Source organism: Lissotriton helveticus, chromosome 4_1 (assembly GCF_964261635.1).
Source record: "Lissotriton helveticus chromosome 4_1, aLisHel1.1, whole genome shotgun sequence".
NCBI lineage: Eukaryota > Metazoa > Chordata > Amphibia > Caudata > Salamandridae > Lissotriton > Lissotriton helveticus.
This window is the reverse complement of record NC_136063.1, coordinates 404,874,669-405,018,847: the sequence shown is the minus strand read 5'-3', so window position 1 is coordinate 405,018,847 and position 144,179 is coordinate 404,874,669.

Genomic DNA, 144,179 nt, shown 5'->3' with positions numbered 1-144,179 from the left:
AATTCTCTTTGCAAGTCTTCAAATGTTTTCATTCCTCCCATCTGCAGGATGTCTTTCAGGGTTTCTATGCCCACCAGTTCCCACTTCTTGTATCCTGCTAGTTTGCTGACCTCCCTCAGAGCCGGCCCCTTCCAGAACAGAGTGATAACGTGAGCTTCTCATGTCACCCAATCGCACTGTGGGCGACATGCCACACTTTCAGCTTGGCAGGTGTTTTCTTTCCAGTTTATTATATAAGTAATGAATGTAAGTGGTTGTCACTACCTGTGCCCTCTCAATTCGGGTCACCAGCTCGCTGTGGAACTTAACTCGCAGTCATTAATGACCTGCAATTGTGTCGCCCAGTAGTACATTCCGATGTGAGTGAGGGTAATACCCCAATTATAACAGGATCTATATAGTCTCCTCAGGGTTACCCCCCTCCCCCCCCGGGACCTCCCAGTTCCCCACCTGGAACAGGGTTGCTTTTCCCAATTAATACATAAAGTGCTGGCACAAAATAAAGAACTCATCAGAAAACACACTGAACCATCAGCTTTGGCAAGATCTGAGTAGCTCCTCCAAAATGCCGGCGAAAAAATACTTAGAGGAGCCCCTGACTGTCACAGGACTAAAAGAACTATGGGAAACTCCACTATCGCAAGCGCAATTTAAGCGTGGGTAAATAAGAGCTTAAAGAGACATTCGCATGTGGAAGACAAAGCCGCCTTTTCTCACAGGCGTCATGCCTGGATGACACTGTGCACATACAAGACGCCGGGCCTTCAAGCTTATTTTGGTCTGGGGTATGGCAGGAAAACCAAAGAAGCCTTTTTAAAACACAGGCTAGGAATTTTACCAGCTATTCCACATCTACAACCATGGCTGAGAAGGAACTGTGGGACAAGATGCAGGCTGTGCGGTGCAGGGAATGAAGATTTCGAACATCTGCTATGCACCTGCCCGACGCTGAACGATGAAAGAGTTGCCCAACTAAAAACTGCCTTTAATGAACATAATATCCACACACGCAGACAAGCAGTCCTCGCTTGCTTCGATCCTGGTCTTCCGCCACTAAATGGGAAGTTGGTAAAATTCCTGAAATTAGTGGAGCGGAAACAAATAAGCCATGAATTCGGCCCAGATTAAACATAACGAACTATGGCCATGACAAGCCGCAATGAACAATGCTCACCTCATATATTTCACTTTTTTTTAGTAGTTTTACTTTTTAACTAAAGTTTGCTTGTTTTTAAACCTCTTCTTTTAACCTTTATCTGTGGATACTTGCCTTCAATGTACTCTTTTGTAATGGTTTTAATTAACCTAAACAATAAAGTTTTACTTACAAAGACAATTAATACAGTATCCTGAGTACTCCTTGGATACCCGAAGATCAAGAGGACAGCTGGAATAGCTAACTCTGGATCAGTAAGGTAGAGCAGCATGCCGTCTGCATACAGAGAGTTTTTCGGGCTCCCCAGGAACCCAGTAACATTGGCTCTGTACCACACCCAGCTCACCAGTGGCTCCAGGCACAGCTCAAATAGTAATGGGGAGAGGGGACACCCCTGTCTTGTCCCCCTCCCCAGTTTGAACACAGTGGATGTTACCCCATTCACCTGTACCGGTGCTGTGAGCTTTTTGTAAAGCAAGACCCAAGCCTAAACCTCCCCAGGGTCCAATGGAGATAGTTCCCATCTATTGAGTCAACTGCCTTTTTGGCATCCAGGTAGAGAATTGCTCTTGGCTCTGTACTCCCCCTCAACCCATCTACTCCCCCTCAACCTATCTAGCCACACCTGGAGCCTTCAGAGGCTGAGTTAGGCAAAACGTTTGGGTATAAATCCCATCTGGTCTTCATGCACCAGTGAGGCGATTACCCTGGCCAACCTGTTGGCCAGTACTTTAGCTAGAATCTTGCTTTTTGTGTTCAAGAGGTAGATCTGTAAGAGGCTTGGGTATCAGCACTATAATTGCATGGTTCAGATCTGGTGGGAGTTGCCCTGCTTCTTTGGACACGTAGAATAATTTTAGCGGCTTAAGAAGCGGTGCCTGTCATTTAAATAGTTCCACATTAAGGTCATTGGCTCACTGCACCTTCCCCAAGTTCATGGCCCCCAGTGCAGCCCCAATCTCCCTTTCTGAGAAATCAGCCTTCAAGTTATCACTTTTTTCCTTCCCCAGCACTGTCAGTGGTACCTTTTGTAGGAACGCCTTTATTTCGGTGTTGGTTCTTATGTGTGTTGCAGTGTATAACTGCGTTTAGTAATGTGCAAATGCCTCTGCTTTAGTTTTATCTGGCTGGGCCAGTCCCCTCTCTTCTGTTCTCACCTCCACCAGCCAAATTGTTTCACACTCTCCTGCCCAGCATGCCAGCAGTCGGCCTGCCTTGTCCTCTGTTTTGTACATTTTCCTCTGTGTGGAGAGATAATAATTCTGGGCTGCACTGTGTACTAGGTTTGTTGCAGTACTGCTCCCTCACCGCCCACTATCTGTAGGTGTCTTGCGGGATCCCCTGTATGCATCCAATCTTCTTCCGGTCCTAGGAGCTTCTCATCTAAGCCTTGCATCTCTCTATTTTTACTCCGACATTTATGCGCCACTACATTCTGAACCTTATCCTGCAGTACAGTTTTGTAAGCTTCCCAGAGCGTAGTTGGGAAGTACAAAATATATCGGGGCTGCTCCCCATAGGGAGTGGTTGGCGTCTCTATCTCTCAGGGCCATACTGCTAATGTCCACCCATGAGCCTCCCCCTGGCATTGTGCGCCCAGTGTATCCTGTAATGGGAAGTGGTCTAATATGCCTCTCACCAGGCAAACCGATTGTTAGACTTGACATCTTTGGCGTGGTTTCCCTTGACTTTTTGCCTCTACCTCCTGTATTTTTGATGCTGTGCTGGATTTTGTTTTTGCTGGCTTAGATGTTTTGGGCACTTTGCCACTGCTGAATGAATGTCAAAGTGCAAGTGCTCCGTGTGTAAATTGTTATCAAGAATAATTATCCATGATTGGCAAATCTGATTTACTGGTAAGTCCCTAGTAAAGTGCACTGAGTGTGCAAGGGCCTGTAAAATCAAATGCCACCCACACAGGTAGCCTTTTCAAATGTGACTCCGACCTGCTACTGCAGTGCCTGCACATGCAGTTTTTAACTGCCATCGCAACCTGGCGAGTGAACTCACTTCCAGGCCCAAATCTTCCCTTCCCTTACATGTAAGGCACCCTTTAAGGTAGGCCAAAGTTTCTCCCATGGGCAGGAGCAGTGTAGGTAAAAGGTAGGACATGCGCTGGTGTGTTTTACATGTCCTGATAGTGAAATAATGCCAATTTTGTTTTTCACTATTGAAAAGCTATCTGTCCCATAGGCTAATATGGTAGTTACTTGGTAACATCTTACAAGTATAGTAACTTTCCATTGGGACAAGATAGAGAATTGAGTTTAGGCACATCTTTTAGGGAGATGGTTTTTAAATTGTGTGTGTGAAAAAGCCACTTTTAGAAAGCAGGCATTTTAATATTTAACCATTATGTGCGCCTCTGCTGGTTTGTATATTGACTGTCTGGTTTTGGAGTGACGGGTACTGGGGATGTGCATTCACTGTAGACAGCCACAAAGGGGTGAGGTGTGTCCTGACTTTCCTGTGTGACTCAGAGCTGAGCTGAATAGACCTTGGCTGCATTTAGCGTGGTGGGAGGAGTTTCACCTACACCTGAATAGGTACTGTCTCCTCTGTACAATACTGTCTCCACCTCCTATAGTGATGCTGCACTAGAGAGGACTGAACTGGTTTGGAGACCCTTGCCACAAAGACAAAATGGGATATAAGTAGTGGACCTTAATCCCCAAAGAATTAGATCACTTCTGGACTCAAAAGGAACATTTTACCAAGGAGAAGAGCTGGAGAGCTGTGAGTAGGATACTGCCCCCTTTGCTGTGTGCTTTGCTGATTTGGCCTGTAGTTGCTGCTTCTGCTGAGGAAGAGGACAAAGACTGGAACTTTGCTGCAAACCTCCTTGAAGAAGAATCTCCAAGGGCTTGTGTGTGCTGGCCACCTGTTCTGAAGTCTCAGGGACACAAACACGTCACTGCCAGCTCCCCTGAACTCCACTGCTGTGAGTTCTGACCTGACAGGAGGTGCCTATTCCAGGTTTAGGCCTCTGGTGGTTGTTCCTGCTGTTGGGAATTATAAAGCACTTAAAGGAAGCAAGAAAAACAACTCTGACGCCATCAGTGACGCCGCCAGTGATGCCATGACCTGCACAGAGGCCAGGGGTACCACTTGTGAAGTGCACAATGCATTGCCCCGCCTACACTGCCGCTCTGATGCCCTTCGATGCCTGCTGATGCCTGCAGTTATCAGCCTTCCTGACACCAGCGTTCACACTGATGCCTTCACCTCCAGCACCAGCATCCTGTTATCGCGGAGCCGATAACCGACGAGGGTGACTTCACGGACTTTTCGACTTCGCATTGCCTCACCAGAACTGATGCCTCACCGCCGATGCCGCCAACTTCCCCTCTCCTGGATTTGACACATTGCCTCCTCACAGACACAATGCCTCACCTCCCCCTTGGCAACATTTGAACCGGGCTGGGTGTTGGCACCAACGCCATGCATCATCCATAGAGTTCGTTTTCCAAGGTACTGTTGTTTGGAGGTCCATGTGACTCTGTGCCCGATGCGATGCACCTCGCGAACGGTGCCGTACTTTGGATTTACGTCTGTCACGATGTCGTATTAGCCCTAGTTGTAGCAATTTGTTTCTAAAGTAACTGTTTTTAAGTGCTATTTTAATATATGAATGTTTGATTTTTGTTATTTTGGTCTTGTTTGGTTTAGATAAAGATACCTTATTTTTCTAAACTGGTGTTGTGTCCACTTGTGGTGTTTTCACTGTGTTACTATGTATTTTGAGTACAAATACTTTACACATTCCCTTTGGGATAAGCCTGTCTGCTCGTGCCAAGCTACCAAGGCGTTAGCTAAAGTGTATATCCCCCTTACCCTGACTAGAAGCAAGGATCCCTACTTGGACAAAGGTACCTACCTCTGCCAATTAGAGACCCCCATTTCTAACATTGGTGGTCAGCGGTGTGGATGGAACTTGTATTTGTACTTGTACTTGACCCACAGATGTTGATGTGCATCACTAGTTTAGTGCAGACCACTATGCAACCAGATACTGTTTTTGGTTCTATTTTTAGAACATAGGTATTTTCTTGCTTAGCTCTGGTTCTATTTTTGATCAACCCATGCAGTATCCACGCATCATGTCTCTAAATGGTAAACACGCAGAAGATGTTGCAGAATTGGAGTTTGATATTGAGATATTACATACATACAAAGTGGATCAACCCAGACAATTTTTGCAAAAGCTTTCGATGCACCATGAGGAGTGCTTCTAGGAAAGAGAAGCTGCATAAAGCATTGAGTGCTTGGTGGGAGGCAAGAGAAGCTGGGGAGACAGGAGATGCAGTTGTGGAGCTGGATTTGCCTGAAGAGGGCGGTAGGTCCCAGGATTTGTCTGTAGGGAAAGCATCCTCAGTTGCTTGCAGCACTGTGTCTTCTGGAAATCTGCCTCCAGAGGAGATATAGGAGAGGCAGAGGATCTGAAATCATGAATTGGAGGGTATGAGGCTCCAGGTGAAGAAAATGGAGATGAAGAACCAAAATGTTGCCATGGAGAATCAGAAAATGGCAGTGGAGAATGAGAAAGCTCGTCCCTTGGAAGAAAAGAAGTTGCTTTTGGCACATGAGTTGAGCATGAGCATGAGCGAGCTGGAACTCAAGGCCTAATAGGCAGAGTCCAGTGCAAATGGTGGCAGAGTACAGTCTGTGCAGTCTGGGTGTAAGGTCTACATTCCCAAAAATCTAGTACAGAATTTACAGAAGGTGGAGGATATTTATGGATTGCAACTTATGAATCAGCATTGCTTGTGAATGAGGTCCCAGAGAAACATTGGTGGGTGGGTCTATGAAAACACTTTGAGGCCAATGGGAGGAGCACCCTGACATCTTTGGAGGAGGCAGGTACTCTCACCTATCCCAATAAGAAGGTGGCTTTATGCCTCAGGTATGGGCTCACACCTGAGCAGTATAGGGAAACGTTTAGATCTTTCAATTACACAGGTGGAATGTGTGAATTTATTTTGCAGAGTTCTGGATGGTTGGATAAAGGGCAGCAAGGTGATGAGGGTAGCTAGCTGTGATGACCCTTATCTCATTAGGTATTAGAGCGATGGTCCAGGAAACCTGCCTGCCTGATAACACTAAGAAGTACCTGCAGTGAGTGACCATTAATGGGAGGAGAGTGCTGGCTCTGAGAGATACAGGAGCCAGTGTGACATCTATGAGGTATCAGTGGGTGCCTGAGGATCAGGTAATCCCCAATGTACTTCACACTTAAGCTGCTGCAGACAAATCTAAGAGCCTGTGTAAGATGGCGCTGGTTCCTTTTGAGTGGGGGGGTCTCAGGTTCTCTAAAGGTCATTGTGAGTCTATCCATGCCTTTTGACTGTCTACTTGGCAATGACCTGGAGAGTTCCCCTTGGAAGGAGGTGGAACGCCAGGCTCATTTGGAGATGCTGGGTCTGCCAGATTGGGAGTGTATGGCCACTCGGTCTATGGTAGCCAGTAAGGGTAATCAAGAGGACCTGAAGCCTGCAACAGTGGCCCGGGTGCCTGCCAGAAAGAGAAGGGGCAGTTGTAGGGTAGGCAAACTGCTCCAGAAGTTCCCATGTCCAGGAGGAGATAGACCTTGAGGGATATTAGATTTGGGGGTCTCTAGTTGGCAAGGGTTTGCACCTTTGTCCAAGTAGGAACCATTCCTTCTAGTCAGGATAAGGGAGTTACACGCGTAAAATAACCCCTGCTCACCCCCTTGGTAGCTTGGCATGAGCAATCATCCTTATCTTAGGCAGTGTGTAAAGCATTTGCACATAACCAACAGTAACACAGTGAAAGCACTACAAAAGGTCACCACACCAGTTTAGAAAAATATCATTTTTTTTTATATATCCAAAGCAAGACCAAAAACGATACAAATCCACTATACAGCTCAGAAATCTTCAGTAATCAAAATATACTTGAAATACAGTTCCTTTAAGTCGATAGCTCCGCCTGGGGCTACCACAGCATCTTGAACAGCAAATCCAAACAGTTCTGCTGACCGCAGCATCGCGGGCCAGCTACGATGTCAGGAAGACCCACAAAACACTACCTTTAGAAATGTAGGGTGTCGGCGACCTCACGATAAGCCCCGAAGGGCCGGCATCAGCAGGCATCAGTTCCAGAGGTCGGTGCAGAGGTCGTAGAGCCCTTGAAGTCACACGTGTTGCAGATCGAACTCCTCGTTGTTGAAGTCGGGAGCACCGGCATCAGCAAGCGTCGGGCTGAGGTTCAGAGTGCAGTGGTGGGGCGTGCGGTGCACTCAGGTCGTGGTGCAGGCAGCAGCTCAGTGGCAGTCATCCAGAGGTGTCAGTAAGCCCAGGGCTGTGGTGCGAAGTAATGCGGTGCTCATCGTGGTGCTGGCAGATCACGGGACAAGCAGCATCTTCGTCGTTGCTGAAGCGCTGTCATCGGCTGACGAGCTGGAGTCTATGGTGCCGGCATCGGTAGGCCAAGGCTGAGGTGTGGGATGAGGACGGTGCGTTGTGTTACTTACAAAAGGTGCCCTCGAACCACGGTGCACTCGGCGGCGTCGATCTCAGCTTAGAACGGCATTGTGGGGATACCAAGGCAACGGCGTGAAGCAAGGCGGTGTGAAGTGCGGTGCCCACAGGTTGCGGTACAAGCAGCAACTCGTTGGCAACGTCGGGTGGCATCGTCGTTGAGACCAGGGTTGCAGAGCCCTCTGCGGTGCCTTCATGACACAGAATTGGCAGCGGTGTCGTAGACAGCGTCAGGTTGCTTTTTTTTCTGTTGCAGCACAAAACACACAGTCCCCAGAGCTAGTGGGAGAAGAGCTTGAAGTCTTTGCTGTTCCTGAGACTTCTTGAAGAAGGGCAAGCGTCTACCTCAAGGTTGTGGAGAAACTCAATAAAGAGGTTGCAGAAAGTTCAGTCCAGTCCTTTCACTGCCTAAGACAGAAGCAGCCACTGCAGGCCAACACAGCAAAGCACTCAGTAAAGAGGTAGATCCTCCTCACAGCTTCTCCAGCTATTCTTTTTGGCAGTCTTCTTGGTCCACAAGAGTTCTCTGAAGTCTTTTATATCCCTGAGACTTCCAGTAGGAGGCAAGCTCTACTTCAAACCCATGCAGAAAACTCTAACTGCAGCATGATGAAAGTACAATCCAGTCCTTTCCCTGCCCAAGACAGAAGCAGCAAGCAGCAGGCCAGCACAGCAGAGCACGCTGCAAAGTGGCAGTTCCTCCTGACAGCTTTTCCAGCCCTTCTTCCTGACAGGTTCCTTAGTTTACCAGTGATCTAAAATACTGAGGTCTGGGCCCCAATATTTCTACACCAAAATTCTTTCTTCTCTGGAGGCCAGTTCTGTTCTCTCTGGCCCAGCTTCCCGGCAGGAGGTGGAGACAGCATTGTCCAGGGCAAACAGGGCCTATGCAGGTGCAAGGGAAATCTCCTCCCATCACTCTAAATGCAGACCGTGTCTATTCAGGTCCTAGTGAAAACGCCTCCCCCTACTCTGAATGCAGCCCAGGTCTATTCAGCCCAGCCCTGACTTATTCAGGAAAGGCAGGACACACATCAAACCCCCCAGTGGCCATCTGAGAGAATGCACCCCCCCAGCCCCTGTCACTCTAAAGCCAGACAGTCAATACACAAACCAGCAGAGGCATATAGAATGGCTAAGCAAGAAAATACCTATGTTCTAAAAGTGGTATTTTCAAACACAGAATATAAAAATCATTTTTTCAAAAAAATGCATCTTTATGTTCTGAATTCAGGCATCTTAAACTTGACTTTCCTATCTTGTCCAACCGGCAAGTTATATTTATAAAATGTTACAAATAAACTCCCATTCTACCCTATGGGACAGATAGCCTTTCCATAGTGAAAAACAAAATACACTGTAATTCACTACCAGGACATGTCACACCCACCAGTACATGTCCTACCTTTAACATACATAGCACCCTGCCCACAAGGGTACATTGGGCCTACCTCATGGGTGACCAATATGTAAGAAAAGGGAAGATTAGGGACTGGCAAGTGGGTGCACTTGCCTGGTTGACATGGCAGCTACAAACTGTGCACAGACTGCAGTGGCAGGTGGGAGTTACCTTTTCAGGGCTACTCATGTGGGTGGTATAATCAGTGCTGCAGGCCCACTAGTAGCATTTGATTTACAGGCCCTGGCACACTCAGTACACTTTACTAGGGGCTTACCAGTAAATCAGATATGCCAATCATGGAAACACCAATCCATAATACAAATTACACAGTGAGCATATGCACTTTAGCAATGAAAAGCAGTGGTAAGCCCAGAATCCTAAAACCAACAAAAAGCAGGTCAGGTAAAAATAGGAGGAAGAAGTAAAACATTTGGGGATAAACCTGCAAAAAGGGCTTTTTCCAACTGGGGGATGCCCTGGAACCTATAGGGGAACAAGTGGCCAAACTGGGAGACCTCCCTGAGCAGACCCATTGGCAATAGGAAGGGGGTCCCACCAGGGAAGACTTCTGAAAGGCGCAGATGGAGTGCCCTATTCTTGTTGGTGTATGGCAGCAGTCTGCAGATCAGGCAGCAGGTGATCAGACTGGATCACGTTGGATTTATTGGGAGAATGGTCTCCTATATAGTGAACTTACGGTTGCTGAGCCGGGGTCTAATGTGTGATGGTGGTACCCAAGCACTTCAGAACCTTCCTACGGTGAACAACCATTACTTCGCATCTTTTACTTCGCACTTCTTTTACTTAGCATCTTTTACTTAGCATTGTCTTTTACTTCGCATGATTTTACTTAGCATGCCTTTACTTTGCATATGCCTTTACTTAGCATATGCCGTTACTTCGCAGGAGAAGAGTGAACCACGGGCAGAGAGAGGTAAGAGGGGCAGTGTAGTTAGGGTAGTGTAGTAGTGTAGGTGTAGTGTAGGGTAGTGTTTTAGGGTTTAGGGTAGTGTTGTAGTGTATGTGTAGTGTAAGGTGTAGTATTTTAGGGTGGTGTTGTAGTGTATGTGTAGTGTTGGGGGTAGTGTTTTAGGGTTTAGGGTAGTGTTGTAGTGTATGTGTAGTGTAGGGTAGTGTTTTAAGGTTTAGGGTAGTGTTGTAGTGTATGTGTAGTGTAGGGGGTAGTGTTTTAGGGTTTAGGGTAGTGTTGTAGTGTATGTGTAGTATAGGGTAGTGTATTATGGTTTAGGGAAGAGTAGTAGTGTATGTGTAGTGTAGGGTAGTGTTTTAGGGTTTAGGGTAGTGTTGCAGTGTATGTGTAGTGTAGGGGGTAGTGTTTTAGAGTTTAGGGTAGTGTTGTAGTGTATGTGTAGTATAGGAGATAGTGTTTTAAGCTTTAGGGTAGTGTTGTAGTGTATGTGTAGGGGGTAGTGTTTTAGGGTTTAGGGTAGTGTTGTAGTGTATGTGTAGTGTAGGGTAGTGTTTTAGGGTTTAGGGTAGTGTTGTAGTGTATGTGTAGGGTAGGGGAAGTGTTTTAGGGTTTAGGGTAAGGTGGTAGTGTATGTGTAGTGTAGGGGAAGTGTTTTAGGGTTTAGGGTAGTGATGTAGTGTATGTGTAGTGTAGGGTAGGGATTTAGGGTTTTGGGAAGTGTAGGGGGCATGGAGGGTAGTGTTGGTGTGTAGGGAAATTAATTTAAAAAAAATCTTTATGCGTAGTAAAATCCTGCGAAGTAATGTACTGCTAAGTAATGCCAATTTAATGCTTTAAATAGATTTTGCGAAGTAAAGGTATGCGTAGTAAAATACAGCTAAGTATAGGCATTTGCAAAGTAAAAACTGCGTAGAAAAGGCATGCTAAGTAATAGCATGCTAAGTAACGTCATACATTCCCTTCCTACTGGTTCTAGCTTATGATATGGCTTTGGCAGGACATTTGGCGTGCGACAAGACCTTTACAGGCTTGCATCCCACTTCTTTTGGCCCCAAATGTGAAGGCACACATACTCAATGTAGGTATTGCAGGCTGAAAAAGTGGAGGGAAGTGTAAGGCTCCCCTCTAGACTTTTCCTGTGTTGAGCACCCCTTTCGAGCGAGTAGGCATTGATATTGTGGGAACACTGGCACCAAAAACAGCCTTAGGCAACTAGTATGTCTTGGTGGCCCATGCCACCCAGTGCCCTGAAGCTGTCTCTCTCAGGACAATCACAGCCATTTGAGATGGTTGAGCGCAAGAGTGAAATCATCTACTTGGTGAACTTGCAGACTCCTAGGAGCCTTTTGAGGGTCCTACATGTGAACCGCCTCAAACCTCACTTCGAGAGGTCTGAAGTGACTATGCTCCTGGCTACAGATGATGGAATGGAAGAGGAGAGTGAACCTCTTCCTGACCTCCTTAACAAGGAACATGATGGGTCAGTGGATGCTATGAACCTCTCGCCCACCTTGACCCCAGAGCAGCAGAGGGATTGTCGCCAGTTGCTGGGGCAGTTCACCTCCCTGTTCTCCCTGACCCCAGGAATCACCAATTGGTATGTCCATGATGTGGATATTGGAGACAGTTTACCTGTATAACACAAGACTTACAGGCTGGCTGACAAGGTCAGAGGTAGATTCAAGGAAGAAATTTCGAAGATGTTGGCATTAGGGGTGATGGAGCCCTCCAGCAGCCCCTGGGCTAGCCCAGTGGTCTTGGTTCCCAAAGCTGCTGCACCCGGTGCCACTTCTGAAATGGGGTTCTGTGTGGACTACATTGGGCTCAATGCCATCACCAGGACTGACGTGCACCCCATCCCCAGAGCTGATGAGCTCATTGATCGGTTGGGAGCAGCCCGCACCTCAGCTTGTTTGATCTAATGTCTGGGTACTGGCAGATTACCTTAACTGATGGGGCAAAAGAGAGGTCTGCATTCTCAATGCCAGAGGGGCACTACCAGTTCCGTGTCACACCCAGAGATTTACCAATGCAGCCACTGGCACACCCAAGCATACAGCAATGCAGACACTGAGACACCCAGCCAAACAATAATGCATCCAATAACACACCCAGGCACATACTGATGCACACATGACACACCCAGGGACTTACCAATGCAGACAATGACACACCCAGGAATACTTAACAACAAAGGGAGAGGTAGGGAGAAGGAGACACTCTCTTAGTCCCCAGTCAGTTATGCAAAAACAAGAAAAGAGAGGTCAGATCAAACACTTGGTCAATCTAAGTGAAATCTCTATAGACCACAATTCAAGGAGTCAAAACAGGAATTACCACATCCGATTAGGAGTCAAAACAGGATTACCACATCCGATTTGGGTGGTAAAGAAAGCCCTCACACACTGACCTGGTCAGTGTCATGCTTCATCATCGGGCCCCACCGAAAGAGGCCGAATGCCTCTTCGGTGTGCTACGACGCCAGAAAGACTGCGGAGCTGGTTTGTGTGTGGGGGGCGTGCTCTTGTTTACAGTGAAATATTAAAAGTGCCTAAAAAAAGGGTATCAAAAACAAATTTTAATGAATGATCCCTGAGGCACAAAGCAAAGAGTATTATGTGTCTGTATTTACTTACCAAGGTTCAGGATTGGTAAAATACAGGATATACACAAATTCTTTTAGTCAACATGTTTCAGCCATAAGGGTAGTTTATTACCGAGGCATTCTTCAGGACTAAACCCCGGCGGTATGGGCTCTCTAATCACCCACCCTAACCTGGGGACGTGAAAGTGAAAATTATAAAAGTGAAAAAAGTGCGTAAAAATGTTGGAAGAGTAAAATACTCAATTCCAAAAAATACTCCGTAAATTTGGAGTGTCACTGCACTTTCAAAAGGGGCGCTACTAGCACCATGGGTCTCGGGAGGGGATCGGAGCGACCTGGCACATCGCCCTCAGCGCTCTCGACCCGCTGCAAACCTGGTTGTGGCCTCAATGTCGGACCCCGAGGGTTTGCAGCGGGTCGAGAGCGCTGAGGGCGATATGCCAGGTCGCTCCGATCCCCTCCCGAGACCCATGGTGCTAGTAGCGCCCCTTTTGAAAGTGCAGTGACACTCCAAATTTACGGAGTATTTTTTGGAATTGAGTATTTTACTCTTCCAACATTTTTACGCACTTTTTTCACTTTTATAATTTTCACTTTCACGTCCCCAGGTTAGGGTGGGTGATTAGAGAGCCCATACCGCCGGGGTTTAGTCCTGAAGAATGCCTCGGTAATATACCACCCTTATGGCTGAAACATGTTGACTAAAAGAATTTGAGTATATCCTGTATTTTACCAATCCTGAACCTTGGCAAGTAAATACAGACACATAATACTCTTTGCTTTGTGCCTCAGGGATCATTCATTAAAATTTGTTTTTGATACCCTTTTTTAGGCACTTTTAATATTTCACTGTAAACAAGAGCACGCCCCCCACACACAAACCAGCTCCGCAGTCTTTCTGGCGTCGTAGCACACCGAAGAGGCATTCGGCCTCTTTCGGTGGGGCCCGATGATGAAGCATGACACTGACCAGGTCAGTGTGTGAGGGCTTTCTTTACCACCCAAATCGGATGTGGTAATCCTGTTTTGACTCCTAATCGGATGTGGTAATTCCTGTTTTGACTCCTTGAATTGTGGTCTATAGAGATTTCACTTAGATTGACCAAGTGTTTGACCACACCCAGGAATACAGCAATCCAGACACTGACACACTCAGGCATACGTCAATGCATCCAATAAGACACCTATGCACACACTGACACAATCAGAGACATACCAATGCAGACACTGACACACCCAGCCATACAGCAATGCAGACAATGACACAGCCAGCCAAAGACTAATGTATCCAAAAACACACTGAGGCACACACTGGTGTACACACTCATATACCCAGAGACTTACCAATGTAGACACTGACACACCTAGGCATAAAGCAATGCAGACAGTGACACACCCAGCCAAGCATTAATGCATCCAATGGCACACCCAGGCACACACTGGTGAACACAGTCTCACACCCATGGACTTATCAATGAAGACACTGGCACACCCAGGCATACAGCAATGCAGACACTGACATACCAAACCAAATACTAATGCATCCAATAACACACCCAGACACACACTAATGCACACACTGAGACACACAGAAACTTACCAATGCAGACACCAACACAACCAGGCATACAGCAATGCAGACACCGACACACCCATCCAAACACTAATGCATCCAGTAAGACACCCAGGCATACACTGATGCATACACTGACAAACCAAGGGACTTAACAGTGCAGACACTGACACAAACAAGCATACAGCAATGCAGACAGTGACACACCCAGCCAAGCATTAATGCATCCAATGGCACACCCAGACACACACTGATGCACACACTCTCACACCCACGGACTTACCAGTGCAGACACTGGCACATCCAGGCAAACAGCAATGCAGACACAGACATATTCAACCAAATACGAAGGCATCCAATAACACACAGACATACACTGATACACACATGCCGGGACACCCAGAAACTTACCAATGTAGCCACTGACACACCCAGGAATATAGGAATGCAGACACTGAGACACCCAGACAAACACTAATACAAGCAATAACACACCCAGGCACAAACAGATGCTCACACTGACACACATTGGGATTTACCAGTGCAGACACTGGCACACCAAGGCATACAGCAGTGCAGACACCGACACACCCATCCAAACAGTAATGCATCCAATAACACACCCAGGCACACACGGCTGCATGCACTAACAACCCCAGGGACTTACCATTGCAGACACTGACATACCAGGCATTGAGTAATGCAGACACTGGCACATCCTACAAAATATGAATGCACCCAATACCACACCCAGACACACACTGATGCACACGCTGAGACACCCAGAAACTTACCAATGCAGACACTGAAACTCCCAAGCATACAGCAACACAGACACCGACATACCCATCCAAATACTAAAGCATACAATAAGACACCAAGGCATACACTAACGCATACACTGACAAACCTAGGGACATACCAATACAGAAACTGACACATCCAGACATACATTATAGACACACAGACATACCCAGCCACCAAACAGTAATGCATCTAGGGGCCGATTCACAGAACTAATCTGAGACAAAATCCAAAACTTACTACTTTTGGTATTCACAGAAGGCATTTAGTAGTAGTAAAGTTAGGATTCCTAACTTTACCACTACTAAAGTTTGACAAAATTCTAACTTTAGAACTTTCGGTTTTCACAAAAGGGATTTAGTAGAAGTAAAGTTAGGATTCCTAACTTTACTACTACTAAATGCCTTTTGTGAATACCGAAAGTCGGAAAGTTAGGATTTTATCTCAGTTTAGCAGTAGTAAAGTTAGGAATCCTAACTTTACCACTACTAAATGTCTTCTGTGAATACCAAAAGTAGTAAGTTTAGGATTTTGTCTCAGATTACTTTGTGAATCGGGCCCCTAGTATCCAACTCAGGTCCACACTAACACACCCACGAACTCACCAATGCAGCAACTCACACACCCAGGCATACAGTAATGCAGACACTGACACAGCCAGCCACACACTAATGCACCCAATAACACATCCAGGCACACACTGATACACACACTGACACACCCAGGGGGATACCAAGGCAGACACTGAAACCCCCAAGTATACATTAATGCAGATACTGACACACCCAGCCAAACACTAATGCATCCACTAGCACACCCAGGCACACACTGATGCACACACTAACATGCCCAGACATACAGCAGTGCAGACACTGACACACCTATTCAAACAGTAATATATTCAATAACACATTCAGTCACACACTGAATGATACACTGACACACACAGGGACTTACCATTGCAAACACTTTCACACCAGGTATACAGCCATTGTGTAAAAGCACTGTACTGCTGTTTCTCAATCCTCCTTCTAGAGACTTGACTGGAGAATTACATGCTTTTGGGTTTGGTTTTCCATGTGGGAGGGTGTGGTCTTAATGTGTCCAATCAGAAGGCAAGATTTGGGTGTGTTTTTGAGTGAATTCCCAAACCCGCACTGTAAATGTGCAGATTCGTAAAACTGGTAAAATGAAAACCTTAAAAAAAAAAGATATAAGGTGGTTTTATTAAACCTGTAAATATGTTCACACTGATGTTATTAATGACAATGGAAGGGTGTACGCTTTCTCTTTGTCTCTTTTTTTTCCTTCTTTTTTCCCTTTTTTTTTTTTTTTTTTAGGCTTCAACTATGTGGGGTAAATCCTACAGACTATATTTTATTTCTTTATTCATCACTTTGTTTTTCCTTCCATGCTCAACACTGGCTATCCCTACTCCTTTAAGGTGAAACCACTTCAGGCGACTATCTATGTTTTATGAAGGACTGTGTAATACAGTAATATAGTAAACCTAATGGGTTCACAAGTTAATGATGTAAAGAGTGTATTAGACTTCATGCTAATTGAGAGGCTTCTCTTGTTGTATGGATGGTACCTCTAATATAGCTTGTCGGGGATGTTCTTTTCCAGGATGTTTGATTTGTATACTTTTTTTTTTTTTTTTTGCTTTCGGGGGTAGCTCAGCGGGCTCACTGGTGTTCTCGGTGGATGTCATGTCCCTGGCTCTTCCGGGGCCAGGTAACCTCCATTGGTGGTGGTGGGTGGGGGGGTGGGAAACGGGGGTGGGAGGGGTTTCAGGAGGAAGTCAGACAGGTTCTTTAAAAGCTACAGGAAAAAAGGAAGCTATAAAGTTTTAACTAACACTTTGCCGATGGGGGGATATTCTTGTAGGATGCTTTGTACAAATGAATGGGGGCACTGAAGATTATGTCACTTAACATCTGCGGCTTTAACGCCAACATAGTGTGTATGCAGGAAACGCATTTCGAGGGTTCGCAGGCACATCTCTTAAAATCACTGGGGTACAAATTAGTTTGTGCTACCTCTCAGGGAGAACACCTTAGGGGGGTGGCAATATTAGCTAGAGGCAGAGGATTCAGCTTCAACCGATGCAAAACAGATAAATTCGGCAGATGGGTAATCGCAGAATGCCGGGTTGAACAATCACAACTAGTTACCATCTGCTCAATCTGTGGGAGCAACTGTGATGATCCCACTGTGATTAATGAGGTCTCTAGTGAACTCGCACATTGGCCACTACCACTACTTATCTGTGGGGATCTTAATATTAACCTACCCTCCGATTGGTCAATAAGTGGTAACTGGGTGTACCATGGGCGGAAACCTAAATTCTTCAAAGCCTTAAGACATCTATGTCATATGCACGGACTCCTGGATGGGTGGCAAATCTCTAACTCTGAGGATCCTGGTTACACTTTCTTTTCAAACCCACACCGTGTTCATGCAAGACTCGATTACTTCCTTTTATCACAGATATTAGGATCTATTACACAAATAGAAAAACTGCCACGTGTACTCTCTGATCACAACCCCCTTGGATGCACTTTAGGGCTAACACAAATGGGCCAAAACCAAGAAATTGGACCTTTGAGAAAGCCCTGCTCCCTGAAGATGTTTACTGTTATCATATGCGAGCATGGATTCCCAACTTATAAGAAGATAATGTAAGTAGCACCACAATAGAAATAGTATGGGATGCTCTAAAAGCGGGGATCCGCGGGGAAACCATGCAATATTCAATGAGGGTTAATAAACTGGCCAGAGATTCCCATAGATTGTTATTGGAGAAATTAAAGGGGTCTGAAGAAGAACTCATTAGAGCAACCCGTGGCTCTTTAATGGTAGAAGAACTGACCAAAATTCAGGTGGCAATTAATAAAGCGGCTATCATGAACACATTTACCACCAAAGCGGTTAAAAAAGCCACCGCTAATAGTGAGAAAGTCTATGAAGTAAGCGAACTGGTTGGCCATCAATTGGCTATACGTATGAGGCAACAAACATCTCAGAACCTCATATGTGAAATAGTGGACCCTGTGGAAGGTTTGGTCTCAGAGAGCGATAAGATTAGAGAAGCATTTTGGCGCTTCTACAACACATTATATTCGGAGGAAGGAGGGGCTGATATAGACAGCATGAGCGAATACCTGGACCTAGTAGACTTATTGAAGAAGATCGAGATGCACTAGAGGAGATTCCAGTCCTTGAAGAAATTCTAGAGACAGTTAAAGATCTACCTCGAGGAAAGGGAACAGGCCTGGACTCTATCCCTTTAGAATTCTATATTACATTTCTAGACCAAATGAAAGTGATTCTGCTAGATCTATTTGTGTACATATTTTGTGGGGGACAACCACCAAGATCATGGTCAAAAGCCAAAATAGTTGTCTTCCTCAAAAAAAATAAACCTCCAGATCAGATGGGTTCCTACCGTCCCATCACCTTAATAAACGTGGACTCTAAAATCTATTCCAAATTAATAGCGAACCGTATTGCACCATTAATCCACAAACTCGTATCAAAATGCCAGCACAGGTTCGTACCCAGAAGAGGAACCACAGATCACATTCATAGAGTGATCAGCCTATTTGACAGTACAGAGGTGACAGGAGACCCGATGGCGCTAATTCTTCTAGACACAGAAAAGGCTTTCGACAGGGTCTCCTGGTCATTTCTGTGGCTGGCAATGGGTCGACTGGGATTTAAACAGGGATTTATCCAGGCGGTACAAAAACTATACATCGATCCTAAAGCTGTAGTAATGGTAAATGGCAATCTTTCTAAAGAACTTATAATATCAAGGGGAACTCAACAGGGATGCCCATGCTCCCCATTTCTGTTCGCAATCTATATCGATCCTCTCATTCGCAGCTTGGAAGCCAATGCTAGCATTATTCCCATACAGACCCAAGGATACATGACCGAGACCCTCGCCTACGCCGACAACATTGCCATAGTCACACCTGATCCGGCGTCAGCCTCATCTGTTATTGAAAATGAGGCAAAAAACTTTGGCAATGTGGCCGGCTACGCCCTCAACCAGAGTAAAACCCATGTGGTCCTAAATGATAAATGCACTATGATAGATCCTCGTGTGACAGCAAAAGCGACCTACCTGGGGGTATGTATTACATCCAAGCTCGATAAACTGGTTGAGTTAAATATGAGCCCCTTGATAGATAAAATGCAGAAAGATCTCCGCCGCATGGATAACCTATATCTATCCTTGATCGGTCGGGAAAATGCATTAAAAATGGTTTATTTCCCTAAACTACTCTATATGTTCAGGGCAATTAATCTGGAAATATCGGAACATTGGTTTAAATTGATGGAACGCACCTTTACTAGTTTCATTTGGGTGTATTCACAACCCCGAAGAGCCTACAAGTTCTTGACCCTTCCCAAAGAAAAAGGAGGTTTAGCCCTCCCTAACCTCAAGGTATATTATTGGGCATCTATGTTATTATACAATCACAAACTTTTTTTATTAGATAGCACTGAGATAACCTCAGGGGAAGACCAACCCTTAATTCATCAGCTAGTATTGGGTAATAAGAGTAAGGGCTATTTATGGCGATTTCTCTATGATAGCTACCACAAAAAGGTCTGCCTAAAGACCTTGCTAGGGGGGTTTAAAGCATGGAAAGCAGTGAGAAAACTGTTGGTTATAGGACGACTTTCATTCTACTCTCCTCTAGGCAATAACCCGGCCCTTCCTGAAATTTTTAGAGGTGCCTGTATTGATAAATGGATCACAGCTGCAATCACGCATATTGGATGCCTTTTTTCAAATGAAGGGTTACATTCTTTTGAAACCTTAAGAGAGATATATCAATTGGAGTGGAGAGATTTTTTTTAAATATCTGCAAATTAGAGATTTTTTATTACAACGGATCAGGGGAAATACCGCATTTGATAAAATAATAGCAGCTGAAGTATTAAAAAATCCAAGAAATTCACCATCGGGGGGATGTATTCTCTCTTATTATCCCTTTTTCCGGACAACCTCGATAAAACGGCGCAGAAGTGGCAGGGAAAAATAGCGATCACTACGGAAGAGTTTAATTATGCGTATGGTTTGTCCCGAACTATCATTATGTCAACAAAACTGCAAACTCAGTTCTATAAAACCTGCTTTTTTATGTATTACACTACAGACAGAATAACTAAATGGGGGAGTGGGAGGGGTACTTGCTGTTTTAGATGTATGACTCCTAATGCTGATTGCATACACATATTTTCTTCCTGCACAAACCTATCCTCCTTAAAACTTAGCATTGAAAGGTTTTTAAGGAGCGTCTTAAAATCTGAACTAGCCCTCTCTAATGAAGTAATTATGCTTGGGGCAACTAGTCTTGTCGACCCCCGCCCGGGACATGAACTAGTATTTATTGCTATGGCGGTCTCAAGACTTTGTATTGCCTCTGCCTGGCTGGATCCTAATCCTCCATCTTTTCAACAATGGTTTTCGAGACTGTTAGCCATATTTAACCTAGAAATGGCTATATATAAAAGAAAAGGTAGGAGGCGAAGGGCCAGGGGGCTCAAAATCTGGAATCCTTTAATCGAATGGTCCCAATCCCAAGGTAATTCCCTGTAACATGATGTATCAATCAGTTTGATTTAAACACTGTAAATATCAACTTGCAACGTTTGTAAATTATTTGTAGTTTATAACTCATCAGATTATGTTTGTATATTCTAAATAGAAAGGAAATGTTTTGACTGATTAATGCATCAAGCTATTATTGTATGAACTATTAATCCAATATCCCTAATCCCTATATGTTTGTATCCGAATTATTCTCTGTTTATTTTCACTTCTCTTTTGTCTTGTCTGACCGGGGGGGAGGGGGGGGGAGTTGCTTTGTAAATATAAAATCTAATAAAGATATTAAAAAAAAAAAAGGAAGGGTGTCCATATGCGCAGTAATTTATAACATTGTTGGCGCAGACTAACGGATTCCCTCCGATCACGCGATCAGGAGTAAAAGCCTTAGAGTAATAGTCTCTCTATGCTTGAGGAAACGTGAAGATACCGCAGTATCCAAAAAATAATGTAACAAGAAAAAAGGTTGTTTAGTTATGTTAAAGAACTGCATTTGCTTTACATTAACTACATATGTGATTTTTATGTTTTAAAATTTATAAAAAGCATATCTATAAAAAAGGATGTCTACAGTACAAAACAAACTATGTTAAAAATAAATATGCATTCTAATACACTTAATATTACAAATAAACCCCACAAATTAACTAAAAAATGAAACGTTAAAGGGACATAATATCTTAGAAATGGAATATGATTTTTTTTTATTCATGGAAAAACGAAAGGTTAGAGACGTTAGTTAGGAAATAGAATTTAAAAATACTTCGAAATTTACTATAAAAAACAGGTTACAGGGATGTTAGGCTTAGATTTTACTCATACAAAACTATAGACATTCAGTAGTTATAGTTACCTGAGCAAAATATGACATGCCCCCACAATGTACTTCTTACGACCTTTTTGAGAGAGGGGAACTCGCACAACTAAGAAACTCACAGGTAAACCCAAGGTGTGAAGTGTAGTGTGCTGCTGGAGTTGAACACTGCCTGGCCTCGCAGTGTAAAATCCAAGGAACTAATGCAAAGTCCTCTCAACCAGGAGAGGGCGACTCCGAGCACAACATAAAAGACCAGTCAGGTCTTATTATTTAAATCCAAAAGTTCATCATCAAGTATACGATGGAAAAGTCATCCAAATATTCAAGTCAAGTTTATTAGCCACGTAGGTTAATTCACCAAACGTTGGTTTAGACTAGCAGAGTCATATCCATATTATCTTTTCATCATACTGTTAACACCTCCCGATGCATTTCGGGCACCGCCCTTCCTCAGGGGATTACTCTACAAAAAACAATCCAAATATGCCATGTTCAAAAAACGATTCAAAAAGATGTAAATCATATTATCAATCTGCATGCACATATATATGTACACCCATGTAAAGAGTGAATTAAAGTCGTTAAAGTGATCACAAAAAGCAAGTGTATTCGAGCAGTCAAGAGTGTAATCACCAAGCCATCATACCCAGTGAAAAAAACTTAAAGAAACGTGCTTAGTCAGAGTGTCCCAAACGTGACTGAAAAGTATAGCCAGGAACGTGAATCAAACATATAAGGCGAAAGTGCACGTGAATGAATATTCGAGTGTCAGTGCATGAATATTCCAATGTTGCAAAACATCCCTATTAAAAAAACACAAATCAACCCGACAGTGTCATCATATTAAGGTGAGGAAAGGAGAACGCGTGTAGCTTCAAGTCGCGGAGCGACCGCAACGAGAGTCCCAGAGGGATAACTTACTTAGTAATGTGTCAGACAGATTCCCAGTTAGACGCGGAAACCGCGAGGAACCAGTGTAACGAACCGTTACTCCCGAAGGTGAAAAGCGAGTAAGCATAGAAATGAATAAAAGACTAAATACCATAAAAATAGAAAACGGACTACCCGTCCAAGCATACAGAAACATCAACCAACCAACCGTAGGCCGGTAAAAGCAAAAATGTACAAACAGGTGAACTACAATAAGCGGGTTCCTGGGGATAATAAATTAAGAACATATATATAGAAAATGCTATGACAAACGGTCAAAGAAATGTCAGTATGAGTGAGTGCAAACAGTGTAACATATATAAATTTACAGATAACATAAAAATTCCATACGGTCATTTAGACCATCGGGCACCATCGTGGACATGGAGCGGATCCAAAAGTTCTCACGTTTGAGCAGTGTGTTCTTATTATTATGTGTCACCTTGACTTGTTGTAGGATCAAAAATTTCAATTGTGCCACGCTGTGTCTATGTTCATGAAAATGGTTCGCCACACTTGATTTTTGATTGTGTGTGCGTATGTTGCTTTTGTGTTCCAAAATGCGAACACGTATTTTGCGTTCTGTGTGTCCAATGTAACATTTGCCACACGGGCATTTCAACATATAAATAACGTTGGCACTGTTGCAGGTAGCATTAACACGTAATTTAATCGTGTGTCCTTTCATGGGATGTCGAGTGGTGTTCCCTGTGATACAGTTATTACAATTACTACAATTGTAGCAAGGTTTGAGTCCTGAGTAAGTGGTCGTGCTGCTGGTAGACTGAGGTTGATTAAGAATTTCCTTTACATTTCTGCCCCGAGTAAATGCAAACATGGGTGGTTGACTGAAGAGACCATTAAAATCAGGTTCGATTGCCAAGATGGGCCAATGTTTGCGAATAATGTGCTGGAATTTATTGGAAATCTTAGAATATTTAGAAACCACGACCATCCGGTCGGAATGTTCCTTAGGTTTCAGTTGCAGAAGATCGTTCCTGCTAATTCTGGTCGTTCTTTCTACAGCTAGATCCAGTATGGGGGTGGGATATCCCCGTGCTTTCAATCTCTCCAAGGTGATTTTCATCTGTTTTATGCTTTCACTTTTGTTGGACACAATCCTTTTCCATCGTATACTTGATGATGAACTTTTGGATTTAAATAATAAGACCTGACTGGTCTTTTATGTTGTGCTCGGAGTCGCCCTCTCCTGGTTGAGAGGACTTTGCATTAGTTCCTTGGATTTTACACTGCGAGGCCAGGCAGTGTTCAACTCCAGCAGCACACTACACTTCACACCTTGGGTTTACCTGTGAGTTTCTTAGTTGTGCGAGTTCCCCTCTCTCAAATAGTTCTAACTTTTTCCTGACCTTGGAACTCTGCACGCTGTTATGATGAATTTTGATTCAGTTTCCGGCATGACCGATTTAAAGGCGAGCACCTTCGCCTTTACCAAAGATGATGCTGATAAAATTTATGGCCTTATTCAGGAAGACATCACCTCCACCAGCAATCCCCGCAGTGTGGAGAGTAATATCAGACAATTACTCTACCTTTTGAAAAAGCAATCCAATCAAAAATTACACGCCAGCACCCTCATCCGGTACCACCGTGTCCAAAGGATCCCAAGAGGCCTAAGGGTCCCACTAAAACCTCTACTATGTAAAAACAATGTACAATTCGTTGAGCGATGGTATGCTATACTTAATAATTGTTCTCTTGACCTTATCCTCCTGATCGTGGAGGAGCTGTCTAAAACACTTGAAGATCTGAAATTGGAGATCGATAATGTTCAAAAGGAGCTGGACGAAGCCATGTCCGCTGAAGAACTGACCACTATGTTGGAGGATGTAAAAATACAAATCGAGAAACATACTAGGGAGATACAGGAAAGGAAATTACGGAAGTTCAAAAGGGATACCATAGACTATAAACTCGGCGAGGTGTACACTTGGGCAGAAGTGTACGCCCGCCGAAGGTCTAACAAACCATACAATCCGTTCTCCGGTAACGAAACATCGTCTTCTGAAGACGACAATCGATCTAGACCAACCAAGACACCAGTCAATGTTGACACCCCAACTCCAAGTACCTCGACAGATACTGCGGTTCATTTTTTAGAAACAGGTCTGGAACAACAAAAAGACCCCGGGGGAGAAAAATCCGCCGAGGGACCAGAAAGAACTCCTCAAGCAGGCAAAACCAAGAGAACAAACAGAAAATGCTGACCCCTGAAGAGAATCTGGTAATCAACATCTCCTCCATGGCATTATCTACTGAGCAGAACATTACCTTACAGAAAGGACAATCGTTCGTACCCACGACTAACTCCAACACTTTGGAGCTTGAAGTGAGTACGTTTAAACTCATTCGTAATATTCGTCTTCGACATTATTTCAAAAACATTTGTCCTACCGATACCCTTGAAGAGGATATGCTCCGAGGTTTAAGACCACACAGTACTTTCATGGCTCCACAAAGCCATAAGATTATAGACTCCTTCGAGAATCTAGTTAAACAAGAGATTGGTAAACTACCTTTTCAACAACCCATCAAACGTGGAAACCTCTCTAAGAAAGAAAAGAGCATTCTTAAAGAATTGGCTGATAATTCGTCCATCACTTGCCAGAATGCAGATAAGGGTGGTGCATTAGTCATCATGGACACTAGTTTTTACGAACAACAGATTGAAGCACATATCAGTGATCCCAACACATATGATTTGCTAGAAGATGATCCAACCACGGAGTTTACCAAAAAATTGACACAGTTGATCACCGTAACCTTTGAGAATGGTACTATCAATGATAGAACCCGAAGATTTTTGACACCCATCAATCCTAAACCTCCAGTCTTGTATATGTTGCCCAAAATGCACAAACACCCTACCAAACCGCCATTTCGGCCCATTGTATCCACCAGAGGCAGTATCCATCAGAACACAGGGAGATTCCTTGACAGATATTTACAACCTTTTGTATTGGAGACTGGGTCACATGTTCGTGATACCACTGACTTTCTCCTGAAAATTGAACCTGTCATGAATGAATTGAGAAACACTGAACTTATCATGTGTACGGTGGACGTATGTTCACTATACACCTCCATCCCCCATGATGGAGGTATAGAAGCCATAGAACACATACTAACATCTTCAGATTTGGACTCTGACTTGAAAGTCTTTCTGATGCAACTAATTATGTTTACCCTCTATCACAGTTATTTCACTGTCCTGGGCAAATGGATTCTCCAACTTAATGGTACCGCCATGGGAAATTCGGCGGCTCCTTGCTATGCTAATCTTTACATGAGATCATTTGAAGAAAATCACATTTTGTGTCACAATACCTGGCTTCAACATGGCAAATTGTTTCTCCGGTATATAGATGATATATTCCTACTATGGAGTGGCACAGCTGATGACCTTGTGTCTTTCCTTGAGACATGGAACACATTCAACGAAAGAATTCGTTTCACATGGGAATACAGTAAAACATGCATCCATTATTTGGATGTGGAAATTTCCAGAGAACGAGACGAGTGGCACACTACTATTTTTCGAAAACCAACCGACAGGAATTCCACCCTGCATTACACCAGTTTTCACCGGTCAGGTTTAAAGAACAATCTACCCTATGCTCAACTTCTCCGTATCAAACGGATTGTGTCCAACAAAAGTGAAAGCATAAAACAGATGAAAATCACCTTGGAGAGATTGAAAGCACGGGGATATCCCACCCCCATACTGGATCTAGCTGTAGAAAGAACGACCAGAATTAGCAGGAACGATCTTCTGCAACTGAAACCTAAGGAACATTCCGACCGGATGGTCGTGGTTTCTAAATATTCTAAGATTTCCAATAAATTCCAGCACATTATTCGCAAACATTGGCCCATCTTGGCAATCGAACCTGATTTTAATGGTCTCTTCAGTCAACCACCCATGTTTGCATTTACTCAGGGCAGAAATGTAAAGGAAATTCTTAATCAACCTCAGTCTACCAGCAGCACGACCACTTACTCAGGACTCAAACCTTGCTGCAATTGTAGTAATTGTAATAACTGTATCACAGGGAACACCACTCGACATCCCATGAAAGGACACACGATTAAATTACGTGTTAATGCTACCTGCAACAGTGCCAACGTTATTTATATGTTGAAATGCCCGTGTGGCAAATGTTACATTGGACACACAGAACGCAAAATACGTGTTCGCATTTTGGAACACAAAAGCAACATACGCACACACAATCAAAAATCAAGTGTGGCGAACCATTTTCATGAACATAGACACAGCGTGGCACAATTGAAATTTTTGATCCTAGAACAAGTCAAGGTGACACATAATAATAAGAACACACTGCTCAAACGTGAGAACTTTTGGATCCGCTCCATGTCCACGATGGTGCCCGATGGTCTAAATGACCGTATGGAATTTTTATGTTATCTGTAAATTTATATATGTTACACTGTTTGCACTCACTCATACTGACATTTCTTTGACCGTTTGTCATTGCATTTTCTATATATATGTTCTTAATTTATTATCCCCAGGAACCCGCTTATTGTAGTTCACCTGTTTGTACATTTTTGCTTTTACCGGCCTACGGTTGGTTGGTTGATGTTTCTGTATGCTTGGACGGGTAGTCCGTTTTCTATTTTTATGGTATTTAGTCTTTTATTCATTTCTATGCTTACTCGCTTTTCACCTTCGGGAGTAACGGTTCGTTACACTGGTTCCTCGCGGTTTCCGCGTCTAACTGGGAATCTGTCTGACACATTACTAAGTAAGTTATCCCTCTGGGACTCTCGTTGCGGTCGCTCCGCGACTTGAGGCTACACGCGTTCTCCTTTCCTCACCTTAATATGATGACACTGTCGGGTTGATTTGTGTTTTTTTAATAGGGATGTTTTGCAACATTGGAATATTCATGCACTGACACTCGAATATTCATTCACGTGCACTTTCGCCTTATATGTTTGATTCACGTTCCTGGCTATACTTTTCAGTCACGTTTGGGACACTCTGACTAAGCACGTTTCTTTAAGTTTTTTTCACTGGGTATGATGGCTTGGTGATTACACTCTTGACTGCTCGAATACACTTGCTTTTTGTGATCACTTTAACGACTTTAATTCACTCTTTACATGGGTGTACATATATATGTGCATGCAGATTGATAATATGATTTACATCTTTTTGAATCGTTTTTTGAACATGGCATATTTGGATTGTTTTTTGTAGAGTAATCCCCTGAGGAAGGGCGGTGCCCGAAATGCATCGGGATGTGTTAACAGTATGATGAAAAGATAATATGGATATGACTCTGCTAGTCTAAACCAACGTTTGGTGAATTAACCTACGTGGCTAATAAACTTGACTTGAATATTTGGATGACTTTTCCATCGTATACTTGATGATGAACTTTTGGATTTAAATAATAAGACCTGACTGGTCTTTTATGTTGTGCTCGGAGTCGCCCTCTCCTGGTTGAGAGGACTTTGCATTACTTCTTACGACCTTACCTATTACATCTCTCATGACATGGTCAGTGACATTACTGATGACATCTCAAATTACATCACTGATGATATCATCCGCAGAATCACTCACACACCCACTCATATCTCCATACAGCCTCTGATACACCCAATCCACACAGCCATATAACCATTCACATACTCATTCATGGACCCATGGAACTACTCACATACTCACTCATCCATACAGCAACTGCTCACTAACCCATACAGTCATTCAGATAGACAATCTCTCTCAAATACAGCCACTCACATAGCACCAAACTTCACCAAACACCCACTCACACCCCCATAACACCACTCACATACCTCTACAACCACGGACACAGCCATAGAACCACCCACACACTCACATACCCATGCAACCACTCACATAGCCACTCACACACCCAGAAAATCACTCAAAACACCATTCATAGACCCATACAGCCAGTCACACTCCCACTGGCAGACCAATACAGCCACTGACACACCCACTGACAGATCCATACAGCCATTCACACAGCCATAAAGCCACTCAGACACCCACTCACACACTGATACAGTCACACAGACACTCGTGAAATATTTTGAAAATAGTGTCACTCATCAGGAGTACAAAAAGAATAGTAATTTAACTTATGCAGTAGCTTAGTATATCTCTTTAAGTCTCAGAAACATTTACGAAACACACTTACTGGATGATGTCATCAGTGATGTAATATGTGCGGTCATAAGCAGTACATTACTTGGGCAAAAGTTATAGTTAGCTCAGGTAACTATAACTACTGAATTTCTATGGTTTGGTACGAGTGAAATCTGAGCCTAACTATAACTTCCCTATAACCTTTGTTTCTTTCCGTGAATTTCTAAGTTTGTTTTATTCTATTTCCTAACTATAACGTCCCTGTAACCTGTGATTGTTTCAGTGAATATCTATCTATCTATCTATCCATCTATATATCTAAATCTCTCTCTCTTTCTGTCTCTCTCTCTCTATATATATATATATATATATATATATATATATAAATATATATATATATATATACACATATATATAAATACAAACACACACACTCACTCGCACACACATACTTTTGTCAAACATTAAAGCCTTTACGACAGGAGGTTACCATGTCAGTTAAGTAGGGTTGGATCCTTGCCAGAATTCAGGATAGCTTATGACTATGTTTTTTTTATTAGGCTCATATTATTCATAGTTATGGTGAAAAACTGGAATGGATCAGGCTCTCCTGGACGTACATTGGAGATTCTTGCTATTTTGTATATGAGCATATTATTGAGCTCTCCCCCAAGTCAGACTTCATAGTAGGTACAGACATAACACTTCTGAAGACTCAACTTGCAGGAGATAATTCATGATAGATCAAAATTCTCAGGCTCTTTGTAAGGCCAGTAATGCCACACTGATAAACAGGCACCTACTTTTCAAAGTAGGCCTTGTAATCCTTTGATTGCTGAGATAAACAGAATTACAATAGAGTCAAATTTGTATTATACTTACATTTTACATTAATAAAAAGATACCGACATGTAACTCTCAACATAGTGCTACATTTACAAACGCAATTGTTGATTTTAAAACTACTTGAACCCATTCTAAAATCTTTGAAATATTACACATTTTGTGTTCACTTTGAAATGAGTGTGGTACCCAATCCTTAAGCAGAAGCGTCTAATGCAGGGGTCATCAGTGGGTAGCTTGGGAGCTACTGATAGCTTGCCAGTTCACTGAACATGGCTCCCTGAAGTGCCTCTCAGCAGAGGGTCAACTATAGGTATATTAAACTTCACTTTGCAAGGGTAAGATTTCCTTAGAGTTTGTTAACCCAAATGGAAAATACATTTTTGATATAAAACTATATATTTTGAGAAACTAACATGCTGAGTTTGAAAAATCAAAATGATTGAAAATCCAAAACATATTTAAGCTGCTATTTGAGTGATAGGTCCATACAGAGTTGTGAAGGTTTACAGCCTGTAGTATTTCATTTGTTCCAGTGGAGTCTTACTGCTGTGGCAGTTATTTCATTAGTCATATGGAGATGATTTATTTTAATAACATTTTTCCTGACATTGCTGTCAGAAACCCATTCTTATTCTACTACAATATTGCATTTGAAATATCATCCAGCCAACATATGGTACCCAGGAAATAGACTACCACAATATCATGAAGGTAAGCATAGTTTTAACTCCACACTTTACTCCACTCCATTTATGTTCTTAACTCCACACCAATTTATCGTGAAGAGATGAATATTTTCAAGTTATGTAGATGTGGAGTTTAGAATAGTAAATCTATCCTTCATGATATTGCATTAGTCAATATTCTGTAACTGAGATTTTGGTATCTCTCATACATTTGCTAAACCACTATCAGTAACCTTGCAAGGTGTGGTCACTGCTGTGATTGCTTCTGATATGGTCACTACTGCAACAATTCTAAAAGTCAGTAGCCCAAGATTATTTTCAATGATCTGAAGTAACTCTTGTTACAGAAAGGGCTGGAGACCTCTGGTTTGATGTTGACATACTACTCTCAGAATGTGGCAAGTGAGAGGGCACGGCCATGTGGGGGAAAAGGTACAATTCCACTTACACTTCATGACCACCACTAGACCCAGATCTGCGTGTTCAAATTAACTAAGTCCTGACCTGAGTGATATTGCTCAAACTGCCTGCAAGACAAATAACCTGCACAACAATATTCACACATTCTGCCTATCATTTTGAATGTTGGTCTTACACACTTTGGCCACAGATTCCTACTCTTGCTTAGTCATCAGCAAACAGAAAATATAATTTTATTTTTATTTGTTTTACGTTTTTTTAAAAGTTCCACAAACCACCTTGTGGTAGCCACCAAGCAGGTAGGGATACTTAGAAAGGTTGAAAGGATTGAAGTCTTGGGTGGATTATCAGACATAAATTTAGTTATAAACCAATTAAAATGGCCACATTAAATGACTGTGTGACACAATAGTGTCTGGCACCTCAAACGTTTGTTAAGAAAACCCTCACACACCAACCTGGTTGGTGTCATGCTTCATCATCAGGACCCAGCTGAGTAGCGAAATGCTACTCAGCTGTGTTGCAACGCCTGTTTACAGTGGAGCAGGTTTGATGTGATGAAGTGAGTGTGAATTTAAAAATTCCTCCGGGATTCTACCTATTAATTTATTCCTGGAGATCCGGGGTATATTAAACATAAGAGAGTGGATAATGTGTTAAGGATACTAAGTGTAGCCTATTATTATCCTTTGATGGCCGACATGTTCAGCCCACTTGACAAAATTGGGGCTTTCTTCAGGACCTCTCAAATAAAGTGAGTGAAGTGAAAAAGTAAGTGGTAAAAAATCAACCACGTGTTAAAGCATTTTTAGTACTTGTGCTAAGGAGTACTGTATATGCTGGGAGGACTAACGGTGCTTTGGGTCCTCACATGAGCTAATACCTGAAAGAGAAAGGGACATAACACAATATAATACAACGATTAAAAACAGAACTCTCTTGTTTTTTAATATACCCGGATCACCAGGAATAAATTAATAGGTAGAATCCCGGAGGTATTTTTAAATTCCGTTTCTGAACAAAGCGGGTTCTGCGAGTCCAACCAAATGATTACGATGCTTCTAGACTTTGTTCGGTCGGACACACATTGACTTCAATGGGAGCTTGTGTTCCAAAAGAGAACACAGGCTTCCATGGCCAAAAGGAGTTGTTGGGGAAAAGCTTGCAACCTGTGGAAGGCATCCTGTGGTGCTGCCACACTGTGCATGTATGGGAAGGGGGGACCCAGGGTTACCCCCACAGGCTCGTTTCAGAGGGCCCAAGGTAAAGGGGGGCCTGCTACGGGCCCTCAAAGTCAGATTCTGACAGCTGATCCATGTCGGCACAACCGAATCGGAAAGGCTGTCCAAATCTGACATATTAATCCTTAGGCTGGAAACCGCTACGATTTGACTCCAAACAACTCCATTACTCCCAATGCCTTTCAGAGCCGAGTCGGACAGGTCAAACACTTTCCAGCCATCTTAATCGGTCGCTGGGAAACGTGTCTGTGTCAAATATATGTTGAAATCCCGCATTCATTTTCTCCGCGGGGAATCACAACAATGTGATTCCGCATACCATTACTCCGCAAGTCGGAACAACGACTTGCGGAGGGGGGGCGCTGGAAGTTGGAATAGTATAATTTACTATTACAACTCCAGTCTGTTCGGACACTAGGGAAGGTGTTGGATTTTAAATCCAACACCCCCCCCCCCCTCCGCAAGTCGTTGTTCCGACTTGCGGAGTAATGGTATGCGGAATCACACCGCTTTGTGATTCCCCGCAGAGAAAAAGAATCGTTCTAAATGCTGTTTATCGTCCGAGTCGGTTGGAAAGGTGGGTTCCGAATCTGATTCGGACAAATCAAATGCCATTCAGAGCCTTTCCGAACAACATCGTAATCGACCCCTAAGTATACTTTGCTTTATGAATGACCCCCTTAATGGCTTCAGTTGTTTCTGTTATTCAAGCTTGCAAGGGGTTATTGGGTTGTCCTTCCTATGAATCAGTTATTTATAAGCAATCACAGACATGGCTGACCTCTGCGGGCCACCATCTCTGTGATGTATGTATGTATGTATGTATCGCATACTTCTATAGTGCAGACTGTCACCCAGAGGTGACTCTCCTTGACCATTACGCAATCACAAATTTTACACTGCCCTGGGAAAGAGATGGGTCTTCAAACCTTTTTTAAAGAAAGAAAGTTCATTCAGACTCCTCAAAGACAGAGGAAGAGAATTCCATAGTCTGGCGGCAGTATAGCCAAAGGAACGGCCACCAATCCGTAACCTCTGGATTCTAGGGACTACCACCAGGCATGCCGAAGAGGAGCACAAAGGTCTGGCAGTGGAGTACCATGAAAAAAGCTCTTGTAGCAAGACCGGACCCTGACCATGAAGGGCTTTGAAGACTAAACAAGATGCTTTAAAACAAATGCGCTGCTGGACAGGTAACCAATGAAGATCATTAAGCGCCAAAGAGGAGGAAGCTAAGCACAACCGAGAAAGGGCAAGCTTAGCTGCCATATTCTGTATGCGCTGTAGCTTACTGATCAAAGTGCCAGGTGCGCCCAGAAGCAGTGCGTTGCAGTAATCTAGCCTGCTAAGAATAATACCACGCACTACCTCCGGTCTAGCCTGTGCCGGAAGCATAGGAAGGATCTTGCGCAAAGTACGGAGTAACATCATACATGTGGTAATTGTCTTATTAACAAAAACATCCAGTTGTAGATTAGGGCCGAACATGACACCCAAGTTGCGAGCGGAGTCCGCCGCCGCCACCGTACCCAAGGAAGATGTTGGCCAGAAATCCACCGGCAGAGGGCGCGGTCCAATGAGCAGTACAGCACCTCCGTCTTAGACCCATTAAACTGAAGCAAATTATCTCGCAACCAGTCCGCAGTAGCTGTCATATAATGATGGAAGGTCTCCTTAGACACGGCATCTTTGCCTTCAAAGGAGAAGATGATCTGTGTATCATCGGCGTAATTAATTGCCGAGATACCGAAGGATTTGACCAATTTGATCAAGGGACGGAGCTATAGATTAAATAGAATGGGGCTGATTGCCGACCCCTGGGGCACACCTTGCCCTACTCTTCTAATGCCAGATCTAAAAGGCGGCAACGCCACCACTTGGTGTCTGTTGTGAAGGTAGGAAACCAGCCATTCCCGCGCCAACCCAGCTACCCCAATCTCTTCCAGTCTGCTGATAAGTGTGGCATGGCTGACCGTGTCGAACGCGGCCGACATGTCGAGCAGTACTAAAAAGGCTGCCCGACCAGTGTCAACCCATGAACGAAGATCATCCAGGACGACTACCAGCGCAGATTCCGTGCCATGCGCTGGCCGGAAGCCGAACGGAGCCACATCTAGACAGGTATTAGTTTCCAAAAAACTGGACAGAGATTTAGTAACAGTGATGACTGTGATTGCAAGTGGACTGCAATTTGGGACATAACTCAATAGAATTGTGACCCTGTAGGTATTGGCAATTTGTGAACCGATCTATTAGTACATAGGTTGGCTAGCAAATTATCCCACTAGTCACAAAGAACTGGTCGCAAATTGTAACCAGTGCAACATACATCTAGCTCTTGAAGGCTGCTCCATGAGCTTTGCTGCCCTAATGTAAAATAACCTACTTAATTGCCATAAAATGATCTTTTATCCTCGCTGCTTTAGTGAAGCTCTAAAAAAAAATTTTTGTTAGATATCTGCCCTTTTTCTACTTAAGATGAGGGTTCCTTTAGTGCCATGATACTTTTAATGGTGAATGAGCTCTTTACAAATCCGACATTCAATTAATCAATCCATCGAATAATGAATCCCTGTGCAGAAATAATTCTTGAAAATATAGTGGGCATTTCGCTCTAATATTTCTGCAGCCCAATAACAGAGGGACTGTCAGACAAAGTCAATTGTAGTTTTGAGGGGCAGTGCATCTCCCACTCGTAAACTCGAAATGGCATATTTACCAATAGATTTCTGGCTAGTCAGCTATTTTTCGGTTTGCAGCCATTATCCCGCATTTTTTATCTCGTGGACTTTCAGTCCGCATACCATTTTCCCGCAAGGTCATTGACCTCGCATACCATCATCCCGCTTTTTTCAAAACGCATGTGCATTTATCACGCATGCCTTTACAACGAATTACGTTGTAAAGGCATGTATGGTAAATGCATTTGCGTTGTGAAAACCACGATGACGAGAGAGGTAAGTGGGTTTGGGTTAATTTTTTCGTCGTGCGGGGTTAGTGATTGTGTAGTGTAATGTTGTGTTAGTGTAGTGTAGAGTTGTGGTGGTTGTTTAGTGTAGGGTCGTGCTGGGGGAAGTGTTATAGGGTTTAGGGTAGTGTTGTAGTGTTTGCGTAGGGTAGGGTCATGCTGGGGGTAGTGTTTTTGGGTTTAGGGTAGTGTTGTAGTGGTTGCGTAGGGTAGGGTCATGCTGGGGGTAGTGTTTTAGGGTTTAGGGTAGTGTTGTAGTGTTTGCGTAGTGTAGGGTCATGCTGGGGGTAGTGTGTTAGGGTTTAGGGTAGTGTTGTAGTGTTTGCGTAGTGTAGGGTCATGCTGGGGGTAGTGTTTTAGGGTTTAGGGTAGTGTTGTAGTGTTTGCGTAGTGTAGGGTCATGCTGAGGGTAGTGTGTTAGGGTTTAGGGTAGTGTTGTAGTGTTTGCGTAGTGTAGGGTCATGCTGGGGGTAGTGGTTTAGGGTAGTGTTGTAGTGTTTGCGTAGTGTAGGGTCATGCTGGGGGTAGTGTTTTAGGGTTTAGGGTAGTGTTGTAGTGTTTGCGTAGTGTAGGGTCATGCTGGGGGTAGTGTCTTAGGGTTTAGAGTAGTGTTGTAGTGTTTGCGTAGTGTAGAGTCATGCTGGGGGTAGTGGTTTAGGGTAGTGTTGTAGTGTTTGCGTAGTGTAGGGTCATGCTGGGGGTAGTGTGTTAGGGTTTAGGGTAGTGTTGTAGTGTTTGTGTAGTGTAGGGTCATGCTGGGGGTAGTGTTTTAGGGTAGTATTGTAGTGTTTGCGTAGTGTAGGGTCATGCTGGGGGTAGTGTTTTAGGGTTTAGGGTAGTGTTGTAGTGTTTGCGTAGTGTAGGGTCATGCTGGGGGTAGTGTTTTAGGGTTTAGGGTAGTGTTGTAGTGTTTGCGTAGTGTAGGGTCATGCTGGGGTGTAGTGTTTTAGCGTTTAGGGTTGTGTTGTAGTGTTTGTGTAGTGTAGGGTCATGCTGGGGTGTAGTGGTTTAGGGTAGTATTGTAGTGTTTGTGTAGGGTCATGCTGGGGGTAGTGTATTAAGGTAGTGTTGTAGTGTTTGTTTAGGGAAGTAAAGTGCTTTATTGTAGTGTTGGGGGGTCATGCTGGGTAGTGTAAATGTTGGAAAAGGACTGTGTGTTAAGGGTGGGTGGGGCAGGGGTACTACATTAGAGTGTAATGTAGGGTAGGGTAGGGTAGGGTACTCTTACTTACCTTTAGAACTTTTACAACCAGTATATCTTTAACATGCATGCATTTTCGTTGTAATGGCATGTGTGCTAAAGGCATATTCGTTTTAAAAGTTTTCGTTCTCTTATTTTGCGGACTAATAGTACTTGCGGTATTATATTTGCGGGATGATGATATGCGGGATGTTAGTCTGCGGTCTGACATCATATATTCCTATTTTTCATGTACATGCTATTTATGTGAGCGCTAATCTTTCTAGGTTTCTCCAGGTACTTCCAGGCTCGATAGACTGCACTATTTTGTCAGTTTTCAGGGTGATCTATATGAACATGAGGGGAAAAGTGTTCATAGGGTTTGGATGCTAGTGGCATATTAAAAATAACACTGTAGTGAGCATTTAGTTACCAGGTTCCACCACTTCGAAAAACAATTCTTTGGATATACACTTCAGCTTTACATGCCTTTTCTTCCTCTGAGAACAGCATATTCTTTGTATAAAAAAATAAGCAACAATTTCAAATTCAAAATATAGGGCATGTATCTTCAGTATTCTTTTTTAATCTTGTCAAAAGTTCCTTCTTATAATCAATTTGTTGTTCTCTCTTTGTAGACTATCAAAGTTAAAACCATTATAACTATTATCTCAGTTAAATGCATGTATACTTCAATGGGAGTTACAATTCAATGATAAGCTCTTGGTAAGCCCAGATGTATCTTTTTACCAGAGATACACATATTCTTACAAAATAATCTCTATTGATCTGGTTTGATATAAGTATTCATTGGTAATTGCTAATATATTGCACCTCTATAAATCCTATATTTATTGATCCAGCTATATTGCAAATTCGAATATGATTATAATGACATGCATATATTAATAAGCTATGGTCTGTGATAACTGTCAAAGAAACACTTGTAGTTGGTGTTCAAATATGAAGGTTGTTATTAATAGAATGATCAATGAAAGTGTGTTGTTGTAATATAAGAGTTGTCTGGGTTTTCATCATCTTCTTTTTATCCTTTTTTCATGTATTTATATGTTTGTCATGTATTTTAGACAGAAATGAGAAATGGTGGTAATAATGATTTCTCATTTGTAATATAAGACTTTTAGGTGAAGTATCTAAAAAAATATAGATGTTAATAGTTTTAAATATCATATACATTTATTCTAGCAGAAACACACACATTATTTTTATTTGGCAGTCTGGATAAAGCAGTCTGTACTGCTAAACATGTGTTTGCTGTTGTTGTGAGACTTTACATCCTTGTAAATAAAAACGAGAACTGGGCTGGTGGGAAATTATGAAATATTGTCAATGAGAAAGTGAATTGGCTACTTTCAATAAAAAGTGATTATTAGTGCGAAAAATTAATTTTATTTGACATTCTAGAATAAAAAAACATTTGCTCTAACTTTAAACAGGATATACTGCAGTGTTGCAATTATACTGTATTAAATGTAATGTTTTGGCGGGTGCGCCCAACTGTTTTTTTTTTTAGAGTTTTTCAATTAATTAGCAGAAAGGTTTGTGATATTATTGAATTAGGACGACACAATATCCAGCAGATAAACATCCCGGTATTTCTGAATATTTATGCGTAAACAGCGAAGTGGATAAAACTTCACTGAAACCACTTCAAAGAAAATGTAGGATTTTGGTACATAGCTTATAAAAGATGAGACGGCATCAGAACGTATTACTCCTACCCACTGACACGATCATACTAGAGTGATGTATTTTCGTTAATATCAGATGATAAACACATGGTGTTAAAATGGAAAGATCGAATATTTGATTTTGGGATGATGAATATGTTAAACGTGAATTTTAAAGCAGCATTGATATTTAGAAGTGACAACGTTTTGTTTGCATACATAATATGGAAGTGTAAACATTCCAGAGACTCAGAGGTATGGCATGAGAAACTCTTTAATACAATAAGTTCCATTACAATGTCTTTCAAATCTCACTAATACTAATACAAGTAATACACTTGTGGAAATAGAATGGATAAAGCTAGATAATAGCACTGCATTATTTGGTTTGTAGACAGTTTTGACTGTTTGACCCAATGTTGGATAAGAGTTCCCACACTAATAACTGTTCTTATATTCTGGTTTTTCACGTTTTGCTTGCTGTGAGAATGTGTGCTAGAAATAGACTTGCCTATCATTTTACACTATTTCAGGACAAAAAATTCTGTTCATTGTTTCAGACCTCAGGAAGGCTGTACAAGTTGTCGAAACAAAACATTGTTTTAGGATGTTTTGTAATTTAACCCCTCTCTGTAATAATTAACGTTGTCTGATTGTTTTAACATTTGATTGCAATGATGGAAAGGCATTGATCGTCTCCAATAATCAATTGATAGTGGGAGCTGATACACGTGCTTCATTTAGTGGAGTGAATTGCCTTTCATTATTTCTATAAAGTTTAGTGATGTATAATGTAAAAACATGGTTGGCAGAATAAAATGGATATGGTTGAGTTTATACAAAATCTACTGGGCTTCTCAAAATGTAATCAATATTATTTATTGATGTCTTTGGCTGCTACCATGGATGGTAGTATGTGGCTCCTGTACAGTGTGGAGGAGCTTCTGCAGGGATTTTGTATTACTCTGGACGGGGAAATACATATTTCTTCTGAATTTCTAGATGTGCAAGTGAGAATGTGACAAATAAAGAATGACAAGCTTAAACCCTCCACCACACTTTCTCACTCTAGGCCATATCTAGTCCATTAATCCTCAATCAGTCGGCCATACATTTGGGTTGTGTATTAGTAATACCAAAATAATAATATAGCATAGGTCATAAATGGACTGAAATGTGTTTCCGAATTTTGTAGGAATCCCATCATATCAAAGTACATGTCAGACTTAGTTGCAGAGCCTTGGGCATTAAATTAATACCATCAAGTGTCATCAACTGGTATTATCCATGTTAGATGTCCAGCCATTGATAAATAGAGCTGCCATGCATTAAAATATACAAATAAATGTTGAAGCATTAGAGCAGGGCCCTCCAAACATGCGGGCCCTAGGGAATAATGATCTCCTTTTCCTTTTTTGAAAAGCTGCAGTGTATGAAACAGCATGGCGCAAGCAAAAATCCTACTAATTTCATTGAGTGTTAACAGGATCTAATGCTTGCAATCACTTCACTTGCTCTGCTACCTGAGGAATGGCACTAGACTAAAGGGTAAGGAGATAACCAATACCAGCAGGCTTCACTGAGTTGATAGCACAATAAGAGAAGGGAAGGTTAAAGGGGCAGGAATAGTAACTCATGGCTGCTACTCCTTCCTATTTGTGTTGATATTTCTAGATAATGCTATTAACATCCTACCTTTGCTACCACAGGTGAAGTTCTGCAGCTCAAGGATGTTTGTTATCTTGAATTCTGGATTGTGCTCTGCAAGATCTTTTTAATCTTCATACCAGACTGAACACTCAAGTCTTTGTGGTTGCAATCACAGTTCTACTCCTTCAGTTTTAACTGCACTGAGATTTGCATACTGATGGTCCTGCTTTGAGGACAAATCATTCTAACTCTTACTTTCCAGCAGTGAATGTAGTTCACTTAAGGTCTGATTTAGTTCTTGGCGGATCTGGTACCACTGTCACTTTTCAATTGGTTAATCTGTCTGCCAACTAGGCGATCCGACAGCGCAATTTAGATGTTGGTGGGTCTAAGGATACTAGTCTGTCTGTCTGAGTTCCGCCATCTCCACCAGAATTTTCCTCCTGCATCGACAGCCTCATCAGCAAAAGCGTCTGTTGGAGGGAGTTCAGCCAATATTTCCATTGGGCCGATTACGATGTGTCTTTCTGTAGATGTAACTGTGGCGGGTAAACCTTCACACCTGAGTTGGCGGTTTCAAAGGGATATAAGGTGGAAACGTACCTTTTATTTCGTTTTTCCACTTCCCTTTCCGTCATGAACCCAATCATCCGAGTCCTTCCTTTGATGCTGCTACTTCACCATGAAGCAAATCAACCCTGTAGTCACCGGAATCAAAGGAAAGCGTCTTTTATAGTTGTTTTCTTTTGAATTGTCTGTTTACCTTTGCTCTGGACTCGTGCATTTTAAAATCTGTCATACAAGCATTTTTTTCAAAAGTGTAATGCATATGTGTGTAATGTGTCATCTAAGAAATTTAAGGAAACACACCTGTATCAACTTTTTTTTGTAATTTGGTGCACGATTCCATCATGTTAATGGACACCTACACAAAATTTGACATTAATCAAAATTCATAATGTGTTCATACAGGTGTGTTTAATTATTTTTCATAAACTATCACATTATAGGCATATGCGTTGCACATTTTTTTAATAATTTAAATTTAATATAATTCAGTATTTGCACTAGACAAGGTACAACTTTTTTTTTAAATGAATGTAAAATCAATGTGAGTTCTGAACTTAAATCATATTGTTTATTTATTTATGTAACATTTCCCCTTGTCTGGTGCATTTTCGGTACTTTATTCCATTTGAATTCTTTTTTCAAAAATGTAATGCATATGTGTTTATCTTTTCACTTACTAAGTTAAAATAAACACACCTGTGTTAACACTTAAAAATTAAATATTCTATTTATTTTTTGGGGTGTAACTGTCCATTATTAAGCTTTCACGAAAATTCCATTACATTTTTTCTACTGCTTGGACTTAACAAATATGTCATTAAAAATCTGTTCTGTATTTTCTGTTATAAAAGTAAGTAAAAAAACATTTCACCATTAACAGTTTTAATAATCAACGAATTGTAAATGAATAATAATGTGAGGATTAACTTTGTATGATTAATTTTTTTTATTTATAATTGAGATAATTTTCTCTCAAACTTTTTTCAATAAAAAAGGGGTTTCCACAACAACACCTTGTAGCATTGTTGTCCATAACTTTCCTCCTAAACATAGTCCAAAGGATAACCTCCTCAGGAAGGGGCATCTATTGGGCACAGAGCAGACAACTCAAATGTTTTTCTTAGAAGGGTGTGTTTAGGTTTGGTACGGGTTAAGGACAGAAAAGAGGTGAATTCGGAAGTAGGAGTAAGGGTAGGAGGGGTAGTAGGGGATTGGCCTTTGGAAGTAGAGGGAGCTGGAGTGCTTGATGTGCTTGTATCTGTACATTTGGCAGTTACATGTGGGTTGGGTATTTGTTGTGTATGTTTGGATCTGTGTTTTTTGGGTGGTGTTTGATATTCTTGTGTGCATTTGGTTAGTTTTGTTTTGTATATGGGTGTGCTTTTGTGTGAGTGTGTTGTGATGGTTTGTGTGGTGGTGGTGGTTGTGGGTGTGGTGGTGGTTTTGGTGGTGGTTGTGGTGGTTATGGGTGTGGTGTTGGTTGTGGATGTGGTGGTTGTTGTGTGTGTAGCTGTGGTGGTTGTTGGTGTGGTAGTGGTTGTGGTTGTGGGTGGGGTGGTGCTTTAGATGTGGTAGCGGTTGTGGTGGTTGTGGGTGTGGTAGTGGTACTTGTGGGTGTTGTGCTTGTGCTTATGGTGCTTTTGGGTATAGTTTCAATAGTGAGTGTATGTTGTTTGTGTGTTTCTTTGTGTGTTTGTGTGTATGTGTCTGTGTGATTGTGCTGCTTGTGTCTGTTAGAGTGGGTGCCTGCAAAGAAGTGAGTGTGCTTGGGGTAGGTGTGTGGATTTGGTTTGAGGAAGGGAGCTGAGTTGGGGCAGACGGCTGGGTTAGTTGGGAGGCTGGGGTGAGTGTGGAGGCAGCTATTTTGGCACGCAATTTCTGTATGACAGACATTGAATTAAGACTGCCATCCAGAAATGCAATCATGTGTTGCATTTGGAAGGCTAGCCCCTGGATGCCATTCACTATCGCAGTCTTGCCTACAGAGATGCTGCATAATAGGTCAATAGCCTCCTCACTCAGCACAGCTGGAGAGCCAGGGGCAGGGGGTGAGGTGCCTGTGGCAAAGGAGACCCCTTTTATGGGTTGGGTTTGGCCAACTGGGGCGGAGCAAGGGGGAGGGTGGAGATGTGTCTCTGGGTGGTAGACAAGGATGCAATTGGTCAGGTAGGGTCCACCACCACTAGGTACTGGTCACTTACGGATGCCTCAGATGAAGATGACGATGTGGTGGCCTTCGTTCCAGTCCCCTCACCCTCCATGCCACTGTGTCCATCGGTGTCTGATGTTTCACCACTCAAAACACAGTGGCCAGCTGGTTCCCCTCTTTTGGGCCAACATCTCCTTTACATGCTCTTGAAGATGCTGTACAGACACATATACAATAGTTTTATTGTATCTCTGTAAATATAACTGTTCATGAAGTTTTTTTCTCAAAACATGTCCTTCATTTTGCTATTTCACCTACTTCCAGGTTTTTAAACTTTGGTTTACTTTTATCTTTATCGTAATTTATTGTAATTTTCTATTGTTGCTCCTAATTTGTGTTTGATCATATCATATTTCTTAACTATTTTCAGTTCTCTCCAGGTTCTGTTTTATACTTGGTTCTGATTTGTTGTTTTGAATAATGTACTTACGTTACACACATTTTATATCAATCAAAAATCACTTTGTACATTGTGTGTACAAGGCAAAGAAAACTGTTTTTAATTTTGAAAAATAAAAATATGAATTAATATGTGTTCATATTTACTGAAATGTTGTACCAATATTTGTATAAACTGAAGGCCTGGTTTTTGGGACATTTCACAATGATAAAACTTACTTTAATTAACTTAAGTGTTTTTAAATGTTATTTTTTTTTATGTAGTACTTAAGTTTATTAATAATGTATCATGCCCTACTTATATACTTATGCTGTTGAAGAATTCCCAAAATATTTTTCTTTAGTTTTAAATAACATCCACAGCATAAGTAAATACAGAGGGTTTGATAACTTTTTTTAATCCACTTTAGTACATTTATTTTTTTAATTTTCTATAAAACATCTTAATTTATTTTTAGTGTGTTTCACCATTGTAAAAATAAAAAAATACAAATATTCTGGCTTTCAGTTTAGTCAAAAATTTGTACCATATTTTTAAAATGAAAAATCAAAATAAAGTTTACAAGAAAAAGAAAATGTACTTTGATGTATTTCAAATATTTCTAATTGAGTCACTTATTGTTCCTGGTTTTGAGTTTTGCAGATTCAATACTCCAACATATACAAAACAGATATTCCATCCGTCAAATTCCAAGTGCATTATAAAATACAGCCCTTGGAATAGAATGGACAGATCATCTTTTGTTTGTGATGGAATATTCCATCTGCAAAAGTCCATTGAAGTATTCTATATTTGTTCATTATTGATTTTTCATCTGGACATAACAAAGGACATAAAATGTTTTTGGGTATGTGTTACTCTGTCACTAATGTTTTCACATTCCTGTCTGCATTTTAAAAAACATGTTGGGGTATAGTATTCATTATTCAATAAACAGACTGGCTTACATGCACATTTGTGAATGAGAAAGACACCATGCAAAATTGTTATTTTTAACATAAAGTAAATAGTTTTTTTTATTAAACACATAATTTTAAAATGTTTATATGTTTTTAATCAAAATGTTATCAATTTAATCTTAGGTTTATAGTCATTTTCGCTCACATATTTCATATAGTTTGTTAATTTAATTAATTTAAACATGCTTAAAAATACACCATCATTTTTCTATCTACATAAAAATAAACAGAAACTTCACTTCAATGACTACACTTCATTCAGGAACTAAAATGGACATTTTAGCATGTGTTTACATTTTGAAAAAGTTAGTCATGTTTACATTTTCATATTTTTATTTGAAACATGTATCTATTCCTCTGGTAAGCATACAGCTTCCTGTAGAGGGACAGGACCTCATTTGCTAGCATCTCCAGCTTATCTGATGAGAAGTTTGGGGCCCTGTCTCCTGCTTTACGAGGCATTGTAGCTCCCAGAGGTAGGAAACAGCAGCAACAGTTGAAGAGGGGTTGTTTCTGGCACTATTACGAGGCAAGTGAGCTTTTTTTCAAATGCTGAGTACATCTACATGATGTGCAAGACCATTTACAGAACCGGACCCTTCCATTGGCTTTCGTACGTTGCTTTCACACACGTTAACCTATGGCTGTGTCCATCAGGGAGTTTCACACCCACTACCCCATCAACTTTCTCCTACTTCAATCTAATGGCAAATGTCCTGACAGTGAGGTCATGCTTCCGCCATTTTAGAATGTTCAATAGTGTGTTTGTAAAAGTTAAGTGTGTCACCACCACTCAAAATGGAGGCTAGCTTGTTTAAATATACAAAATATTAATGTAATTTATTTGTTTTGCCAAAAATGTATTATGTAGTGTGCTGCTGTTGTTAAATTAAATGCAATATTTGCACGGTTTTGTTTATACTTCCATTATCAGAATTTTAGATATAAAAGTTTTAGTAAAAAAAAGAATGTGTAAACAATACATTTAAGATGTATTATTTAAACATTTCTTTTTTTTTTAAAAAAGACATGTCAAAAATACACTAGATAAAAATAGCAACACAAAGATATGATGGCCAGAATTCTGAACATTGTCAAATATTCACGCCTAGTCATTGATCTGGGTTGAAGCCATAACTTATTTACTCACCATGCCTCTCAAGTTTGGACCCAGCCATTTGCAACTCAGTCTTGACCCTGCTCCCCATGGGAACATCAAGCCAGAACTGCCAAGCCAGGTCCTTACTGGACAGGAAAACAGGCATCCTTGGACCAGTTTCAGGGTATCGCCCCTCATCTGCCAGGCTAGCTTGAATCCAGTGGCATAAAGAGCATAAGATGAATCCAGTGGCATAAACAGCATAAGACCAAAGTCTGTACATATACTTCCCACTAAGGGAGACTGATCCAGCCATATGCAAATCAGTCTTGGCCTGAACTGCCAGGCCAGGTCCTCCCTGAACCGGAAAACAAGCATCCTGGGACCAGTTTCGGGGTATCACCACTCCTCAGCGAGGCTAGCTTGAATCCAAAGGCATAGCGAGCCGAGCATGGGACCCAAGTTTGGGAATATCCTTCCCACTCCAGTTGACTTATAGCAACACAAAAAGATGATGGACGGAATGCTGAACAGGATCAAATATTCATCCCCAATCACAGATCTGGCCATCATATCTTGGGACTGATTGAAGGCTCCCAAGAGTTGGTTGATTGCCTGGGTGACAATTGTAAGGATGTGGCGTGACCACTCACCTGAAATCTCAGGATGTTTGCTGGAGCGATGTATGAAACAAATGCTCCCATTAACTCTTGGAATAGCTCTCAGTGCTGTGACTAGAATGCTGTAACACTGGCAGATATTCCAAAAGGGAAGGGGAAGTGGATGAGAAAGAAGAGAAGAGAAAAACACTGCTTCTTCACTCAGCCTGGTCCAGCCGGGCACCAAGTCTTGGGTCTCTGAGGAATCTACAGCGTTTCTTTGTGTAATACTCTTGACGATAAAAACAGTAAGGATGAGTACAGTTACACATACGCACTCACAAGTTTAGCTATATCAATTTCATATAATAAACCTGTATTCACCTAATGTAAGGACCAATTGCAGCCTCTTAATATCTCAATTCAAAGGGGTGGTAGATGTGAATATAATATGATTTCTCTTTATCATATACTTCGTGCTTTGGTTTGAAAGTATAATCTCTTGTTTGAACAGGAGTAAGAATATCAAAATAAAAGATTCAAAGGAAAAACAAAAGAAGGCGTAACTGAACAATAAAAGGACTAAAGCATATGTCACTATTCAGAACATGCACTCATGCTTCAAGAACAAATATCACAATTCATAACGTACACTAGAGTTTCCAATTTCTGAACTTGTCACAGGAAAGTACAGCACATTATGCCACAATACTAACAATAAGAAATTGTAGTGTGGGCTAGGCCTGGTTTGCACACATGTTATGTTAGCATGGCTTACTAGAAGTGTAAACGCCATTTTACCTTTTGCTGCTTTTGCACACAACACTGCATATAGCTGTTTTTGTAAGTTAGGCTGTGCGAATGTCTGCACATGGGAAAGGCTTGTTTTCGACATCCCTAGACTTACATCGTGACCCTAGTCTGCACAGTGAGTGGTGAAGCAGTCAAGGTTTTCATAACAAGGTAGCTGTTGTTCGTACTGATCCGCTAACGTTTTTTAGACATAACAAATGGCAGCTGCGAGCCAACTGAAATCCTGGCGTCTTTATTATTACACTGCAGCCATGATTTCACACACTTGGAAGATTTTCTGTTTCCAGGGATGCAGAGAGCTTTGGCTGATCCTGATGGGATTCACTCTTGCTGAGCTCAGTAGTAATGGGGTCCCCCAAACAAGCCTGAGCCCTTCTTTAGTTTATAAACATAATTCCTAGATAGGGAGGGTGTTATAACTAGGCGCTACCTGTTTTCACCATCATTGTAAGATGCTTTCTCCCTTTGTATTTTATGGAATAGTAACAATGCTGATCATATTATTTCTAATCAATTGTCTGCTTATGTTGGCAAAGATACTGCACCTGAGAGCAAATTGTTAAAAAAAATATTTTAACCTTACCCGTGTCTCTTATTTACTCCCGTTGTGGACTGGTATGAGAGTATAACAAAAGAGTGTTCTCCCTTCCCACCATTCCTGGTTGGTCCTAAGTCGCATGTTCTAGGTTGTCTAATCATTGGTTACTTTGCTATAGGATAAAGAGCTAATGTGACACTGATGCTAGCTGGTTGGGCTTTTCTAGGTACTGAGGTGAGTTTCTGGTACGCCACAATTCACTGATGTCCTGGGTCTCTGTGCACAGTTCTGTGTAGGAGCAGGATCCTTGCAACATGGCGCACCCAACTTAGTGGTCTTATAGTGAGACTCTCGAGTAGTACTTGTATCAGTCCACGACCCCCTCACTATTGTTTCCGGTTGACAGTGGTGACGGATAAACCTACCTATAGTTAAATAGGTATTTTCAAGCTTGATATTTTAAAATGGCTTCTATTGACTTTCGACCCAGTCGTGCTTCATTTCATTGCATTGTACTTAGTTCTTTCTGTGTCGTTATGGCTGCCGTTGATATCCCGGTGCACAGTCCTTTGACTCTTATCACTCATTTGAAGGATTTCAACGTCTCCTTGGAAGGCATGACAGTGTTTTTTGTTGTATCTGCTGACGCAGCGCACCCGTTTGAGCTGTGTTACTCATGGGTCACGTTTCCTGCGGTTGATGCTAATCCTAATGTGTTTCATTCTTTAACATTTCCAGCAACCTCCCAGGTGGGGCCCCTGGTGGTGCGGCGCATCCAGTTGGACCGAATGAGCTGAAGCTTAGTCCCGTTATGGTTAATGCGGTTATGGGCAAGCGTCCCCAAGATAAGGATGAGATGCCTTTCTGGCTTGCCGAGAAATTTGACCAACTGGAGGCAGTTTTTCCTAATACCACTCCTGTGGAAAAGCACAGGATCCTTACCATAAGTTTGCAGAAAGACTTAGTACAGGACGTAAATGACTGTACTACATGGGGTGTGATTTTTCGGCAGTCTATACTAGGTGCTTCGGAGCTCCATCAATGGCTGTCCTACCCTCCGTCATTAAACGCGTTCAAGATGAACATGGGCCGGAGGCGGCTGTCGAGTTGGGAATGCACCTTGTGGGAGCATTTGACATGGTTCGCGATCTCGTCCTTGCTAATGTTAAGGGAGATGCAGTAAGCTTCCAGGTGTCTAATGCTTTGCGCGATGTTCCAGAGGCAGAGAAACCCTGTCAGTTACCAAAAATTATTACGGAGGCTTATAAGACCATTGGCCATAATAGTTTGGGTGTTAAGACTTTTGCTAAAAAACAAGCATAGCAAAAACTCAGTCAGCGAGTTCTGATAAAGATGATCGCCAGAAAGGTCCGAAACAAAATTGGAGTAAGAATAACAAACAGGGGAAACAGCAACAGAAACAGGGATCCTGTCCTGCTTCGCCAATTCCTGCCCCTACTGAGTGTACATATGAGTTGCGCGACCGCGCTACGATTAAGTCACCTGATAGATTTCATGTTCCTGATCAACGTTCTCCTCGCTCTTTGCAGGAAACATCGGTCTCACCCTCTGGTGGAGGAGGCGGCGGTGGCAGAGGACAAGGTGCCCAACAGAGCCGTGAGCAGCCTCGTAAAGCTGACGGAAAAGGCAAGCAGGACGACTCGCCGCGTCAAAGGCCTCAGTTTCAGAAGAAGAAAGTTGCAGCTTTAACAGTGAGATATGCCACAGTTAGTGAGAACACAGCTTCAGAATCTGACATGGGCAATGACGCTGTTGGACAGTGCAGCGGAGATTAACAATAGTGCGCGAGGCGCTGCGTCCACTACTGAAGGTGACAGCGACTGACACCTTTGTTGTAGTCAAGACAGCTGAGACTAGAGTGGCTCCCCCTGATAGGCTTTTTGAAATTGACCTTGTAATTGAAGGTGACATACAACGTACAAAAAAAGTTTTTGGGGGGGAAAATCTAACTACTACTTATGACATTTTGTTGGTGAAGGTCGACTGGCCCCCACCCTTTGTCTTGGCTGCTCCACAAGGGGAGGAGGTAATCCTCCCTGCTTTCACAAATACTGTGCTGAAGGAGCAGGCCATGCAGTTTGCGGAAGTTTGGGCTAAGGCGCTTGCACCGGCATTGTACCGTACTCATTGTGGGTGGGAAAAATTATTCCCCAGACATGAGATACCATTGCGGTGTACACAACAGCCTCAACCCCAATACCCCATGCGACGTGAAGCGAAAGCTCCCGTAGCAGAATTCCTTGAGCAATTGGAATATCAAGGTGTGATTGAAACGTGTGTCTCCGATGAATAACCCTCTTTTTACTGTGACTAAGCCTGACAGCTCTTACCGTTTGATATTGGATTACCGCCACTTAAATTCACATTGTCGTACGTGTGAGGTCCAAAATACTCACGGTTCTGCCCTTGTGGATGGTCTTGTGCACAAAATGTTTAAAACCTTGACATATCAAATGTTCGCCCATAATCTGTCCTCTATTAGTAGTCAATGGACAGCTTTTACCAGTGGTGACAAATAACGCCAATTTTGTCGTTTGACAATGGGCCATAAGAACAGTCAGGCATCTTTGCCGCCCGCATTGTCTCTCTTTTGGAGAGGTTTGACCCAGATGCATGCTCGTATGTGGATGATATTTATCTTACAGATGACGAATTATGTCCGCATCTGTGTCGCGTTGATCGCATAATTTGTCGATTTGCGGACTGCGGTTACAAATTTAACTTTGCGAAGTCACACATCGCAGAGTTTACAGTGTTCTTCCTGGGCTATGAGCTCAATAAAGAAGAAACTACAGTCTTTAATGGGATTTATGAATTTCGGGCGTTTTTAAATACCCGAATATGCCCAGCGCAGCCCGCGACCGGGTCAAAGTACGCATTTTTTATGGCCTGCACAATTGTGGTGGGTACTATGGTGAACGGTGAGTTCAAGTCCGATGTCGTGCATATACAGACCTTAGGGGACTGTACCGCCCAGTTGGCAGAGCTTTGCTCTCTGATGCTTGCATTGGAGTACGCAGATCCTAGTGTGACTACTCTTATCGTAAGCGACTCTTACTACTCTGTTCAATCATACAATGACAATCTGTTCTTTTGAACTCAAAACGACTATCGTGATTCCAAAGGCCGCACAATAAAACATAAAATGGTCTGGGTACGAGTGGCTGAACTTAAAGAAAGGTTCCCACTCGTGTTTGTAATTCATACTCTTGGTCACCAGCGTTTTGGAGTTCACGCGGTGGGCAACAGTCTTGCCGACGAGGCCGCCAAAAGAGCAGTTGCAACATATTCAGTAGCAGCAGTTACATGTTCCAAAAGTAAGATTGATGATGACATCTTGGCAGCTATTGCCGCAACAGAGAAGGGAGGTAATTACCCAAAAGGTTTCCCTTGTAAATACTCTTACCATTTAAGTCCTGATAAAGTTCCTTATGTGAGAATTAACGACGTTGGTGACGGGTTAATTCCTAAAGCGGACCGCAGGCAGACATTGATTACAGCAGCCCACGAGGGGATAGCCTCCACACATACCGGCGTGTCAGCTACTGTATCTCTCCTACAACAGCGTAACTGGCGGTGCTGATTGTACAAACAAACGTGTGAAAATGTCCTTCAATGTTACATTTGCCAGCAGATTAAACCTTCTACTGCTGCATGCCCGCCCCAGACTCAGTTGTACATATCTAATAGACCACTTGGTTGTGTCTACTTAGAATGCTGCGGTCCTTTCTCATCTGAAATTGCGTATAAGTACATCTTAGTTGCAGTTGATTCTTGCACGCGCTTTGTGTGGGTGTGGCCACAACGCAGTGCTGATTCCAGAACTGTCATAAGGGATTTGCGTGTCTTTGTGGGAATTTTTGCATGTGGCACCTTCCATGCGGATAAGAACCAGCATTTGCTTCTAAGTCATACAAGGATGCCATGAGTTCTTTGGGGGTGCGGGTCAAATTCTCATCTCCATTTCGGCCTGAGGGCAATAGTATTGTGGAGCGGATGAACCGTGACTTAAAGCAATCCTTGACAGCAAAGTTATTAGGTACAGGCCGGAACTGGCTAGCCCACCTCCAAGGCTTACAGCGCGCACTTAATGATCTCCTTAGAAGGTCTCTGGGAGGGCGGACCCCATACGAAATGCTCTTTGGCATCAAAATATTTGTTCCGGACCTTGAGGGTCTAGACATTGTGGCGTTTTACAGAAACTACAAAAGACCAGAGACAGTCTTGCAAAGGAATATTTGCCCTCAACATCTGATGCTGCGTTGCAGATCACGGTAGTCGGCTGGCTACCCCGAGTTGGAGAACTGGTCCAAGAGAAGGTCGAGAACAAGAAGGAATTCTGCCCCTCCTATCGAGCTCCAGTTCCTGTGCTTGGCGTGCAGGGTAGAAGAACAGTAATTTTAACTCCTCTTCATGGACGAAAGGGGAACAGGTACATCTCCATTGACAATGTCAAACTACACAGAGTGGCCGATTCTTCTTAGTATGACACCTGCAGTCTCTTGTCCAGCAATGCTGTTCTGTTTTGGCCCTGGATCCTACCAACAGGCCTGATGTTGCCATTGAGATGAATACAGTTACGAATCCTTTATTGAATCCACTGGCTGGTGATCATTTAATGATACTGAATATACTTACCCCACTGACTTGTCTATGCCTGATTTGGAGACTTGTGTGGCTAATCAATCACGTTTTTCATTGGACACTGGCTCTACCACATCAAAGTCCCCTTCAAAAGTTTAAATTTTTGCTACTTGGTTTAAAAAACATTTTTGAATTCCCCCTTGGACTTACAGTTGGATGGTGCTTTTTTAAATTTTTTTGTTCATGTCAATTGGATTTGTGGTGTATTTTTTCCGTCTTGTCAACGGACACCATGTTAAAGAAAGAAATAATTAAATAAATTGATGGAACTTTGGCGCTCCACTCCTCTTCGCACAGGATGAAGAGGGACCAGATATTTGTGAATATCACTGCTTGGCCTGTCTTAGATAGGATAGTATGGGATGCTGTAGAATTCCAGATTCATGGTCCCACAGAGGTTATTATTGTCCCTAATGTACTTTGTGTTTCTATGGGGGATGTGGCTAAACAAAATATTTGCTCTGATGATTGGGACGTCCAAGCCGGAGAGGCTCTATCTCCTGATTTAAAATATTATGCTTCCATTGATGCTGAAGATTTGTATCTAGATTCTGCTAATTATGCCAATTTATTCTGTTACCTTCACTATGGAAATCACTTTCTGCACAAAGCAAACACATTTAAAAATGTGGTTAATTACACTCAATGGGAACATTGTCCCGCACCTGTTGAAGGCAGCTCCAAAACTCTTTTAAAAAAAGTTTTCTTATTTTACTGATTTTAATCAATCCAACCCTGATGCATTTTAATTTTAGGATGTCTGAGAAGGCCTCTTTCAAGGTTAGACTCACCCACACAACATTACTGCATTCAAAGTCCTTTATTGAACAGTTGGCTGTAGGGGGCTATGACCTGTGGAAAGATACCGTTGATCTTAAATCTGTTTAGGGTTCTAAAAGTTGGCAAGTGCAAGGCACCAAGGCTTTGCATCGTGCATGTCTCATCCCGAACCATATGTTGTTTCTGAATGCTACTATTTCACAAACCACCTGCTTTGAATTGGCTACTTCTAAAAAATTAAATGCTCCTTCATTTCCAGACTTGGGTGAATACCCACAATGGAATAATTACACCAGTACTTCCCTTAGTGATTTACAAACCCTGTTGCGAAACTCCTCTTTTAGGGCCAGATGTAGGTAGCCAAATACCGGCCGGTAACGGCCGAAATTCAGTAATTTCGGCCGCTACCGACCGGTATTTGGAAATTGAGATGTAGGTGCCAAAAATTTCCCGAATCGGTAAATATGAGTCGGTATTCTTCCGATTCGGAATTTACCGAATCCTTATTTACCGAGTTCTTATTTACTGAATCGGTAAATAAGAAATGGTAAAAAAGGTCCATCGAGATGTAGGAAACCCAAAAACTACCGAATTTCATGAAATTCGGTATCTAAGAGTCGGTATTTACCATGGATTGAAAGCAGGTGGTAACCAGGTGTAGGCTATAAAAAAGGGCCCAAAATGCAACAGTTTGACCAGAATGGCGGCATTCTACGTGATTGCGAGGCGGCTACGGCTACAGGCAGCAGGAGAGAGGGTATGGAGAAGGGAGGAGCAGGTCTACAGGCAGAGGAGCACCCTATTCCAACTGACTGAGCCAGAGATTCTGGAGAGGTACAGGCTATACCCCAGAACCATCCGGACTTGATTAGGGACCTCCACCCATACCTGGATCACCCAACACCAAGGGCGCACGCCATCCCACCCCATGTGCAGGTGCTGTGTAGCCTACACCTGCTTGCCTCTGGGAGCTACCAGAGTGTGATTGCTGCAGTTGGTGGTGTGTCCCAGAGCTGCCTGTCCCGTTTTTTCCGGAAGTTCCTTGAGGCCATGACGCAGAGAATGTATAATTACATCCGGTTCCCTGACACACCTGCGGGACTTGCCAAAACCAAAACTGATTTCTATCAACTGGCACACTTCCCTCACGTGATAGGCTGCATAGATGGCACCCACATTCCACTCTGTCCACCTGCAGCCACTAAACACATATGCAGGAACCGTAAGTCAAGGCACTCCATCAATGTGCAGGTGATATGCAATGCTGGCAACATCATTACAGACATTGTGGCCAAATTTCCTGGGAGCACCCACGACTCCTACATTTTCCAGAATAGTGGTATGTTCACACGCCTTGTTGCTGGAGAGTTTGGGGACGGATACCTGCTAGGTAAATAACTGTGACAAACCCTGATAGCCATGGCAGATGAATGTATCATGAGTATGCAACTAATGGACCTCTCTTTTCCACCTAGGCAATAGTGCATATGCCCTGCGTTCCTTTGTGCTCACACCTTACCTCAATCCAACTACCAGGAGTGAGAGGCGTTATAATGTGGCTCACAGGTCTACTCGCAACGTAGTGGAGCGCACATTTGGACTCCTCAAGAGCAGGTTCCGCTGCCTCCACAAGAGTGGAGGTGCACGCCAGTACACCCCCATCCTCTGCTGCAAGATGATAGCGACCTGTGCCATGTTGCACAATCTTGCCACCACAGAAGGCACAGAGGTGAAGCTAACACATCACGAGGATATTGATGATGACCAAGAACAGGCAGAGCCCAATGCAATAGGAGCAGCAGCAACAGATGGGAGATTGAGATGGGCAGAGATCACATGTCGATATTTCTAAGTAATTAATGAGACACAGACAGGTGTAGTATGTGAAGTATGTAGTTTAATTATCACTACAGCATGTAAAAGATTCAACACCATTGTCCTACAATGTCTGTGTCCATGACTGCGTGGTCACAGTTCACCTTACTGTGACCTGTCCTGTGAGGTGAGGGCGTTTTTAACGTTTGCGCCCACGCACTATAGTGCGGGATGTACGAGGCTGGGTCTCAACACTTTCGGTGGTGCTCCTATGCATCTCAGGGACAGGAGTGCTGGAGCCACTCCTGCTGGTGGACCCTTCTGTTTCATCCACACCAGTATCTCCAGCAGTACCTGCCTTGTTCGTGAGCATCTGCTCCATGGCAGAGGTGACTCTCCACATCCCCCTAGATAAATCAGTACAGCAGTGAACAATTGCATTCTGCATTGCTACAGAACACCGGCACAGCTGTGAGGTTGCTGTGGCAAAGCGGTTCAGGGCTTTAGACTGCTGCCGCATACACTGGCGCTCCCTGCGCCACTCAGAGTGGTCCCTATCCAATTTGTCACACAGAGCACTCATGTACTGTGTGATGTCTGTCATCCCCTTTGCAATTTCCTGCATGCTCCCAGCCATGTTGCCAATTCCATGGTCAATGTTTGAAATTTTGCAATTGATGCTGCGCACCAGGCTGTGCACTGCCAACATTGCCTTCGCCTGCAGGCGCTGCACCTTTACCATGGTGACCTCGAGTCCACAGAAGTCCCCCTCTCCTTCCTGGTCTTCACCTCTCTCCCGTGACCTTCGGCCAAGGACACTGGCCTGCACAGCGCCTGCAGTACTCTGCTGCCTAGCCTTGTCAGCCACAGGTGGATTGCTCTGTATTTCACCCTCCTCATCCTCCTCATCTGAGGTTTGCAGGATCCTCAGAGGGGGCACATCAAGCCTCCTTGCCCTTCCCTGCACAGATGACTGTGTTGTTGGTGGTGGGGAAAGTGCTGCTTCTTCCAACTCTTGTGTCCCAAACAACAGAGGTGACTGAGGCTGTGGTGTTGTGGCTCGCTCAGGTGTTGAGGCTTCCTGGGATGTGGTGTTATCTTTCTCAACAGCGCTGTGACCTGCACTTTCTTTTTTCTTTTCCCTCCTTTTAGGTGCCGATGCCCTCTCCTCCCTTTCTGGTGCTGTACTGTGTGAGGACTCTCCTGTGAAAAGATATGGACATTGGGTCAGTGGTGTTGTTCACCTGTGTGTCACATATTAAATTAAAATTATCTCACACAATTGCCCAGTCTACATCAGCTGCTCGAAGTTGTGTCTGCAATGCCTAGCTGAATTCTATGGTGTATGCATTGAATGTATGTACCTATGACTACGTCTCCAATGATGCATTGCTGGGCATCAGTAAAACCTGTTGTTCTGGAGTGTTTTGCTTACACACACAGTGGGGAAGGGGGACAGAGAAATGGGTGGGGATTAGTGTCCATGCATCTTACCTTGCTTCTTTGCAGCTCTGGCAGAGCTATCTGTGTCCCCAATTCCATGGATGCTTTCTGGCTCCAGGGTTGATTCCACAAGCTCCTCAAGCTCAGTTAGTCTTGTAGCTCTGTTTTTCCTCCACCTGTGACTCCATCTTCTTTTCTTTGGGCAGCAATTTTCTTCTTTGTGATGATGCGCAGGTCGTACCATCTTTTCTTGGGGTCATCAATCTCCCTGTGCGTCACCCCAATGGCATTGACCTTTGTCTGGATGTCAAGCCATGTATTTCGTTTCACAGACTCTGCAACATGCAGAGACTGTTTTCCAAAAATTCTGGTGTGGTGCTTGACCACCTCTTCAACAAGCACCTGCAGTTCTGCAGGGCTGAATTGTATCTTCCTCCTGCGCTCTGCTGCTTCCTTCTGCCCATCCTGGGACTCCATTCTGGTGATCAGGTAAGCTCAGGGAAGCCTGCTCCTCTCTGTTTCCTCCTGCTCTGCAAACAGTTCAGTTGCTCTGCACCTGCATGGGTGTGGCCACTCCCAGGTACTGGGGAGGGGTGGTTGCATCTGATTGATTGGATCCTCTGTAGCTTTGTTGTGGAGTGTGGTGGGTGTTCCTGATTGGTTCACAGGCTCACATGGGTTCTTTTTCATATTTACCGATTCGGTATTTACAGATTCGGTATTTACCGATTTGGTAAATACCGAATCGGTATTTGCCATTCATTCCTATGGGCCAGGGTGTCCATAGGAATGAATGGGTATTACCGAATCGGTATTTACTGATTCGGTAAATATCGATTCGGAAATTACCAATTTCATTTTCCGAATGATACCGATTCTGTAATTTTTACCGATTTTTTAGCTTCATCCTGTTTACCGATTTTTGAATACCGATTTGGTATGAGTCGGTATTTAAGAGTCGGTAATCAGGATTTACCTACATCTGGCCCTTAATGTTTCCAGCATGAATCCCGAAGGCTGGCTGTTGTGGCAAAAAAGTGCAGAGTCCTGCCAGCACCATTTTCTGGGTCTGTCCCCTGGCTACACAGAGGTTAGAGTAGATCCCCGTTTTGAGAATGGCCATTCTGTCACTACCTATTCTGTGGGTAAGTTATGTCAGAGTTGGCTTAAACACTCCACCTTGGCATCAGTTAAAGTTCACTTATCGAAATTAACTGACACCGTCGATTTGAATGATTTTGTGAAAGGCCCTGCCGCTGGCAGATCAAAAAGATGGATCTTTGCTGTTTACAACGAGGTTTGGAAGCTGTCCTAAATTGAAGCTGCTTCTAGGCTCAGAGCTATTGATCAAGTCAATTTGGAAAAAGTGCTTGCAGTTGTAGATAACAGCATTAACACACTTTCTTCCCGAATTTACTCTTTCGACAATATTGTTTCATCTGTTGTTGATATTGTACAAGAAGAAGTTGCTGTTCTGTACCATGGTCAAAATCAATTGCGTTATATTATGCAGTTTTCATGGACTCTTTAAACGTTAACGTCTGGGAAGGTGCCTTGGGATTACATGAACACGACTTCGCTATTTCTGACTTTTAATTTGACTGTTAAACAACAATTTATGTCATTGAAAGATGCCACATTTTCTCTGTTACATATCGAAAAGGTAGAACCATTACCTTTTTCAGAGGCCGAAACAAATTCTGCAGTTTGGCTTATTCATGGGTTAACAACTCTACCTTTCCCTCTGTTCAAATTTGAAGCATGCATGCAACACTATGCCATAGGCAGATTTGAGCCCTTAGGTAGCTCTTTTCTCCATGAGGTGTGGAATCTCCCATTTACCTATAGGTGCTTAAGGGAAGGAAAAGAAGTTTATTTAAAGGGTGAAGACTGCACTTCACTCCCGATCACTCATTAATCTGTAGAACTTTGCAATTGCACGGCTCGTGTAATATGACAGCACAGAATCTGCCGTGTGTTTTGAAAGGCACCCCCGCCCTGGCTATTACACCCACTTTCACGTTGTTAGCAAACAGTAGTTATTTGTTATTAAATAATGAAGATTGCTGTGGTATGCTAGCGGGAATTCCGTACATCGTTACCGTTTCCCAACGCGTTGTTTGCTGTAAGAATATTCTGTTTCCTCCTCCACATGGGAGGCTCGATGTATTTATCTGGCCTCTAGACCGACCTTGAAAGCAGAGTTTAACAAGATGAGTCGAATAAGGGCTCTTTTGTCCCAGAAAGAAGTCGGCCTTACATCTGCTCGTGAAACATTTGTCCTTCACGTTGCTAACACTCGTACTGAGGGACATGCCTTATTAAATACTGATCTGCCCCTGCACTTCGGTGCTTTGATTTATACATTATTGAAGGCCCCTTCCACCACGGCCTGGCACACTTTTTTAAGGTAGTAAGTTCTGGCCTTGTGACCTCATTCCAAACTATATTTGGTGTGATACCAGCATTTTTTCATTCTATTTTTTCCAGCTTCTTTGGAGGATTCCAGTTAATTCTTGCTCTGGGAGCCGGTGTACTACTTTTGATTCTCTTGCTGAAAAATGGTTGCACAACCTGTGCCGCCCGACAACCTGCACCGGCTGCTCCAGCTTCGTAACCGGATGCTTGAATATTATGGATAGCTACCTCTAGCTACTTTGAGCGTGGCGTATGGTTTATCCTTCCGGTTTTCATATTTTACATGCGTGCAGCCAGTTTTCCACTGCCTGGATTGTGATTTTGAATAGGCTCTGGATTTGTGTCTCTGCAATATGGTGTCTCCCAACCCGGAATATGATTTACTAAAGAGCCCCTTAGTTGCTCATGAACTAGATTTTTCTGGTATCAGAATTATGGCCTGCGCAGCGGCCCATGGGGTCCTAGGCAATTGGAATGTATGGTCTGAAGCCCATGACTTCTTGGCAGCAGTTTTCTTGAAGAACACCCAAGTTGTCCTCTGATGGTGCTAGAGGCTCCGGCTGTTGAGGAACATGTGTGTTCCTTTCCATTACTGAAGTGGATGGCAGAAATGTTCATGGATGATAACAACGACTTCCTATTGGAGGCGGTTGCAACATACTGTGCCTATATGCTGTTGGACTGAAGTGAAATTTTTTTTCTACTTCATAGACACGTACTGGACTCGTGATTTTTTTCACTGATGCATTATTTTTTCTTCCAACTTTTTCTTTGAGGTTTTCTTCAAACGCCTTGCCACCCATGAATGTTTTGATACGTTTCATATTTATTAATTCAGATTTTTACTTCCAATTATCATGTTTGGCAACATTTTGAACTTAGTTCTGTCTCATTTGAACTTAAACTCTGCGTTCTACAAATGTTGCCCCTTTTATTGTGCGTTCTGTGATCAAGGGAGGGTGTAGTGTGGACTAGGCCTGGTTTGCACACATGTTATGTTAGCATGGCTTATTAGAAGTTTAAATGCCATTTTACCTTTTGTTGCTTTTGCACACAACACTGCATATAGATTGTTTTTGTAGGTTAGGCTGCACAAATGCCTTCACATGGGAAAGGCTTGTTTGCGACATCCCTAGACTTACATCGTGACCCTAGTCTGCACAGTGAGTGATGAAGCCATCAAGGTTATCATAACACGGTAGCTGTTGTTCGAACTGATCGGCTAACGTTTTTTAGACACAACAAATTGCAGCTGCGAGCCAACTGAAATCCTGCCGTCTTTATGAAAGTCACATGTTCTAGGTTGTCTAATCATTGGTTACTTTGCTATAGGACGAAGAGCTAATGTGACACTGATGCTAGCTGGTTTGGGTTTTCTAGGTACAGAGGTGAGTTTCTGGTACACCACAATTCACTGATGTCCTGGGTCTCTGTGCACAGTTCTGTGTAGGAGCAAGATCCTTGCAACAAAATACTGAGTACAAACACTGTTTGTTAATTCCTAAAGGGCAATAAGGCACTAAAAGTCTTTCTTTTGTTGTTCCCGAAAGTCTCATATTTGGACGTTAGACAGAAACCAAGAAAATCTCCTTCAAAAGCAATGTTGCCACTTCAGAGAGTTACTGGTTAATGTTCTACACAGAGAGCAAAAGAAGTAGCCAACTGCGAAGTCAAGAAGTCACAGACAAGATGAAAAGACAAGCGGAAGAAATGTGTGGAACTTAGCTTGTCCGACGCGCAAGGATTCCTCTTGAAAGCCCGATCGAAGACATTGGATCGGGCGTTGGCACTTGATAGCCGGAGAGATGCTGAGACAGCAACCTGAAGGAATCCAGGAATTAAGCCAAGCACTGGCATGTGCAGAGCTTACCCTTTTGTAACCAACAGGACTGGTGCTTGTACACATGAGGCAAACCACGTCCCTCCACATGAGGCAAACCATGCCCCTCCACATGCAGTTACTCAAGGCTTGCCACACGCACCAATATGACAGTTGGCTACCACATGGCAACCAACGCCCCTCCACATGAGGCAAACCATACCCCTCCACTTGCAGTTGCACTAGGTTTGCCACACCCACCAATATGATGGTTGGCTATCACATATCATAATGAAGGCAGTGCAACACGCATTGCTACAATTAAACAAGCATTGGCACTTACAGGTTGGATTAAACAATCATTGCTACAACCAATATAATCTGGCAGTGAATGTAGAAGCAGTATTTAAAACACTATAAAGGATAATAAACATGGGCAACCAAGGAGCCTAGTGGTTGGGTACAAAGGAGACATGTTGGCTCCTGGAACCAGAGCTGTTCCCTGACAGACAATGAATCCAGTGGCCTTACTTTGCTGGCCAAAGGATTCCCTCCTGTAAACTCTACACCCACTACCCTGTGCCCTCGACCCAGTGTGTTTTATCCCACTGGGTCCTAGCTGAACTGGAGGTGGTGGTGGTGGTGTTGGATCAACCGAAGTCAGGACTGGGAGGCACAAAATTGGAGTGATGTTCCTTTAGACACAGGAAGTGGAGGTATACAGAGGCTGACGGGTGGTAACAGCTGGGGTGGGAGGTGTAGGTGTGGGCCGATTGAGACTCACTGGGGCTGTCTGCCCAGGCAGACCAGATAGACCAGCCTGCTCCTTATCACCCGGACTTACAGGAATGGATTCCTCACTGAAGGCTTGTTCCTAGTCTGAAGTGGAGGTATCATCAATAGCAGTTGCAGATGGGTGTCCAGGAACTCTGGGTGTTGGTCCTTTAATAAAATACAATTAAGGAGAAAAAAAGTCGGGATTATACATCAAATGAATTTGAAGCAAAAAATGAAGTAACCTAAAAGGAAAAATCAATCAATCAGGGATTTGTGAAGCGCGCTACTAACCTGTGAGGGTCTTAAGGCGTTGGTGGGGGTGTGCAGCTCCGAGTTAGCGAACAGCCAGGTCTTGAGGCTCTTCCTGAAGGTGTGCAGAGTGGGGGAGCGTCCAATGTTGATCAGGAGCTCGTTCCAGGTCTTTGCCGTGATGTAGGAGAAGGCTCTTCCACCTATTCTAGCTCTGCAGATGCTTGGGGTTTCGGTGAGGACAAGGTCGGTGGAACGGAGATCTCTCTTGGGTATGTGGAAGGAGACTCTTTCAGTGAGGTACTGGGGCCCGGTGTTGTTGAGGGATTTGTGGGCGTGAGTGAGTAGCTTGAAGGTTACTCTCTTCTTAACGGGGAGCCAGTGGAAATCTTGCAAGTGCTGGGTGATGTGTTCATGTCATGGTATGCCAAGGACGAGTCTGCCCGCGGTGTTCTGGATGGTCTGGAGTTTGGGGAGCAGGGAATTGTTGATTCCAGTGTAGAGGGCGTTTTCATAGTCCAGTCTGCTTGTTATGAGCGTGTGGGTAATGGTCTTTCTCGTTTCAGGGGGATCCATTTGAAGGTCTTGCGTAGGATGCAGAGGGTGTTGAAGCAAGTGGAGTTGACGGCGTTGATCTGTCGGCTCATGGTGAGGGAGGAGTTGAGTATGATGCTGAGGTTCCGGGCATGGTCCGTGGGAGTGGGTTGGATGCCGAGGGTGGTGGGCCACCAGGTGTTGTCCAATGCTGAGGGGGTGGGTCCAAGGATGAGGGCTTCTGTCTTCTCCGAGTTGAGCTTTAGACAGCTGCTGCTCATCCAGGATGCAACTTCTTTCATTTCTTCCTGGAAGCTGAGTCTGGTGGTGTGGGGATCCTTTGTGAGGGAGAGGTTGAGCTAGGTGTCGTCGGCGTAGGATACTATGCTGGATCCATGATGTCTGATGACAGCGGCGAGAGAGGCTATTTAGATGTTGAAGAGCGTGGAGCTGAGTGATGATCCTTGGGGTATTCAATCAATCAATCAATCAATAAATCAGAACATTTATAAAGCACACTACTCACCCGCGAGGGTCTCAAGGCACTGGGGGAGGAGGGGGCTGCTACTGTTTGAATAGCCAGGTCTTGAGTAGCCTCCTGAAGGTTAGAAGGTCCTGGCGGCGAGGTGGGAGAACGATCTGCAGCTGGTGGTCGCTCTTCGGATGTGGGGGACTTTGGTGAGAGCGAGGTCAACGGAGCCGAGCTGACAGTTCGGGGTGTAGAAGGTGAGTCGTCTGTTGAGGTATACCGGTCCGGTGTTGTGGAGTGCATTGTGTGCGTGGGTGAGGAGCTTGAAGGTGATCCTTTTGTTGACAGGAAGCCAGTGCAGGTCTTTCAGGTGGGGTGTGATGTGGCTGTGGCAAGGGATGTCAAGGATCAGGCATGCAGAGGCGTTCTGTATGCGTTGTAGTCGTTTCAGGAGTTTGGCAGAGGCTCCAGCATAGAGGGCATTTCCGTAGTCCAGTCTGCTGCTGACGAGGGCCTGGTTGATCGTTTTTCTTGTCTCGTGGGGATCCACCTGTAGATCTTGCGGAGCATGCGGAGCGTATTGAAGCAGGAGGATGAGACGTTATTGCCTTGCTTAGCCTTGGAGAGTGTTGAGTCGAGGATGAACGCCAGATTGCGTGCGTGGTCGGTGGATGTTGGTGGTGCTCCCAGTGTGGTCGGCCACCAGCAGTCGTCCCAGGCTGAGGGGGAAGAGCCGAGGATGAGGATCTCCGTTTTGTCTGAGTTCAGCTTCAAATGGCTGTTCTTCATCCAGTCGGCGACAGCTTTCATTCCTTTGTGGAGGTTGGTTTTGGCGTTGAGGGGGTCCTTGGTGAGGGAGAGGATCAGCTGGGTGTCGTCGGTGTAAGAGATGATGTTGAGGTCATGCAGTTGGGTGACGTAGGGCAAGTGGTGCCATGTAGATCTCTGTGTGTTTGGAGAGGATGGGTGGGAGTCTGATACTTTAAGTTTTACTGGTGAGGAAGGAACAGATCGAGTCGAGGGTGATTCCCTGTATGCCGCTGGCGTCGTGGAGTCTGGCAGTGAGAGTGTGATGGGAGATGGTGTCCAAGGCTGCAGAGAGGTCTAGTAGGACTAGGGCTGTGGTGTGGCCCTGGTTGAGGAGAGTGTGGATGTCATCTGTGGCTGTGAGCAGGGTGGTCTCGGTGCTGTGGTTGCTGCGGAATCCGGATTAGGAAGGGTCGAGGATGGAGTTGTCTTCGACGACGTTCGTTAGCTGGATGTTGACGATCTTCTCAGTGACTTTTGCCGCAAAGGGGAGGAGAGAGATGGGTCGGTGGTTTTTGAGGTCCGTTGGGTCTGCAGAGTGCTTCTTGAGGAATGGCTTGACTTCTGCGCGTTTCAAGTCATCGGGGAATGTGCCAGATTCGAAGGTGGTGTTGATGGTGCGTCATAGCTCGGGTGCTATGGCAGCAGCAGCTCTGTGGAAAATGTGCGGTGGGCACATATATTAATAACATTATTATAATTATTATACCTTTCAGTAGTATTATAATAAATTGCAAAAGTTTAAATTACACACAAAACTACTTAAAAAAGCAGGTATATTTATGTCCTGAAATGAAAAAAAATGATACATAAAATATACCACACACTCAACACAAACAGTAGAGAGGAGAAATGTGAAATAAAAAATTCCAAGGCCTAGCAGCATAAAACTCTGAAAATTAAACAACTTAGAAAGATAAATAGCATTACTCAACATATAAACATTGCAAAGTATATTTATTTAAAAAAAAAACTTATATTCAGCATACAAAATAACTTACACTAAAATGTTCAAGTCAATAAACTTTGATTTGTGAATCAAATAACATCAATTCCTTAAAATAACAAGAAAATGACAACATACAAAATTATGCTTCAAAGAGGGCAACTTTCGTGCCCCCAAATTGCTGCACAGCTGAAATGTGGAAACTTTCCTCCAAAGTGACTCATATTTATCCAAGTAATCCATAGTGTTTCATGGTAATCCCATACAGTGATCAATGTACTCTCAATCTTTTAAAGACACTCCAGAGACAGCCAGATAATGCTTGAATGTTTATTACGCATTTTCATATATCATATGTTGCCTTCAGCTTGAACATAGATATGTGCTTTTAATATTCCTCCGAGCCAACACAGTAATAACCCAATGCATTTCGAACTCTTATAAGTTCTTCCTCAGGGGTACTGTAATAAATTGATAAAAGACGGTATCAACAATAAATAAAAAACACAAACCTATATTAACTGTGCATGATGCCATGAGCAAAAACATTTTTTCCAAGCATTGTCCATGACCCACCCTTCCCTGTACTCCCCTAATGAACTCTCGTGTTAAAAATGATTGAAATCATCTGCAAACTTATCCGAACCAATAATGCCTATAATCTTCCTGAACCCTCACCTTGCTGCCCATTAAGATCATCCCACTTATTTATTCAAATAATCAAAACTACACAAAGACACAATATTGTGATAATACTCTCCCCTTTCCCCAAGCTGTTCTTGCATTTATATAAAAAAAAGTGCTACTGTATTCTATTTACCTTGCTACCGGAACCAGTGGCTCCCAATATACGTGTCTTCTTGTGTGTTCAACAACAAAGAAAGAAAGAAACAACCTACCACCTACCAGAATTACCTTTAAATCCTGCTCACTCATGTGTGCCAAATAAACTGAAACCCCATGACCTCCTCTGTTCTCTACGCTAGGTCATATAAAACTAACTTTCCCATCAAACATTGCCACAGTACCGAATACCTAAAAACTGAACAGGAAATTAACTGCATCCCTCATCTTCCTGATAAACAACAAGTAAATGAAAATACAAGTATTTGTTGCTTTAACACATTTTAAGAATAGATGAATAAATAAATTATAACATGAATACACAATGAGTTATTCTTCTGATGAAACACCTCTTCAATCAAATCAAATGCGTAGTCCGAAGTTTTAAAATTATGTCAAATATACAGTCCTAAATTGATCTTAATGAAAACAGAATACGCTCAAGTTCATGGGATGTAATGCTATCTCCGAGGTGATGATCTTTGAGGCACATTCTTTTCTCCAACAGTGGATGAACATATTGGTGAAATTCACTTTTGGGACGGAGGTTACAAAGTCAAAATACATGATAGTGAATGCACACCTTCCCTTTTAAATCGATTAATTTACAAAATTAAACAGCATAAATTCAATACATAGCATAAACTAGGGATTGATGAATGCATAACACTTGAACATATGTGAAAATTTGACACAAAAAAGAGAATGCCCACAATAACATTGCAATATTATTTTAACAAAACAAAAAAGGCATCATGGTAGTTGTAGTCATTTCAATTAAACATTACCAACCCTTGCAAAATTGTAAGTTAAATATACCTAGTAAAAATATGCAGTTAAAATAAACAGACATATATAATACAAAACACTTACATGAAATATGTTATTAGATGAAAAAACACTTGCAAGCACCATATCACGTGAAATGTAATGGAGATTGATACCTGTAATCATAAATGTAACAAAAAGCATTCAAACAAACAAAGAGAAAAACAATTAAGATAAACACACATATTAATAAAACATATTGACAATTAGTAAAACGAGAAAAACAACACTAATGCCACAAATTTCCCAAAAATTACACAAAAAAATATATAGGTTTATATGTTTAAAAAAGGTGCAAAACTCATTAGCAACAGCTAAATTAAAAGAAAAATGACATTTAGGTGTAGTGGCACATTCAATAGTATAATTTACCAGTCTCCATTCTACCAGGGATTCCTTTCAGGCCTTTAGAATGTAGCATCTGCAAGACCTTCTCCCAAGGATATAGTCCTAAGGGGGGGCTTGGAGAACCAACACCCGTCCTCCGGGGCTCCAGGTGACGCTTTGAGGCCAGGGAGCACACTCTCCCCCAAAGGTCATTCTACCTCTTCTTAATTTCCTTCTTTGTGCACAAGTTGCTTGCTACAGCATTCACTCTGTCAACTAATCTGGTCCGTGTTTGCCTTTTCTGAGCTATATTTGCATTTTGTACTTGAGTTCCAAAGAATTGTGGCTCTACTCTGATAATTTCATCCACCATGACTGACAATTCTCCCTCAGTAAAACGGGGGTTTCTCCTCCCTGCCATTATAAAATAATAAACTTGAATAAATGTAATAACCCACAAGAAAAAAAGTTTAAAGAAATACAAAAAACCAAAGAAAGCAAAAAAAACCTGACTTCACTGGAAAACTTCTCATGAACAATGTTTTGCTTCAGTGGAGTGGCAAAGGATCATGGTCTGAAACGGAGTGAGTTTTATAGTGTGGTATGTAAGTGAAAAGAGTTTGCCAAAACACATCAGTTATGTGATGCTAGCAATCATCCAAAGCCACAGGAATAGAACAACGTTGAAAATGTTCTCAGATGGAATCCCGTAGTCAGGACAATGCCAGCACAACTGAGAAATCAAAATTGGCTTGGTGCAATTCCGCCACCCTGACGGTGATGGAATAATTTTAGCTAGCAAGGGAGTCCGCTGCATCGACTGAGATTAGTCTCTTACGCGACGGAAAAAACTCTGTCAATGCAGACAGGTTCAGCCAGCCCACATCTAAATAGGGCGGGTGAGACTCTGTCACCTTTATGGAGATCTTGTAAACGCATCCACAGAGGGATGACGGGAGTGCCGCCAAGATCGAAATAAGGCCCTATGTTTCTCTAATATAGGCATTCTGTGTTCTCCAGTCTCTCTGTGCTAATGTATTCAGAATTTGGCTTTGTTTTTGTCCACTTACATTCTTGGAGTCTTTGCTCTTCTTCCAAGACTGTGTTGACATAGGCTGCTGGAATGCCAAGGCTAAACTGATCAGAGGAAACTCTTGTACCTGTATGGTGAGCCCATCTGGACTCCCCGTTTGAAAGTGGTGCAATGTCCTGAGGGCACAGATTGTTTTTAGGATGATGATTGCATGGTTTCCTAATTTGAAATCACATTCCTCTAGTTATTTGAGCTATTGACGCACCATATAGTAGCACACATTACCAATGGACCTGTGTACCAACTACCAAATAGCCTTATGCAAAATTCGTCTCACAGTTATCTTCCTTGATGGCCATGCATTTACCCTGTTTGTTACTCCAGTCATGTTTATTCTGTTTATTTCTGCTTGCATTTGTGCCTGGTTCTTTACTCATTATCTTTTATGCTTCAACCCATAGTGTACGCTTTGTATATATTTCTTTAGGATGCTCCTTGAAGTTCTTCCCACTTTCCTTGCCATTCCATATGCCATTCGTAGTCTTTTAAAGTGTCCCATCGTATTAAGATTTAAATTTTTTTTTTTTTTTTTTATTGTTACATGATATGAGCATTAATACACCCTCTTAACATTGTGTCATGCAATAGCATGCAATTGAAACCCCAACTAAGCATTCTTTTCACATTTGTTATCCAAGTGGCATTTGCAAAACCTGTGCATTTTGTTGACATCAAAAGTACACTTGGGAATCACTTCATTCTTGTTAATACAACCCTTCCTAGATTTGGGTGCTAGCTACATTTATATGCTTAACTGTCCCATAGAAAACTAATGTCACTTGTTTTTCAAATGTTCACATTTCTTTCCGGGTCTTCTTTGGCCTAAAGTCCTGTTGGACTTGGCGCTTTTTGGCCCTAAACTTTTTGCCTCCCCCCTAGACCTTTTTTCTGACATGGTGTTGCCCACTTAGATGCCTTGGGCACTTTCCCACTGCTGATCAGTGTCAAAGTTCATGTGCTCCCTGTGTAAAGTGTTATGGTAATTTGTTGTCCATGATTGGTATGTTTGCCTTACTAGTAACGCCCCTAGTAAAGTGCAATATGTGTGCCAGGGCTGGTAATGCAAATGCTACTAGTGGGCCTGCAGCACTAATTGTGCCACCCACCAGGGGAGGAGCCATGATGGCGACCGAGATGGCTGCATAGACTCCCGGCTCCGTGAGCCTTCTCACCCCGCGCATATATCCTGGCAACTATCCTGAGCCGTAACGCCATATTTAAGTTGGCGAAGGACAACTTTCACTGACCGTTTGCTCCTGAGGCTTTCACGTGTGGCAGACCTGTGGAAATGTCCCCGACTGTTTTGCGGTCTATACAGAGCCGGGACCGGGGTGTCGAGTGAGGAGAGTCGCCGGCCGCGAATGCGTCAACAGCGGCCTCTGGTGGAGGTGAGGAGTCGGCCGGAAGAAACCGGAGATCTGTTGGGCCGGTGACAGTAGCGACCCTGTCCATCTAGCGGAGTGCCATGTGGGATGTGCGAAACAGCAGGATCGAGGGGACTCCACGATACTTGGCCCCCTTTCCAGTGTTGTGTCCGGGCATGATTATTGACTTCTCCCGGAAACGACGGGCGGCTCCCAGGGAGCGGCGGAGATTTTGTTTAGCCCTTCGGTGACCCTCCGCTGGGAAGCCTGCCTTGACTTTCGGGATCCTCGTGGTTCCTCCTGTTGCCCCTGGTGTGGGGCCCGGTCCCGAGGTGTGGTGGAGAAGGACGAGGCCGGATCAACTAAGATGGCAGATGGCGCCCTCTTATGCACACCACACCCAGGCAGAGAAACTACTGTGTGGGAGAGTCCTGGGGTATGGCGACACGAGAAAGAACCCACGTCCAGAGATATCCTGGCTGCGCTAACAACCCTGCATTTGACCCTGATCCGGGACGCCCTGGATCTGGGAAGAAGGATGGCCGCCATTGTTGTCCCGCCGATTCACGCGGGCATGGCTCGATCTCTGGGGGGCGCCAATGTGCCGGCCTCTGCGTCAGTGATGAGTGCTTCAGCTACGCCTATGTTCGTGGAGACGCTGGAAGACCCGGTTCATGAGATCGCTTTGGACAGTTCTGTTGTACATGTGAGTGACTTGTCGGCGCACTTCTCTATTCGGCGGCTGGGGCAACAGCGTCGATCTATGGTTTGGACTGCCCCGGCGGTGTTTCGGCGCTTACCGGAAGGTGTGACTCTCTCTCCCTGGTTGGTGAGATTGTGTTCGGATTGGAGGATGTTTTCGGGGTCGGTGTTGACACAGACGGATTTCCGCCATACATCTTTGGCTGGGTTTTGGTGGCTGAAGTCCCAAGGAGTGACAACACTATCCGGTCCGCCCGGATCACTCGGACCCTCCACGCTGCTCTGTATGCCGATTGATAAGTGGATGTATGTTGGTACTACTGATAGGAAAGGCCAGGGGTGAGACCGTCTGGGACACGGTGGACCTTATTGTTGGCAGACGGTGATTTGGGGGACACTCTGCGGGGATGTTATTGATTGTGCATTGGTGATTACTGTTTTCCGTGGCTATTCTGCTCTTGCTTTTAGGATGTTTACTGTGCGCGGTGGTGGAGAGGGGCCGGGTAGCTAGATCTGCGGCCCTTCCCCACATTTTTTCCTCTTTTTCTTCTTTTTCTCTTCTTCTATATTTCGGGTCTCTTATTTAGGGTGACAGGCACGCTGCTGGGGGGGGATAGGCCGTAGCCTTCTGCAGGGGTGCAGGGTGGGGGGTAGGGGGATGGGGTTTGTTAATTTGTCCTTTCTTTGTTTCTATGGCCCTTTGTCTTTCTTCCTTTTTGGTGTCGTCTTTTTTCATGTTTCCTACAGTATGTTTCGTTTTGAGGGGTGGGGTTTAGCTCGTTATGACATGTGTTTGTTTTTACATTTATCCTGCCTTGTATGCCTTACCCCCAATACTTCAAACGTATTTGCACTGTTTGCGGATTTCCTGCTTCATGCTTGCTATTGTAGGACCATGTATGACCGTATGGCATTGATTCTTTTTCTTTATTGTAAAATGAACCTTCTCGAATCCTAAATCTTACACAGTATGCTTGAATACAAGTTATATCCTGGACACTTATTAGACCCCGATTTTCGGGCTGCTGTCTTTTTCTATATTGATTTGCTGTACTTACGACTTGATTAGCGGCCGGCCGGGGAGGTTGTAGGCCCATGCTTGTATTTACTTTAAGTGACAATAAAGGTTCTCAAAAAAAAAAAATTGTGCCACCCACACAAGTAGCCCTAAAGAGAGAACTCAGGTCTGCTACTGCAGTGCCTGCGCGCAGTTTATTAAACTGCCTTATTGTCCTGTCAAGTGCACCCACTTGCCAAGCCTTATCCTTCCCTTTTTATGCACATCAGACACCCCTATGGTAGGCCCAAGGTACCATCCTGGGCAGGGTGCAATGTATGTGAAAGGTAGGACATGTATTAAGGTGTGTACCATGTCCTGACAGTGAAAAACTGCCACATTTATTTTTCACTTTTGCAAGGCCATCTTGCCCATCTGACAGAATGGGGGAGGCTGTGTAATATGCTTCCAGCCTATCTTCCCATAGGCTTAAGATGTAGAGGTGAAGTTTAGTGTGCCTGAACTCACAATTAAATAACACATCTTTTTGTGAAACCACGCTTTTAGAAGTGGCTGGTTTCTTTGTTCTAACAATTCTATGTGTCTCTACCTGGTTGTGGTTTGACTGTCTGGATTTGAATGTGATAGGATCTGGGAAATGTCTTGACCCAGGGGAGAAGGTGAGACAACGGGCTGACCAGCATCTGGAGTGTAGGGGGGAGGAGTGGCCCCTGGAGGTGAAGAGGCCTGGGCAAATGCCATAAAACAATGAATCCATCTCCTGCTGAGTGATTCAGGATCCAGACCCCCACTATCAAAGGAAGAAGGCGTCATTGGCAGGGAGACACCCAGAACTGGTTTGGGCAGGGGTCAGTGCCCCCTGAACACAAAGATTTCAAAGACATTTAGGAGTATAACTATGAGAGATGAAACTCCTGGACTTTGGACTGATCAAGACTGAAAAGGATTAAAACTACTTTGTGGTCAAGAGGAACCTCTGCCAAAGGGAAAACAGCTGAAGAGACTGAAGAGAAGGACTGATCCTTGCTGTGTGTTCTGGGGCTGGCCTGCATTTTGCTGATCTAACTAAGGAGAGGCTAAGGGACTTTGCTGTGTGCTGTGTCCCCCTGCTTGAAAGGACTTTGCTGTGTGCTGGGTCCCGAAGTAACGTGTTTCCAAGGGCCTGAGGAGAGCTGGCTCCCTGCTGTGGAAACTCAGGAACATAATAGTTTCCAAGTGTGTCTCAGCGACGCTGTGTGCGTGTGCTTTTTGCAGCCTGAGACCTTCATGAGGATTGCCCTGTGATCGTATGCACCCGGAGTCCAAGTGAGTCTCAGCGACGCTGTGTGTGTGCTTTGTGCAGTCTGAGACCTTCGGGAGGATTTCCCTGTGGTCTGTGCACCTGGAGCTCAAGTGAGTCTCAGTGACGCTGCGTGCGTGTGCCCTGTTGCAGCCTGAGACCTTCATGAGAAATTGCCCCGTGACTGTGTGTCCCGGAGCAGTCTTATTCTTTGCTTTGATCAACAGCATATGCCAAAGTACTGCGATTGTCATTGCCATCGGCCTAGACCGGCTTCCCCAGAGGAGCTGTGGGAATTCACCACCGCCGGCCCGAGCATGCCTTTGCCAAAGAGAGACCTTGAACCATCACCATCGGGGGTCCGAGTTCCACTGCCCAAGATCAACAAAGTTGCATCCGAGGCCAAAGCTGCGAGGAGAGGAGAGGTGAGATTGTACCCCCCCAGGTAACGCTCAGCGAGCGTGCGTGTGGCGCCGCCTGGGATGGGGTGCGGGCTACGAGAGAAAAGCTCTCAGCCTTTCCCATCTTTGCAGTTCGAGCCTCCGCTCAAGTCCGTATCGGGGCCCATACTTGCTGAGGACTGGCAGTACCGGGGCCGGAGTGTGGAGCTGCACTTTGTTTTCCATCATAACAGTGTTGGGGGCATATTTTGGCAGTAGCTGGCCACAAGTCCGTAAGAGTGGCATAGAGACTGTCCAGAGCACCACGATCGGTGCCAGAGTACATTATTTTGGCATTACAAACTGCCTGATTGTTGCATTATGAATTGCATTATTTTGGCATTACGAACTGCCTGATTCTTGCATTCCGAGTTGCATTATTTTTGCACTACGAACTGCCTGATTCTTGCAGTACGAATTACATTATTTTTGCATTGTGAACTGCCTGATTGCTGCATTACGAATTGCATTATTTCTGCCTTACGAACTGTCTGATTGTTGCATTATGAATTACATTATTTTGGCATTACGAACTGCCTGATTCTTGCATTACGAACTGCATTATTTTTACATTACGAAGTGTCTGATTCTTGCATTACTAACTGCACAGCATTGCATTAGGACTGCATTGGATCATCGAGAACTGCTCATCAATACTGCAAGAACGTATAGGGGCTTGCTGGCCTAATAACCAGCAAGGTGAAATATTACAAATATGCATATGTTGGATTTTTATCGTGTGGTCTCATCCTATATCTTTTTTTATAAACATATAATTGTTTTTTATGAAACTTGTGTGGAGTCCATTGGTTGTGTTATCACTGGGTTACTGAGAGCGTGGTTGCAAATACTTTACACATTTGCCTTGGAGATAAGCCTGGCTGCTCGTGCCAAGCTACCGAGGGGATGAGCAGGGGCTATCTGAGAAGGTGTCCTTCCTTTCCCTGACTTAGACGCAAGGGTCCCTATTTGGACTAAGGTACCTACCTCAGCAAACTAGAGACCCCCAGTTCTAACAAATCCATTTTGCTTTCTTGATGTTTTTTAGTTTCACTTCTCTTTGTTTTATCACAGAGCAAACCAGTTAAACGTATGAGCCACATTTACTAAATTATTTTGGTTGCAAACAGTCCAAATCACTGTTTGTGACAAAAAAAACATTTTTATATGTACTAATGTCATTTTAGGAGTCTGTCATTTTTACAGACCTCTAAACAGGCTTTGTGACTTCATACCAGATCGCTGTTTGGAAGAGGTGTATGGAAGTGTCCCTTCCAAATATCAATTCAGTATGAGATGTATCTATGGGCCTGATTAAGGTGGTGGTCGGACTTATGTCTGACCGCCATCCTGGTGAGAAACAGGACCACCCGACAAGCTATCGGCGGTCCCGCATTCTGAATCACGATGCAACTGCCTTCAAGGCGTTCGCAAAGTGTATATTTTGTATTGCGGCGGCCTGGAGCACGCGCTGCAGTACAAAATATGCACTCAGTGCATATCCCTGTAGTATGTGGCAGACACCATGCAGTGCCTGCCACATGGTGCAGGGATATGTTGGGGGACACCATAAGTGCCCCCCCAGGGGCCAAGTCGGAGGGCCAGGGAGAAAGGAAGGCCCGCTACAGGCCCCCAACGTCGCTTTCCACCTGAATTTTCATATCAGGCAAACAAGGATTAAAGGGCTGGCGGGAAGAGGCTTTGTGATCCCTACAGCGGTGCCTGACAGGCACCGCCATTGTTATAGGGATACAAGTCTCTCCAACCATGGCGGTTGGTCTCTCCGACCGCCAACAATCCACCCGCCATCCTAATTTGGCGGGCGGTAATCAGAATTAGGATGGCGGTGGGACCGCCACCGATTGGCTGTCATTGGCGGTCCCACCGTCATCGTAATCAGGCCCAAAGGTTTGCAACTGAAGTCTGGTTGCAAAGCATTGTAAAACTAATCAACTCAAATCAAATATCTTTATTTAGATATAACACAGATATCTTTAATAGAAGAATACAAAATTCACATTGTGTGCCAAATGTTAAAATAAGTACAGAAAAACGATCGGTTAATGACAATCGTAATAAAAATAGAGATCATCCACATCTTGAGCCTCCTTGTTCCGTAACATTTTAAAATAAGATATAAAAACACAAATATGTAATGAACCAAAGGGAGGGTAGGTTAACACATAATATACAAAACTCTTCACCCCTTTTATGTTACTCTCGCAGTCGGTGGTATCATACATATAAGAGCAACCCAATATTCTTAGGGAAACCGCTCATGCTCTTTTCATTTTGTCCTCTTAGAAATTGGGGTATATTATAAGGTGTATTAAATTGTTAAAAAGGATAAGGGGGAAGCTTTATGGGACCTCTTTTGCTTGAAGTTACGGTATGCTTGCTGAATGAAATTTGCTAGTCTTATATTTAAGACTGTATTTTCAGGGTTCAAAGCCACAATGATGGCTTGCCTACAGGTCCTGGCACCCAGCCTATTCCATTCAGCTTTAAGTTTGCACCTGCGTTGGGAGTTAAAGAGTGGGCAAAGGCAGACCACATGCAACAAAGTTTCAGCCGTTTTACCACACCCTCTACAAGTTGGGTCTTCCACCGTGCGTCGCCAGGAAGGCAGGTCTTGCAAAAATCACCAGTCACCCATTCGAATAGCTATAAGGCTACGTTTTAGGTACAGTGACTATGTACAAGACAGGTAAGTGGCGGGGGCTAGCCGTCTGTACAAATTTATGAGAGCCCAAGCGTGGCTACGTTTTGCAAAAAGTGCTTTCTCTGTGATAAGTGATCTCATTCTCACACATTTTTTAATGGCCACTTTAAATGCTGTCTGACTGGGGTTATGGACCCATAGGTTACTCGCTGTCATTTGATGAATGGCGTCCTTAAAAAGGCGACCAAACGCTCCACCTGGATTTTTCTGGGGGATTTCTAGCCAGACTAAGGATTCTAATGTGCCTGGGTCCGCTTGTCTCAGTTTGTGACAGAGGTTTAGGTAAGTACCGACGTTGGAAGCCTCATAGTTTAGTAACCCCATCTCTAATCTTATCTGTGCTGCAGATGCAGAATTTGGCAGCTGGAGAACTCTTTTATATATTCTGGTCGTGTGTTGATTTAAAGCGATGTTCAATTTGCCCCTGAATATCTCTGTGCCGTATGATAGGGTAGAGCCAATTTTTGCTCTCATGACTTCCAAAAGAGGCATTAGTGTTGGGCCTGAGAGATTTTTGGAGAGCTTACCTAGTGACACCGCAAGGGTCGTAGCTTTAACTGCGATCTCATTGCGCTGTTTTATAAGATTACATCTGGAGTCCAGGTGGACACCTAGATATTTGTACGACTGGCCTATAGCGAGACTTGTATTGTTAAATGACCACCCGCCACCGGCGTGTCGTTTTTTACCAAATAGGACAGCTTGCGTTTTCTTAAGGTTGACCTCTAGTTGGTGCGTGGTCGTATGACTAAGCAGTTTGTCGAGGAGCCTTTGCAGCCCGACCCTGGTGAGGCTAAAAAGAACCAGGTCATCGGCATACAGAAGATTACTTAAAACCGTGCCTCCCACCTTTGGGGGGTGACTGTTTGTATCGTCCAAAGTGCTTGACAGATCTGATATAAACAGGTTGAAGAGAAGAGGGGCCAGCACGCATCTCTGCTTCACAACTCTGGTTGTCATAATTTTCCGCGAGAGATGTGTGCCGGACCCCAACTTCACCCGGACCCAGGTACGGGAGTGCAGTTGGATGATTGCCTCCAGTAGTTTATCAGGGATCCCCCACTTCCTTAGTTTTTCACATAGAGCCGCCCTAGGGACCCTGTCAAATGCTGCTTTGAAATCAACAAAGCAGCAAAGGACTGACCTAGATGTTGAAAGTGCTTTGTCGACAATGGTTGACACTGCTAATAGATTGGTCTTGGTCCCTGAGTTAGCAACAAACCCTGTCTGGTTCATCGGTATCAAGTTGTATTCCTTTGCCCATAGCCTCAGGTCCTCCAAGAGGCCTGCGTAATGCTTAGCCTCAATGTCCAAGAGGGCAATGAGTCTGTAATTGTTCGGTGAGGCGCGGGATCCTGATTTATAGATTGGGTGAATTATGGCTCCCCGCCATGAGTCAGGGAGTGTTGCAGTTTTCAATGCATAATTAAAAAGGTTTGTTAGTGTTGCTGACCAGAAGGCTGTGTCAGATTTAAACAGGCTCTGTGGCAGGCCATTTGGGCCCGGTGCTCCGTCTGATCTTGCTTTTATCACTGCTGTAGTAACCCTTTCTTGAGTCACCTCAAGGTCCTCATTGCCGGAATATGAGCACTCAGTCTCTCGTGGGGGGCTATATCCTGTTGATCCTGGGTGTTCTGAAGACCTGAAGTGGTCAGTGAGGAATGTTGCCCAATCCGATTCTTGGATATTTGCTGAACCAAAGCTCGATGTGCTCGGGTTTGTGTGGTTATTAGGGCCCAAAATTTTCTTGAGTTTTTACTCTTACTCTCCCACACCAATTTGCACCAGAATTGGTTTTCATGCAACTGTTTATCTTTAATCATCACCAGCCTGAAAGACTTTTGGGCAGCTTGGTAAAGGTTTAAGCATTTGCTATTCCCCGGTGATTTTGCAAGTAACCGCAAAGCGTTGTTTCTGGCTTTCTTAAGTAACTTTGTCTGTATTGACAGTGTGAACTTGCGAGGCTGGATTGGCCTTTCGGCCTGCTGTTTTGCTGGAAAAAGGTTGGTCAGGTGAGAGCAGAGCATCGGCCATGTCGCAATCAGTGAGGCATCTAGGTCGATTCCGCCTCTTATGATGTCCATGCTTTCTTGTAGGATGTTCAGGCTGGTGTCTTCACTACACTTGAGGCGCTTTAGGTTCTCTGTATATATTCCCCGGCAGGTTAAAGGAGCAGGTTTATGTTTCACTGGTTTTGTGTTGAAGGATATGACCTGGGGCCTATGGTCACTTTCGATTCGTGGATGGATACGGAAACTGGCCAGACAGTGAAGCAAGGCTGAATTGCAGATGGTGTAATCCAAGTAAGATTGCTTGCTACCATTTGTCCAAGACCAGTTTGGAGGGGTGTCACCCGCCGACCTGCCGTTGATTACCAGGTAACCTGCACTGTAAAATCGCATCACACAGAGTTCGCCCAGTCCGCAGTGAGCTTGATTGGGCGGTTTGGTTTGTGTCACGGCCTCAGTGATCGAAAAAAAAAAGGCCCTTCAGTGTCTGCTGGTTTTCCTTGGAATAAGTTGGTGTTAAAATCTCCCGTGACAATACAATCTGAGTTGGGGTGTTCCGCGGCTATGTCGCTCATAATTTCCGTTAGACGAGCCAGGTGATCTTTTTTTGTGCGCATACTTGGATTAATGTACACGTTTAGAAGGGAAAGTGAGCGCTGGTTCCGCCATGAGTTGATTTTGGCCCCGAGTAGCCAGTCTACATCAATGGATAATCGTGAAATTGGGCCTTTTAAGTTGTTTGATATGTATATTGACAGGCCCCCTTTAGAGTGACCGTAGCGACTGTCCCTGAGTGCTGGTTTCCATAGTTCAGTGAAGCCAATAACGGGACATCCTTGTAAGGCCCAGGTGTCCTGCATGACTATTACTGCATGCTCGCATAGAAAGGAAAGAGTTTCAGGGTTCATAATTTTCTGATGGAGTCCACTTATGTTCCAAGAACACATTAAAAAGGTGGAATCTACTTGTGGGTTGAGCACAGTTGCTGGTGAGGCTACTAGGGGGATTGACTTTGCCAGTGTTTTGTGCTTGGGGCCCCTGGACTCTACTTCGAACGGTCATTCTAAACTTTTGGTTGACAGGATGGCTGGGAGCCACTCCCATCCTTGACTTGTGTCGACATAGGAGACCACTGTTGGAGGGGTTTTATACTGTTCTTCAGGGCCTGACGCGTTTTTTAAAATCGAATACGGTCTGGAGTGTTCCTCCTGTCTGGTGATTCCAGATTTTCTAGGTGGGGTTGGCTGATTTAATAAGGCAGTGGGGTAGCCTGGAGTGGAATATGGGTACACTCGGATGCCCCAATCCCGCAAAGTGGCCTTATGGTCCAAAAATGCTCCTGCCTAGCTGGCCGACTTAAGAGACACCAGGGTTACCTCAGATGGTTGGGTGCCTCTTGGTGGGAGGAATTCGATGGATTCAATATCGTCCGATATCAGACCTGCGAGCCCCGGGATGCCGTCCACTAGTTTTATTATGTTCGACCTGTTAAGGATGTCTTGCCGACCCTTTGATTTATAGTCCGGTGCCAGTAGAATGTGGAAATATGGTGGATCGTTTTTGTTCTCGTTTTTTTTTTCAATTGGGGCCGTCTTATTGGATTTATTAGGTAACAGGCCTGCGTCTAATTCCTGCTCCTGTTGCGTCGGGCAATGGGGGTCCTTCCACAAAGGGTAACTATGTTTGGGCAAAATTGTTTTTTGTTTATGAATTGTTTTTGTAAGGTTCATTCTTGTTATTGTGGAGTCCACCCGAGACAAAATTGAGGCAAACACTGATTTAGGTTTTACTTGGGTCACTGTGGGCCCAGGTAAGCTTAGTTCGTCGGTTTTCATCCTTGGCTTTTCTGTGACAGTGCTGGGCTCGTCTATTGCTGTTCACGCCGCTCGTTCGGTTAGATCGTGGGAACTCCCCGCGGTTGGTTGGATGGTAGGTGCTAGTGGGTCCCCTTTTGGATTGTTGACACTAGAACTTACTGGGGGTGATGGTGCAACTGCCTCACTTAAAGCTTTTTTGTTGGCCACCGTTTCAAAGAGGGGAAAGAATTCCGGGTGGACAGCTGTTGTTTTTGCCCTTGTTTTATTTCTCTGTTTGCGCAGGCGTTTGCGCTCTCTCTTACTATAGGGTGGTAGAGGAGCTGGTAACACTTACGATTTAAAGGGGGCCGAAGTCACTAAACTGGCCGCTGGCCCTGTCACTTGGTGGTCCGTGCAGATTGTACGGCCACTTGGGGCCCCGGCGTTTTCGGTCGTCGCATTGGTCGGGTCAAAACCCGTTAGTGCTGATTGAGGTTGGCCAGATTTTAACTGCTCACTCGGCTGGTTTGGACAGGGAAGTGTTCCCCGCTTGACTTAGTGCCTTTGTTTGCGATAGTCCACGGGTTAACTCGATCTTGGGTCATGTCTGGCATTTTTTGCAATTGCGGACAGGGGGTTATGAGTGAGTTGCCTCCCTTCAACAACTTGACTTCTTTTATTACACTAGTTAGAAAGTCTGGAAGCGAAGAACGTAAATCAATAATTGGAGAGCAGCAACAGACCGACTGTAAAACTACTGACTCCCAACTTGGGGTGTTAATGCATTCGTGAAACACCCTTTCTCCTTTTTGAAAGCAAAAAAATAAAATAATGGAGACTAGTAGTGGTTCAAGGGACCAGAGCCAGCTCTCAAACAAAGTTTTCACAAAAAGAATCTTTTTAACCAGAACTCTTTCCTTTATCGAAAACAGACTACATTTAAAAAAAGGTTACTTTATTGAAAGTCGATCACAGACACGAAGGTTTGCAGAAGCTAGCAGGACACCGTCCCTATGGAGGACACTGACCAGTGTGTCTCAATTTGCCACCTACCTCATTAGTGCCCATGATGTAGGCCATATTGTGACCCACTCCAAATCGGAACTTTATGAACGGACCTATGAGTACAGAGGTCAGTTAATAACATTCTTTACTCATTGAAAAAATACTGATTGCATATTTACATTTTTGCGACCAATAATTAGAACATCGGGCACTGAATCCCATGTGGGACCCGATGAACTTTGTGAAACACAAACGTCTGAGTATAGTTTTTCAAATATCAAAATATCAAATGCAAAGCTAAATATAAGTAGGCTAGCGAAGGAAACCTTTAGAAAATGTAAGTTTGTGATGTAGCGCTGCACAATTTCAGCTTTTTTTGGTTCATCAAATGAAGCCTTTTCTATTATTAATCGAGACCGCTGCTCCTGAAAGAAGCTGACACTCTTGCCGCCTTCTGAAGCGTCTGAGTCATCCAGGCCTTCACGTTTCTTTGTGCGCCATAACGCAAAAATGTGTCACTCGTTCCGGCGCTTAATTGCATTGTCATACAGGAGATCACTGGCTGACTGGCTGGCCTCCGGATAATGAGGCAAAATGAGCAACGGGGAAGGAAGGCCACGAGTCCTCTCTCAGACCATGAAAAAGTGACAGGAGTTGGTCGTCTAGTCTCAAAATTCGTTCAGCCATCCCGGTTTCACCACTGTCGAGAACAGCAATGGGAGACATGATTACTCTAATTGGATTTCTCTTGCTGGATTCGGCACGGAATACAGCAAAAAGTCCCTTCTGGTTTTACACTCCTTTTTGTCTCAAATTCATGTTGCTTTTTCTTCCAATTGTGTTAGAAGGAACTGCCAAGTTGTAACAAATCATGCTCAATTGTATCTTTTTTAATGTTCTCTAGCATACAAGGGCAATGGGTGAAAAGAAAAGGTACATTTATTTTAATTATAATTTTTATGCCCCCTCGTCGCACCACCCTCTGTACAAGCCAGCCACCCCTGGACTGCGCTGCGTTGCCTGACTGGGAGGGAGCAGGAGAGCGCCATATCATCAGATATATGGGTCTCTCCGCCCCCTTCACTAGCGCCGGCGCTGATTTCAGCTGGCGAGCGCCACGCACACACCTTAGCGCAATAGAAATGGAGTGTGTGCATGAGTCTAGCATAGGTTTTTGTACAAAATTCAAAGCCTAGATAAGTGTAAAATCTATTCCCACTTTGTATGTGTGCTGCACAGTGCAGCATGCATGCAAAGTTGGAAAAGAAAGGAGAAATGAAAACGTTTCTCCTTTTAGCGCCTCCTTTAAATGTCGTTAAAATTTGAAGCCAAACCCTGTCTCCAATTCTTTGTAAATAGGTGTTTTTTCATCAAACGACATGGGTGGTTGCACGGAGAGGCCCATTTATCACCCATGTAAGCCCCTCTCCCCCCCTTGGTGCTAAGTAACGCAGAGAAGTGCTTCACGGAGCTTTGCGCTACTGTCAAGGTACTTTCCAGTGCAAAACAAGTTTTGAACTGGAAAGTAAATTCGCCCCAAAACATTTTGGGCCAGATTTAACACTTATTCACGCAGCACAGTGCAGCAGCCACAAACATAGCGCCAGCGCTGAAACCAGCTGCCATGCGCCACAGAGACACATTTGCGTCATAGTGCAATGGTGTCTCCGTGAGTCTAGCATAGGTTTTGTCCCAGAAGGATAGTCTTCCAGTACAAAATCCTATGCATAGGTTGACTTTAACCCTTTTCCCGCTATGTCTGTGTGCTGTAAAGTGCATCACATATACAAAGTCGGAAAAGGAAGGAGAAATGTAACCATTTCTCCTCCCTTGCGCCTACTTCAAAAGGGCGCAGTTTTCTGACGCTAAATCCTGTCTACTTTATTTAGTAAATAGTGTTGTGCATCAGAAACCTTGGATGGTTGCATGAGACCGCCCATGCACTACCCATGGTACGCCTCCTTGGCTCTAAGTAATGCTAAGCAGCAATATGCACTGTTTCTCGTTAGTTTCATGTTATTTCCAAAGTAAATCGGGGAAAAAAAGATTTTGCGCCATTTGTAACACTTTTCTTACTCAAACACTTTGCAAAATCTAAGTAAATCTCCCCCTTTGTGCTGGTTAGCATCACTTTTGTGACACTAACACAGCACAACATGTTTGAAAATCATAAACTGAATGCAAGCAGCTGTTGTTGGTGTCACTTGTATCTGGGGGTATTTTTCTCTGCAAAAAGCCTCCTCACACCCCTTTTGAATACGAGAATCCGGACAGGCATTTCTTAAAAAATGGATGATTTCACATAATTTCTTTGTCATTTTGTGTAATTTCGGCAATGTAAATTACGTGAGTATGGCCATTGCTTAGCTTTAAGGCACAATACTGCTGTCCGTCACTGTGTAAGTTTGAGCAAGGGACCAATAAAGAAGATTCCCAGTTGTAGCCAGCGTGGCTCGGTAGAAGTGCAGGTGCTGGGGTGGATGTGTATGAGCCGGGCGAGGAAGCAGCCCAAAGGCGATGTGAGCAGGAAATGTAGTCAAAGAAATATATGCCACTGTATGACGCTGTACATACGAGTACTCAATGAAAATGCCATGTTGAAGCTTGTGCGGGATTACTGAAAATGGAAACTGATATTTTGAGTTTAAAAAAAATCTTTTTAAGTAAACGGTAAGTCTTTCTTTGAGGGAAGTGCGTTTTTTTAATAAATACAAAAACATCAATGTAAAAAAGAAAAAAAGTATGAATTTTTTGAAACTGATAAGCTAATGTTTGGACACAAGATGATTACATTTCCAAAAATATATTTAAAGCTGATGGATGAGTAATAATTCAGGCTGTTGTGAATTGGTGTTGGGGGCATTGGCTTGACTACTGACCATGGCGGATGCAGAGTGAATGAGCTCCCAGACCCGCCATTATCCACTTATACCCGTTTGGTGGGGGACCCATTCTGTCTCCTCCCCTGTACCGTATAGTTGATCGACCCCTAAGGGGGCATCTGGTTGAACAGTTGGCTGCAGGGAGGCGGCCCGGCACTTGTGGATCTGTGGCGGTGAGGAAGGCCATCCGGCGTTGCTGTAGAGTAGACTCTGGGCTGGAGCGGTGGAGGCGTTCTCACAGTGAAGCAGCTGGTTGCACTGGGCCGGAACAAGTTTTTTACCCCAAGGTACTGCCTTCAGCCTGTGACCTGGCCTCTGTCTCATGGGATAGACATACGGGGCACACCGGTCCTTGATCTGCTGGTGCTGCAAGAGTTATGCTTTTCTGATGGACCTTAACAGATCGGGCAGCACCAAGGATTGGGTGTTAATCGGAGTATCCTGCTTGCGCCTTCCCCCAAACCCACAAATAACACCCAACACTGGTGTGGCAGCCTGTGGCCCCGTGACAGGTGCCTACAGCTGAGGAGCTTTAGTGGTCGGTAGCCACAGGGACTTTCACCTTGCAAGGTCAGTGGCATTTCTCCATAACGCCCCAGATTGACGAATACATTTGTGGAGGTGCTACAACTTGCTCATTGAACTTGGGGAACTTTACTTGGTTACTGCTGAAACTGCTCAAACCCCCGTGGTGATTTAGCCACATAATGCATTGATGAGGCAGGTCTCTGTATAATCCCACAACTGGATTCTTGGCACTGTATCTGACATTTGGAGCGCATCTGGCCCCTGGTGCTACATCGGCAGATGGCAATGGGGGTACAGGCAACAGAGAGACCCTCCATCCCACCTGATTCACTCTGCTGTACCCTTCACTCATACCTACGACTCTGCTATGGTGGCCACAGTGGGCTCCATTGGGGGGTCTCTCACCAGGCGACAAAGCGATCCTCTTTGGAAAATCTGGACAGGATACTGGCAACTATAGCTTATTCCAGGGAGACCTTCGAGGTGAAATGTGATTAGTTTACCATCAATATGGCGATCTATCCACAGAGAAAACCAGCAAAAACTTTTCGGAGAAAGTGCACTCAAGGCTGTAGCCAAACTGCGACCCTCCACTACAAATCTTGCAGAAAAGACACAACCAATCCTGGAGTGGATGCGCATTATGGAAGGCAAACTGGAAGACGCAAAAGGCCGTTCAAGCAGCCAAAACTTGGGGATCATAGGACTACCCCAAGGTGCCGAAGGGATAGACCCAGTTATATTTTTGGAACACTGGATACAGCATAATATTGCCCCACCAAGTTCTCTCCATACTTTGTGCTCGAATGGAAGCACAGGATCCCAGCTCAGTGCCCATCAAGATGCCCCCTAAAGGCTTGCGAAGTTGCTGAATTATCATGACGGAGATACAATTGTAAGAGCAGCCCATGAGAACGGTAGAACGGTACAGTCAGTTTTGACCACGCAAAAGTGATGCCTTTTCCGGGTTACCCACTTTCAGTCCGGCATCAACTCTCATCTTTCATTCAAGTGAAGAAATTGCGGTAAATTGGTCTTAAATGTTCTTTACTTTTTCCTGCCAAACTGCAGGTTTTAGATAACCAAGCTCCAATTGTTCACACAGCCTGAGGCAGTGTGGGATTGGGAAAAAGACTTTTATAAACAGAATCAAAATTGATCAAATAGCAATGACAGTCAGGAAACTATGCAGTCAGAGGCCTCGGAGCGACGCACTGTCGCTTGTACAGAGCTGGCGGGAGCAGAGTGACACGGTTGCGGCGGCAGACACCGTGCAGAGATTATTAGCATTGCTGCAGGTGCCCTCATCAGATTCCACCATCTCTGGAAACAACCCCTTATCTGGGGACCCCGGACTGCTCTGACATGTCTGCAGTGCTGACATTTACCTCACATTTTCTATCTGATCTGGGTTGACTTTACTCTGTTGCCCATTATATACTTCACATCCTGGGGTCTTTGGTTCTGCAGCCCGCCTCTCATATCCACTTGGGGTGACCTTCGCAGCCCCCTCGTGTGCCTTCGACTCTACTTTTTAGGGTCAATCAGCCCACCATCCTTACATCATGTCATATCATAGGATCCACAAACACCATGCAGATACTTTCCGATATTGGCATCGATGGAGTGCCTGCTCTGTCACAGCCACAACTTCCTACTCGCTCCGCTGGGTAAAAGGCCATGGAACAGAAATGGTTTTGTCTTGATCTCCCTTAGCCTTCACTTGTTTAGTTGGTGTGATTGTTTTGTCTCCTCCGTTGTTATTGGACGGCCAGGATATGTTTTATCCTGGGGGTGCTTTTTGCACCCCTCTAATTCTGAGTTATTGTCTGAGCACCTATACTGGCCTGCACGTTCCCTGGCACCCCTTGCTGCTCGTGGTCCACATGTGTTCCTATCCAACCACACTGTGTGGTCCCAGCCCCGAGCACAACCCTCTTCCTGTTCTCAATGGCAGACTCCTATAACCTGATAACGTGGAATGTCCGGGGCAGGGGCATGAACTCTTTGATAAAAATGACACAAGTTACATGCTGGTCTACTTAGTTGGCACATGCATATTGCTCCGTTACAGAAAGCTCATTTAACAGCCATGGAGATTGACCAGCTGCAGGTCAAATGGAGAGCCTGCCTCATTGGAACGGGTTTTTCTGCTTACACCAGGGAGTTATGATATGGATCAGAGCCGTGGTCCCCTTTCGACTGGACAAAACACTGATTTACCCTGAAGGCCGATTCACCCTAGTTCATCACTCCCTTAATGACCACATGTGCAAATTAGGAGTTATCTATGCTCCCCACACAGAGCAATTGGACTTTTGGTCTCAACTGTTTTGTTGATAGAGTGGCCGGTTTCCTCATGGATCATGGGAGGGACATTAATGTTATTCTTGACGCTTATCTGGACTGCTCACAATACCTCTCCCTCAATCCCTTGTGCTCTTTAATGCTGACATGTTGCAGCAACGGTTAAATCACTGGGCACTAAGCAACATCTGGTGTCTTAAATATCCAACAGGATAGGAATTTTCATTGTATTCCCCAGTCCATTATTTTAAGTCATGACTAGACTGGTTTGTTTGCTGTACTACATCCCTCTCAGTATAATGGTGACCGCCATACACTACCAGCCCTGAGATTATTTGGATCATAACTCTCTTGTCATGGCATTGGCTGGGGCATTCCTTCTGCACCAATCCCCACTTAGAGACTGGCAACCTCAATGCTCAAGAACTAATTCCAAGCATATTGATACCCTCTCAGGAGAATGCAGGTACATCCTCTTCTCTGTTAATCGAATGGGAAACTTTTCAAGCTATTACGAGGGGACTGTGTATTAAAACTACAATGGGTGTCCATAAGGTACTGGTGTGGGATAGTGAGAAAGTTGAATCATCCCTGTTGGACAAGCAATGCCAATTTCACCGGATAGGCTGGAAGACCTGCGGTAGGCTTGAACTATTTTGACACTGCTGAAATGCTTCTGTGTCATGACTATGCTGTATTTCAGGCCAGAACACACAGTGTGGGAGAGAAACCGAGCCGCCTATTGACACGGTTGGTTGCCCCGTGTTTGTTGGACTCTACCCATCTGTCTATCTGTCTTTCTGCTGGAAACGTGGCCCAATCCAAGGCGGCTGTAAACACTGCCTTTCATGACTATTACAGGATATTATATGCCATTCCACCACCAATTAACAATGCTATGTTTGATCATTTTTTGCCCAGCTTTCCATCCTTCACCTATCGCCACAAGCTTGGCTGTCCTTGGACGTTCCCATTAACCCCTTGCATGCTTCCGACCGCCCCTGGCCGTCCAATGTCACAGTCGGCGTGTGCAGAGGAAGGCCAGGGGCCGCCCGAATCCCGCCCACTATTCAAATCGCCCGCACAGCGGGAACATGTGTGCCGCATGCAAGGGGTTAAAGCACAAGAGACCCTTTTGCTTCTAAAGAATTTGCCCAGAGGTAAAGGCCCTGTTATAGATGGCCTGCTGGCAGAATTTTATGCACAATTTGTCATGTCATTGGCACCCCGCCAGCTGACAATAAACAAAGCCATTTATTCTGGGGGCAGGTTCGCACCGACCCATAATGCTGCACTTACTTCCACTCTGCTAAAGCCCCACAAAGACCCTGCTGATCTGGCGTCACACCACATACTTTCCATTTTAAACCAATTATAAGATCTTAACTAAATTGCTTGTGTTCAGATTACTTTCATAACTGCCAGATTTAATTCACAAAGATCAGGCAAACTTTCATGTTAGGCAGAAATACTTCCTGCAACCTCCGCAGAGTTTGGCACATTAAGAATGAATCAGAAACCCTCTTTCCGCTGTTGGTATTCATTGTACCCAGAAAAAGCCTTTGGTTCCCTGCACTCGGAGTATATGCATAAAGTGTTGCAAATGTTCAGGGGGGTGGTCCTTATTGGAGAAAATGGATCTGGATCATTTACTCTTCTCCAGTAGCCCAGATGAAAAGATTGAAGTTTATCTTCAACCCATGGCCGGTATGTAGGGGCACCTGGCAGGGTTGACCTCTTTCAGTGTTGTTGTTCGCCATGGCACTGAAACCTTTGATGGATCGTTGGTACCTTCTTTAGGTGACCCAGGAAATACCAGTCCAGTGACTACCCACATAGTCTCCTTAAGTACCGATGATCTCCCTTTGTACGAACATCATCATTTAGGTCTTTTTCTAGTTTTCTACCATTTCGGGACTCAATGTGATTTGTGCAAAATCCTTTATATTTTCATTAACCAGACAGAAAGCGTCCTGCTTCACCCTCTTTAGATTCCCAGTTCTGTTTCGTAACAGTTACGTTTCGGTACTTAGGCATCAACGTTTATCATACATCTGAAGGTCACTTGATGGCAGTCAGGGTAAAGTGATGCAAAACTTCAGAATCCAGATCGCTTTTTGGTCATCATTACCATTATCGGTAATTGGTCATGTAGTGTTGGTAAAAGTCCCTGGTTTCGTTACTATTTTACCAATCTCTCCCTTATTCTCCCATGGACTTTCCTTAAGCAACTAGACGGATTTTTGGTCAACCTGATCTGGGGAACGGGACCAGGTAGGGATTCCCTCACAACTTTGAAGCTTCTAGAGAATGCCGGCAGACTGGCCTTTCCGGTGCTCTGAACAGTATTATCAAGCTGCCCAATTGTAATGAGTGGCCATCAGGTTATTCAGCTATTCTCTGCATGAGATGGGGCTTTCTATAGGTGACATTAAAGATGGTCTTTTGAGCTATTTTCTATTTCCTTCTAGCTGACTTTATGTGTAGCTCTCAAACCTATTTTGTGTGGCAGCAGCCTGTTTGGCTAGGACTAATAATTACAGACACAGAGAGATCCTTCGCTCTTGTCATCCCCCTAATAGGTTTGTCCACAATGACAGGCCGCTTGGAAACAGGACATCTACAGCACTGGCATTGGCTCTCAACTGCTGGTGATCTTTTCCTCAATGGTGAGGTGATACGTTTTTCTTCACTGGTGGAGGACTGATATCTTCCCCAAGGGCAATTTCTGATATATGAATGCATCTTTCACTCTTTCACCACTCCATTTCACACTCGAATTTGGATATCCCAACACACAAAATGTATCAAATATTGCATACCACGGGCACTTGGGGTAAACTGAGAAGATGGTGTTATAGGGTGTTCCAACACCAGCTCGATCGATCACGAGCAATCCTTCGAAGTACATGGGAGGCTGACATAGGCAGGTCTTTTCATGACACTGAGGGGTATATTTACAAGCACTGCTGCAAATTAGTATTATATGGCTATAGTATCAGCTAATAAAAAAACAGTACGGTAGGTAAAGGGTCTGAGGGATATTTTTAAGACCCGCCTAGGTTATACTCCCCCGATCAATATATCTATAACAACAAAACCTAGGGGTCTAAAAAGAGAAAGACTCTAACTTCAACCTTAATGTCACATGCAGTGACTTACTTGGTTAGGAGAAAAAAACTTCCGGGTAATTGAACACTGGGACAGCTAGTAACATAGGACCATCAGTGATTGTGAGTAAAAACATAAACTGGTATGTAGGATTCCCATCAACCATGCAGTTATTTGTTTAAACTGCTAGATATTTTGCACTGTTCTTGGTTTTTAATAGGAAGTGGACAGGGCTTAATAAAGTTTCTTTCCTGAGTCCCCTATCCTTTTTAATTCACCACTTTTTCTGTTTTTTGCACTGCACTTGATCCCATCATATAATGTTCAAATGGTCTGTAAGTGATTGTGGGTCAGAACCCGATTCTGGCATAGGGTACGGTATACTGTCTCAATGATCTAGAGACACACGACCCTTGAAGGAAGACCAAGTGATAATATTAATCATTGCAAGATGTTGATGGGAATCCTACATACCAGTTTATGTTTTTACTCACAATCACTGATGGTCTTATGTTACTAGCTGTCCCAGTGTTCAATTACCCGGAAGTTTTTTTCTCCTAACCAAGTAAGTCACTGCATGTGACATTAAGGTTGAAGTTAGAGTCTTTCTCTTTTTAGACCCCTAGGTTTTGTTGTTATAGAATAGTATCAGCTAGCCAAGGCAAAAACTGCTGCTAACACTAGCATCGAGGTGATAAAATTGTTGACGCTAGCGAGAGAAAAGTGACAGAAGGCCAATTGGAGGCAAAAAAACTGACGTTAGTCATCCCAACGATACTTTTGTGCCTCTAGAGGCAAAAACAGCACATAAGTCCACCACCAAAGAGAAAAATAAAATAAAAACAATAGAATGCAGAATTAAGCAGCCAGGGCCAAGTTCAGCACAGGCAAACAACTGCCTCAAACCCCCAACAGCCAGGATGACCAGCTAGAGTCCATGGGGAAGAGGAAATGCAGATTCAGAGCTCAATTTATGTACAGAGATGCATTGCTGGGGAAAACCAGTGTTGCATCACTTTTCATAGAGATTTCCTTGTGAAACAATGGCAGCCAAAGCCTGGAAGCATGGACAGTCCCCGGGGCTCGTAGGCCTCGCTGGGCCTGCATCTGAGACCCGGAGCAGGAGGTGGACGTGCTATGGAGTTGCTGCAGCCTAACAGTGGAGGCGGGCCCCATCAAGACCAAGCCTTTGGGCCATGGTGGTAGACATTAGGCATCAGCGATCACCCTTACCTGGTGGTGAAGTCTGGCAGGTCGCATGGCTGACCCATGTGGGAAGACCACCTGGCACCCCTTGGAGCTGTGATCAGTAGAGGCGCTCCTGCTCACCAATGTAGGTAGGTCTGCATCGTATAACACGTGCCACCACTACCCCAGGGTGCACGGAGGAGATTGCCAATGGTGTGCCTCACCTCTCTGCACCACAGGCCGGATGATATTGTGCTGCCCAGACGCTGTGGAGGGTGAGGCACCTGAGCTGCATTGAACTTGTGTGGTGGGAGTGCTGCAACTTCATGCCTAAGGGGGCCCTATTAAATCACCTGCATCAGGAGGCCTATCAGCAGAATTGGTGGCGACTGCTGTACCCAGGCTTATGAAATCCCACCAGGCTGAAGCTCCTGCTGGCTGAGTCACAGATTCAGAGGGAGCGCAGCGGATTGAGAATCGTTGTTGATGTAAATGTAAATTGATACTTGTATAGCGCACTACTCACCCCCAAGGGTCTCAAGGCGCTTGTACGAATACCGCTGTGGAACCCATCCTGGCTTTCCCTGTGAGGTGTCCACTCCTGGGCACCCCCAAGGTGGAGGCCAGGCATCCTTAGCATTGTGGGGGCAGCTGTGGAGATTAAGCAAGCTATTGCCCGGAGTTGCAGAGTGGGACTCCATGATTGGAATAGGCACCGAGGCGAGAATTATCAGGTCCGTGGAATTTTTGAGCCCAAGACCCGCCGAGGCGGGGAATTGAACCCTGGTCCCGGGCTAGACCTCTGCATTAGGGTCTGCCGCTCTAACCATTGAGCCAAACTTCTCCAGGTGAGGAGAAGGTGGGACGGGCGGAGGAGGCCTGGGGGTCGTGTCGTGTCCAGGCCTAGCCCCTGTGGGTTGCACACACTGTACCCTGAGCAATCCCTGCAGTGCAGAGGACCCACATTGCTGAGGACACTGCACAAGACTGGTGAGGGACTCCACTAACTGGCTTAAGTCACTGAGATCGGCCATTGTTGGCACCGAGGTCGGTTCACCTTCCTCATTGCCACACGCCTACAACCTTCTACATGACAAAGGACCACCATACCTGAACAATGCCTCACATTCCAAGTGCCCACCAGGCAACTCCAATCCTCCCAACTCACCCTCACCTCGGTCCCCAGGATCCACAAGAGAAGAACAGGAGGAAGGTTGTTCTCCTACCTCTCTGCCAAGACCTGGAACACCCTGCCCCTGTACCTCAGGCAATCCACGTCGATGACCCAATTCAGAAAGGCCCTCAAGACCAGGCTCTTTGAATGATCCTCCACCCAGTACAACCAGCAGCCCCGCTCCCCCAGCGCCTTGAGACTCTCATGGAGGAGTAGCCACACTATATAACACTCTGATTGATTTCCCTTGGTACTGCCCGAACAAAGATTCCTGGCTAACATACATCTGACTGGAGGAAAGGGGCCGGCTGGCCACACTGCACTGCACCACATGTCATACATAGTGCCTGGGCATCTGGCGCAACGATGGGCTGCATGCACACGGGTCGGCATTGACACCTGGCAGCTCCTCCGTGTCAGTGGACCGAGCGGCTGGCGGTCCCTGGCCACTGGGGCAGATGACAGCAGACACCATGGACGCCAAACTAGACTCTGTACTCGTGGCTGTGGAGAAAATAGGTACCCCCCCCAAACAAACATGCACTTCCCTTGAGAGCTGCATCGACAAAATCACAGTCGACTTCACCCTGGTGCACATAGATCATTGCAAGCTGACTGACCTATTACCCGGAATGCAGCATTGGAGGTACAGCAGCTAATGGCACATATGAAGTCACTAGAAAGGAGAGTCGAGGATGTGGAGGGACGCTCCTGGCAGAACAAGGTGCAGGTGGTGGGTCTGTCCAAGGGAGCAGAAGGAGATGAGGCAGTGGAATATACTGAGACATGGTTGTGTAATCTACTTCCAGCAGTTGCACTCGCCCCAGTCTTTGTTTTGGAGCACTCTCATCAAGTGCTGGCGAGCCGTCCACCATCAGGGACAGGTCCTAGTCCTTTTCTCCTCTGCCTTAGACAGCAACCTTGTTACAGCAAACAAATGATGGACGCTGACAATGCACACATTCTCCCCCAGTCAAAAGATCTGGGTTAAATCCATCGTTCTTTTGCCAACTACGCCACCCCAGTTTGGACCCAGCCATATGCAAATCAATCTTGAACCTGTGCCCCATGGGAACAGTCCAAACCGAACTGGCAGGCCAGGTCCTCGCTGGACCGGAAACAGGCATCCTGGGACCGGTTTCAGGGTATGTCACCCTTCTTCAGCCAGGTTAGCTTGAATCCAGTGGCACAGTGAGCAAGGGACCCACGTCTGGGCATACCCATTCCACTCAGGGCGAAAAGTGTTACAGCAAACAAATGATGGACGGAATGCTGACAATGCAAATACTCTCCCCCAGTCAAAATATCTGGGTTAAATCCATCATTCTTTTGCCCACCACGCGACCCCAATTTGGACCCAGCCATATGCCTTCGTCAGCGATCATGATGCTGCAGTGAGGGAGGTATGCTAGCTGGGCGAGATGAAAGTGGATAACGCCACAGTACTTTTCTTCCCTGACTCCGCCACGGAGTGCAGAGGGGGTTGTTTCTAGTGGTTAAGTGATGCTTCCGAGAGCTGGGCATCAAATGCTCCCTACTTTACCCAGCAAGGCTGAGAGTGTTCGCAGATGGTAACACGTAATTGTTTGATGCTGCTGAACAGGTCTGGACCTGGCTGGAATCTACTGGTTGCCAGGAGGTGCAGATAGGAAGTGAAGAGTCTATGCAACTAGTTGAAATTCACGGATCAGTCGTTGCGGGAGGAGCAGGCATCCCTGTGCCAACTACAAGTTACTCCCAATCTGGAGCAGGTTATACAAGAGAAGTGGATTGCACTGCATGTATCCGCGATGATGCACGATTGCACTCGGAGACAGGGTTGCAACACTTCCCCTGACCGCTCCCCCAGCGACAATGACTTCACTACAACATGGCCATCTGGTGCAGTGTCCGGGCAGACCCCGGATGTGACTCCTCAGATGGCAGATAACCTAATTTAATGTTTACTGGTTGTGTGTCCCTTCTTCCATGGTTACAGACAGCTCCGGAGAGCCTCTGGTTTCCTGCGGATCCTGGACTCCAGCTTCCTGTTGCTGAAGTTCCAGGTACAGAGGTCACCATTTACAGGGGATCAGGTCAAGTTGTCACCCAAAGAGAATGGAGTTGTTGTTCAGGTGAGCAATGCAAAGCAGGGGTCGTGGTCTCCTTGACGCTCCAAACTGCAATGGCAGGAGGCCCATGGCGTCATTGTCCTTGCCAAGGATGAATTGTTAGAGTTCTTCTATTATCCAAGGGCCTCATTTTGTTGTGAATCTATCTAGGACCCTAATTCGATATTCCCGATTCATGCCCTTATGTGGTTATAACAAAACATATCCTTATAAAGGCATAGGAATCATGTCCATATCTAGTCATAGCCCATGCAGTCCAAATACGGCAAGGCTACTCCCATAGACTCCTAGAAAGTACAACGCGTTCTTTAAACAAACCAAGCCTCCAGCAGCCCGGGAATTCCCCCTGCTTTTGTTTTGATTTGCACAAGAACTCCTGGAGTCCAGAAAGAACTGTTAGTTCTTAGTGACGTCTTATGTCCAACCTTACGTCAAACACGGCACCTATCAGGTATAAATATACCAACGTTGCCTTAAGCAAACACACGTGGTTTGGAGCAGAGCGGCTATCTACTTGCCCGACGCCCAGCTGATGCGAGAGCTGAAGGAAGCCGACCCTCCCTTGACGCACTGAGAGAGACGCTGTCTTTTCTCTTGCCGAGAAATCCAGCTCCGGTGTTCCCAGTCACCCTTGCGGGTTGCTGGGAGATCGAGTCCTGAGACACGAGATACAAGACCTCCTACATTCTAGAACCAAGGTACGGAGCTGACTAAACCCTTAAGAGATTTCTTGATTCAGATTCTTGGCAAAAAAAAAAAAACTTAACTTAAACTGCAACTTACTTACTCCTTCCCACGTATTAGGCTTAGGTCAGGTACACCGGGGTAGGCGTATATTAGAAGCACCAGTGGAGTACGTTAGTCAATGTTTTTATGTATGTATATATTTTATCCATTTTAAAGTGTCATATGGCTAAGAAACCATATCAATGCTTTTACAGTATTATTTCATAATACTCCTTTTACTGTACGCACTTTACTTCATGGTAAGTATTGCAATTGTGGCTCAATAAATAACAGCTTTTATTGAAAACGCCCGTCTCTCTATTTCTCTGCACTCTGGTGAAACTAAGTACGCACGATTGACTGAGTGAAATAGTAGTCTATTGTTTTCACACGACTCAAGAGATACACTCTTTATTCTGAGGGAGCAAAGTTGTCATGTTTATGCGGTTGTCAGAAACTAATCCCTTCTTGTCTAAATCAGGAGAGTTAACTCTTTCCTGAACATTCGAGAAAGGTTCTAGTGACCTCTGAGCTAGCTGGCAAAACTAAATAAAGTCTAATATAGTCAGTAGAGACCTAGATGACCTCAGTCCTACGTCTACACTGCTGTTTATATTATTCCAATGCGCAGAGCCTATTGGGAATATAGGAACTACACTACATGGCGCCCAACGTTTGGTAAGGCGATAATCTAACGCAAGACGCTGGAGTAACTTAGTCGCGCTTTTCACTCAGACCCCTTTTACCGTAAATACTCCAAAAGACGTCTGGAGTGGGTAAAAGGTTAATATCCGCCGGAACTTAGTAGGATGAGAATCCTATGTATTAGTTTTTGGTTTAGTCAACATTGAAGGATACAGTGTTCCAAAATATTGTGCACCTAATCTTTGTTTCCCTTGAAACTTGATCTGCAACAAAAACTTTCTGTTAGTAAAAATGACAGAAAGTGAAGAAGAAAGGGAGGAAGCTAGATTAGCAGCTCAATTCCTAGCGGATGACACTAGTCTTCAAGAAAATGACCCGAATGCTATAATCATTCCTGTAAATGTAAGAAAAACTATAACTAAAAAACTTATAGAAAATGGAGTATCATCACGAGGTGGTACAGTCATATTCGTGGTAGAGGCTCATGAATATCGGCAGACAGAGGTATTCTATTCGTGGATACATTTTCCAGCAGCACACGCTGTGACACACGAATTCCACTATTACAAAATTGAGGAATCTCCGGATGAATACGCTCCTTTCGAGGACGTTGAAATCCCACTAACTTACCAAGAGCACTTGCTCTGGTTTAATGGCGCCCTAAAACATCAAAATCACATCACCAGGCTAGGTCCACTAGGTAGACCAGGAGCCACATGGCCGGTTCTAGCCAGCTACACACCACATCCCGACATTGATAAAATGTCAAGCAAAGAACTTTTAGTTAAACTAAAAGAATTAATAAAGGCATATAGAGAATTAGTTCAATTGGTAATGGACGATATAATGTACCTCCAGAAATTGAAAGAAACAGATATAGCAGAACAACCTTTTGAACTTGCCAGAATCATAGAAAAATCCTATGAAGAACTAGGTAGAGATAGTTTGGGTGGGAAACCACTAAAACCCCAACTACTTGAAAATCCTGAAAAAACATTTATTAAAAATAATCTAAACACTCCTAAAAAGAGTTGGGATGGAAATAGACAATCCACTCCCAGAGAAAAACGATTCCAGTCCAGAGGAAGGTCTCCTCAACGGAGAGATAGATCTCCAGAACGAGGTGGCAAGTCTCCCCAGAGGGAGCCCTCTGAGAAAAGATACAACCTTAGAGATAGGGATAAACTAAGAAAACCTGACAGATATCAAGATATTGATACACGTCCTTCTCGATCTTTTCAGACTTCCTCACAGAAATCGGAAAGAAGAGGACGGTCAGAACATAAAGAAGAGCATGTCAAGTCCAAAGACAAGGAACCTGCTCATCAAAGTAAAAAAATTACAATTTCCAAAGAAGAAGGTAGCTAGTATTTAAATAAAACATGCCGAGGATTCTGAGGACACAACTGAAAAACGGAGAGTAGGCCCAGACAGTGCTAGACAGCGCAGCAGAAGTAACCATAGCTCGCAAGATCTTGATGAATCTTCTGGAGACAGTGGAGATTAATGAATACATTCAGGTGGAAACTGCAGATACCAGAGTTAGCAAACCCCATAAATTATACGAAATTACATTGCGTATAGAGGGGGACAAAACTAGGAAAATAAGGGGTCTCTTTTGGGATAACCTTTCGAAAGGCTATGACATCCTGTTAGCTGAGAAAGACTGGCCACCAGAGTTTGTCAGGGAGTGCCCTCATGGCGAAGTAATGATTATGCCTGCCTTCTCAAATCATATTCCAATTCATAAAAAATACACATTTGCCAGAAAATGGGCAGTGGCCCAAGCTCCTGCATTATATAAAAAAAATGTAGGATGGGATGAGGATTCCCCTCACCATAAAATCCAGTTAAAAAATCAACCCACTGCACAAAGGCAGTACCCAGTTAAACAAGAAGCTAAAAAGCAAGTCAGGGAGATCTTAGATCAACTTGAATATCAGGGGATGATTGAAACATGCACCTCACAAATGAACAATCCTTTGTTTCCTGTCTCCAAGCCAGACGATTCATATCGTCTAGTTTTGGACTACAGACACCTAAACTCCTGCTGCAAAACATTTGCAGTACAAAACTCACACAGTGCAGCACTAATGAATAACATCGTGCGCAAAAAATATAAAACAACATTAGATATCTCAAATGGTTTCTTTTGTCAAAACATAGCACCTGAAAGCAGGTATTTGACCGCTTTCTCAACAATGGGGTCGCAAAAACAATTCTGTCGACTCCCACAGGGATTCAAGAATAGCCCAGGATTATTCTCAGCAAGAGTAACAGAGTTACTACAAATGTATGATGATGAGGCATTATCATATGTCGATGACATCTATCTTACAGACGACGACCTGGACACTCACTTAAAAAGAGTGAACACCATAAAACTTGGGTTCGCAGCTGAAGGGTATAAATTCAACTTTATAAAGTCACGAATTGCCCATCTAACTGTCCTGTTTTTAGGATATGAATTATCAAGTGAAGGCAAAAGCCTAGCAGACAACTTCTTAGAGAAGTGCGCTGTACTCCAAGCTCCAAAAACGCTGAAGAACTTACAATCAATACTAGGTTTCCTGAATTTCGGAAGAACATACATTCTAAATTATGCAGAGAGGATTAAACCTCTCTATGAATTAATAAAACCTGATTTCAAACCAATCAATTGGACTCAGAAACACACAGAAATTTTAAGATCATTACAAACAGACATGTTAACTAAAACAAAATTGCAAACACGCGAAAACCTACGCAACCTAGTAATCCGAGTCATCCCAGGAAGATGCGGATTCACGTACCTGACCTCTAATGAGGGAGAAACGGTACCAATAGTTTATAAATCACACTTGTACACACGAGCTGAAATGAAATTCAGTTCTACTAAAAAAATTCTAACTGCTGTAGCAAAAGAAAGAGCCCTAGCCCAAGGCAAGAGCATATCTGTTTTAACAGCAGTATCAGCCCTTGACTCAGTGACAAGACCACGCATTCCGAATGCTGTGGCATTAGATCCAAAATGGATACAATGGGAAAATTATCTTGCTGCAGAAGACGTGAAACACGCTTTTGATCCGAAATCGAAAAAAATAGATGATCTAGAATACGAACATGAATATCCTCTGTCAATCAAAATTCTGCCTCACGAATACTACAGCTACGTGATTTACACAGACAGATTTGCAGAACACTACGTTGTGGGAAAACAAACTTACAATGCAGCATGCGCAATTGTTAAAGGTCGCTGGCGCTTAGGTAAATTCAGACCGATAATTACAAAAACTTAATCACTCAGAAACTGTACAGCTCAGCGAGCTGAAATAAGATCTTTAAAGATGGCGCTTGAAAATGGCGATCGCGAATTCCCCACACTAATAGTGTGCGATTCGCATTACTGCGTCAGGTCTTACAATAATGACATGCAGACATGGATCAAAAATGGTTACAAAGATGCAACTGGTGCCACAATAAAGCATAAAAAGCTTTGGGAACAAGTAGTTCTTTTACAGAAAGAACTACGAAAGACTCACGTGATACATACACTGAGTCATCAACGTGATGGCGTTCACGTTGCAGGGAATTCATTGGCTAACAGAGCCACAGCGGAAGCGGTTCAACCGGCTTCCGTAGCCACAAAAAAGCGTTCAAAAAAACACACAGACGGAGAAACCATGCTGGCGGTAAAAGCCTCATTAACAGGTGACTATGCAGCATTACCTCTCGGCTATCCACTCAGTAATACAAACATAATTAATGCAAACTCCATTCCTTTTGCTCAAATCCCTGGAGTGGGGGATAGAGTAATTCCAAACATGAACCGGAGAGTCTTCTTAATTGAAGACGCACACATAGGATTGGGTCTAAGGCACCAAGAGATTGTGAAGTCTCTGAAAGAATTACAATCAGAATACTGGTGGCCGGGGATGAGCCTGCAAAATTACAAATTTGCAAAGGATTGTCCAGACTGCAACCGAGATCGCAGTTGTGAACCGGACCAGACTACTGCCAGGACACCCTTATTAGAAAGCATCAAGCTATCTATACACAGAAATCCAGCCGGAGAAATGCGTTCCCATAAATATTGAGACTAGATTCACTTAAAATATAGGCCCCAGCGCTCGGCTGACGCCAGAACTGTTATAAAAGATTTGCGAGTCTTTATCAGCACATATGTCATTGGCATGCTACATTCTGACCAGGGTCCTGCGTTTAGCTCTCGAGCTTACAAAGAGGTCATGACCAGCATGGGCATTGCATTGCGGTACTCTTCTCCCTTCCATCCTGAGGGAAATGCGGTAGTGGAAAGGAAAAAACCGTGACATAAAGCAATCTATAACGGCGAGGGTATTAGGTTCGGGTGATGGGTGGGTCAAACATTTAACAAGTGTCCAACGTAGTCTTAACAATCTGCCAAGAAATTCTCTAAAAGGTTTCACTCCTTACGAACTATTGTTTGGCACTAGAATGCACATCCAGGACTTAGATTGTCAGACTTCAGTGGTAGAAGAAAAAGCCTTTGATATCAAAGACCGTTTGGCTGTTTTACAGGACTTAAATGAAACAAGAAGAAGTCTGAGTAATACAAAGTTAAAGCCAACAGCCACTGAAGAGAAACCACCTGTCCCAGCAAGACCTGTCTGGATTCGAAAGATTGGGGATCTAGTCAGAGAGAAGATCGCGGTGAAGAAGGAATTTGGGCCTTCTTGCAGAAAAGCAGTACCTGTCTTAGCTGTCAGCGGAACAAGATCAGTAGTACTACCGCCCCTTGCTGGTAAAAAGGAGAATAGAGTTGTATCCATCGACCTGGTAAAACCACAATCATGTGGCCAATAATAAGTAGTAGGCCCAGTGGACTCCCAAGAACTAGCGGAAGACTAAATCTTGCTACAATCCAAGAGGTTCAAACTGAGAGACTAATTACTTTTGATAAACCTACAGTGAATAAAAAATAACTATGCAACAAAGCCATGGAACTTGTGCCTCTTGAAACCCAAATTGCAACAGTTCGTCAAGAAACACCTGTCTACAACGATGTAGCCTCAGACTATGCTAATGAAACAAAGAAAAATGCAAAGACAAATGAAAATCCGGAAGCAATTCCAACAATTGACAGAACTGCATCTGGCTCCTTCATCAATTTCGATGACTTTTCTGATGATCCAAGCGAACATAAAGAAACGCCAGCAACAAAAACTTTCAAAGAAAAAATGACTGAACTTTTTCACCAACTAAAAGAAACATATCTGATTTCACCATGGATTGAATTTTGGATTGTGTTAGGTGTACTTTTCCTCCTGCTTTGGCTCATCGTGGTTTTATGTTTGGGTAGATTTATTGATGGAAAATATAGTACAATGGACACAGCAAGTCAGAACATCAACTTGGTCCTAAAGCCTCACAGATCCTCTCACATCGAGAAAAGAGAACTGTCATCAGTGAACATCACAGCCAATCCAATACCCGGTGGGGTAGCATGGGACAAAACGGATTATGAAATCTAAGGCCCGATTGAGCTCTTGAAATATCTACACCAATTTAAGGTTTCCTTAAGTGACTTTGTGACACCAAGTACTTTCTCTGATGATTGGGACTTTGAAAATATTAATAATATGATGTCAGATTTAGTAATGTCAGCAAAATTTACAGAACATGATTACTTGCAGGGTTCATCAAATTATGAAGAAATGTACTGTTATAATCATTATGATCATCACTATTTGCATAAATCTGCTCAACCTAGAAATGTTTTAAATTATAATCAATGGGAACATTGTCCAACACCGCCAAAAGGCAGCTCGAAAACATTTTATGAGAAATTCCCATACTTCTCAGGGTTTAACAACAGTGATCCAGAAAGGTTTTATTTTATAATGTTAAATAAGACAGGAATGAAAACAATGTTGACAAATACTAAATTGATTTATTCTGAAAAATTTTATGACAAAATGTCTACATTTGGTATTGAATTTTGGAAAAACAACATTGAAACAAAAACCATCTGGGGTTCAAAAGACTGGCAGGTACAAGGTCTAGAAGCATTATTTAGAGCCTGCATGATCCCAGAACAAATAATATTCTTGAATGACACCATTCAACAGACAACCTGTCTTGGCCTAGCCAAGATTAAAGACTTAAACAAACCGTCTATTCTGAAGCCCATGCCTGATAGTAATAGCACTACAGATGTGGAGATAGACGTATCCCATATTTTACACCAAAACAGAACAAATCCTGATTGGAAAAAATGGTTAATCTGGCCCACAGACACTAATAACTGTCAAGATAGATTCCTGAACAAAACACAGGGGTTTAAACAGACCAGGTCAGACCCTAGATATTCCCAGAGACAACATCCAGGGATAGTTACAACATACAGTGTAGGGAAACTATGCCTCGAATGGCTACAGAAATCCACACTGGCTGAAATTAAGCAACACTTGACTTTATTTAAAGACGGTGCTGACTTACGTGATTTCATACTGGGACCACGCAAACAGCGTCAAAAACGTTTCATATACGCCGGTATATACGCTGCTTACAATGAAGCTTGGAAAGTAACACAAATTGAAACAGCTAAAAAAATAAGAGAAATTGATCGTATAAATTTGGAAAAATCACTTTCTATAGTGGACAGTGGGTTAACGACTCTGTCCTCTAGAATATATTCACTGGACAGCATTGTATCATCTGCTATTGATATAATAGAGCAGGACTTGCTAATGTTACAACATGGTCAGTCCCAATTACGTTCTATTGTACAACTTGGCTGGACGTTGCAAAACCTGCGTTCAGGCTACGTGCCATGGCGTCTAATCAACACAACGTCATTATTTTCTATCTTTAACCTTACTGATAAACAAATCAGTTTGGCACAAAAAGGAGCAGACTATACGATTCTGAGCATTGAAAAACTTGAGAGATTACCATTGACAATGTCAGAGAGACCTGTCATTGAATGGATAATACATGGAACGATTACAATCCCAATAACAACTTTCCAGTTTAAGTATTGCAAAAAATATATACCAGCAGGCCTGTATGAAAGGTTGGGTAAAGGATACATCAAGTCAACATGGAATTTACCTTATACACACAAATGTTATAGTGAAGGGAAAAAGAGGTATTTCTTAGTGGTAATAATTGTAAAAAATCACTAAGTGGTACACTCCTGTGTCAAGGTATTAACTTGCATGGAGCCTGCGAAGGTTCATCAAATAACCTTTCATGTCACCTGCACGGCACTCCTGCAACACAGATAGAGCCATTTTTCAGACAACTTTCCAACGGCAGTTATGTTCTAATAGGTGACCACAGCTGTTGTGGCATGGTGCCAGGAAAAGCCTATCTCGTGAGCGTTAGTTCCATGGTCACTTGCTGTATGCAAGTATTGTATCCAAACAGCAATCCAGACATGGAGGCGGCAATATGGCCTTCTTTGAATATCTCTTCTATTCGAATTGATACTTTAAGCAGAATGAATTCCATTCTTTTACAGACAACTGTGCCTTTAACCTCGTCCAAAGAGATGTATGATCTGCAAGTTGCAAGGACAGCAGCAGAGATACATTCCCTATTATCAACAAATTGCCCCGTGCATTTCGTAGAAATGTTAGGTCAAATCTTAAACATGTCTGATACCAGTGGTATCGCACATGTATTTAAGACAATTTTTTCGGGACTGTTAGCACTCTTTGAAACAGTTCTGGGCATTTTCCCGAATTTTGTCCATTCCTTTTTCGGCAGCCTGCCTCTTCTTTTGGAACTCGTAGCAGGAATTTTATTTTTGATCCTTTTGCTCCGATATGGCAAGCCAAGCCACAGACAGAACTCCAGCTACAACGGAAGAAACGATCCTAGCAATAGGCTACCGAGACCAAATAACTAGAGTCCTCGGATTAGCCCGGTTAAGAGAACTGAGTGCAACCTGGTTTCTTTCATTCAGACCAATCTGGCAAGATTGCATCTTACCTGTGCTTTGATGTCTGCTATGCGGTGAAGAATGCGTGTTGGACGTCTGTCTCACACTACTATCAGCAGTACCAATGGATATCGATACTTTGCTAGGTCCAGTAACGACTCATGCAACGTATTGTCCCCAGCGGCTACCTATTCTGATGACGGCATTCGTTGAGACTTCACCACTACGAGTAGGTGGCGGTAAAGTACGAGATGAAAGCAGCACCAAACAGGTACAACCTTCTGTGAGCATTGCTGATCCCGACATCGATGATAGCAATCATTCTCACATATGCACAATTTCAGCTTTTTCGAACTTGGTCAAACTTTCACCTGATGTTGTAGACCAATTTTTCGCAAGCCTGTCTGATATGATGTTCTCCCCTGAACAAAAAGAATAACTTTTAAAACAACAAGCACACAGCGTTCCCAGAACTCTGAATTCGGTCTTCGATTTTGATAAGAAAAACTACTGAAAACATTTGGAACTATTTTTTCCCTGAAAGCGAAAATATTTTTCTATTTCCAAAATATTTACCTTTTTTTTTGGCACATGGTACTCTGCTTAAAGTAGAACTATTCTTAGAGAACAGAGCTTCTATTTTTAGAGATACTAGAGACAATATTTTACCTCAGCCTCTAGCACATGTACAGTATTGTATAAATATGTGATGAAATGGTCTCGACCTTCTTTTCTGTATTTAGAGCCACTTCATGAGTAATTTTCGCAAATCATTCAGCCATTTATATATGCATTTAACTGAATGATACCACTGCTTAAAAAACGTACAGTACCAATACTCATTTTCGTGTATATACCATACACCATTTCAAATGCAATTTATGTATTTTGGGGTGGGTTGGAAAACACATGCATCATTATATGTTTAGTATTGCTTAGTAATTAGTAATGATGGACATTAATACGTGGAGTGGGTGTTGTGAATCTATCTAGGACTCTAATTCGATATTCCCGATTCATGCCCTTATGTGGTTATAACAAAACATATCCTTATAAAGGCATAGGAATCATGTCCATATCTAGTCTTAGCCCATGCAGTCCAAATACGGCAAGGCTACTCCCATAGACTCCTAGAAAGTACAACGTGTTCTTTAAACAAACCAAGCCTTCAGCAGCCCGGGAATTACCCCTGCTTTTGTTTTGATTTGCACAAGAACTCCTGGAGTCCAGAAAGAACTGTTAGTTCTTAGTGACGTCTTATGTCCAACCTTACGTCAAACACGGCACCTTTCAGGTATAAATATACCAACGTTGCCTTAAGCAAACACACGTTGGTTTGGAGCAGAGTGGCTATCTTCATGCCCGACGCCCAGCTGATGCGAGAGCGGAAGGAAGCCGACCCTCCCTTGACGCACTGAGAGAGACGCTGTCTTTTCTCTTGCCGAGAAATCCAGCTCCGGTGTTCCAAGTCACCCTTGCGGGTTGCTGGGAGATCGAGTCCTAAGATACAAGACCTCCTACATTCTAGAACCAAGGTACGGAGCTGACTAAACCCTTAAGAGATTTCTTGATTCAGATTCTTGGCAACAAAACAACTTAACTTAAACTGCAACTTACTTACTCCTTCCCACGTATTAGGCTTAGGTCAGGTACACCGGGGTAGGCGTATTTTAGAAGCACCAGTTGAGTATGTTAGTCAATGTTTTTATGTATGTATATATTTTATCCATTTTAAAGTATCGTATGGCTAAGAAACCATATCAATGCTTTTACAGTATTATTTCATAATACTCCTTTTACTGCACGCACTTTACTTCATGATAAGTATTGCAATTGTGGCAATTCATTTCTCTTGCATGAGAAAGAAGACTGCTCAATAAATAACACCTTTTATTGAAAACGCCCGTCTCTCTATTTCTCTGCACTCTGGTGAAACTAAGTATGCACGATTGACTGAGTGAAATAGTTGTCTATTGTTTCACACGACTCTAGAGATACACTCTTTATTCTGAGGGAGCAAAGTTGTCATGTTTATGTGGTTGTCAGAAACTAATCCCTTCTTGTCTAAATCAGGAGATTTAACTCTTTCCTGAACATTCGAGAAAGTTTCTAGTGACCTCTGAGCTAGCTGGCAAAACTAATTAAGTCTAATATAGTCAGTAGAGACCTAGATGACCTCAGTCCTACGTCTACACTGCTGTTTATATTATTCCAATGCGCAGAGCCTCTTGGGAATATAGGAACTACACTCCAATTTATGAGGCCATAGCTGCACTCTTGCAATGCTGTGATGTCACATGTTTGAAGTTCCAGTAGCACAATCTGCCACAACATGTTTATCAGGCCACACAAAGCCACTTATGTGGCTTTTCATGGACTTGTAAATATGTGTCTCTTTCACGCATTAAACAGTGTGCAAGTGGAGTACAATAGGTGTTGCTGTGGGTGTTCCACACCAAACCAATGGAATCTGAATTAAAGCTCACAGTAAATGCAACCATAAATTAAGCCCCTATAGGGTAAGCACTGCACCTCAAGCTGTAGAGCACATACTCCAACCTGGGGAGTGCTTGAACCAACAAAGAAGTCTAGGGTGGCCTTCCTTCCTGTGACCATGCTAACTTAGGGTCAGTACTTTGTGTAAATGCTCTTTCGGTCTCTGTGGGGGAGCTGTGGTGCCTCTGCAGCTCCCCCGGGCTTCCTTTTCAATGTTGTTGTTTGCCTCCTTTGTTGGTGACAGGTTAGTGAGCTGGCTCTCTGTGAGGGCAGTACTCCTCCGTGCTGCAGCAGAAGCCGACAGTTCTCTTTGCATGGCTCTTCTAGCGATCCTTCTTGTGGTGGCCACCCGCTACCACCAGCCATGGGCACAGGGAGTGGGCAGACTCACCACAGCTGGGAGGGGTTGTGGCGGCACTCTACCTGGTGCCAGACATGTCAGGCCCAGAGTTGAAATCCCAGCCCATCTATTCTCATGGGAGTGCACCACGCTACCACAGCTCTTCTAGAATCAGGGCCCCTGGAGATGGGGGTCACAGGCCCCCATTGACAAAATTAGGCCTGGACTTTGGGGTCTCTGGGCCCTCTTAGCTCTGGAGGGGGGACCCATGCATGACCCTCCGTCAGGATTTTTTACAGGTTGCTCACTGAGGTGCCCCCAGGGATAGAGAATCACCCGGCAGACAAGCTCCACTTGCCCTGGGATCAAGCTTGGTGATCAAATACTTCTCCCACTGATATCTCAGGCCCTGTTGGGCCATTTTGCTTGTTCTTGGGCTCATTTGCGGTGAGCCCTAGCCACCTGGACCACTTTACTCCTGGCCTGCAAGGCTGCAAACTCTACAGGAAGCTGGTTCCACTGGCTCCCTGAGCTAGCCTTCCTCCTTTTTTTCCTCTAGTGCTTCTCTCCTCCTTTGTATAGAAGTCCAGTCTTTCCCCTAACTAGCCTTTTGAGTATTTCAGGGGACCAGCTTCCCCTGTCCTGGGGAGAGCCCTACTGGCACCTGTAGTTCAAAGTCTTTAGTCCAGATGGGCATCAGGGGCCCTTCCCTCCAGTTGTCCAAGGATGCCACCCCCAGTCCCCAGCTGAAAGTCAAACCAAGAGATAGTTCTCTCCCTTGTGCAAGACCTTTCAAGTAGGGGTGGAAGGTTCTAGAAGCAAGGCACCTCTGGCCTATTCTGGGGTGCCCCATCACCTCTCAGTCCCTGCTCCAAACCTCCTGCACAACCTGCTGGGCCATTTCAAAATAGAGTTAACCAGAAGCCACTTGTCACATTTCCTCTTGAGGCCTCAGCTCTGCTCCTCACTGCCAGGGCCTTTCCCACCAAACCATCAAAGGAACCCCTCTCCTGTGTTGGCTCCATAGGTCTGGTTCTCCCTCATTTGTTCAGTAGGCTTGGGCTGGCCCATCCCTGGTAAAGTGTGACAGCTGATTAATTGATGCAGTTCCTTCAGCCCCACCCCTTTCCACCTCTGGTGCCAAGTGAAGCACTGTGAATTGCTCCCTTTGTGTGGACAGCTCTCTGTTCTTGCTCCTGGATAGAATTGTAATTAACTTGACACGGCAGGGTGGAAAAGGCCTGGGCTCTGATCCTGAGCTGAGCCAGAGAAATATGACAATCATGGATAATATAGCTGGACATATATCTTCTTGGAACTCTCATATTTTAGCTTATAGATGCCACCCCAGTTCAATACATCACTGGTATCTGCAGGCCAACTTAAAGTGAAGCTGCACTTTAAGGCAGGCTTCCCCATTGTGTTGACATAAGGCCCTCTCTGAAGGGTTACCCTAAACCTTTTGCCTTCCTCTTCCTCCTTTTCTGACCTTTTTGTTGGCTTTAGAACTCTGGGCACTTTACCACTGCTGACTAGTGCTAAAATGCAGGTGCTCTCTCCTCTAAACATGGTATAGTTTGTTTACACCTTTTTAGCATATTTGATTTGCTTGTAGACCCCTCAACAGGTAGTATACCACAAACCCAGGGCATGTAAATTAAATGCTACTAGTGGGCCTGCAGCACTGATTATGCCACACACAGAAGTAGCCTTTCAAACCTGTCTCAGGTCTGCAATTGCAGGGCTTGTGTGTGCAGTTGACTGCCACTTCGACTTGGCATTTAAACTACTTGCCAATCTGAAAACTCCCCTTTTATTACCCATACGTCACCCCCAAAGTATGTCCTAGGTAGCCACAAGGGCAGGGTGATGTGTAAAAGAAACGTAGGGCATGCACTCGTATGTTTTGCATGTCCTGGTTCGCTAGTTCGTTGTTCACTACTGTGAGGACTACTCCTCTTGTAGGTTAGCATTGGGAATTCCTTAATACACTTTTAAGCTGTAATTCCTGATCAGAGAAGAATAGTTTTTTCATGTTTCATATATTTGGAATGGTAATGGCAAATCCTCCTGACTGTTAAAGTTGGATTTGGCATGACTATTTTAGAACTGCCACTTTTAGAAAGTGGACATTTCTCTGTGCTTATAACACTGTGTGCTTTGCAGCCTGACTCCAATACACGTTTGGGCTGTGTGAAAGCTAAACTTTGTACATTCCCTATAAACAGCAACAGCACAGGAAGGATAAGTGGGTCTGAGTACCCATCTACTTGTATCTATATTCTGATGGCCTTGCCTGGGTCGGATGGAAGAGAGGGGTTAACACTTTACTTGAATAGGCAGTTCCTTTTCCCCACACAAAGAACATATTACTTACCACAGATAGCCTGGCAGACAGTACTGGGTTGAAAGGGATACTTGTGCAAGTCAGAGAGCTGTTTTGAAGTCACCCCAACATCAAAGGCACTTTTTTGATATAAGCACTGAGTCTCTGACACCCTAAAATCAGACACTACTGGACTTGTAACTAAGCTCTGCCAGAAAAACTGCTGTGCTGCTTAAAGGACTCAGTTGGACTGCTGATCTGCTAGGCCGGCTTGTCTGTTTGTTGCTCTGCTGCCGGCTGCTCTCTGACTCTGCTGAAGGAGAAAAAGACTCTGCTTATGCTTACTTCCAAGTAATCTCCAAGAGCTTGTTGGCTTGCCTTCAGTTGCTTGAGACTCAGGGATAGCGAGGTCTCTATCCCTGCTCCTGTGCCTGGCTCACTGGAAGAGGTCTAGATACTTGCAGCATGGATTTCGATGCATCTTCTCTCTGTGTGTAGCAGAATCTAGAGCATCGACCCAGTTGGGGTAGTAGAATCGGTGCATTGCCTCGGAACCGGCGTTTTGCCTCCAGATATCGACGCATCGGACAGCATATCGCAACCACTGCAGCTTGGTGAGATCGACTGTGTGGCAGAATCTGATGCATCTCTCAATGTCTCATGACTCTGGCGCACGTCTTCAGAACTGTTGCATCGCCTTCACTGTGTGGAGAAGATTGATTCATCCTGTGCCTGTGGGACTCAACACTAATACATCTCACTGTTTGTGACCAGAAAAGGTACTTTGTTCACCAGGGTCTGTGTGGATCCTGCAGTTAGCTTGTGCTCCTTCGCGGTCGGCCCGAGCTTTTACTTTGCTACGGTCCAGCCAAAACATTAAGCTACATGCTTCTAAGCGCTTTACTGCATTTATTCTTCTAATGTTTAATATCTAAACTTCCATACATTGATTTTTGTTGTTTTGGTCTACTTTTGTTTATAATATAATGACCTATTTTTTATAAACATGTATGAAGTCTTTTTGTGGTGTGTGTTCATTGTGTTACTGTGTGTGTGTGTTGCACAAATATTTTACACATTGCCTCTTTAAACAAGCCTGCCTGCTCTGATTCAAGCTACCAAAAGGTAAGCACAGGTTATCTTTTAGTTTGTACTTAGCTTACCCTGACTAGAGTGGTGGTCCTGCCTGGCCTGGGTGTATATCTGAGCCAACCAGAAATCTCATTTCTAACAGTTGTATAATGGATTATCACTGCAGACAAGACAGTACACCACACTGATGTTTCCTAGGAGTGTACACTAACATTATGAGGCTTAGCCATTGTCAATATCCAATCCTGCCGAGTCCCCTCTTCACCAGGCTGCTTGTGAGTAGTTACCGGGAAAGACAGGACAGGAGTCTCCCATGTGCAGCCCATAAACATGTGTAACCAGCTAGGTGCCCCTTACTCTTGCTGCATCACAGCAGCCTCATCTTAAAAGGCGAACTCTGACAGTAAATATGCGCAGTCCATTTACTGTGAGCTTACAGTGGGTGAGTCAACGGGTGTCGGGCTCGCCTAAAGTTAAAAGGTCAAAAGCCAGGTGATAAAAATGCAAAAAATCCAGACGGTTTAAATGGGCGGAACCCATTGCGTACAGTCTGCATTGTACATTGTGCATTATGGGCATTTCATTGAAAGTAGATCTGTGAAAATATTTAAATTAGTCATACATACCCAAATGTTTTTTCAACTAATAATTGTACTTTATATTATCATATTGTATAAAATTAAAGATTAATTTCCTCTTCAAATGCACAGTGTGTGGTGTCTTTTTACTATATTGCAATTCTAGCAAGTGTCACGACAGTGAGGAGCCTAATACAGGCTAGGTTTACTAAAGTTGTTGCACTGCGATGCATTAAAGAATGAAAGGTAGCCAGCAGAAAAGCACCATATCCTTTAAGATATGGCGCTATTCTTTCTCTCTGTGCTGGTACATTTTTGGCCGCCATAAAAACACATCTTAAGGATTTTGGGGGCCTGGGCCAAACCTATTTTGGGGGCCCTATTCAGAACAGGTTTGAATTTATGATTCAATTTCAACTCTTTCGTGCCCTCTGTGGCCAGGTTACTGACAGTATACGGGCGCAATTGTCCAAATTCTAAATGTGTTTATATCTAATATTCAGGGATAGTGACGTGTGTTTTCAGTAGTGTAACAAAGCAGCAGTTCACTATTATTACTGCAAATATCTCTGACACCCTCCCACTTCTATTTTTTTTTTTTTCTTTTTTTTTTTTAAAACCTTTATTGTACAATGAAGCTCACAAATACGGGCCCACAACCCACCAGGGCTGGCCACCACATGGTAGAAAACAGAATAACCGAAAATAAGTTCTTTACAGGATACGATATCAGGAGCATAGATAAAACAATAAAAGACATCGAGCAATCAGAAAGAATAGGATAATAAAAGGTTAATTTTCTAATGCGGGGCGGGGTACAGAAGAACAACGGGCCGTGTAGGAAACAACCAGGGAGGAGGGGCCGCGGCAAGCCGCCATCTTAGGAACACAGAATGAAAAAGAAGCCATACAAACATCGCTATCCAAAATAGAAACAAATTCGGAACATAAGGAAACGAGAATGGCAATAATCAAACCGCGCCCATCCGTAACCGCCCCCACCCAAAGTGAGGAGGCATGACCAAAGGGCCCGCCGTGTAAAAACAATACTAAACGCACCCCGACAGAAACAAAAGGACCCTCATAAAGGAGGAAAAAGGGGGGAGGGAGAAAAAGGGATAAAAGAAGGGATCCCTACCAGACAATGCACCCCCAGGAGATAAAACAGGATAATAGAATCCGGCAGCAACGTATCAGAAATCGATACCGAATAACCCAGCGAGCCACAATCAGACACCCACCGGATTACAAAAGTCACAGAAACTCCCCAGGGGGACACAGGAGGAGACGGAGTCCCGAAAAAGTGAACACACAAGAGCCATAGAACAAAAAGGGGAAAATAAGGGAGGAAAAAGACCCCCCAATGCAGACAGACCCCCCCAACCCACCCCGAAAGCCCACCCTGCACCCCTGCAGAAGGCTACGGCCGACCCCCCGGCAGCGTGCCTGTCGCCCTAAATAGAACCCGAAATATAGCGGAGCAAAGTGAAGTCGGAATCAAAAGACAAAAATGGGAAGGGAGGGAAGGGAACAGGGGATGGGAGACACACACACACACATATACGGGGGAGGGCCGGGAGATAGAAGTAAACGTACCCCATCACCCGCCTGAATGAAGAACCAGGTACCCGGGAAGCCAAAAATCATCGGGTAAAGTCCAGGAGCACTAGCCAGTCATACATAACCATACCGGGACATGTTGACCCTCCAAATCAGTGCAAGACTACCGCACACAGACTCCAGCATACATCAGCCCTGTCCTTGTTTGTCCAAAGTGGAAACTTCCCGATCCAGCGAGGACCAGGCCACGAAGAACAGGAGACAGACAGCAGGAAGATCCGACGGCAGTCCTGAAAAGGAACGGGAAATGAGACACGGAAGATCCAGGAAAGTCACTAAGTGGAGCAAACGATGCAGGCACAAGTCCAAGGATATGTCCAGAGAAACCGACCCATCTGGGCCAGAACAGGAGACATCGCCGGGCAGCGGCGGCCGAAAGGAAGCGGGAGAGTCATGAAGGTACGGCCAAACAAAATCCAGCTCCCGGGCCCGAGAAAAAGGAGAGAGCGCAGGAGGAGGAGGCGCCATTAAGTCCCACACATCCGCAGACGCGGTCGTGACCGGAGCCAATCCCGCCAGGATAATTCCAGCCGCACCCCGCGGCGGCGAAGTCGCAGTCAGCCGTGGGGGCCCCAGAGGCCCGTCGTGAGGAACCACCTCCGAAGCCATAGCAGGCGCGGTTGCACAGAGTCGCCAGGAGAGCAAGGCGTCCAGGATCTCATTAAGTGTAGAAAAACCTCTACAGTGTCCGGCACCCGGGCAATGCGGCGGGCCCCCAGCGCTCGCCCAGGCCCGGCCAGGACACCCGGGGCCGGTCGCCATTTTGAGAGTTCAACAAGGCCGCTCGGTCGACTAACTCCGCCGGGGCGGCAGCAAGGCAAGTGAAGTCCCGCCGACCGGCAACAGAGCACCCCAGGCAGGAAGGAGGGCCACCAGAAGAAAGGGGTGCGCCGGCCGCCCAACGCCGCCGGTCCCGTTCTCCGAGCCCGGGCGGTAAAATCAAAATGGCCGGACCGGAGAACAATGGGAGAGCAAGCCGGACACACAAGGAGCTCCGACAACGAAAGGCAGCGCCTCCAAATAGGTCTCCCTCCAACGGGATGCGGCCAGTAAGGACCTCCGGCCCACACGAACAACGGCCTTCCGACCACCTCCACAGCGCCCCGAAGGGGAGATCCGCAGGCTCCGTCCGGCCCGGGAGCCGGGAAGAAGATCCAGGCCAGTCCGCCCTCCACTCCCCAAGACAATCGGGGAGGCACTGCACCGGAACCACAGCAGCCAGGACAACCGGAGCAAGAGGTAAGTGCCTGCAGAGCGTTGTAGCACCAGCACACAGCAAAAGGGGCTTCCCGGGGCAGGATAACAACAGGATAAATGTGAAAACTCAGGCGGGCGAACGGAGCCGAGCTAAAGCGCGGCCATCACGGTCGCGAGCTAGGCTCCTCCCCCACCCTCCCACTTCTTATATGTTTGGTCCTATTGTGAGCTAAAAAAAAACGTGTTATGTCTGTTGTATGAAAAATAAACACATTTCTCTGCAAAATATCTGCAATAGACTACACATCACCCACTTTTAAAATAAATTAAAAGAAAACGGTATTAAAAATAATCTATTTAATAGTTATTCAAGTTCATCAAGGCAGAACAGAGCTGACTCTATCAGTGGCCCCCTGAAAGGCTGGGGCCCTGGGCCAGAGGCCGCTTTGCCCATGCCTTAAAACGTCTCTGGCGCCAACGCAGACAACCTTTGTCATAGTGCAAGGTTATCTGCATTCGCCTAAGCATAGTTTTTGTACTGGAAGCAGTCACTTCCAGTACAAAAACTATACTTTAAGTCTTTCCCCACTACGTATGTGTGCTGTAAAACGCAGCACACAGGTAAAGTAGAACAAACAAGGAGAAATGAAAACATTTCTCATCACGCCTGCTTCAAGGGGGCGTAGGATTTTGGCACACATCCCTATCTATGAATCTCTGTGGATAGGGATTTGAGTCAATACCCATGGGTGGTTGCATGGGAACACCCATGCGCCATCCATGGAACTCCCCCTTGGCATAAAGTAACAAACACCCTGCACAAAGCGTTGGTAAATCTGGGTCTACATTCTGATTAACTGTTCAATGCTGCTGACTTACAATTAAGAAGTTTCAATAATATCATTGATTTTGATGTCGAATTTGATGGTCAATTGGGGTTTTCCTGTTTTCTGGCACGGGACAAGTGCTTGTCATTAATTACTTGGCAGTGTGAATTTGCACATTTGTGTTTCTTGTATTTTGAAAGCTCCTAGTATTTTGCCAATTGTTGATTACTGCAGACTGCTCATCAATGAGCCCCAAAGTTGGATTCATGTTTAACCTTCACTTTTGTATCAATTATCACTTTTTTTGCTTCGTTTCTGTACAGAAACTGGCCTACGGTCACTATAAAGCCCTAATCCATGTTGATTCAGTTCAATGTCATACAAATGGATTCTCCAATAATTAGATCGATGCTCAAATTACCTTATTAGGTTCGACTCTTGAACTGTGTTGATGACTGTTAAACATGTGCTATCAGAAAGCATTTTGTCCTCGGATGTAGGATACAAAAGAACAAGAATTGGCAAAGCCAGTAGTTCTCAGCTTTAAAGACTGTCCGGGATGTGTACTTCCCCCACTTCTGTTAATATTATTCACCAATGGTCTGGAGGCTGCGCTAATAGTGATGGGGTCTGATGTTCACAGACTTAAGCATAAACGGTTCCTGCACTACTTCACATCAACGATACAGTCTTAATGGCGAGGACAGCCAATGAACAAAAAGCACTGTTATGTTAAGTTTTCTGTTATAGGGTATGTTTTAAAAATTATCCTTGTTTCTCTCATGTAGGTCTTAGTTTTGGTAATATGAAACATTGGGCTAACTTGTTATATACCAGAAGACTGCAGTTCATTAAGTTACTAGGTACAGTTACTAATTGTACGGCAAAAGTAAGTAGTAAACCACTTAAATGGCTATAAACTATCTCTTAGACCAAATATTTATCTGTTATTTCTTTTGGTGCCTGTGTCTGGTGTACCAGAAATGCCACTTTCTAGAAAATAGAGGAAAATCGCTTTCTTAGATGATAACTTGCTTTACCCCAGGGTTCATCCACTTTTATTTGCCATACCGAATTTGGACTTTGATACCCCAAGGACTTAATTCATTTGTCGTGCTTCCTTTTATGGATGTTGATTTGGAATAGCAAATCTGCTAGACTTTCTCCAAGTCATGGCACTGTTGACAACTTCCTCTACTTCAGGAACATCAAATCTGCCGGTTGACTATTTGTTTTTACCAATCCCGAGGGCATCAGCAAGTCTAATGAGGTGAACATCAAGAAATAATTTTTATCTCACAGACCAATGCAGAGGGATAAGAGTGAAAAATTAGGCCTAGGCGAAATAATTAAATTACGCAAGAATAATGGGAGTATTTTCAGTAATTATGTATTACTCTTGTGATACAAAATTGGCAATATTATGCAATTAGGCCAGCTTGAGTAATTAAGAGTAATTTGGGGCACAAATCCTTCTACAGGAGCACAGGAACAATGAACCAAGAGACAGCGAGCAGTTGCTGGCTACTGCTATTCATGTCCTGTAGCATTTAGTGCTATTTTCTTATCGCAAAATGCATCCTCAGGCCCCTTTTGGGTGCAATGGTGCACCTTGCACTAAGAAACTAACACTAAATGCTGAATTAGGATTCTCCCATAATTATGCATATTTATTAGTAATTTTGTGGTATTACGATAGATAGAATTACACAAGTTAGGCCCACTCCTTTGAAATATATAACAAGCATTTACAATGCAACGGTTTCGCCTTTGTAAAAGTTAGAGGTATTGGCATTGTAAATAACAAACTTTTTATTTATGTGTTGGTTTTGAAAACAGATAAATAAATGGCATTGTCATTTACAATGCCAATAGCTTAATCTCTCGCAAATGCGAGACCTATTGCATTTGCACCCACACGCACACACACAGTAGCTGTGCATCCGCAGTCACTTCAGGGGCAGCTGTTGCCTGAAACGCGCGCTGCCTCGGCTCTGGTTTGTTTCCACGTGTGCTTTGGGGCTCCATGTCCCTTTGTGCTGAATAATAATTCCTTGGGGTCCCATACCCAGCGGAAGGGTTTTCCCACTTGTGGCGAGACAACCGCCTTTTACCCTGGGTGCAGCAGGTGCTGTGAGGAGAAAAGCACTCTGGCACGAGAGTCTTTCTCCCTGTAAACACGGGCTCCTTTCAGCGAATCTGCAAGGGATGCCGAGTCTCAGCCAGGCTGCTGCTCCAGGGTTTTTTGTGCGTGCTGGGGGGAGGGTGACGGGTTGCTCACTCGCATTCATATTTATGGTCATACTCGTTATATCTCCCCGCTCCCTCTGTCTCTCTTGCGCTCTCTCCACCCATGTCCCGAGGACGAATCGTCCTACTTTTTGTATTCGAATTAGTGTGAGTGGTGATTTTCAGTGATACTACTATTTGATTTTAAAGGATTAGTGTGCATGTTTAATATTTTGGCATTTTTCCCTCTCGAGCCCTTCAGTGAAAGTTGTTTTCAAGCTCTTCCCGGAGTGCAAAAAAAACACACTCCAAAGCGTTCTAAACGTGAGTCGTTGTGGCTTTAATTCTTCAAGCTTGAGAGCACAAGCGGCCTCTTCTCTGCGGCTAGGCAGTTCTCCTTCTTGAGGTTTCTCAGTTTGCAGCCAACATCTTTTCCTCTCCCCGTCACCCACAAGCAGGGACCACCGGGTCCTTTTTGTGGCCGCCCTTCGCCCATTGTTCGCCGTCAGTCCTTGTTTTGCTAATTGAGCGCCCTTCTTATGCTTCCTTCTGTGGAACTTTTTACAATTCGGCCACAAGTTAAATGGGATGCCGTATCGGCATGAGAAAGCCTCCGCCCAGCCCCTCGGAGAGGCCCATACATTCAGGGTCCGGCTGTGATTTATAGTGCGTCATTTGTGACACCTCAAGCACCAGCCAACCACCCCGGTTATCGACTGCCCTGGAATCTGGGGCCCGCTGCACGTTGTAAAGCCCTCCACGCCACGGACTTTACGCACGGCGCACGCTTTACGCACGGTCACATCGATGCTGTGGAATATCCCCTCAGGCCAGCCCTAGTCGTAGATAGCGTATGCGGGTCTTATTTACTGTTGGCACAGATGGGAGCTGCCAACAGCCAGACAGATTATATAAAGTTCAGTGAAGTACAACCTAATAATATTGTTTGAAAATGGGCAAACAAATTTGCAATACTTGTTGCATGATACTTAGTGAAATGTACATAAATATGCATCCAGCAAAACATTAATGAGAAAAACACAGGTTTCTTTGTTCCGGCTGTAATTAAAAAAGCAAAAAAGAGGGTCGCTAAATAACTCGCTTTCCTCTTTTAAACTGCGGAAAATGAAACTGTATTAGAGGCAAACTCAGTTTGCTCCATTCCTTTTAACAGCTCTGAAGCAGACAACATTCTAACCTTACAGAACACTTCGTAACTTTTTGTTTTACAAATATAAGAAAATGTTATATAAAAATAAACAAATCGAGAAAATCGCTCAACAACTTGCGAAAAAATGTATCTATGAAATACCGATAAGGCAGAATTCTGCAACCCGCAAGGAAACCATAATGTAATCAATTTCTCCCACCGCCTCTCTTAAATCTGTATATTTAGTTGCTAAAACAACAAGTCAGGTCCCGGGCCGGCAGCCAATCACAGCGCGGCCCGGGGAATGACGTCACGGGGGTGTCCCGAGCTGGCAGCCAATCACAGCGCGGCCCGGGGAATGACATCACAAGGGGTGTCCCGGGCCGGCAGCCAATCACAGCGCGGCCCGGGACACACGGCATCAAGGGGCGGGACTTAAAAAAAGAGTCAGAAACGCCCACGATTCGCGTTCTGACCGGGAGAAAGTGATTGACACTGATGTCTTCCAATGGCTAGCCTCCATTTATGGAGCTAGCCAATGGAAGACAGAGGCGGGACCAAAGCCCCATATGTAGGACATAAGATTTCGCCCTGGGCAGGGCACTGCTTACGCAGTGCTACGGCCAGGGCGAAACCCAAAAACCACTGTACAGACTTCCTAACTCGCATATAATGGTGTAGATATTCAGTTTTACCTCAGCTTAGTTATTAATGTTTTTGAGTGATACTTTCGAAATCTAAATTAGGTACTAAACATCTCTTACTCTCCGAAAACAAGGGGTGGGTTAACTTTAACTCCCACTAATGTTGTTTCTGTGACTCACGTTCAGATCAGACAGTGAGTCATTGTTAGAAATTGGATTACTGGTTGACTGGGATGTGGGCCCTTATCGAGCCGGAACCACATTCCTATCCAGGGTAATGCACAAACAAACCCCAAATTAACATGTGATCATTTCCTGGTAGCTTGGCACAGAGCAGTCAGGATTATATTAGAGGTAATGTGTAAAGTATTTTTGCAACACCACACCACACAACACCACACAAAAAGATCCAACACCAGGCTACAAACATAGTGCTTGATTTAAGACATAAAGCAAGACGAAAGCAACAAAAATCCAATTAGTAGAACAGGAGATAATACATTTCAAAGATTTCAGTGAAAATAGCGTCAAGAACCACAAAGCAGCAATTGTGATTATGCAGCGATACAGGTCTTGCCAACGGTTTGGTCCACTGTGCCACACAGCAGAGAAGATGCATTGGTTCCGCTGGATCCACAGGGACTGGCAAGCTCATATGCCCACTTCCAAGGGTCCAGGATTGGGTTGGTACCACTTGGCAGGGTAGACTCACAGGTGGCAGAGTCCAGGTGCAAGTTTGTTGGATGCCTGTTATGTCCCTGAGACTTCAAATCAGAAGGCCAATCAACTAGCACTCTGAGTTCTGGATTCAAGAGATGCAGGTCCAGTCCTTCTCATCCAGACAGAGGGAAGCACAGCAGGGCAGCAGTTCCTTCATAGCATCAGTCCAGCAGAGTGGCAATACTTTAAGCAGCACAACAGTCCTTTTTCCTGGCAGAGTATACGCAGGTCCAGAAGTCTAATGAAGTGGTGGTGTCTGAGGTCCTTCTTTTACACACAGTTGTGCATTTGAAGTGGGGAAAAGCTTTTGGAGGCATAATTTTGAAGTGCACAGATGCCCTATTTCCCCTGCCCTAGCTTCAGACTTACTACAGGGGTATTTATCCCTTTGTACGGAGATAGGACACAGGTGTAAATGCTCCTCCCTCCCTTCATACCAGCGATGGCCCTTCCAGTCACACCTAAGCTCCCATGGTATGCGGCTATCTAGGATGTGTACACAAAGCCCAACTGCCACTAACACCAGGCCACTTGACCAGAGACAGGCTGCAGGCACTAAATGGCTAAGGCAAGAAAATGGCAGCTTTCTAAAAGTGACACCAACAAAAATCAACAGAGAGTCTGCACACACTAACAAGGTACCCAAAAACAAACACAAGATACTATGGAAAGGTTTCTCAGAAACGAGTTCCCATCAGTACACCATCGAGACCGCCCTTCATCATCTGGGATCTCTTTAGACACTTATGCCTATTGCTGTAAGAGGTGAAAAAACCTGCACTGGCCAGTTAACAAGCCATGTACCAGGAAAAACCACAGCAATAATATAGGATGTGAAAGAAAACGTGTCTGGTGGAGTACTGAATAGCAGTGCAAAGAAAAAGTGTGGGTGAAAAGAATAAGAAAAGGGGTTCTAAAATTAGGTAGTGTTCAGGGACAACAAATTTAATAACCACCGTCACACTCCTAAATCAATAAAAACAGTGCAATTAAGTGGCGTAACAAATAACCACTTAGTAGATGTATAAGGTCGACATGTTTCTGCAGACTAAAAGAGTCTCGAGATCTCCTGCTGCTTCCTCAGGACCAATTAGTGCTACTGCTAGGTAAGATCAAAAAAATATCAAAAATAAATAAACCATATCACCTGAATAGTGTAGGTTACTGTGTAAACATCTTCCCATCCTAAATATAAGAAGAAAAAGTGTAAATATGTATCACTTAAAATTATCAAAGAATAGCTGGGTACTGTGTGAGGTATATAAATAGCATGCAAATTGTGCACACAGAAACATATGAAGCCAGTCACGTGTAATTAATGGCCGGCACAGGGACCGTCTAAGTCAGTCACCACTCAACAAATTGTGAGTATCCAACATTAGGTTCACTCACCCACTCGATGGGAAGGAAAAGCCCCACCTCACCTGGCGCGAGCTCAGGTAGATGGATGCACCGCACTACAAAGAAGATAACACAAATACAATCATTGATGTAAATAACACCTGCTGGTACTCCCAGGCAAACCAGTCCTAACATGCGCCACCTCTAGCGCCAAACAACACCTGGTTAAATGGGTCTTATTAAATTGTGCCTTCATGGTCATAATAGCCCAGTTCTAAGCGCTATTGACATCATGAACAGAAAAACGCGATCTGCCATCCTTAATTAAAGGAGCAGGGCAAGTAGTCCCCACAGAAAGAGCAACCCTTCAAGTTGCACCACCAGGCTAACCACTCAGAAGTAGCTGAGCACTACACCACAATAATTCTAGAGAGTGTAAAAGTGAAAACAATGTATGAGTGAAAAAATGAAAAAACTACGTTGCATTCCCACCATTAATTACATGATATTAAATGCAAATTTGTACATCAGATAGGGATGCCACATGTAGTGTGTCAGAGAAGTATTTAAAGAAGTACTCAAACTCTTGTTTCAGATGACACATGCACTCGGGCTTAACCGCTTGTTATATGCAGGTACTAGGTCAAATCTGTTCATAAAAATGAGTTCATACAGAACTATGGTATGTGGAAGGATGCCTACTGTCTATAACGACATCCACGGAATTTCATCATTTAACCCACATACATCACTCCGAAGCCTGTAAACCCATTTCTGTTCACATTTAAAGAGGAATTTAGAAATGTCAGTAACAGAGGGAGGAATCCAAGGTTGGTCCAATACAGTCCACGAGATGTCTGAGGGCTGGTGACCCACTTGTAGGAAGTGGTTCGTCAATTTCGTTGCTTGTTTACCACAACGAATTGAACTCTTATGCTCAGAAATTCTGGTTTTGATCTTTCTGGTGGTCATCCCCACATAGTTCAGCTTGCAGGGGCATGTTATTAGGTAGATTAGGTTCACATTATTGCAATTAGTGAACCTCCTCAATTGCCAAGGTCTGTCGGTGCCAATGTCAATGGTGAGTGTTTTCTTGGTTTGTGGACAAGCCGCACAGCTACCACACGGATGGTGTCCATTAACTGCGGGTAAGTCCCATAGGGTGCCGACCGCTCGGGGAATTGCAGTTTTCGGTCTAGTATGAACCAGCTGGTCTCTCAAATTACGGCCTCTCTTGAAGGCAAACAAGGGGGGAGGTATTGTATCCGTCCCCGTGTTTAAGATCTTCCAATGCTTGGAAACAATATTTTTAATTTTGTTGGACAGAGTGCTGTATGTGTTCACACAGGTGATCCTTTCTTGTTGTACTTTCTGGGGTAGTATTTCTAACAGGCTTTCCCTGTTGTTGTTAGCTGCCCGTTTCCTCGCACGACTGATGAGGTGTTTTGGATATTTCTTTTCCCGTAGATTAACTTCAAGGGTTTGGGAGTGTTCACAAAAAGCTAACTTAGTTGAACAATTTGAAGGTCTTGCTGAAGGGTGGGTAACACAGAAGGAATCGAAATACCTACGCACTATCAATCCTAAGATGCCGTACTTTTACACATTGCCAAAAGTACACAAAATACAACGCCCCCCACCCGGAAGACCCATTATATCGGGCATTGGTTCGCTGTTGGAACCTTTGTCTACATTCGTAGATGTCTTCTTGCAGCCCATTGTGCGAGAAATGCCTACTTTCCTTAAGGACACTAAAGATGTCCTTAGGATCTTGCCAGACATTGAGTTCAATGCAGATCTTGACCTCCTAGTATCCTTCGATGTAGAGAGTTTGTATACATCTATCCCCCAAGCAGAGACACTGGAAGCTATTGAAGGTCTTCTGACCAATAGAGAACTTAATTCTATCACTCCAGTCAGTTTTATCATGACGTTGGCAACTCTTGCCATGACTGAGAATTTTTTTGAGTATGAAGAATCCATCTATCTGCAGGTTAGCGGGACGAGCATGGGAAGTGTTTTTGCTCCCAGTCTCGCTAACCTGTATGTTCATACTTTCGAACAAACACACGTACTTGCAGACACTAATCCCCATCTACAGTGTCTGCGAGTATGGAAAAGGTACATTGACGACATTTTTGTCGTATGGCGGGGAACGGTAGACGATCTTCGTCTCTTTCATACTTGGCTGAATGAAAGCAATCAATTCCTTAAATTCACGATTGAGTTTCATAAACATCAACTGCCATTTCTGGATTTGCTAATTTCTGCATCAGGAGGAGGCCTGCAGTCCGAACTATATCGGAAACCAATGGCAAGGAATTCCTTGCTCAACTATGAGAGTTTCCACCCAAAATCACTGAGGGATAATTTACCCTTTGGGTAATTTCTCCGTATCCAGAGGAATTGTTCAACTAAGTTAGCTTTTTGTGAACACTCCCAAACCCTTGAAGTTAATCTACGGGAAAAGAAATATCCAAAACACCTCATCAGTCGTGCGAGGAAACGGGCAGCTAACAACAACAGGGAAAGCCTTGCTCACTTTGCCACTGGATTCAAGCAAGCCGGGCTGAAGACGGCTGAAATGCCAGAAACCGGTCTCGGAAGCTTGTTTTCCGGTCCAGGGAAGGCATGGCTTGGCAGTTTGGGCTGGACTGTTCCCAAGAGGCACAGGGTCAGACTGATTTGCATATGGCCATGTCTGAACTGGGGTGGCAGAGTGGGCTAAAGAACGGTGATGGATTAAACCCAGATCTGTTGACTGGGTGTGAGTGTTTGATTGGTTCAGATGCTCCGTCCATCACCACCCCCTTTTGTACCGCTTTGTTCGCCATAAGTTGGCAGGGTATGCTCAGACGTGAATCCCTTGCTCACTTTGCCACTGGATTCAAGCAAGCCGGGCTGAAGACGGCTGAAATGCCAGAAACCGGTCCTCGGAAGCTTGTTTTCCGGTCCAGGGAAGGCATGGCTTGGCAGTTCGGGCTGGACTGTTCCCATGAGGCACAGGGTCAGACTAATTTGCATATGCCCATGTCTGAACTGGGGTGGCAGAGTGGGCTAGAGAACGGTGATGAATTAAACCCAGATCTGTTGACTGGGTGTGAGTGTTTGATTGGTTCAGATGCTCCGTCCATCACCACCCCCTTTTGTACCGCTTTGCAAGCCCACTAGTAGCATTTAGTTTACAGGCCCTAGGCACATGTAGTGCAGTTTTCTATGGACTTGTAAGCAAGGCTTCTTGTTTTATTATATTTATTTTTCTGACATTTTCATCTTTATTTATCTATATAAATGTTATGTTCATTTTATTTGTATTCATGCTAATTTATTTTGGATTTTGTGAAAAAAATAAGCTGAAACTAGTCTATTTCCACATTTATTTAACTGATAAATGTGCACTCATGCTTGAATGTTCGACAGGTATTAATGATATGAACACTCACAGATGATAAATCAATGCACTTATATAAAAGGCAGTTTTGGAAGACTTGGAAGTCTTGACTGACAGCATTTAGAATCACTGAAAAGCAGTCCCATTTCCATTTTTATCCACACTTAAAAAATAAATGCAGACAGAATAATAAATGGTTTTCTGTCTGTATTTATCTGTAAACATCAGTAAAAATGGAATACAGGGAGCCTTACTTATCAGTAAATTACACATGCCAATTGGGTATATGCCAATGTTACCATGTTTTCAACAGAGAGCACATGCACTTTAGCTAGTAGTGGCTGATACATTTAAAAAGTGGTGAGGAACATAAGAAATGACATTAACCCCTTTAAAAATAAACTTACCCCAATAAATAAATTAAAAAAACTTAACTTGCTTGATGTTCTTCTGTAGCATGTGTTGGCTGCAAACACACCCATAGTTCTTACTGCGTTGGGCTGCTTGCTGGACAATTGCATCTGAGCCAATTCAAGCACTGCTCTCTTGCTGCTTAAAATGCTAAACAGCTTAACAGCTGTGGTAGGATTGGCTGGGGGAGGCAAACACAGCGCTCCATTGGACACCTAAGGGGACTTGTCTCTGGTTCTCAGCTGACTTTCAGCTGTTTATTGCAGAAACCTGACCTGTGCATCTCAGGCTGGCCACAGTGAAAACACCAGCCAAAGTGACATGCATATTTCCCCTCCTCCAGTAAGGACTTCAGAGGATTAGAAGGGAATCAAGGGCTCTAATTCTAATTGTTTATTTTGGATAAGGCCATTGGTTTCCCATATTGACAGAATTAGAGACATTCCCATACCTTCTTCGTCCCAAGACCTTTTCAATTCAATTCTCAATTACGTCAGATAAAACTGCCAACCTGGAGATTGAATGGGTTTTTGCTTTGATCCAGTTGTGGTTGACCATGTCAAAATTCTGTATTTCTTGCAGGATGAGTTCACTAAGGGTTTAGGCCCAGCAACTGTGTCCTTCCAGTGGGCAGTGATAAGATCTTGTAGATAATCTGGGGATGATTTATAGCCTATTCCTCCCTGAGTTAGGAAACTCTTGCTTAATTTTCATTAAAAAAAAAACCTATGGAGTCCCATCATATTCCATCTTGGGATCCCTCAACTGTTCTGGAAGGGTTACAAAAAGCACCCTTTGAGCCTTTAGAGCAGACTGACATGTCTTGGGTATCAGCCAGAGGGGCATACCTCGTCAAGATTACTTCTGCGAAGAGGATTGAGGAGTTGCTTTTTTAATTCATCTCCTACCCTTCTCTTAATTTCTTCCTGGATAAGGTTGTCCTTTCACAAGAGCCCAAGTTTAGACCAAAAATCTAATCCATGTGTAATTCCACTCAGGAGGTTGTTCTTCCAGTTTTCCAGTCTACACTTAGGGGCTCATTACGTCAGTCCTGAGTCCGAGTATGAGCTCGGACTCGGGACTGACGAGAGGCCGCTGGATTACGATGCAACTTAACACTTTTCAGTCGGTTTCCATTTGTTGCCAATGGGAGCTTGTGTTATGGGTGTAAACGGGCCTTAATACAAGATTTTATTGCGAAATGGGTGTGTGTGTGTGTGTAAAACCCTGCACCCTGTTGCAAGCACCCCATGGTACCTGCCACAGAGTGAAGGGTTTTACAGGGAGTACCTTAGGTACTCCCTTGGCCAGCAACCGTATATTTCGGGGGCAGGTGGGCCCTGCCAGGGGCCCCCAAAATCACTATCTGACAGCTTTTCCTTGTCGGAAAGGCCGGCACGGAAAGGCTGTCGGAATCTGACATCATAATCCTGACGGCAGAAAAGCCGTTCAGAGGGGGTTACAGTGCGGTTCTGACCAACAGGAATACAGCGAGAGATGGTCGGAACCAAGTCAGAATGATCGGCCAGTGTACATTCCAACCAAAAACATCTTAATTGAGCAGTCGGATCGTAAACCGACCGAGCCAGTCGGAAGGGCTACGACGCAGTCAGGAAGCTTCCGACAGTCGGTAGGAGGCTTCCCGACCAACATCGTAATGAGTCACATGGCTTTAAGTGGGTCGGGTCTCACCGGGTCTGAGCACCGGCAATTTTTTTAAGGGGGCCTAGAAACGGGTCTTTATTGGGCTCTGTTTTGGGCCCTGCACAGGCGGTCCGTTTTTTTCCAGACTGCTGTGACAGCAGGCACATCGATGTGCGCATGCTCACACTGCTCACTTCTCACTCGTTATGGCATGACGTCATGCTATGTGAGCATTGTAGGAGAAGGAAAATCCTTTAAAGAGAGTCATTTTCTCTCTGGATTTCTCTTCTCTTTTTGAAACTCATGAGCAGCAATATCAATGTGGTGTAGAAGCTTTTTCAATATTATATACAACAAGCCCTAGTTCCTGTTTATTTATCTTATGCATCTAACAGCCAATGACAAAGCCAATAGTCCTGCCTTGTTGTAGGTACGATGCTACTTGTTGTATCAGATATCTTTATGCAAGACAGAATCAGCATGCTGCACACTATGTTAAGCACAGATTTGTAGCTTATGTGTTTTTAAGCCACACCCTTAATTACATTGACCAGGCCCTTTGAGAGACATTCAAAACACATACAGTAAGGGGGGACCCATGGGCAGTTTAATGACCAGCTCTGAATACAAGCCCAACTAACAGTATTCACAACAGAGTACCAGAGGGTCAATAAAAAGACAGGCTAGTTAGTGAAGACAGAACGGGTGTAGCGCTCCCACTATCCATATGATTTCGGGGTAAATGCTAAAGAACATATATATGTGTATATATGTATATATCTCTATGCCAGATCAAAATAAGTATCTGGTCTCTGGCTCCCATCAGTCACCACTCGGAACCGCCCTTCATCATTTGGGGCCCCGAGGACCAACACTGTACCAGATCTCGGTGTATTGACAGAAAGAAGAGATCTTCCTGTAAGTCTGTATGTGTTGGTATTATGGTGCAAACCATATGTGTTGGTAAGGTAGCTGATGGGGTTGAAGAGAAATCTATAGTGCAGTGCAAGAAAAACCAGGAAAAGAATAGGGGTGAATAAAATTGGTTTAAGGAGCAATAATTAATTTATTAGGGTTTAACTCCTAGCACCAATGTTAAAAAATAGCTCAGACAGGGTGAAATTATAACCTGCCTAGTGGTGTGACGTGGTCGACATGTTTCAGCAAACCTGGCTATTAGCCTTGCTTTCTTCAGGACCTATTAGTTACAGCTACTGCAAACAAAACAAACCCAACGTGACAGATAAGTAAAAGAGTAAAAGGTAGTGTAGGAACGACACAGAAAAGTCACCTGAACCTCCAGGTTGTGTCTGTTCCAGACCTCTTCTTACACTCAGCGGCGGGCTGAAAATACAAAGCATGGCGTGAGCTAATCTCCCCATAGCTGTCTACAACAAGCCTATCTAATACACCTCGTGCAAATTTATCCACATAGGTGTAGTCCAGAACCTGAACTCTTAAAAAGGCACACTGACCAAGTGTAAATGAAAACGTGATGAATGAAATATTTCAAGTCTCACAGGGTACCCCTTACCTGATCAGTAAGAGATAAACACCTCACCTCGCCTGGCTGCGGCTCAGGACTGGTGAAGCACCGCTCTATAAAAAAGGGAGGTGAATAAATTCAAAGTCAAGAATCCTTCACCGTGTAGAGCCTGAATTTAATCAATGAGAGCACTACTTATAGTAAGATGTTAGCATATGATGAGGAGTAATGTCATAGCCATTTTAGCATCAAATGCATGTATCTGATGTTGCAAAATGTGTTTTAATTGGACCCAAATATCAAGTGTGCAAAGCCAGGTAGTGTAAAGCCAGGTAGTGTATGGCGGTGGGTGTCACGTCACCGCTAGATTATAGAATATGCCCAATGTTGCAGGACTCAAATGCCAGAAACGTTCGTATCACAGCGTACGACCCGCCAGGTTCAAATGTTACTTGCAGCAGTAACACATTCCCCAACCATTACAGGGCTGTGAGCGCGTGGGACAACAAAAGACCCAGAAGACCTATTAACTGCAGGCGACAGGCCACCAAACTCACCAATCATTTCATCACGCAGAATCATACACCCACGTCCTTTAAGTGGACAGTTTTGGAGAAACCATTCATTCCGTCTCATATCACCAATGTGAGCGATTTCTTACACAAGAAGGAACAGAAATGGGTACTGAAGTTGGGGACCGACCGAACGGGGCTGAATGATGATATCCCCTGGTCCTCGTTTTGAGTCTTTCCAGTATGGTGTACCCGACTCAGTATAGTGTTATGTGTCCATTCAGTACAGTGATCTAACAGTATCTAAGGTGCCCTCATGGCTATTCTTTGCCTATGCTTGTTTTTCTTAAAGCCCTAATGACACTCGTCTCATCCCAAAGTTACTATCTCAATGTAGTGATTAGACTTAGTCATAGGTGCCCTCATGGCCATTATATACTGTTTTATGCCACTGCTTGTTTTTTTAAGGCCCTTTTTGACACTTGTGTCATTCAATAGATAACATTCTAGATGACTGTGTATCACGTCAGATTCTGCAAAGTGCAATCACCGGGAGTGTCTTGATCGTTTTCTGACATAGATCGCGCAAAGCGGTGGGCACTCTGTCAATTGTCATTAACTGTTGCGCTCTATCCAGAGCTTTTTGTTATTATTGTCCTTGACTGGGCATACTATTGGTTACCTAGCCGGGACGTAGCCCCAATCAGGGGCTCCGTTCCTTTGCTGACGCGTGACGCTCTGTTTGGCGCGTCACGTGAGCTGAACGGACCAATGAGTCAACACGCTACATAATCATGGTGTAAACATCCCGCCGGTACCTCCCCAGACGGCACAGATGCCGCGAGGAAGTACCGACGGATAGGTGAGTGCGCGCTACGCTCCCTGGCAATAGCGCGCAGTTCTGAGCCTCAGCATAGAGTCCTTAACTGACAAGCAGATAGAAAACGGGTCTTCTGGGTCTTTTGTTGTCCCACGCGCTCACAGCCCTGTAATGGTTGGGGAATGTGTTACTGCTGCAAGTAACATTTGAACCTGGCGGGTCGTACGCTGTGATACGAACGTTTCTGGCATTTGAGTCCTGCAACATTGGGCATATTCTATAATCTAGCGGTGACGTGACACCCACCGCCATACACTACCTGGCTTTACACTACCTGGCTTTGCACACTTGATATTTGGGTCCAATTAAAACACATTTTGCAACATCAGATACATGCATTTGATGCTAAAATGGCTATGACATTACTCCTCATCATATGCTAACATCTTACTATAAGTAGTGCTCTCATTGATTAAATTCAGGCTCTACACGGTGAAGGATTCTTGACTTTGAATTTATTCACCTCCCTTTTTTATAGAGCGGTGCTTCACCAGTCCTGAGCCGCAGCCAGGCGAGGTGAGGTGTTTATCTCTTACTGATCAGGTAAGGGGTACCCTGTGAGACTTGAAATATTTCATTCATCACGTTTTCATTTACACTTGGTCAGTGTGCCTTTTTAAGAGTTCAGGTTCTGGACTACACCTATGTGGATAAATTTGCACGAGGTGTATTAGATAGGCTTGTTGTAGACAGCTATGGGGAGATTAGCTCACGCCATGCTTTGTATTTTCAGCCCGCCGCTGAGTGTAAGAAGAGGTCTGGAACAGACACAACCTGGAGGTTCAGGTGACTTTTCTGTGTCGTTCCTACACTACCTTTTACTCTTTTACTTATCTGTCACGTTGGGTTTGTTTTGTTTGCAGTAGCTGTAACTAATAGGTCCTGAAGAAAGCAAGGCTAATAGCCAGGTTTGCTGAAACATGTCGACCACGTCACACCACTAGGCAGGTTATAATTTCACCCTGTCTGAGCTATTTTTTAACATTGGTGCTAGGAGTTAAACCCTAATAAATTAATTATTGCTCCTTAAACCAATTTTATTCACCCCTATTCTTTTCCTGGTTTTTCTTGCACTGCACTATAGATTTCTCTTCAACCCCATCAGCTACCTTACCAACACATATGGTTTGCACCATAATACCAACACATACAGACTTACAGGAAGATCTCTTCTTTCTGTCAATACACCGAGATCTGGTACAGTGTTGGTCCTCGGGGCCCCAAATGATGAAGGGCGGTTCCGAGTGGTGACTGATGGGAGCCAGAGACCAGATACTTATTTTGATCTGGCATAGAGATATATACATATATACACATATATATGTTCTTTAGCATTTACCCCGAAATCATATGGATAGTGGGAGCGCTACACCCGTTCTGTCTTCACTAACTAGCCTGTCTTTTTATTGACCCTCTGGTACTCTGTTGTGAATTCCTTTGAGAGACATCCCAGTTTTATCATCCCACTTAAAGCCTTGATGAGCCCTATAATGTTTCTTCAACCTCATCTGTCAGAAAAGCTTTGTTAATTTATCCACAGAGAAATCAAGACTTCACAGGTACTCTCAATCCTTTTTTGTCTCATATGGTATTGCCTGTAGAGGGAAGAAAACATCTTCTTCCAGTATAAGTAGATTGGTATGATAGGCAATTTCTTAATCTTATTTTGCAGTGGGTCTAGATTTGCCAGGTAATGAGGCAGTAAGTTTTACCAGAGCGGTGGCATCATCCTGGGCTGAAGCGTCTGGTGTTTCCTTATAGAAAATCTGCTGGGCTGCCACATGGTCAACTTCTAATCTTTTTTTGGTCTCATTATAATTTGGACATGTTTTCAAATTCTATGGACAATTTTGTTTTCAGTTCTGAAAACAGCAATGCGATAATTGTTGTAATAAACGTTACTTTTTGGCAGTGTGTAATTGTGTCTGTCAATTTCTTGCTTTGGTATATCCTTGCAGTGTAACAACTGTAAGAGGAGGACAGACGTGAGGTAATGAACATCACTCTGACCCCTAATCTTCATTACCCTCAAGAAAGTCCTCCTACAAATAGTACTCTCTTGCACGCTCCCTCCCCTCTTGGACACAATTGACAGCTTTTATTGGAACAAGAGGCAGGGGAAGAGGGGAAGGGGGAGAGATGTTATGCGCATCACGTGGTGGAAATTTTAATAGTAAAAGAAGAAAGCTTTTCCAGCATTCTGGGGAGGCGGGGCAACCTCATTGTTGGAAAGTAGGTTATTAGTAGTGGTAAATATGCATCTACCACTGGCAATCAGGTTGCTAACACAGTCTAGGGCTCAGTACAGGTCTCAATACATTATTCCCATGTTCAACTCTGTGTAGATTGGCTGCGAGGTTTAACACCAATTCAGTGAATAATTAAGACACAACACACAATAAAAATCCCACACCAATTTAGAAAAATAGGAATTATCTTTCCAAAAGGACAAAAATCCAATGTAGGAAACCGGAGATATAAATTTTTTAAGATTTAGCACTACATAGCACATAGAAGCCTATAACGCGACTCTGGGACATCTGGTCGCATTTGAATGGGACAAAGTCAGAGTTTTAGTCTGACCGCGATGGAGCCCTGCTCGGATACCCCTCGAGGTAGACCTCAGTCAGAGTTTTACCTTTGTACTTAGAAACTTTTCAGGAGCTTTTTTTGCCGGGGTCCCTCAGTGCTCTTCACCAGTCTGGATTATGTGAGGGGTTGCTGGCTTGCTTTTCAGGGAGCTCCCGGTCAAACTCTGGAAGTCGGACCTCTGGATCTTTCCAGCGGGGTGAAGCAGCAGGGCATGCTGGCTCGCGGTTGAAGGTGGCCAAGCTTCGCTCTTGCGTTTGAATCAGCCACCTTATGGAGCTTTTTCCCAAAGTTACTCCAAGCTTCTCCAAACTTCTGGAACTTCTTCTTGAAGTTCCTCCTGGGGTTCCAAAGTGTCTAAAACACAATCCAAGGGTTTGGAAGCTTCAAGATGGTCCTTGAAAGTTTGGGACTTCAAACCCCACAATCCATTTGGACAAAACACTAACAAATCCACTGGCAGTACTCCAGGCTGGTGATTCTTTGTGGTGATGGTCCAGGTGAGCTCTGTTAACCTGTAGGTTGCAGGGAGTCCACTCTTTATTCCTTTGAAGCAGGATACATGCTAAGGGCTGTAGTTCCAGATAATGCAGCAGGCACAGTCAGTCAGAATGCAAGACCTGATGGTGCAAATCAAGTTTCCAGCGTGGCAAGCCTTCTTCTCTTAGTTTCCTCTCACATATTTATTCAGTGTTCTCTGGGGTCAGGCTGGAGAGCACTCTTGTCCAAGAGGTACAGGGCAACACCCCAGAGCATGACCACTTTCTTCAAAGTGTAATCTTTTCCCAGAAAGCACTATTCCTCCAAAATTCAGTATGGCTGAGATTTCGGCAGAGGAGCAAGAACTAGCTAAACCAATCTCCCTTATGGAGCATTTCATGGCTCTTCTTCCTCTACCATCTTCAAATTCTGGCCTTGAGCCTGCCATCTGGATGGTCGTAGAGACTGGTGGGTAGATGGACCTGGCCTTCCCTGCCTGTCCATTTCCCCTTTGAAGCTTTATGCCTCACGGCCCCTCCCCTCTGTTCTGGCATTTCTGTGTAGCAGAGCTCTCTCTACCAGATAGCCTCTCCCCCTGGGTGAGCCACTTATCACTTAATCAAAACAGCCTGACTAATCCAGTTAACTCTGAACAATCAGGGAAAAGGGCAGGAAGGCTGAATTTTGGCTTACAGACAAGAACGTCTTATAACTTATTTTCTGAATACTTTAGGAAAATTCCACAATGGCATATTGTTGGATTTATCAATACCATACTTCTAAGTCCTTGAACGGTATTTATTTCATTCCTAGCAATATTTATGCATTCATAAACTATTCTATAATGGAGAAACTGTAATGGGCAATTTCTCCATCATCAGAGCACATAAAACATGTTTTATTAGGCTCCGGCTTATAGTTACAGCACCCACCCCACCCCTGGGACACCTAGGGGAGACTTTAGGGGTCCTGAAAATGCAAACAGTGTAGATCCTCACTCCACAGGGCTCCTAGCATCAAAGTAAATTTTGGGAGACACTTTCCGACAATGGGTCAAGTCTAATGTGCAATTTCTCTATCCCCAGGGCATATAAACATCTTTTATAAAGACCCTGCTTATAATTACATGACCCCCCCCACCCCCCACCCCTGGGACACATAGGGGAGACCCTGGGGGTACCTAAAATATGAAAATATTGTGGTTTACGACTATATAGGTGTCCCTACCACCAAAGTCGAGGTTGGACACATTTACATTTAAATGCAGTGCTGCAACACAGGGCTGCTTTTAAAATGACCTCAGGCTAACCCTGGGCGTCCGATTCGGCTACGCCCACGGAGTAGGCGTAGTGTTGCCTTCTACGCATTTTGCGTAGACAGCGTAGCCGGCAACACTACGCCCACTCCGTGTGCATAGCCGAGTCGGCCGCCACCCGCCTCCCTCCCGCCCTCCCCTAGATACATTATTTAAGCAATTACCCTGATTAAAACAATTTTAAAGCACTTACCTTGTCCGGGGCTCGTCCGGGGCTCCCTCTTTGAATAGCGTCCTTTTCCTGGAAACAAATGCGCATGCGCGGCCGCCCGCGCATGCGCATTGGTATCCAGGAAAGGACGCTATTCAAAGAGGGAGCCCCGGACGAGCCCCGGACAAGGTAAGTGCTTTAAAATTGTTTTAATCAGGGTAATTGCTTAAATAATGTATGTGGGGGAGAGCGGGAGGGAGGTGCGTAGTGGGGCTACGCGGAGTGCGGGAGTGGGCGTAGCTTCTCGCCCTCTCCGCGTAGCTCCGCGGAGCCCCACTACGCCCACTACGCCCAGGGTTACCTCAGGCTCACAGCATTGCACACATGCAAGTGCATAAAGGGCTGCTGCCCTCCAAACTGCCATGCCCTATTATATACTAGGGACTTATAGGTAGTTTTGATCCCCTTGTCCTATTTTCTACTAGGGAGTTACAGGGTAGGTCCTGCCAATTATAAGTGTGCCCTAATGTATAGTGTACCCTCAAGTATACACTATTTTCACTGTGTTTTCAACATAGCACTGGCCTTGGGCCTACCCAGAGCAGAGCCCGGGGCACTCTCAGAGTCAGAAAACCAGCTCCCAGGGGTCTCAAATGGGCCAAAAAGTGGGGGGACATTTCAAACGGGTCCAGATTTCCAACACTCACCTTTGTAACAACTATACAAGGAGGACTATCCTGAGGGGGATAAAGATTAGCGGTAAGTGATTGGTTCAATCATTGTCTTCTGAGGACTCCTCCCTCCGAGCAAATGCTGAGCATAGTTTATTTATGCTTTGCATGATAACTCTGCCTCCACAGTGACACACATCTCACGACTGGCTGTTTTCCTCATGCACTTCAATCAAATGTCAGCCTTCTGGCCACCCACTGTCAGGGACAAGGCAGCAGGTGGGCAGGATGGCTTGCTGTCCTTGAGTCTTGTGGGGGGTCACACAATTCGAGTAGGCATTTGACAGCATGCTGGTTGGCGGAGGTACCCACTGCATTGGGCACAGGGCTGAGGCCAGGCAAATGCAGGTTAGAGTATAAGAGCAGTAACTATGCACTGCGTGAGTGGGCAGAGGAGATGCTGGGGTACAGTGGCACATACATGTGCAAGTGCCACCTGTGTGGGAGCTTCTGAAAGCACATTACTGCTGCTAAATTTTAAAAACACATTGGCGCAATTAGTATGTGTCCAGTGATTGAAGTAAGGCATTTCAAGTGTAGGAAATCAGGACATTTCTCACAAGTGTGTGAGTTTGATGGGTGGTGGGGAAATTAAAAAATGTCAACGCAGCACAATAGGAAGTGAGTGATTGCAGTGACAAAGATGAAGGATCAGTAGTGAGCGGGAAGGAGTACTAAACACTGAGTATATACTTTAACAGAAGAAATTATACGGTTAACGATTTAGGGATGGAGTTAGATATGTGGTCTGATTCCTGTCCACCCTGTACTAAAATTAACTATGCTAATGTCAGTAAGTTACCCATAGTCAAATGCAGATGTATAGATGTGAGCCCCAAATAATATTTTATTGGGAAACCAACTGTCGTAGGATGTTTTGAGGCTGATATTGTCTTTAAAGGACATGAAGCCTCTGGTACGGTGTATGTTGTATGAATAGGGAAAGTGTCACAAGGGTGGTGTTAATAGAAGAAATAGCGAATAGTTTTGCATTCCAACCATCCTCCACAAGTGTTGCTCTGTGATGAAACAAAAGTCAAGGGTTGGAAAAATGTTTCCAGATGTATGTGTTGAGAAGCCGAGATTTAGAAAGAAATAGAGGTGTGGAAGAGAGGCGCGGAGTGGGGAAGAGAGGGGGGTGGGAGAGAGAGGGAGGTGGGAGAGAGAGCGAGGTGGGAGAGAGAGCGTGATGGGGAGAAAAAGAGGGAAGTGGAAGAGAGAGAAACAAGAGAGACTGATGGGCAGATAGGCACATAAACGAGAAGAGGCCGCTGTGTGGAAAACTGCAACAGAGTGTCTTCTGAGCAGATACCAGAAAGGACTAAAACAACATGAACAAGAACAACCACGTCACCTTTTAATGCCAGGCATTCATGGTATAACGGTGCACACTCTTGGGAAAATGCAGCCATTGGCATATTGGTGGTAATTCTTGGCATACTGCGGACAGCCAAGGTGTGGCCACCCCACATATAATACTATACCAGGCATAATGTGGTAATTCGTGGTCTCTTGAGAGCAGCCATAGAAACATAGTGCCCATCATTGGTATTCTGCTGGCCTATCATAAAATTAATAATTTGTGCCGTACTATTGGCATCCATATCATGGGATGGTGATACATGGACATGCAAGACTGAATCTTCATCTGTGGCAGTAGTAGGTGTGAGTACTTGATGCAAAGGATGAATTGATCTTTAAGCATCAAACATGCATTGGCTAAAAATGTAAAGATAGTATTACAAAACGAAAACAAGTTTGTTTTATGATAATAATAAGCTTTTAGTTCTGGAATCACATTTGTTTAGAAAAATGTGTATATCATGGATTCGCAAGCCAAATGTCCACATTGTCATTAATTGCTAAGTTGAAGTTTGGAGGCAATGTTATTACATTTCTGAATATAAATTGAAACCATATATTTGGGTAATAATTAATGCCACTATCTCTAAAATGAGTGTAAAGCATTTGCTGTCCATAACCTGTGCAACAGGAATGCTAGGTAAGCCTGTGAAATAAATGAGGCTATATATTTTATTGCCTGTAGTTTAGAAAGTTGTGTACTTTTCAGTTTTTATTTTGCCACTCTGTCCTATCCAAGACGATTCTCATCCATTATATCTTATTGTGGATCAACCTGGAAGGGTCAGGATGGAAAATTGAAAGGAAGTGACACGTAGAAGTGTAGACTGATGCTATGGTAAAGGATTGGCCATGTGAAACTGCATTCTCAGGACCACCTATGTCACCTAGGCTTTTGGGGCTTTTTTAGAGAACAAGGACAGAAAATATACGATACCAACTTTTTCCCAAAACTACCGATAGTCGAACGTCCAACACTCCTGTGGAATTTTAGGATGTGTTAGCCCAATATGAAAGTGCTTGAATAGTTCATGAGTGCCCTTTCAGAGCCCATTTCCTTTTGAGCAAATGTATGTGAAAATGTGCTGTTAAATGCCCTATTTTTAATGCACACTTTGCGATATTTTCTCTAGGGGTGGGGGACCTAACCTCCTTGAGAAAGTTGTGCTTTCTCGCTTTGCTCACTCACCACTACCCTAGGTAGATGTTATGGACCACCACTTTCAAAAGTCACTAGCCACACCTTCAATAGATCTCTGAGGACACAGTTATTACGAATGGGGTGAGTAATGCCAAACATGTCCCAAAATGTGTCTTTTCCCTGGTTACAACAGCAGACTGTTACCTTGTTTTTAAACCACTTAATCAGTTTTTAGATACGCGTATTAATGTTTTTAGTTACACTTTTTGTGTCTGTATTATTGTCTGATAGATTTAAGAATTGTATCCGTGGTCGACCGAGGTTAATATCAAAACAGAATCAAATAAACTTTCTGACAGACATCCCTCTTTTATGGAAATAGTGCGAGATATACTACGTTTACTTTCTATAAACAAAAAGCTAATATAGTAAGATAAAATAAAATATAGATTCCTGTTTGTGTTCCTTTCAAGTGATTTCAATCCAGCTGGGAAGTACCTCACTGTGGCCTTCATGTCTTCAGCCCCTTAACACCCCCCTTGTCTATCCTGGCAAAGCTATACTATATTTCCACTCCTTAACATCTAGTCTCTCTGTCTTGCATTCTGTAGCCTGTTACGGTTATCACATTGGGGCTTTCATGATGTTTTCATATTAAGTAACTTAATGCTGCATAAGTTAATATTGACATTTCGTGGTCACATGGTCATGGTTCTGTAGGTTTATGGAGGAGGTATTTTGTGGTTTAGAGATACTTATTAATATTACAAAATGGCTATTTATATTTTGAATTTTTTTACACCTAGGGATTTTGTAATGTCCTTCCAACAGACAATATTGTTTTTATGTTTCCTTTTTGTCCCCTCTTGAACAATACCTTGTTTCACAGAATAAGAACTATAAGTATCACAAGACTGCAATCGTGCTATGATAGTCATGTCAGCACCTATGGACAACCACCCTGCCCCCTCCGCCCCATGCAACAGCAAAACCAGATTTCTAGGAAAAATGTGTCATATTATTAATTGAAAGGCCAAGTAAGGCAGTGTGAAAATGGTGTTCACGATTTTACCTTACTTGAAAATACATTCAGGATTTGTAGAAGGTGAAGTGTTTTAAGTTTGCAAGTTTTAACCAGGCAATAAGAAAGCTGCTTCCATTCATATGTTAAAGAATTCATGTATCCTTGTGGAGAGCTTTCATTATTTCATTCGGAAAACTAGTGACTCACAAAGTGGAGAGGCTTTAAAAATAGCTCCTTTATGAAATGGGCCAGAGCATTCATCTATTATGCACGATTATTGCCTTCTGATGTCACATTATGCATTAAAAATGATAGATTTCAAGTGAATACATGATGAAAAATGCTGGCTTGTTTTCCACAATGAGAGTATTTTCAGGGGATGTAAAGTTCAGTGCTAGTGATATTAAATAAAACATCCAGTCCCTGTTGCACTGCACAGATTCATCGGTGCTAAAGTGTTAGTGAACTATTGGAATTAGGCGAATCGTAAAATTTCCAGTAGAAACTTGCTAAGTAGTCAACAGAATCCTAAGAAAATATAGGTTGTAAATTTAGGGATGCATTTGTAGTCTCTCCTTTTAAACACAAGCTTGATCTGCATATCACATTGATTAATAGCATTTGTAATGTGTACTCTGTGAACCAAATGGCAAATGTATAAATGATTTACACAACGGAGCACAGCAATCAGAGTTGCTGCAAGAATAGGAGAAAACAGAAAAGCGCCATTCCCACTACAATATGGTGCTGTTTCCCTCTCTACCTGCGCTGGCACACTTTAGGTTGCCTTGCACCATTACACATACACTTACACCATAGTGCATAGGTGTCTATTTGATGTCAAGCGTAGGTTTTGTAACACTTTTATAACATTGTATGGGGGAAGTACAGTACAGCACATATGCAAAATTTGAAAAGTTTTGACAAAAGAAAACTTTTCATTAACATTAAGCCTGCTTAGAGCAAGTATACATTTTTGGCACAAATTCCTGCCTACCAATGACCGGGGATAGGGATTTGCATCAAAACGTAAGGATGCTTTCACAGGAGTGCCCATGTACCACCCATGGCATGCCACCTTGACACAAATTAGGGCAAATTAGCAATAAGTGCTTGTTGGACCTGGCCCTTTTGGCAGGTTCACCCCTAGACTTTTTTTGCTTTTTCCTAGCCTGTTTCTGGAACCTGGGTTGGTGATTTTAGGCCTCTGCGCACTTTTTCACTGTGGTACAGTGTAAAGTGCGTGTGCTCTCTGTGTATGTGTGGTGAGTGACCTGCCCTCCATAGGAATGAATGGGGAATATGTATGCCCATGGTAGTTCCTGATGTGTGGGGAGTGCAGGGTCGAGTTTGATATGTGTGAACTCGTGAGATTGAATGCTGCGTAATGGTGTATGCGGCATGGTTGTGTCTAGTCTAGAAGTGCCACTTTTAGAAGTTGGCATATTTGTGTAGTGAGTCTGCTGGCACGTGATTGGCTGGTGAGCCTGGCCCAGGAGTGCCTGGGCCTGCTTGTGGATTGACTGTCTGGTTTGAGTGTGACAGGGGCTGCAGAGCCCCAGGAGGTTGTCTGAGTCAGCCCGTGGATGAAAGGCAGCATCTGCTGCCAGGGAAGTGGGAGGAGATTAGCACCTGATAGTGAAGGGCTGTGCCTGCCTGCCACAATGCTGGCTCCACCCCCCCGCTGGGTGACTGTCACCTCTGTCCCTGATACTGAAGGGACTTCCCTATAACCAGTCCTAGCTGGTTCTCACACTGCCTACACAAAGACTTCAAAGACTTTTCACTGTATAAGAAGGGGCTGTGTCCCCTTCCAAAATGTTCTTGTTTTCTGGACTTGAATCTGCCAGGGGCGTGCTGCTGCTTGGGCTCAGGGGAAGGCTTGCCTCCCTGAGCCCTGCCCAGCCCCTGGATGCCCTGATGGACTGCTGAGGGAATCTTCCTGACTGTCCCCCTGCCTGCTGCATTTCTTGGAGGACTTTTCTTGCTGGGGGCTATGCTGCTCCCTCTTTATGATTTCAGGACTGCCTGGAAGGACCTCGTGGCTGGACTGTGTGTCCTACTTTGCTGGGGACCTTTTGGCGCTGTTTTCCCCCTGAAGAACGGTGCTGGACCTTTCTCTAAACTTACAATGCCTGGGAGCACGGCATTTCATTGCTAGCGCTGGGAGCGCGTTATTTTTCCCTTCTAGGGCTGGAGAGTGCTGCTCTGGTCCATGAGCGCTGTATTGCGCCCCTAGCGCTTCAGAGCGCTTCCGTGTCCTTGTAGCGCTTGGGAGCGCTTTTTTATGCCAATTCACGAGAGCCCACCTCGCTTTATTATTTACTTTGATCGAGAGCCCACCTCGATTTCGTCCCCGTGATCGCCGCCCGCCTGCCTGTCTGAATCGGGCCGCCGCGCTGCCCGCGGCGACCCGGAAGTGATTGACTGGCCGGCCAATCCTGTCGCGGCCGGCCGGAAGTCCCGCCCCCACAGCTCGGGGGAAGGAAGAAGATGTCGGGCTGGTGCGGGGCTCCCATGGCCTGGAAGGAGCCCCGAGGAGAGAGAAATGTCCGGCGAGGGAAAGAAGAGTGAGGCCGACCCCACAGCTCGGGGGAAGGAAGAGGATGTCGGGCTGGTGCGGGGCTCCCATGGCCTGAAAGGAGCCCCGAGGAGAGAGAAATGTCCGACGAGGGAAAGGAGAGGGAGGCCGACCCCGCAGCGGAGGAAGGAGCCTGCCCGGGTCCCGACACCGGAGAGACAGGAACATCAGCCGGTGAGTTGGGGCCAGTGTGGTTATGGCAGAGGGGGGCGTTGGGGCACATTGCCGGTGCCCGCCCCCCCCGTGGGCTGCTAGCATGTCGGGCGGCCCCAGATGGTAGCGGGCCGCCCCACCATCGAGACCATTGTTGCTTGAGCCTTGAGAGAGGCTCGTGGGGCATTTTGTTCTGAGTCCCCCGAGAGGGACTCCCCGCCCGCATTTTTGTGTTGTGAGCCCAGAGAGGCTCGGGGGCCAGGTTCTTGATGTCGAGCCCCCGAGGGAGGGCTCCAACGACCCCTTATTTGTGTTAAGAGCCTGCTAGGCTCAGGGGGGGTATTGTGTTGAGGAGCCAGAGGGCTCCAGAGAGAGGATTAGCTGCAGAGCCTGTGTGGCTCCACCATTGGTCGCGCAATTCGCCAGAGGGGCTGCTGAAGGCCCTGCCACAGTTTTTCATGATTCTCCAGCTGCCCAGCAATTAGTGGGCAGCTGCACCGTTTAGGCGCAATTTCAGGAGAGAGTCCCTGTGTGGGACAGAGAGGGCACAGTGGTGCCAGGCCTTCACAGCTGTGCAGCACTTAGTGCCAGATGCTACGTTTAGGCTTTCTTTTCTTGAGACTGGCGCTGCATGGCAGCGCGCCCTGACATTTGGACACAGGGCGTCTGAGCCCCAACAAGGCCAGTTGGCCTAGGGACTGCCACAGGTGGTGGCTTATGTAAGGTTTTGCGCAATTGTATGGTTATTGCACCTCTGAATGTGATTTCTTACATCATGTGTTATTCCTGCACCTCTGAATGTTTTTAGACATCATGTGACTTTTGCGCTATTGTATTGTCCTGGTACCTCTGAATGTATTTTACTGCATCATGTGCTCTGTTCTTAACACCGCTGAATGTGTAGGTTTATACATCATGTGTTTCCCTTTACTACTCCTCTGAATGTATATGTATGCATCATGGGTAATGTGTTCTTTCCTAGACCCCTAAATGCTGTGTGATACTTAGGTGGTTGTTCTTTTTAGTACAGGTGGTCCTAGTGAGGTCCTCGTCCCCTGCGTGACATTCTCCTAAGGTGGTTAGGGTTGCGTAGGTGGTACTCACCTGTTCCCAGTAGTTACTGGATGTGATTTACAACTGTTATTCTTTTTGCTATACTTATTCTAAGTTCTATAAGTGCTATTTCTATATCTACAAAGTGTTGATTCTGACAGTGGCCCATGTGGCCCTGTCCTGTACATAATCCCTTATGAATGTTGCCCGTGCCAGTTGGCACAATGTACATGTGTGATTTTTATCTGATGTGTTTTGACAATACAAAAGTTATTTTAATATAACCTTGTGTGGAGTTCCTTTTGTGGTGTGCCTAGGATGTTGTTGCTGTTGTGTGCTGACGTAAATGCTTTACACATTGCCACCGAGTTTAGCCTCACTGCTCGTGCCAAGCTACCAAGGGGGTGAGCAGGGGTTATCTTGGCGTGTGACTCCCTCGCCCTGACTAGAATGGTGGTTTCTGCCTGGCTTTGGCGTCAGCCTTAGCCTACCAGAAATAGCCAGTTCTAACATTGTTGGTCAGTGGTGCGGATTTGGACTTGTGTTTGCGCAGTGCCACAGCGACAGCTGGCTACATTACAAAAACTCTGCAATTGTTTTTCAGATAGTCACATGTTTGGGATTATTGTTTTTGGTTTGTTTTTCCTCAAGAGTGTCATTTTCAGATGGTGTATCTGCGCTTTATGTTTAGTGGCAGATGAGAGAAAATGACAGGGCCGGACGCCAGTAGAGAGGGGAGGTTCCCATAGATTAGGAATCCCTTGCTGGGTCCAGTGCCCAATCCCTATTCCTGTCCCTGTGTGGGTAGATGGAAGAGAGGGAGTGTGGAGGAGAAGTAACTTGCTTGGGAGGGTGGTTATCCCCTGAGTGTAGTGTGTGTGTGTCTGGATTCCCCAGTAAGGTAGGATCCAGTGGTGGCAGCTTAAATGTGTCCAGTGCGTGAATTCCCATTCCCAGTTCCCAGAGTATGGTGCCTGGTGCTCAGTAAGAGGGTGACAGGTTGAGAGTCAGGGGCAGTGAGGAACTGTCTCACCAGTCCGGAGGGGGAGTGCGTGGATGAGTGGTGTCTTGAACTGGAGGAGTTGGTGTGAGGTTTTTTTAAGGAGCTTGCACGTGAGGTGTACCTCTGGTGGTGTGCAGGAGGTCCTGCAGAGGCATTGGACAATAAGGTAGATGTCTGGCGGTGTGCTAGATGTCTTGCAGAGACATTAGGGAGTGATTCTAAAAGTAGTAACTTGTGTATCTGATGATCCTGTGTAGGTGAAGAGGTTCTGTGTAGCCCAGCTAGGTCCCATTAGGATGGTAGGGGTGTAGGGGCTCACGTCCTGTCTCAGTGGAGGCGGAGTGAGTGTGGGACGGTGTGTCCCACGTTGGCCCGAAACCCTGTCTCAGGGCCTAGAGGGTTCCCTAAGGGAGCGCCAGGTCAGGGACCTAGGCTGTACTTACAAGTCATTTGAGGAGGATCTTCCTGTGTCTAGATGACGGGGAGTGTCTGTAACCAGAACTCTGGCGGTCCTAGTGTTGGGCAGTACCGCTCCTAAGTGGAGGGTGCAGAAGTCCTGGCTCGCTGGGCATTTGACCGTCCAGAGTGCTTGACCATTTGTGGGGCCTCTGGAGGTCGTTCCCCGAGGAGGGGGAAAGCCAGGTTGGGGTTGTAGCCTGACCTGGAAGGAGTACTGGAGGAGAGTGTGTCACTGATACGCCGCTGGCGTGTGCTCTGTCTAGCCTGGGACATACTGAGAATCACCCTGTGATAGGGAGTACTGGAGGAGAGTGTGTCGCTGATACGCCGCTGGCGTGTGCTCTGTCTAGCCTGAGACATACTGGGCCTGTAATCATGGAACTGGAAGGGGGTGCAGAAGGACGGTGTACTTCTGACCCCGGTGCAACCTGAGGGTTTAGATCCTAGGTTGGGAGATTAGGAAGCTTCCAGGTCAAGAGGAATCTCTACCAAAGTGGATCAGCTGAAGAGACTGAGGAGGCTGCCCTTGCTGTGTTCTGGGGCCCACCTGTAGTCTGTTGTTTCTACTAAGGTGGAGGAAAGGGGATTTTGCTGTGTGCTGTGTCCCCCCACCTGCTTGAAGAGGAACTGTGCTGTGTGCTTTGTACCTCAGAAGTGGAATAGTTTCCAGGTGGTAGACCAGTGATGGAGTGAGGTCCTGATCTGGTGGGAGAGTTGTGTTCTGGTGAGTGCTTCCCTGTGAGGGTGCGGAACCCAGAAGTAGAGGTAGGGTGGGGCATGCTTGCCCGTGACCTCTGGTCAGCCTGAGGGGGTGGTCCTTAGGTTGAAGGATCAGTTGTAGTTGTAGCTACACTGAGAGAGAGAGTGGAGAATGGCTATTGTGTGCCAGGGGTTACTGCCCCCCACACTGTGGATTGGTTAGGACCTGTGATATTTGGATGGCCTAGGGCCTGGTCCTGGCTGTGGATGACTAGTGTGTACCAGTGGGGTACCCTAGTTGTGCCAGAGAGCTTTTGTTGAGGGAAATCTATGTAGGTTCAGAGTGGCGAAAAACTGGAAGGTGTCCCTGCCGTGCGGGCCTGTGTCCGTGTTTTGTCGCCCAAAGCAAGGAAGCCCATCAGTGGAGTGATTGGTCTACCCTGTGTTTTGGCTGGAAGGGGGTTGTGTTGGACCTGGCCCTTTTGGCAGGTTCACCCATAGACTTTTTTTTGCTTTTTCCTAGCCTGTTTCTGGAACCTGGGTTGGTGATTTTAGGCCTCTGCGCACTTTTTCACTGTGGTACAGTGTAAAGTGCGTGTGCTCTCTGTGTATGTGTGGTGAGTGACCTGCCCTCCCATAGGAATGAATGGGGAATATGTATGCCCATGGTAGTTCCTGATGTGTGGGGAGTGCAGGGTCGAGTTTGATATGTGTGAACTAAGCATGGGCGGATCTAGCGGATCTCGCGTACGCGAATTTGCGTATTTACGGATTCGCAATCCACGAGAATACGCGAACTCTCGCGGACTTGCGGATTTTCCAGTTTTTTGTGTTGGCGAGCGTTCGCGCGGATTTTGAGACAATTTCGCAATTGCGAACTTACTTTTCGGCTCGCAACGGCCGCGACTATGTTGTTTCTACGTCTGGTTTATCATCACAGGTTCACAGCACCCTCTGTTTCACCACTGCCACCCTCTGGGACACCCATGCCACCCTCTGGTACATCCTCACTGCCACCCATTAGGTTTGTTTATCACTGTAGTTTATGGGGGTTGAAAAAAGCAAGCACACCTCCCCTACTTCAACTGCCATGAATTAATTTGGGGTTGATTAATGTGTCAGTTATTTTGAAAGTTCCAGTCTGGCTGGCACCTGCTTCCTTCCTTATCTGTAATTTGCTTTCTGTTGCAGTGCAATTTTTTTTCACAGGACCTTTATGGTCTACTTGTAGCTATTCTATGAGCCTGCTGTTTGGGTCATAGCAGGGTCATAGAATAGTTGCAAACTCTGGAGGGGCCCCTCAGGAAGCACTACAGTGAATGTTACTAATGTTAAGTTTGAACTTTTGCACCTGCTCATTGCTTTCAGTTTAGCAAAAATCGTTTTTTTCTGCAATTTCGCGCGTTTTTTGGTGCGCGAATCCGTGCGAGATCGATTTCGGAAGCTGCGAATGCTTGCGAATACACTAAGTTTTTCTTTGCGACGTGTATGTTCGCGTGATTTTGTGCGTGTTCGCGAGGCGCTTGTAGCTATACGTTTGCCAAGTTACCCTAGCGGTCGTACACGGGCGCGGCCATCTTGTTTGCGTGACGTAATTCCGTTTCCGCCCGCTATGTGTAATCTCGCAAACTGTGCTGCTCGCTAGTACAATTTCGCGCGTGCTCGCGAGGAAAATCTCGCGCGAACTTACCCACGCGTTCGTGAACGGGCGCGGCCATCTTGTTTCTCATTCATTGCTATGGTTCTGGGCATGCTTTCTGTATCCTCTCTGAATCTCTGCCATCCTTTGCTTGTTTGAAGTTTATTTGATCTATTTTACTTATTAATCTATCCCTCTATTTTTCTAGCTCTATATTTTTTTGTTTTCTGCTGCTTTTAGTTACTTTTAAACTACTTTTTTAAACTCTTTTCTTTTCTTCTTCACTATTCTATTTCTTCTTTATCATTTAACTTTATTTCTGCCCAGACCATGGTAAAGGGAGCCGGGAAGCACCCTGAGAAGGGGAAGGGTCCCGCACCCCGTGCCCGGCTCCAGTGCGGGCGTTTGAGGGGGGAGCAAGTGGTGCCACGGGAGATCTTTAGCGCGGAGGAGGTGGCCGCACTCATCTTCCACGTCCAGCGCCGCCTCCCCAAGACGAACCTGGGAGGCGGCAAGATCGCAACCGGCTATGGCATCCGGGAGCGCCGGAAGCGGTGGGAGAAGGTGTGCCGGGCCATGTTTCAGCTCTCTGGGGTCCGGCGCACATATAACCAGGCCACCCACCGCTGGACAGATGTCATGGACCGGGAGCGGGACTTGCTGGACGCGCTCGGCGTAGAGGTCCCCGGGCTTGGTGAGTAGTAGTAGCTATTCATTTACTACTCTGTTTTATCCGGCTCTGTTATTTGCAAATCTTTGTTCTTTACAAAGAGCAATAATGCTGCCGATTACATTGAGGTAAATTATATTTCAAAATCTTCTATGCATTTCAGGTGCACTGCTCTCCTTCTCAGTAGCCTTGCTTGCTACTATGCTTATTTGTTTTGTATTTTGTGTTCATTTCATTGGCCTGAGAAATTATGTATGAGTGTAGTGTAAAGATAAGAACTGCGTAATGCTAGACACTAAGGGTCATATTTTCAATTACCGGCGCATCCCTGCAAAGTAGCAGGGATGCGGCAGTAATTGTGTGCCATGCCACCACCACCCATTGGCCCAAAACGTCACAGAAGCCTTACGCATCTGTGCCGTAAAGGCGGCGCATTGCTGGAGTTGCGTGCCAACGATGGCGCAGCTCCAGCAATGCTCTGGGGTACCCTATCTCCCCAATGCTGCATCAAGCCGTACGTCGGCTTCAAGAGCGCAGGGTTTGAGTCATGCATCATTGTCCTAAAAGTGACTGATTGACATCTTGTAGATTTCCCTCAGCCACTTTTAGGATTCGTTCCTGCGCAGGTACGCCCTCCCTTGCGCCGGAACGCCCCCTGATGGCGCAGGGCTTTACAACGTGATGCATCGCCCATATGCCCATATGTTGTTTTTTTTATATATATATGCCGCACCAACACCTAGGCGAGTCTTTTGTTCTGCCGCTGCGTCACAAAAGGCACGCAACAATGGAGGAAAATGAGCCGCAAGGGACTTCTAAATCAGCGCCAACAGACTGAAGTCCAGTCCTTCCTTTAGACACATGGCTATAAGAAGAAATAGTGGTGGTGGTGGGTGGATTGATAGTTTGAGTATTCACTGATCTGCAAGCAGGATGGACTTTGTCTGTCACTTCGCGTGCTGCGGACTGCTGCCTGCCAGGCCTAGGCAAACCTCTTTAGTAGTCTGTTTATTGAGTTACATAGGAACTTTGGAAGTCAACGGTCCGCAAATCAGGCAATACGAATAACGTAGTAGACCACATGAGATAGATCCCGTGGAATAGTTGTCTATCTATTTGCTATTTCTCCGA